Raw genomic sequence first — 144,179 nt, 5'->3', positions numbered from 1 at the left:
CACAGTTTTTTCTACTCTGCTTTTTTCACTTACTAATGTTTCCTAGGAATAACTGCATAGCAGTATATAGAGACAAACCACATCATTTTTTTAAATTGAATTATAATTGGCACATAACATTATATTAGTTTCAGGTGTACAACATGATTCAGTATTTGTATATATTGTGAAATAATCATCACAATGTCTAGTTAATATTCATATCATAATTAGTAACAAGTTTTTTCTTATGATGAAAACTTTTAAATCTACTCTTTTAGCAACTTTCAAATATAGAATCAGTATTATTAACTAGAGTCACCATGCTATACATTATATCCTCTTTACATACTTATTTTACAACTGGAAGTTTGCACCTTTTGACTCCCTCTACACATTGTTCCCACTCCAACACCCCCTGGTTCTGGTAACTACCAATCTGTTCTCTCTATCTATAAGCTTGTTTTTGTTTCTTTAAAATTCCACATATAAATGAGATCATATGGTATTTGTTTTTCTTTACCTGACTTAAGTAACTTAGCATAATGCCCTTAGGGTCCATCCATATTGTCACAAATGGCAAGATTTCATTCTACTTTTTTTGACTAAATAATATCCCTTTGCATATATATACCACACTTTATGTATTCATCCATTGATTGACAATTGGGTTGTTTCTATGTCTTGGCTACAGCAAATAATACTGCAATGAACATGGGGGTACATACATCTTTTTGAGTTAGTGTCTTTGTTTCCCCCAGATAAATTACCAGATGCAGAATTGTTGGATCATATGGTAATTCTATTCTTAAGTTTTTAGGAACCTCCATCTGTTTTCCATAGTGGCTGCACCAATTTATATTCCTACCAACATTGCACAAGGGCTCCTTTTCTTCTTGACAACACTTTTTATTGCTTACCTTTTTGCTAGCAGTCATTCTGACCATTGTGGGGTAATATCTTATTGTGGTTTTGATTTGCATTTCCCTGATGATTAGTGATGTTGAGCATCTTCTTATGTGCCTGTTGGCCATCTGTATGTCTCCTTTGGAAAAGTGTCTATTCAGATCTTCTGCTCATTTTTAATTGGATTGTTTTTTTGCTATTGAGTTGTATGAGTTCTTTACATATTTTGGATATTAACCCCTTATCAGATACATAATTTGCAAATATTTTCTCCCATTCAGTAGGTTTCCTTTTTGTTTTGTTGATGGTATCCTTTGCTGTGCTGAAGATTTTTGTTTGACATAGTCCCACTTGTTTATTTTTGCTTTTGCTGCCTTTACTTTTGGTGTCACATCCAAAAAATCCTCACCATGACCAATATCAAGAAGCTTACTGTCTGTTTTCTTCTAAGAGTTTTTATGGTTTCAGGTCTTACAATCAAGTTTTTAATCTATTTTGAGTAAGGTTTTGTGTACACTGTAAGATAGTGGTCCAGGTACATTGCTTTGCATGTGGCTGTCCAGTTTTCCCAACATTTTTCGAACAGACTGTCCTTTCCCCATTGTATATTTTTGTCTCCTTTGTCATAAATTAATTGACCATACATGCATGGGTTTATTTTTGGGCTCTCTGTTCTGTTCCATTTATCTGTGTTTCTTTTTATGCCAATAGCATGCTGTTTTGATTACTATAACTTTAATATAATTTAAAAGCACATGATGCCTTCAGCTTTGTTTGCTTTTCTCAAGATTGCATTGACTATTCAGGGACTTTTGTGCTTCCATACAAATTTTAGGATTGCACAGCAGTATATAGAGATAATTCTTATATGTTTTTGTAGTGCCATAATAATCCATTATGAGAATGAATGGATTTATTTGACCAAACAGCTACAGATGAATATTTGAGTTCTTTGCAGTCTTTTGCTATTGATGAGTAGTCATGGCATACATCATTTTGCTTTTTTGCCACAACATCTTTAGAATGCTAGAATTGAGATGGCTATGGCTAGGTCAAAGAGTAAATGTGTAGGTGATTGTTCTAGATGGCAACTATTTTGATGCATGATGAAAAAAGCTACATATCATGAAAAGAAAGATTGATAAATGGATAAATAAAAATTCAAACAAAATATTTGTATGGCAAAACCACCATACACAGAATAAAAAAGCAAAATATAGCCCAGAAAAATATGGAGAACTCAAACCACACCCAGTTGACCATATAGGTCATCTTGATGCAATCTGTATAGAGAAACCATACTTCTTTAAGTCCATCAGAATAAGGAAGGAAGAAGGAGTTTATCTGTCAGCTTTTTCCCAATTTATATCTCACATTAGTAAAAACTCACCTCTATCAGTTTTTCTAAATTCCCTGGTGACATCATCCAACTCCTTCAGAAGCCTTTTGGGGAAACAGATCCCATGCCTTGTGGTGGTGTATTTCATCTGAATCCAGAAAGGGCAAGTAAAACTAGAAACTCCAAGTCAATGGCTGGTTGTCCTCAGGCAATGTATCTGCAAAGGCCCTGAGAGGAACTGCTTTTATCTGGTGGCAGCTGAAGCAGAAAAAGCAGCTAAGAATCCAGTAAACATATGAGGCCAAGAGAAATTGAGAATATCATTAAGATGTATCAAATAGAGCTTACCCTTGTGCCACTCAGGTCTACTCAGAAAAATCTGTTGGGGGGAATGTACCCTGCCATTGTATCTGGCTCTTATGTTACATTTTCAGACCCCCATAGTATATATGTGTATGTGTGTAAACAAGATGCTCTCACTCGTTTTCTGAGAGGGAAAGTGTAAGTCTGATAAGTCACAGAGTCCGCTTCAAGATGGTGAACAGACATGATCTAATTAAAAACAAAACAAAAAACAAAAGCAAAGCTTCAAGCAACAACAGGATTAATGAGACAGGCTATAGTCCCCATTGCTATAACAAGTTTTAAGACAGTACATGATATTCATTATCTCCATCCGCCACCACCCTTTCAGAGTTTCCTTACCCTCAGCCAGCCCCTCTACTTATTAAATATTGAAGTTACTTAATCTCCTACTGCCTTATCCCTTCAGAAATATGTACATAGTTCTACCAAAAGATAGTTACAAGAATTATGATAGCAGTACTATTTAGTTAGAGTAAAAAATTGGAATGTTCAACAACAGCTATAATATATGTACATATATTTCACATTCAAACAATGGAATATTATGTAGAAATAAAAATTAATGAATTTTTACTAGTACATGCGACATGTTTGTATCTTCCTAATACAGTGCAGAGGGGGGAAAAGCCATGCACTTGACACATGCTGTAAAATTCATTTTATGCAAAGCTTCAACACAGGAAAATCAAACATATGCTTTCATAAATAAGGGTAGTGATTATATATGGTAAGTAAAGTGTCTTGGCCTTTTGAATTGCCTATGAACTTTAGAATTTTCAATTTCCGCAAGAAATCCACTGAATTTTCTTGAAGTTCCACTGAATTTTGTTAACTGACCTGTGTGAATTGTTGGAAATTTTCAGTTGCTTATAGTTCTAAATATTATGGTTTGTTACAAAAGCACACTTAAGTAGTTGCATTTTTGTTTTCTTCAATGAAAAATCTGTTGGGGGGAATGTACTTGTCTGTTTGACGTTGAGGGAGACACGGGAATCATGGCTACAGAGATTGTTATGATCTCACTTGATTTCCTGATATGAATGTGTTTGTGTATGTGTGTGCAGAGAGAGAGGGAGAGTGAGAGCAAGAGATATTTTTCATTTAGAACATGATTCAATTGGTAGATAAATTCTCACCAAGTATAAAACCAATTGTGAGGTTCACTCTTGTCACCCAGTACCAAATACATGTGGAGTATATATGGAAATATACATATATGTGGATTCTACATGTATACATATTCTATCTATATAGAAATGAGGATTGGTATTATAGGGGATTATATTAAAATGCATATAATATATCCATTATATATGGAAATATATGTAATTTCACAAAAAGTTTCAGTTCTATTTTTTCTTCATTATTTTACCTGTTCTTCATTTAGTTTAAATTACTCTATGTTTAATGATCTTTTGATTTAAAAACCTATTTTTATCTGATAATTCATATTCTACTTTGGCTTTTTAAAAATTCACCTTCAACTTTACTCATTCTTTCATTTAAAAATGTATTTGATTTGGTTTTATTATGGCATTATGTTTGAGTTTCACGTCTTGTGATAAATTATAGGAAGCATTTTTTTGTTTGTTTTTAGTTACTGTCAATCTCTCTTTCCACTGAGATAATGTGTAGTACAGTGCCTTCTTGAGTTATAAAATTTAAAGTAATATATACTTTTTGTTGTAAAATACACTATGAGGTTCACCAAGAAGCAAACCAGTAACCAGTTCACCTATTAAACTGTCAGTTTAAAATGAGTTTTTAAAAGAGATCTCAAGGAATATGGCAAAATAAAGGTTATAATACAACCTTCATAGAAAAACTAATTTAAAATACCATGAAACTGTTTGCTTTCTCATTATCAGTTCACCATTATTCCTTGTAATATCTACTTTGGTGAAACTATTTACCAGCCACTCTAGCCTATGTGGTAATTTCCTGCTACATTGTCTATGTAATCAATGTGAACTGATTTGACTAGAAATGCACTTTAATCTTAAAGCAATCAGTGAAATGTCTCTGCTTTGGAAGAATATATGTCTAAATGTTAACAAAAGCTATCACTGGGAGGTGGGATTATGGGTGAATTTAGTTTTTTTTTTTTTTTACATCCTGATGTATTTCCCAGATTTTCCATCAGGTACATGCATCACATTAGAAATTTTTAGAAAATTTATCACCATTTCTAATGTTAAATGTTCTATGTTTCTAAGAAAAAGGCCTCTAATGTAACTTAAAGCTTACTTTCTCACTCAGCAGCAGATAATTCAGAAAATGCTATCTGAACAATTAACTAGGTACCTGTTTTGTGTATCCCACCACTATCTGACCTGGAATAGATTTCTGCTATAGCTGAAGCATTTGATGGGGACCTTTCATCTACACTGGAAGAAAAAATTATCATTTGGTGAAAAGTTCCAGTGTGCCAGTCAACGTGTTACCTAGATGTGCATGCAAGTTTATCTTCAATTTCATTTCTAAGAGGAGCATTTTTTTTTTTGCCAGCTAATGTCACTTAATGTCCCAGTGAAGGGGGTATAAAGTATCTATTGATCAAGCAATCTATTTTTGTTTATTTGTTTAGCACCTGCTTTTTAAAATCAGCTTTTTAAAGATGCAATAGCATACAATAAACTGTACCTATTTAAAGTATACATTTGGTGTTTTGACATATAAATATACCTCTAGAGCTATCACCACAATCAACATGGTGAACATATCCATCACCTACAAAACTTTCCTCATGCCCCTGTAGAAACCCTCCTTTCCCCTTCTCATCTACCCCCTACTCTAAGTAGTCATAGGTATGCTTTCTATCACTATATATTAGTTTGCATCTTCCAGTTTTATACAAATAGAATCACATAGTATGTATTATTTCTTGTTTAGCTTATTTCAGTCAGCATAATTACTTTGAGATTCATACTTATGTGTTATTGATCATGGTCAGAAATAATATTTTCGATGACTTGAATCCCTTTAAATTTATTGAGACTTGATTTATATCCCTTAGTGTAATCTATCTAGGTAAATGTCCCATGCATGTATTCTGTTGTTGGGTGGGAAGTTTGTTAAATGTCAGCTATATCAAACTTTGTTATATTTCCCTATAGATATTGACCTTTGTCATTATCTTATGACTGCTTTTATCCTTGGTGATATTCTTTGCATTAAAATAGACCCTTTCTGATGTTTATATAGCCATCCCTGCTTTCTTTTTTATTAACATTAGCATATTATATGTTTCATCAATTTACTTTCAATCTATTTATGTTTTAATATTTAAAGTTAACTTCTCATAGGCAACATATAGTTGGATATTGCCTTTTTATACAATCTGATCATCCCTGCCCTTCAAAATTGTTTATACCATTTTCATTTAATCTAATCATTGATGTGATTAGGTTTAAGTTGGTCATATTATTTGTTTTCTATTTGCCATATTTTTTGTTGCCCTTTTCTATTCTTACTCTTTCTTTTGAATTAATTATGTATGTTTTCATTTTATCTCAATTTTTAGCTAAGAAGCTGTAATTCTTCATTCACTTTATTTTAGTGGTTTCTTTATAATTTATAGCATACACTTAAATTTATCATAATCTACCTTCAAATGATATTATACCACTTCCTGTATAGTATAAAAACATTACTATACTATACTTTCATTCTTCCCCTTCCACACTTCATGGTATGTTTGTCATTCATTCATTATCATGTCATTCATATATACAGTATACTCCCGCTTTACATTGATATTATTTTTGTATTATCAGATAATTATCTTTTAAAGTGTTATAAACAATAAAAGAAAACATATGAGCTCACTAATGTTCTTTTCAGTTTTTAAAAAAATATTTGTTTTTTGGTCTCTGTTGCATATTAGAACATTTCTACTGGTATGTCTCCAAGTTCACTAATCTTTTTTCTGCAATACCTACTCTTCCATCAACCTCATCCAGTACATTTTTTACCTCAGATTTAGTAGTCTGCATTTCTAGAAGATCAATTTTTGTCCTTTTATATCTTCCATATCACCACTAAACTTTTTGAACATATGGAATGCAGTTATAAAAACTGTCTTAATGTTGTTTTCTGATAAACTAATATTTGGTGATAGAAATGTGAACAGTGGGGAGTGAGAATTGACTGCGATGGGGCATATGGGAAATTTTGTATGCCAGTATGCATAGCAGTATTATTTACAATAGCCACATTTGGGTAGAAACAACCTAAATGTCTGTCTTGAATGAATGGATAACCAAAATTTGTTTATATACATAAATGGAATACTCTACCTTAAAAAGGAAGGAAATTCTGATACATACTACTACTTGAATGAACACTGAGAACATTATGCTAAATGAAAGAAATCATCCACAAAAGGACAAATCTATGATTGCACTTATATGAGGTACCTAGAAGAGTCAAATTCATAAAGACAGAAAGTAGAATTGTGATTACCAGGGGCTGGAGGAAGAGGGAAATGAGGAGTTACTTTTTAAATAAGCATGTTGCTTCAGTTTGAGAAAATGAGAAAGATCTCAAAATGGATAGTGGTAATGCATGCACAACAATGTGAATATGCTTTATATCTCTGAACTATCACACTTAAAACGGTTAAAAGGTAAATTATGTATTATGTATATTTACCACAATTTAAACAAGTTATCAATCATTTGCTATATCCTCTATCACATTGTATTGGTAACTAGAGCCACAGAGACCACAATCTCTTGAGTAAAATGGAAATACATGCCTCAATTATACTTTCATGTATCTTTTTCATGATGTTTTCTGGACAAGAAACTGATATTTAGAAAGGGACAAAAACAGTTTAAATCAGTTTAATCATTTCTTATCCTTTTTTTCTATTTACATATTCTGCCCCAGTTGCCATCAGATTCATAGTTGTGAGGTGCTAAATTGCTTTTTCATAGGAGAGATTATTACTTTGCATTATCTGTAGATGTTTCTCTAGGGAAATAGTACTGGAAGAGTAACAAAATAAGTTTCAAATCAAGAAACAAAAAATGTAGATACCTTTACTATACATATGAAGGTATATAGTATTAAAACAATGCTTTCCACAGTGTATTTGGCACTAATCAAACTGATGTAAATACATTGTGAAACTAACATTAAATATTCAATATAGAACACTTATAAGCTGTCACATTAACTCTCTCAATTAAATATTTTAATCAAATATTTTAACAACTTGACAACTAAAAATAAATAATATATTAATTAGGACTAAAAAGTGTTGCCAAATCTAGAAATGATGGATATTGGGAAAGGTAATTATTTGCATAATACCTGATTAAATTGATAGATTTAGGCAGTCCTACAGAATGTGAACAAATCAACACCTGAAGTATGAATTAGCCAATTTGGCCATCTACACTGATCAAATTAATCACTATAGTCAGTGTAGATAAAGTCAATAACTCCTGCTCCAAGAGGAAAGAACTTAATCTCCAGATGCCACCAAATGTTAATAAATCCACTTGAATCTAGCAGATGAAAAGCAGAAGGACAGAAGACAATATATTACTAATCTGTTATATCATCCAAGGAAACATAGAAGCTTTTCAGGGCTCATTTAAGAGGACTTTTGAAACAAGGTTCTTCCCTCTGATTCGTAACTGTAAGCATATTCACAGTACTATAGTAACTATGTTTTTCCCATAGTCTTATATTTCATGAGTTAAATGATGCACTTTCACTTAGCAATTATAAATAAATGATGAATTTGATGAGTGTGAATACACAGCAGCATATTTTTTATTTTTCAATTCTTAGTGCTGCACATTCATAACTTCTACTAGTGATTTCATAAATATGTAGAACTCCACAGGGACTGAGCTAACAGATGACACTGGGCCCTGGTATATTCATAAACATAAACATATGACATAACTTCTCCACTGAACACTCAACATGATTTTTTTTATGAGTTGCTTGTTAGAAATTACTTTGTGATTTATACTTGAAGATGTAAATTATCCTTCAAGCAATACTATATAAATATTATGAGATATGAATATGTTACAAGAAGTTTTTCCTTGATGAAGTATTTTCCTCAACTTGGTAGTTTTTGAACTTCTTAAAAATCTCTTTGTGCTCAAATTTCATTCCTAGACTAAGAAATTCTTATCTTTAGGAGAAAATTTTGTCATGCCACAGGCCTATTTTTTTCTTAATATGTAAGAGTAAAACATGCAAGGAGTGCTGAGATTATACAGCAGAAAAAAATCTGTTCATCAGTCTCTTAATTTCGTGTTTTTTTTTTTCAGATACTCTATGCCCATACAATCATTAGTATATAGTTCCTCTTTTATTTTACACAAAAAATTGCAGCATACTGTACAAATTTTCCTACACCAAGCTTTTAAATTTCTTGTAAGTTTTTCCATATCAGTAAATATAGGTCTTACTCATTCCTTCCAACAGCAAATTAGAACCCTATTGTATGTGTTTATTATAATGTATTTAACAAGTCCAATACCCCCATTTGCCAATGGTTAGGTGACTTTGGTAGGTCATATTAGCATAAGAGGATATAAAACAAAGATAAGAAACACTAGATTTAATGTCAAAACTTCTGTGTTCAAATATTTGTTAGGCCATTTAATAATTATGTGACTTTGGGAAGGTCACTTACTATGTAGTATGGGGATCAGAAAGTGTCTGACATTAATGCTTGCCCTCAGGGGTCTCTTATAAGAGAAAAGAAAAATATAGATACATGAAATGGAAAATAACATAATACTGGACTGCTAAGCAATAAAATATATTAAAGTTATCCCTACCATGTAGATAAAATAGTGGAGATGCTATGTGTGGTTAAGAAAGATTATTACTCTTGGCAGAATTTATTTTCCTTAGGAAAATTTTGAGATAGTACTGAAAATGGCCCTCAAGCATGAAGAGATTTAAATAGACATAGAAGAAAGGAAAGACACTTTGTTTGGGTGGGATAATGAATTATTTACTCTGTCATATGATGATATTTGAGGAATTTACATTATTAAATGAAAGTCTCTCTTTTTAAAAAAAAATTGTCACTTTAAATTTTATTTGCAAGAAGAATATGTTTCCAAAGAGTGTTTGACTCAGAAACAAGTAGACTAAAATCAAAACTCTCTTTCTCTCTCTATTAACCACAGCAAATTTTCTTACTTGGAACCGCAATCAAGCAACAATTCTAAAGTTCAATTTGAAAATGTTTTCAAGTTTTCTTTATTGTTATGCAATTCACACTATCCTAAGCACAAATGTCATCATAATGAAAATTCCTGAATTACAAAAATATTCAAAGTAAACAGAATACATGTAAATTGGTTTAAATGAAACATATATGATGGATTAATTCTACTGTAGTTATCTATTTATAGTCAACCTTTGATGATACTAGAAAGTACATTTTCAGTACTACAAGCTTTTATTGAAAATTACAACCTCCCCCTTTCTCTCTTACAAATTATAGTTGTCTATATAACCTAAGCATATGCAGATTTGCATATCCTTTATAGTTATTTTGGCAATGGTCCTTGTTTCCTAGGATGAACTGTGTTGACATTATCCACTTTGGAAGAAGTAAATATGAAGTGTAGCTTTTTCCAGTAGTATGAACCATAGGAAATTGGTTATAGGCTGTACCCATATGTTTTTACCTGAAACACAGGTATTCAACTAAATTTGGGAATTTTGGGTTAAAGAAAGTTTAATTTTCTTTTCATTGTTACCATTATGTTTATAGTTATTCAAAGGTACTTCTTATCAAAGTTTATATTTTGACAGTTCAGGAGAACAAATAGTCACATTTTCATTTCTCAAGAATAACATAAATATTAAGTAACCTGTTACCTGATCATGGGGCTTAATATTCATTTTGAGTGATTATACATAGCAACCCAAGATATTTCTTCTCAAGCATATGCACTCTGAATCTGTGGCTGAGATTTTGCTAACAAGGTGATTCATTTCTGTAGGTATAGACATATGTTCTTATGGGGTTTTCCAGGTAAGTGAGCAGCTTTACTGGGACTATCCTTCCATGTTGTATATTAACAGGGCCACAGGATAATGTTCATCCATGATCTTCTGGACAGAAATGAATGGTTATTGCTCCTGAATGATTATTTATATGAATTCTAATGTAGTTATCTGTTTTTTCACAAGTGAAGAAAAAATAATGCACCAAGTAGGCCTCCTGATATGAAGTAGAATGAAAGGACTCAAATTCTAGAGTATACCCAGGGATGGGGCTGTAAAATAAACATAATTAGGAAGACTTAGGAAATTCATGATTTCACGGAGTCATGGGTTGATCCAAGGTCCCCAGGAGCACCAGGTTATTTGGAAGTGATACATAATTGGAACACAGACATAGTAGTGCTTAATATATGTCTTCTCCCAGAATAATAAATTATAAAGTGGTAGAGTTTACCAGTAACTCTCCAGGATTTTACCTTAGTTTATTTTCTCCAAAGCATTTATAATAATATTGTTTATTTATTTGTTTATTTGTGCTCCTTTTACTCCGAGATTGTAACTCCATGAAAATAGTGATATTATTTTTCCTGCTTCCTTCTGCATTCATGGTATGTATCACAGATATGGCACATGATAGTCATCATAAACATCTATGTTTTAAAATCTTATTAATGTTTTTCTAGTGGATACATGCATGCTGAGCCACTTAGATTCCCTTTAAAGACAAGGCATTTATTCTTTCAACTGCTGGTGATGGTTTATATGGAGTCCCTCCCTGGAAATTGCTCTTTGCTGAAGGAAGTTGCCTTATCAAGGTCATAGAGGTAGCCTGCATCCTGTCATGAGTCAGTACAGGAGTAAAAAGACTGCCCTATTGCCTCACAGCAGAATATTTTTGAGGAGCCATGTCAAGCTCAGAGCTCCTCCTGAGATCATATGGGGCATCTGTTGCCTCCGTATCATAGCTGTGATCCTTCCTCTACCCAGTCCTGCTCCCTTCACTCTGTTCCAAGGTTGTTTCCAAGAGCACTTCCCAATAAACCTCCTGAATGCAAATCTCTCGGAGTCTGTTACCTAGGGTACTTAACATAAGGCAGCAACTTCAGAAATATTTTTGAAATCGAGCCTCTCCATCTCAGCTGCCACTGACCTATTCTTGGCCTTATCATTCCCATTTGGATTATTTCAGCTGCCTCCAAATTGTTCTTTTTCACCTGTAACTTTTCTCCAATTGCTTGAAGATTCTTAGCCCTTAACATGTAACATAGTGCTTCTAAAACCTTATTGGGTCACAGACCCCTCTGTAAATATGATAAAGATCTTGTCTGCTCTCCCTGCCCCATCAAATAAGTGTATTTTGCACCTATATATAAATTGTTGTATATAATTTTCTTGGGCTAGGACCTCCTAAAACTCTTCTATGAAACCTATTTTAAGAACTTCTGTTCAAAAGGTTTAATAAAAATAATCAAGTAGGCAAAATATGTAATTATTTAAGCACTTGTTACTAAGAAAAAATAGAATAAAATTATTTTATATCTTTTTATTAACTTTTTGTTGTTGTTTTCTTTTTTTGTTTGTTTGGCCATAGGAGCAACATAGAAAATTATCTAAGAAGAACAGGATGCCATGCTGGAAGAAGGAAGAGAACCTAAAGAGGTAGGAAAAGTCTGTGATGTTTTTTGGCTAAAAGAACCAGGGAGAAGATTGTGCAAGCCATGCTTGGGAAATTAGCTCTTTCCTAGATCAAATGCCTGGAAAATATTCAATTTTGTTTCTTAAAAAATATAATTGACATATAGCACCACATTAGGTTCAAATGTATAACATAATGATTTGATATATGTATATATTGTGAAATGATCACCACAGTAAGTCTAGTTAACATCCATCCCATCACCACACATAGTTATAAATTTTTTTCTTATGATAAGAACTTTCAAAATCTACTCTCTTAGTAATTTTCAAATATATAATACAGCATTATTAACTATGGTTACCATGATTTGCTTTATATCCCAAGGACTTATTCATTTTATAACTGGAAGTTTGTACCTTTTGAGCACCTTCACCCATTTGACTCACCCCCCCAACCTCCCTGCCTCTGGCAAACACCAATTGGTTCTTTCTGTGAGTTCAGCTTCTTGTTTTTCTTTTTCAGGTTCCGCATATAAGTGAGATGATATGTTATTTGTTTTTTTCTGGCTTATTTCACTTTCCATAATGCCCTTAAGGTCTATCCATGTTGTCACATAGATTTCCTCTTATAAACCCTTTAAGGCTTTTTTTTTTTCTTTTTTTTTTGAAGAGCAAGGTACAGGCTTTTATTTAGAGATAGAGTGAAAGAACAGAGCCCCTGGCTTACACCAGGAGGGGACAAGAGAGCCCCCCCTTTAAGGCTTTTTTAAGAGGCATTTTACTCTCAGAAGGAGATTAGTAGTACAGTACAGTATTCCTAATCATTCTACATCAGTAAATAATTCTTCCCCTATCAATTATGTATAATGCAAAATGAGGAGAATTCCGTGAATACAGATGACCGATAAGGCATTAATCAAATTAGAATCAAGATAGTTGCAAGAAACATAGCAGTCCTTTCAGGAAGGTGAAGGCAGATCAATTTACCTATTAGTTAATACAATATTTAAAGCACTGAAGTATATGCCTGATTAACTCATAGTCACTGTCTCAAAATCAGTGAAAATATTCTAATTATTGTACAATGATATTTGATAGAATCCAGACCTGAGTACCACTTTTCGAATAAGCCCACCCACCATCTCAGAGAGACCTAGGTGTCATCTTACCTAAGCTACAAGCATCCTCCAGAGGACACATCAGCAAACCACAAGCCCACCTTACCCCTGACCCCACCCCTCAAAGAGCCCATCAAAAACCCTGGCCTTAAAAAGCCTCTTGACCTGTTGGAGACCCACTTTCCTTTGTTCTGCTGGCAAGAACAGAGGGGTCCCTCTCAGGTTCAGCAATAAAACTACTGGGACTGTGAAGTTCTCATCCCCTCTTTTCTTTCATATAATTTCCTCTTTTTTCTTTAATCTATCCCCTCTACCCTTTCAATACTGAGGCCCAACTTGATTTTTACTATGAAAATGAACTCTTTAGATACCAAATTCATTACAAAACTATTTAAGGAAACCACATTTTTTACCATTCTGAGAAATTGTATAGGTAATGTACATCTTAATAATTACTTATACATTTATTCAGTACTTACTAGGTATCAGGAAGTTTGCTACATTCTTTAAAGCAATTAGCCCATTTAATCTTCAAAACTGCCCTGAAAAGTAGTTTTATGCCTTATAAAGAATTAGTGACTATGCAATTAGCCTAAGATCATACAGGTAGTAAGTGAAGAACCAAGAATTAAACTCAAGATTCTATCATGTAAAAAGTCCTTCAAAATAATCTATATCTATACATACATTCCCTTGCACCACAATATATATTTTTATGATCCCTATATCAGTTAACTATTGCTGTTTAACAAACTACCTCAAAATTTCATGACTTAAAATAATCATTTGTTCACAATTCTGAAGGTCAGCAATTTGGACTTGGCTCAGCCATGAAAGCTCATCTCTGCTTCATGAGTTGTTGGTGGGATTAATATTAAGTCCAGGACCACAGATGGTAAAGCTAGAATGACTGATTTTACTGGGTCTTTCTCCTCACATAGTCTCTCATCATTCAACAGACTAGCCTGATTTCAGTTAAATAGTGACAACATTCCTAGAGGGAGAAAATGGCAGCTATATAAGGCCTAATGAGGCCTAAGATAAGAATGTACACCATATCAATTTGTTTCATACAATTGGTCAAAGCAAGTCACAAAGCAGCCCAGATCCACAGGATTTAGAAGTAAATTCCATCTTCTGATGGAAGGAAATGAAATTTGTTATCATTTGTGATTTACTAAATTCCCATTAGCAGTAATAAGGAAGGCCTATTACTTAATGATTACATGATATTTAATGTAGTAATCAAAATAAAGATTCTTGAAATGTTCAAGTTAGAAGGTAAAAATATTTAAGAAATTATTGGTAAATTAAGGTGACAGAAATGTACTTATTTTATTCAGCAGGAGCAATAAGGCATTCTTTAGAATACTCTACAGAAAAGTATTTTTTGTTTAGAGTCTTACTTTTGAAGAGACTTGAGGAAATACATCTTTATAACCAGTTTCTAATATTCAAGGGGAAAAACCCATAGGATTTCAAATTTATCACCTCTTTCTGAAAGAGGTATAAATTACTAAAAAATGTATTCATCTTGGGAATGCCCAATTGAATACACTGAAACATTGAGAAACAGAAACAAAAAGATTCAACTACTGTACAGCATAGAGAATATAGCCAATGGTTCTGAGACATCTTTCTATGTTGGCAGATAGTAACTACACTAGTTGGAGTGAGGATTAGTAATGCATATAACTGTTGAATCACTATGTTGTATACTTGAGACCTATACAATATTATATATTAACTATACTTCAATAAAACAAATCAAAAACAAAAAGAAAAAAGATTCAATGACTGTTGCAGCTGTATCTATCTTACCAAGAAGTTACAAAAAATCGTACCTTTTTCAAAATACTTTAACTCTATGAAATTAATGTATCTTTTTATATTTTCCAGCAAGTCAACAAATTGAAGTGGAAAAAAAGCAGTTAAGGAAATATAACTTATAACAGTGTTAAAAGAAATAAAACTATTTTTCTTCACAGAATGTACAAAATGGTTAAAATGTTAATGTAAAAACATGTTTTTATTTCCCTTTTAGAAATAGTTTTCTACTAAAATAAATGAAAACATTTGGTACTAAGTACTTTAACATTTGGCAAGCCAATATTGCTTTGTTCATTTTCCTATAATTAAGACTAGGCATTCAGATGATTTCTATTAGAATTTCTCTTCCTGTGGTTAAAAAAGAACTTTGTTTATAAAGTCAGATACTGAGCTTTCTTTTCAACCTGAGTATTGACTTTGTTCTTTGTCTGACAGAGAGTAATAACTTTTATATCACAGGAAAGATACCAAACATAGGGTAATCAAACTGATAAATTGCTGTACTTATGCATTATTTATTGACTATCAGAATCTAGTAAAGATCCAATTAAAGCCCAAAATAAAAGAAGAGGAAAAATTAAGAATAGATCAGGCAATACACAAAACTTCTTGGGTGATCTAAATGGAGAGATTTGGTTCTGGTGTCAGTATTTACCCATTTGTGAAAATATATAAGCTACCTTCTCACCCTCCGTAATGAACAGGTTTTACCTTCTAGAATGAGTACATCTTTAAACTGATTAATGTTGTTAATTACCAACCAAAATATTCCATGCCCACAAAACACATCATTTCAGATGGGAGACACTCTGATAATTTACCTTGCTTTTTGTTACCTAAGGTAGTACCAAGGACACAGGAAAGCTAAATGAAAAATTTTGATGCAAAGTTTTAATTTTTTCAGGGAGCATAATTTACCAAAAACATCAGACATTTTTCAGACTTAGCACAGATAACATACTAAAAGCAATAGAATTAATATTCATAGAACACTAGGCCCTGTACTGGGAACATATATATGAATTCATATGTACTGAGAATATAAATAAATATATATATATATATATCATCACAATCCTCTGTCATAGAAATTACTATTCACTGATAGTAATACCAGAGGTTCTGAGAATTCAGTGTTATTGAGCTAAGATTTAACTTAATTCTCTTAATTCTCTTTCAAAACTTACGGGTTCTCTGTATAGCAAATTAGATAAGAGGCTAAGGGATCAGGATTCACATGCGGGCCCTTATCACTGGAAAATATCATAAAAACAGGCTGTGACTCCATTCATGCTAACCTAACTCTCAAAAAGGAATTGAGACAAACCTCCACACTGCCCTGAATTCTCAAAACCGACTAGCACACCCTTTAATTTTTGTGAATCCCTGTATATGTATCTTTGTGTGCTTGTGTTGATCTCTTTCGATGGAGCAATGTGTTTCATTAACTATGAGTGAAGCATGCACAAGGAAAACAAAGTGATTGGGATAAGAATCAGATAATATTTTTAATTCATTTAATTTAATTAAAGATGTCATATCTTTGTATTGGATTCAATTTGTGTATTGAATTCAAGCAGATCTTTAATGTAAAAAAGAAAGAAAGAAAAAAATACTGCCTAAAGTATCCAGATAATAGTGTGGCAAAGGTCTTTTAAAAGTTATAATTATATTCTTCATTCACTACTGTTTACACACATTAGAGTAGATTATATTTAAGCATGCAATTCCACTTATAAATTATTACTTATTTTATGGCTTTTCTGAAAGCACATATAATTCTAAATGCCAACTTTACATACAGAATCTGCTTCAGTAGTAGTTACACTTTAATATTTTAAATGTCAGCATCCCATCTTTGATGAGCAACTTAACAAGTCTAAAAACAGCATGCATATTTATTTTAAAAAAGAAAAATCAATATGTAAATTCATGTCATTATTTCATTCTACTGCATACAAAGTGGCAATTGTTAAAAATGATAAGCTGAAAAACAACTAGCCAGTATCCTTTTCAAACCTATAATGTCCTGGTACATTTAACTATGATATATTTAAGCTATAGAAGACTCAGTTATGCCCAAACATGAAAAGAATGTTAATATAACACTGGAAGGTTGAGTATGAGCATCAGAATGATGTTCTTTTCCTGTAGATATATCATATGAACAGATGGCCTGCTTTTTTGCAGAAGAGTTTTCTATTGCCACACAGAATACTTATGGTATGACTGAAAATGCACTGGACTAAGAGTGAGGAGACCTGGGTTTCAGTTCAAGCTTTTCCATCATTCTACTTGTGTGCCTCGGGTGTCAGCTTCAGAAACTAAAAAAATTTGGGAGTTGTCAATAAAAATACATTAGAGGATCATTAAATCATTAAGTGGTCCATAATGAACAGTTTTAAAGAGATAAAATACAGTAAGTAGAAAACATTTAAGTATCTCACAGACAGCAAGTGTACACACTCTGTAAAATTCTGTTTCAGTTATACAAATGTCTTGTGGTTTGCTATAGAGTGTAGGATCTATCTTTCTCTTTCTCTAAAAACTCTTCGGTTCAAATGTTGAGACACCAAGAGGATATACAAAAAGCTGTATTACTCACCTAATGAGGAAAACAGTATGGAGGTTCCTCAAAATATTAAAAAATAGAAATATCTTAAGATGCAGTTATTCCACTTGTGGGTATTTACCCAAAGAAAACAAAAACACTAATATGCAAAGATATATACACCCCCATGCTTATATTGCAGCATTATTTACAGTAGCCAAGGTATAGAAGCAATGTGAATGTCCATCGACAGATGAATGGACAAAGAGGATGTGGTATATAAACACAACTGAATATTACTCAGTCATAAAATAGAATGAAATCTTGCCATTTACAACAACTTGGATGGACCTAGAAGATGTTATGCTAAGTGAAATAAGTCAGGCAGAGAAGACAAATACCATATGATTTCACTTATAAATGGAATCTAAAAACAAAATATGAACAAACCAACAAAAACTCAGAAACAGACTCATAAATACAGAGACTCATAAATACAGAGAACAAACTGGTGGTTGCCAGAGGGGAGGGTTGTAGGAGGACAGGCAAAGTAAGTGATGGTGATCAAGAGGTACAAACTTCCAGTTATGAAACAACAGTTATGAAAATGCAAAGGTGAAAGGTACAGCATGGATTTATAGTAAAAATTTTGTAATGACTTTGTATGGTGAGAGATGGCAGCTACACTTATCATGGTAAGCATTTTGTAATGTATATAAGTGTCAAATCACTATGTTGTACACTGGAATTAATTATTATGTTAATTATATTTTCAAATAATTAATGTCAGCCCAAATGTAGAAGGCAAACCAGGGAGCAGTAGGTAATGGAAACCAAGGGATGAGTGTTTTTTGGATTGGATAAAATATTACACAGTTGTTTAAATGATGCTTTTGAAGCATTTTAAATAATTAGTACTTTTTATTCATGTGGAGTATAAAACACAACCTACTAAATTAAAATATTACTGTCATTTATGGATTTTAGTATTATGGCCCCCAAAGAAAGTATGGATTCACAAAAACTAACCTTATACAATGCCAAAAAGAAAGCCACACTAATTTCAAAAAAATCTACATAGTGTATACTATGTTCTATGGTTATGTTTCAATTATTTTGCTGTTAAAAAAAGGACTGTCATTAAAATTTTATAAAGTATATGCCATTAAAATGATTTATCTCTGATGATGTCGATCTTGATTAATTGGCTGAAGTAGATTTTCCCATATTTCTCCACTATAAACTTACTTCTCTCTCCTTCTTTTTCCAGTTCGAGAGTGAAGCTCACACTTAAATAATGTGCCCCACTTCATTGAGAGGGCACTATCTACGTGTTATTTGGAATTCTTCTGTATGGTAGACAAGTCTTTTCTCCCTCATTTGTTAATCTATTTATATCAGTATGGACACATATATATGCTACCTTATTTATGTTATTGTTCAAATTGTTCCAGCTTTGGCCATTGATTCTTGTGCCTCCTTGACATCCACACCATTGTGGGTCTTTTTTTTTTAGCACTTCCTTACTTTTTGATGCTACAAGATGCCCAGGCTCATCTTGTATATTCCCTGCTGCAGGCCTATGCTCAGCAATTTCTTCAAGAATCTCTGATTCCTTTTATTGGAGAATGGACCCAGAAATCGCCATCTAGACATTGGGTGTGCTCATTACTAACTGGGTTATCATTGCTCCTAAACCTTCTTAGCAGACAGAACTAGGAAATATAGGTATATATGTATGTGTGTGTATATATATACTGCATGGAATCATGGAGTATGTAGCCACCTCATACTGGATTATTTTACTGAGCAATAGGCATTTATAATTCATCCATGTTAGAGAGTAGATTATTAGCTTGTTTCTTTTAATCAGTGACTAGTGTTACCTAGTGACAGGGATAGAGGGAATAGATGAAAGAAAAGAGGGGATGCGAACTCAACAGTCCAAGCAGGTTTATTGCTGAACCTGAGAGGGATCCCTCTGTTCTGACCTGCAGAACAAAGGAAAGAGGGCCTCTAACAGGTCAAGAGGCTTTTTATGGCCAAGGTTTTTGGTGGGGTCTTTGAGTGGAGGGTTCAGGGGAAAGGTGGGCTTGTGGCTTGCTGACGTGTCCTCTGGAGAATGCTTGTAGCATAAATAAGATGAAACCTAGGTCTCTCTAAGTTGGTGGGTGCGCTTATTCGAAAGGCAGTACTCAGGTCCAGATTCTATCATTCCTGGCTCTAAAAGCATATAGGAAGACAGGACACTGTTCATTTTTTGGCTACTTCCTGTTGGGAGGGGGCGATGAGGGGGTTTTCTGATATTTTGAAGTAGGAAGGCCATTGGGAGGTGTTCTTCAGTAGTTGCCTGGGATATGGCCACCATTTGTTCCTGTAAAAATCTTTGGAATAGGTTACTTAAGCAGAGGAGGAAAAGAAGGAAGAGGATAATAAAGGTGAATGGGGCCAGGAGAGGTAGAAGGTGAGGGTTGTAGAAGCTGAGTGTATAAGACTTGGACTTGGGCCAGGAAGAGAAGGGTTAGAGCCCAGTGGCTGAGAAGGTCAGAGAAGTTCTGTGAGTTGTGTACTTATAGGGGCTGATGGAGGGCAATTTTGGAGCTTTGGGGATAAGGAGAGCAGCTGACACTAGGATCTGTAAACAGAGAGGCCAGCCTTTTATCATAAGGTTGATGTTTGGACAAATAAGCAACAGGCTGGAGGGAGTCTCCAGCTGACTGTGCAAATAACCCTAATGCTTGTCCCTTTTTGCTGGTTAAGAAAAGAAAGATTTTTTAGGGTTAGGTAGAGTGAAAGCAGGTGCCTTGAGGAGTGCTCACTCAAGGGCCCAGAAAGAAGCAGGAATTAAGTCTGTCTCTGGCACCCTTTCTTGGGGATCCCTGTGGGAGGCCTTATAAAGGGGTTTTGCAATGAGTGACAAATTTTGGATCCAGAGTCTAAAATAGCTGAGAAGTCTTAGAAAGGAAAGAAGTTTTGCTTTGTGGTGGGAAAAGGGAGATTATTGATAGCTGATAGCTTGTTTTTGGAAGATGGGTTTCCAGTGAGTGGGAGGGGTGAGGTCAAGACCAAGGTAAGTGACTTTTTGCTGTACCAGTTGAGCTTTGTGTTCTGAGACATGGTATCCCTTTTCCCCCAGGAATCTAAGGAGAGAGATAGCATGGGATATAGAGTCATTTTTGAGGGCTGCAAAGCAAGAAGTCATTGTCATACTGGAGCAGGCAGCTAGGGGCAAGGTTGAGAGACTGGAGGTCCTTTTGTAGTGCTTGGCCAAAGAAGTGGGGGCATATCAGCTAAGACTGCCTGCCCTGCCTTAAGATAGATAGGCTGTTGGGCAACTGTCTGATTGCCAGAGAATATGCTGGGAATCTTACCTCTCAATTCTCTGCTTTTTAAAATGGAATCTTAGCCTTAAGATGGAATTCCACCTGTTCTTACTATACTGTTTATATCTCAGCACTTTTCATCATAGGCAGGAAAAGTTAACCATTATGCTTGTCCCATGCCTCTGCCCACCTCATTCACCCCTCACGGAATGTGGACCCTTGAAATCTTTCAAGGAAAAGTGGGTGTTGGTCACTCTTCTGTAACTGCTTCCTGCTTAGTAGGGGTATTGTCCCTGCCTGTGGGTTCAACAGTTCCTTGCTGTCTGTCAGGGAGAAGAGGTGTTGTGGAGCCATTTTAGCAGAGGCAGACATGGGCAAGGGCACATAAAAGGAGGATGCAGCTAAGTTGTGGTGTTGCTGATGTGTGTCTTTATCAGTTTAGGGTGGATTGAAATCCTCTTCTGAGCAGCATCTGGAGTTGGATTGTTTGTTCTGGAGGAAACAAACTTGACAAAAAGATTAAGAATGATGGCTGAATGTGAGAACTAGAAATAGTAAAACTCTAATTGAAATGATAGGAGAGACCAACATTTGGAGAGTCATAGCCAGATATTCTGAGGAAACTAGGCTCCCGGATCTAGTCTATTTTACAATGAACAGTGTTAGTATCTAATAGTGATAAGGCTGCACTTTTGAAACACAATTCTTTCTCTCTAAAATTACCTTCATTTTTATTAATATAAAATAAGTTTAGCTTTAAGACAGTTGGCCTGATTATTTACATAAGTGCAGCAAGAGGAGCCATTGATGGCACAGGCTCTTTCAGATGTGCTTTGCTGGAATTTTTATAAGAAATTTCAGATTGGGCTTTTAAAGGCCTCTCAAGGCCAGAAAGTCAAGCCAGACTTGCCATCAGGTTTTGCCTGCAGTACCTGTAGATTTGGGTGAATTCCTCTTTTCTCAAGGTCCCCAAGACATCCTGAGGTTCCTGCACCTTCCAGGAAGTGACCTTCCTTACTCACCTGGTAAGGCTGCTGGGAACCCCATAAGCAAGTACCAGGCTGATTCTTCCAAGGGGCTTTGTTGGGTCCATAGTCAATCTTAGTTCCTTAAAGCTATCTGTTCATATCTGAGTCTGTGCACATGTCTCAAATATTACACCTAGTATCCATTCATCTACTGAAGAACTTCTTGATTGCTTCCAGTTTTTGGTGATCATGCATAAACAGTATAAACATGTACATGCAGGTTTTTTGTATGGACATAAGTTTTCAAATCAGTTGGGTAAGTATAGGAGTTGAATTGCATGGTAAGACTATGTTTAGCTTTGTAAAAAACTGCCAAACCATCTTTCAGAGTACCTGTAACATTTTGCATTCTTATCAGAAATGAGTGAGCGCCTATTGCTCCACATCCTTGCCAACAATTGGTATTTTCAGGTATTTGGTATTTAAGTCATTTTAATAGGTGTGTAGTGGTACTCCCTTCCTTTAATTTGCATTTCCCTAGTAGCAAGTGATATTGAGCATCTTTTTTTTGTATTTATTTACCATCTGTGTATGTTCTTTAGTGAGCTTTTCAGATAGTTCCCCATTTTTAAGGAGCTTTTTGTTTTCTTATTATTCAGTTTTAAGAGCTCTTTGTATATTTTGGATACAAGTCCTTTTTCAGATATGTGTTTTACAAATAATTTTTCCAAGTGTGTGGCTTGTCCTTTCATTCTCTTAACAGTGTCTTTCAAGGAGCAGAAGTTTTTAATTTTAATAAAGTCCAACTTATTGTTCTCTTATGGATCATGCTTTTGGTGTTATATATAAACACTCATAACTAAAGCCAAAGTCATGCAGATTTTCTCTTATATTCTCATCTAGAAGTTTTATAACTTTGTTTTTTACATTTAGATATATGAAAAATGCATGCTACAGTGGTATTTCAACAGTGCATAGAACTTTTGCATTAAATATTTTGAAAACCTTATTTTAAAGTCTTTTACCATTTTATCACAAGGAATATTGTCTCCATGCTTCAGTCAATATTTATCACAACCTTGAAACATCTTCCTAATTCCACTCTCTCCATTTTATGTTTATTTATAAAACCCAAAAATTATAGACCATTTATGTGACAATCACTTCTGTAAGCACTTTACAGGTATTATTTTGATTATCACAAAACTCTGAGTTAATTGTTATTCTCATTTTACAACATTCAAAACTAAAGCATAAAGAGTTTAAGCAGCTTTACTATGACCATATATTGAGGTAATGGTACAGTTAGAATTTAAATATGTATATATATTTAATAACTGGAACTTTTATTCACTGAAAAAGTTTATCTTTTATTAGTATATTTGAAACAATATATTTATTATTATTATTAAACCAAATCCAAAATTCTAGTATAATATTTTAATATATCAGAAAAAAATTCTTCATAATTTCCACAAAGGAAAAGCAGTACAAATAATAGCCTTTGATCAGAATTTAACAAAATCAGAAATTTATAATAAAAACAAAAGGACCCTTCCTGATGAAAATTTATAAATGTGTGAGTAGAAATAACTTTTGAGTGGAATAGGAAATACAACCCAAAACACACCTGTTAAAAGGGATAATAAGATTGTATTACAAGAATTAAACTATGTTCTTCAAAAGGACACAGAATATTTAGAAGGAAGAAATGGAGAAGAGATACTGAATAAATATTAAGTGAAAGGAAGTTGATGAGTTATATTAATATCGTATTAAATTGAATTGACATAGAGTATTGTATTAGGAAAAATGATGAGAGAAATAATTCACCAGAGAGTTCAATTTTAATCTTATATGCAGCTGATAAAAAAAGACTGAGGAAAATGAAGGAAATTACAAAATTACAAAGAGTAATTGACAAATCCACAAGTATAAAGATTTTAATGTATTTCTTTAAGAAATTGATAGATCATGTAGATGAAAAATAAGTGAATTTAAGAGACTTAAACATTATTATCATGCTTGATTTAATTGATATATAAGGATCTTTGAACCCACTAATGATGGTTCTGTCAATGTAAAAGGCCTTTATTAAATAGTCATGGACTCTCTTTACCCTTTTACTCTCTATTCCCAAAGTGAGATCAATTGACATTTGATTATTCACTTTGCATAAACAACTGGGTAAACATAGTCTGGATCTTTATTTTATTTCCCTTCTGGGATCCAGCCTACTCCCAGAGGGGAAACATTTTCTGCTTCTCTGCCCACACAAGTTAGGACTACAGTCTTATATTATTGTTGATACAGAATGGGTTAAGTTTCATTCTTAGGTTCAGTATTGGAAGTTTAATTTGCCTCAGTAATTAGTCATATTCTCCACATCACGTTTACCAATAACAAAATGCATATTTTAATCACCACCTGGCTTTCTTTTTGCTTTTTTTAAAATTAAGGTATCAGTGATATACACTTCATGAAGGTTTCACATGAAAAACAATGTTGTTACTACATTCACCCATATTATCGAGTCTCCCCATACCCCAGTGAAGTCACTGTCCATCAGTGTAGTAAGATGCCAGAGTCACTACTTGTCTTCTCTGTGCTACACGGTCTTCCCCATGAACCCCCCATACCATGTGTACTAATCATAATATCCCTCAATCCCCTTCTCCCTCCCTCCCCATCCACCCTCCCCCACCCCTCCCTTTTGGGAAATGGTAGTCTCTTCTTGGAGTCTGTGAGTCTGTTCTTGTTTTGTTCCTTAAGTTTTGCTTTGTTGTTATATTCCAAAAATGAAGGAAATCATTTGGTACTTGTCTTTCACTGCCTGACTTATTTCACTGAGCATAATTCCCTCCAGCTCCACCCATGTTGTTGCAAATGGTAGGATTTGCAGAATAGTATTCTTATGGCAGAATAGTATTCCATTATGTATATGTACCCTCTTCTTTATCCAACTCCCTACTGATGGACACTTGAGTTGCTTGCATATCTTACCTGTTGTAAATAGTTCCACAATATACATAGGGGTGCACATGTCTTTTTGAACCTGATAATTTATTTTTTTGGGTAAATTCCCAGGAGTGGAATTCCTGGGTCAAATGGTGTTTCTATTTTTAATTTTTTGAGGAATGTCCATATTGCTTTCCCCAATGGTTAAACTAGTTTATATTCCCACCAGCAGTGGAGGAGTGTTCCCCTTTCTCTGCATACTGGCCAGCATTTGTTGTTCCTAGTCTTTTCGATGTTGCCCATCCTAACTGGTGTGAGGTGACATCTCACTGTGGTCTTAATTTGCATTTCCCTGATAATTAGCGATGTGGAGCATCTTTTCATGTTCCTGTTGGCCATCTGAATTTCTACTTTGGAGAAGTGTCTGTTCATATCATCCATCCATTTTTTAATCAGGTTATTTGCTTTTTGGGTGTTGAGGCATATGAGCTCTTTATGTATTTTGGATGTTAACCCCTTGCTGGATATGTCATTTACAAATATATTCTCCCATGGTGTCCTTTGCTGTACAGAAGCTTTTTAGTGTGATGTAGTACCACATTTTCATTTTTGCTTTGGTTTCCCTTGCCTGAGGACATGTGTTCAGGAAAAAGTTGCTCATGTTTCTATTCAAGAGATTTTTGCCTATGTTTTCTTCCAAGAGTTTTATGGACTCATGACTTACATTCAGGTCTTTGATCCATTCTGCGTTTACTTTTGTGTGTGGGGTTAGACAATAATCCAGTTTAATTCTCTTGCATGTAGCTGTCCAGTTTTGGCAACACCAACTGTTGAAGAGGCTGTCATTTCCAGATTTTATGTCCATGGCTCCTTTATTGTATATTAATTGTCCACATATGCTTGGGATTATATCTGGGCTCTCTAGCCTGTTCTGTTGGTCTATGGGTATGTTCTTGTGCCAGTATCAAATTGTCTTGATTACTGTGGCTTTGTAGCAGAGCTTGAAGTTGGGGAGCATAATTCCCCCAGCTTTATTCTCCCTTCTCAGGATTGCTTTGGCTATTCAGGGTCTTTTGTGGTTCCATGTGAATTTTAGAACTGTTTGGTCTAGTTCATTGAAGAATGCTGTTGGTATTTTTATAGGAATTGCATTGAATATGTAGATTGCTTTAGGCAGGATAGTCATTTTGACAATATTAATTCTTCCTGTCCATGAGCATGGAATGTTTTTGCATTTATTGGTATCTTCTTTAATTTCTCTCATGAGTGTTCTGTAGTTTACAGGACATAGGTCTTTCACTTCCTTGTTTAGGTTTATTCCTAGGTATTTTATTCTTTTTGTTGCAATTGTGAATGGAATTCTTTTCCTGATTGTTTCTATTTCTGCTATATCATTGTTAGTATGTAGGAATGTAACAGATTTCTGAGTATTATTTTTGTATCCTGTACCTTTGCTGAATTCAAATATTAGATCTAGTAGTTATGGAGTGGTTTCTTTAGGGTTTTTATGTACAATATTATGTCATCTGCCAACAGGGACAGTTTAAATTCTTGCATCCCTATCTGAATGACTTTTATTTCTTTGTGTTGTCTGATTGCCATGGCTAGGACCTCCAGTACTATGTTGCATAACAGTGGGGAGAGTGGGCATCCTTGTCTTGTTCATGATCTTAGGGGAAAAGCTTTCAGCTTCTCGCTGTTAAGTATGATGTTGGCTGTGGGTTTGTCATATATGGCCTTTATTATGTTGAGGTACTTGCCCTCTATACCCATTTTGTTGAGATTTTATATGATGAATGGATGTTGAATTTTGTCAAATGCTTTTTCAGCATTGATGGAGATGATCATGTGGTTTTTGTCCTTTTTGTTGATGTGGTGGATGATGTTGATGGATTTTTCTTATATTGTATCATCCTTGCATCTCTGGAATGAATCCTACTTGATCATGATGGATGATCTTTTTGATATATTTTTGAATTTGGTTTGCTAATATTTTGTTAAGTATTTTTGCATCTATGTTCATCAGGGATATTGGTCTGTAATTTTCTTTTTTTGTAATATCTTTGCCTGGTTTTGGTATTAGGGTAATTCTGGCCTCATAGAATGACTCTGGAAGTATTCCCTCCTCTTCTGCTTTTTGGAAAACTTTAAGGAGAATGGGTATTAGGTCTTCACTAAATGTTCGATAAAATTGAGCAGAGAAGCAATTCAGTGGTGAAGCCACCTGGTCCAGGGGGTTTTCTTCTAAGGTAGTTTTGGATTACCATTTCAATGTCTTTGCTGGTAATTGGTCTGTTCAAACTTCCTGTTTCTTTCTGGGTCAGCCTTGGAAGGCTGTATTTTTCTAGAAAGATGTCCATTTCTTCTAGGTTATCCAGTTTGTTAGCATAATATTTTTTCATGGTATTTTTTATAGTATTTTCTAATAATTCTTTGTATTTCTGTGTTGTCCATAGTGACTTTTCCTTTCTCATTTCTGATTTTGTTTATGTGTGTAGACTCTCTTTTTTTCTTGATAAGTCTGGCTAGGGGTTTATCTCTTTTGTTTATTTTCTCAAAGAACCAGCTCCTGCTGGTTTTATTCCTCTTGATTTTATTTATTTCTTCTCTAATCTTTATTATGTCACTCCTTCTACTGACTTTGGGCCTCATTTGTTCTTCTTTTTGTAGTTTCATTAATTGTGAGTTTAGACTGTTCATAAGGGATTGTTGTTCTTTCCTGAGGTAGGCCTGTATTGCAATATACTTCCCTCTTAGCACAGCCTTCACTGTGTCTCTCAGATTTTGTGGCATTTTATTATTTTTGTCATATGTCTCCATATATTGCTTGATATCTGTTTTTGTTTGGTCACTTATGCATTGATTACTTAGGAACATGTTGTTAAGCCTCCATGTATTTGTGGACTTTTTCATTTTCTTCTCATAATTTATTTCTTGTTTCATACCTTTGTGGTCTGAGAAGCTGCTTGGTACAATTTCCATCATTTTGAATTTACTGAGGCTCTTTTTGTGGCCAGTATATGATCTATTCTTGAAAATGTTCCATGTGCACTTGAGAAGAATGTGTATCCTGCTGCTTTTGGTTGGAATGTTCTGTGGATGTCAGGTCCATCTGTTCTAATGTGTTGTTCAGTGCCTCTGTGTCCTTACTTATTTTCTGTTCAGTTGATCTGTCCTTTGGATTGAGTGGTGTGTTGAAGTCTCCTAAAATGAATGCATTGCATTCTACTTCCCCCTTTAATTCTTTTAGTATTTATTTCACATATGTAGGTGCTTCTGTGTTGGGTGCATAAGTATTTATAATGGTTATTTCCTCTTGTTTGCCTGACCCATTTTTCATTATGTAATGTCCTTCTTTGTCTCTTGTTACTTTCTTTGTTTTGAATTCTATTTTGTCTGATATAAGTACTGTAACTCCTGCTTTTATCTCCCTATTAGTTACATGAAATATCTTTTTTCATCCCTTCACTTTCAGTCTGTGTATGTCTTTGTGTTTGAAGTGAGTCTCCTGTAGGCAGCATATGGATGGGTCATGTTTTTTTATCCATTCAATGACTCTGTGTCCTCTGATTGCTGCATTCAAACCTTTTACATTTAGGGTGGTTATTGATAGGTATGTACTTATTGCCATTGCAGGCTTTAGATTCGTGGTTACCAAAAGTTCAAGGGTAACTTCCTTAATATCTAACAGTCTAATTTAACTCACTCACTATGCTATTACAAATGCAATCTAAAGGTTTTTTTTTCCCCCTCCTTTTTCTTACCCCTCCATTCTTTATATGTTATGTTTCATATTCTGTACTCTTTGTCTATCCCTTGACTGACTTTGGGGGTATTTGATTTGATTTTGTATCTTCTTAGTAATTAATTGGTTTAGTTTCTTTACTGTGGTTTTATTTCCTCTGGTGCAGCTATTTAGCCCGAGGAACACTTCAATCTATAGCAGTTCCTCCAAAATGCACTGTAGAGATGGTTTGTGGGAGGTAAATTCTCTCAGATTTTGCTGATCTGGAAATTATTTAATCCCTCCTTCAAATATAAATGATAATCTTGCCTGGTAGAGTATTCTTGGTTTGAGGCCCTTCTGTTTCATTGCGTTAAATATATCATGCCACTCCCTTCTGGCCTGTAAGGTTTCTGTTGAGAAGTTTGACAATAGCCTGATGGGCTTTTCTTTTTTCTCTCTCTGGATGCTTTTAATAGTCTGTCCTTATCCTTGATCTTTGTCATTTTAATTATTATATGTCTTGGTGTTGTCTTCCTTGGGTCCCCTGTGTTGGGAGATCTGTGGATCTCCATGGCCTGACAGACAATCTCCTTCCTCAGATTGGGGAAGTTTCCAGCAATTACCTCCTCAAATACACTTTATATCCCTTTTTCTCTCTCTTCATCTTCTGGTACCTCTATAATGTAAATATTGTTCAGTTTGGATTGGTCACACAGTTCTCTCAATAACCTCTTTCCTAGATGTCCTTTTTTGTCTGTGTGCCTCAGCTTCTTTGTATTCCTCTTCTCTAATTTCTATTTCATTTACCATCTCCCCAACTTCATCTAATCTGCTTTTAAATCTCTCCATTGTATGTTTAATTTCATATATTGAATTCCTTAATGATTGAACCACATCCTAAATTCATCCCTGAGTTCTTGAATATTTTTCTGTAGTTTCATGAGCATGTCTATGATTTTTATTTTGAAATCTGTTTCAGGAAGATGAGTGAGTCCAGTTTCACTTGTTCCTTTTTCTGGTGTTTGTGGGATTTTGGTTTGAACCAGTTTTCTTTGACATTTCACATTTGTATGTGGTGCCCTCCAGTGCCCAGAAGCTCTATTCTCTGGAGCTTCTCAGTCCCTTTAGTCAGGGCAGGGGTCACAGGTGAGCAGTCCTGGTGCTTGCCAGGGAGGAAAGAACTCTTTCCTAATTCCTGGCTGCAGTGCTTGCCTCCACTGCCAGTGCCAGTGAGCCAAGTGCACAGGGGGGAGCCTCTATGGTGTGCCCTTGTAGCTGCCATAGGCGGAGCCACCCTCTGGCTGGGCAGGTGCAATGGCAAGGGCAACAGGTTTGTGAGCCAGTGCCAATAAGGAGGAAGGAGCAACAGGTTGCATATCAAAGTGCATACATAGCCTTGGAGCTGCTTAGCCAGCCAGGGGAATGTAGCACCTGAAGTTTCTGAAAGTTCCCAACCTCTGGGCTGAGCACACCCAGACAATTTTGTCCACTTGTCCTGTCTCCTGAGCAGCAAGCTCTGTGTAATCCTTGACCCTTTAGCAGCGCTGTCACTGTTAGGAGGTCTCTCAGACTGTCTATCTTTGTTTTGTCCCAGAGCAGTCAGATGTGGATCCGTTTTTGACATTCAGCTGGAATCTCAGTCTCTCCAAGTATTCTGCCTGTCTTAGCTTTCCAATCCCACTAATCTCCAGAGCACCATGCAATGTAGGTTTTTGCTCCCAGAACAGATCTCCAGGGCTGGGTGTTCAGCAATCCGAGGCCTCCACCCCCTCCCTACTCTGTTTCTCTTCCTCTTGCTGGTGAGCTGGGGTGGGGGAAGGACTTGGGTCCCACCAGATCATGGCTTTGGTACATTACCCTGTTCTGTGAGGTCTGTTCTTTTCTCCAGGTGTATGCAGTCTGGCGCAGCCTTCTTTCCTGTTGTTCTTTCAAGATTAGTTGTATTAACTATATTTTCATATTATATGTGGTTTTAGGCAGAGGCCTCTGTCTCACCTTTCATAACACCATCTACTTCTCTTTGTCTTTTAAGGGAAGAATGAATACTATATATTGGGATTTCATAAGACCTCAATAACAATAATTAGAGAATATCCAATGCTTTCAAACAAACATACATTACTAAAATAATTGACCTTGAACAAGATCACAAAATTGAGAATTGCTATTATACAAACTTTATTCTCTAACTACAATGGAATTAACTTACAAACGAATTACAAAATTATTTTTTAAAACTCCCTTATACATCTGAAAGTAAGAAAAAAGATTGTATGTATCTTATAGGTCATAAAAGAAATCACAGTTCAAATTAGAAAATATATAGAAATAATGTCAAAGTGTATAATTCTTGGTGGAATGCAGCTACTAAAGCCTATAGGAGGACATATAGCTTTAAATTTTTTATATTATGAAAAGGAAGAAAATTTGAAAATCAGTTATTCAACTGCCTAACTCAAGAAGTTAGAAATAGGACAGTTGCATAAATGCAAGGAAACTAGAAAAAAGAGAATAAGGCAAGGGAATAAATTAACAAAACAAACAAAAATATTTTGTTAACAAAGCTATATGCTGGTGCTTTAGAAAAGCAAAATAGATAAACCTTTGTCAATACTGATTATGAGCAAGAACCAATATAATTAATAAAGCAAAAAGGTATGTCAATACATTAAAACATAATATTATGGAAGACCTTATCCAAGGGTATTCATAAATAATTACACAAACATGTCATGATTCACATATTTCTAGAGGAATCACATCTTTAGGAAGTTAATTTGGCAAGGAATAGTTCAGCCCATTTTCTTCCACTGAAATCAGTTTCCATATATGAAATTGTTTTTCTAAACCTTTCAAAGTTAATTCAAATACTAAATTCTAAAAAGTTTCATTGATTTAAAAATTTTTTAAAATAATCTAACATTGTTCAGTTCACCCAAATCAATTGATATTGATAGTGCACATATAAATCTGCAAATGGAAGTTACTGAACTACAATGTGAAATTATAAATGATGATATTATGTTGCCTTAAATACAAATGCTATAGTGCAAAGATTTTCATCTGTGGTTCTATCTATGTTTATGAGCCGTGGTTTTTGTTGCAAAATGAGAATGAAACCAAATACCATCCCCAGATAAATAATTCAAATTTGAATTCCCTACTATATGTTATGATGTGGAATTTACAATGTCAACATTTTAGTTTCAAATCAGATCAAAATTAATAAATGTGACCACTTTTTAAAATGTAATGTTTTTAAATTAAAATTTTTAATCTTTAATATCAAAGAGTTTTGCATTATGATATACACTTATATTTTATATTAGTGAAGAAAGTTTCTGGTAGTTGATTAAAAGTACAATTTTCCCCACCTAAGCATTTATGAGGCTTTGTTGTTCTCTTTCTATCTGGAGTTTGAAATCATGCAAAGCCCCTTTAGTCTGAGTTAATCAAGTTCCTGGGCAAATTGAATTTAAAGCAATTAATTGCTCAAGTAAAAGAGATTGACTATTTTTAATTCTCAGTATGTAAAAAGAATCATATTGATGTGTTTTCCTAAGGAAATACTGTATGAAAACACAACTCCATATTGACCAAATTATGGAATAAATAGTAAAAACAAAACAAAATGAAAAACATATATTAAAGCCATGCTATATAAATATGCAAAGTATATTTGTCTTAGGTTGGGCTTTCTAAAAGGAGACCCTGAAAAAGATTCTTTTTTAAAGGCATGTACACATGGGCTACTGTAAGGTAAGTGAGAGGGACTCAGAACAGGGAAGGAAAAAGGGCCATGCAAAGACGTTCTTTTAAATGAAGTCTAGTTTCAATCTTATCTCATGGGGAGATCTGGAATAAGAATTTTGCTTCAGAGTTATGCACTTCGCTACCTTGAGGGAAAGGAGTGAAGCTTTTGTTGGCCTGTGCCATCAACTAAGGGTTAACCTGGGTAGAGGGCATAACCTAGGCACCTCTTTCTGCTGGAGTTGGCACCAATGTTTCAAGTCAATCTTCCAGCTAAGGTTTAAAGTAAGAGCTGTTTGCACAGGGAGCAGTTGGTACAAGAGTTTACAAGGCCATCAACAAAGTTTGCTACAAAAACTAAAGATTATATTTTTATCTCTCTAATGTAAAGAGAAAATATATGGAAAATGTGTTTAACATTACAGAGGAAAAATGAGAATTAAAATGATAATGCAGTATCTCCATTTTTCCAACTACATCAGCATACATTTAAAAATGATCATTTGCATTACTGGAATGTGGCAAAGCAGGTGCATTCACATGTTGAATCATAAATTATTAGAAACATTTTATAAAAATATAAATTAAGAACCATAAAATGTTTAAAATTTATGACCTAATACCACCATGGCATTATTGACCTTAACCAATAATCTAAAATATAGAAAAGATAGTGCACATGTGGTTGTTCATCATAGTATGACTTATGATAATGTAAAATGGAAAGCAATTTAAGTCTTTAATAACAACATTGGAATCACTAAATAAATGTTTTCTACATTTACCATGTAAACTATTTTTAACCATTGAAAATGCAGTTGTATTGATAAAAATGCAAAATGGAATGGTGCTTGCTGAACAAAGTGAAGTGAAACAAATCAGTATATAAAATTACAAGCGCATTCTGTTTTGTAAAATATCAGTGGCTATGTGTAGGTGATTTATTATGTTACCTGTTTTTGTTTCTCAAATTCTATGTAATTTTATTTCTGTGATTCATATAAATCTATTTTAAAATGAAACAAAATTATCTTTTAAAAATGTAATACAGTTCTTAGATGTTTAATTCTCTGAACCTTTTAGTGAGAAATTAAAGATTTGTTCAGAAAACCTTCTCAAAATTAGTTGTTTAAGCCAGTTCTTTTGTAAGCATGGTGCTAATTGACAATAAGAAACTGAGTCCCATCTAGAGATCCAATCTAGCACTTAGGGAGTTCTCACTCTGAATGTCGACATTACTCTCTTGAAGAAATTTTATTCATTTAATTATTCAAAAACACTTCTATAGGTCTACGATATGCAATACATTATGCCTAGAAATATAAAGAAAAATAAGAGGGACTTTACCTGTGAGAAACTTAAAAATCAGTGGAGTAAAAACAATTAAAATGGGTTAGGTGCTAGAATAGAAATAGAACCAATTATTACTGGAATATAGGTAAGAGAGCAAGGATTCTTAAATATTACACATTTGAATATCTGTAATTCTATTATCTGGTGTCTACCATTGACTGTTTCTGGTACAGCATTTCTTTAGAGTGACTCACTTGGCAATTCTCTGAATGTATTATTCAACAAATAGGTTTTGTAACTGTTAGGCAGAAAAATAAATATGAGTGAGTGGAGGGAGAATAGGCCAGTTTATCCTACTAACAGGGACTTAAGAGTTAGCCAGATAAAACTAGAGAGCCAGAAAAGACTCAGAGTTAATGAGTTAATCCACTGAAGCTCCAAAGGCCAGGAACAACTTGGAATGTCCAAATATTCCCCAGATAAAGAAAAGTATCTAAGCACAGCCCATGTGTTCATTGTATCAATTACATCATGCCATTGTGAGATATACTTTAGCCTGCTAAAAGGCCCATCTTATTGTTTAACTTAACTTTTATGCTGTTTCTTTTCTCTTCCTCCAGCCCCTTATTAAGTAACTTTGCAACCAGGGCAGAAGACAGACCTCAGAAGTGTAAATAAACCTATGTGGACAAAGAATGCCAAAGGCCCAAATCAACATAGTCACATAAATAACCCTATTCTTAAAAAAAAACTTCAGAGGAATTATGAATCACCTGTACACATCATGCCTTATACTGACCCTTATCCAAAAAAGCCCTATAACACCCCAGACCCCAAACCTTTAAGATGAACCTCCTCTCTGAGGTTGCCCACACTTGCCTTTCTTCAAGTGTGTCACTCTCTCTGTCCTACTTCAGATGAGTAAGAAGGGGCTGCTGAGAGCTCTAATTTGGGCTTGCAAATTCATGTCACCTGGGTAACCCAGATGGGACTGTAGCTATACAGTCATGATCCTTAGCAGCCTGCCAGAAAAATCTCTTTTCTTTGTCTTTGGGAAGTTCTCAGAACATAATCTCACTCCATTCAGTGCTCTGCAGCTTCCCCAAATCCTAGGGTGGTAGGGACTTAGTTCCCATGCCACACAGATCCAAGTGGACATTGGATACCAGGTGATACTGGCTTCAGGAACTGGCAAGGGATTATGCTCTTAGGCTGAGCAGCAGTTCAATTAGCTTCCCTTTCCTCCCTGTTTTTCCTTCTTCTCTGCTTTATTCCAATAAACCTGCCTTTATCTACCTTGACTCTAGCCCACTCCTCCCTTGGAGTGTATTCAAATAAAACCTTTACTCTGCTTCATTACTGTGTCTCAGGTTTTTCTATAATTATCTTGGCTCTTCCCTTCTCTTTTACTGACTTATTTTATTCTCAATGTAGCTGGTAGCTGATGACAGCTCCCAGATATACATGCTTTCTTATTCTCATCAAGGGGGATGGAGAGGAGTGTCTCTCCTCCAAATATTGAGCAAAAATTCCTGGGCTTCTCTCTGATAGACTTTCTCAATCATGTGCCCACACTGAATAAACAACATTAGCAAAGAAAATGACTTAAAAAAAATCAGTGTCCTTTGCTAAGACTAGGTGTAGTGTTAATTCCACCTAAATCAAATAGCTATGACAAAATGAAAAGGAATAAAATGTATGGTAGGGGGGTGACCCATCTGCCCAGTACAATCTGACATAATATCTGGTACATACTAAGTTCTCAATAAATATTAGTTTCACTTTATTTAGTTCCCTTACACATTTATTGTTTTTAACACCAAGGGGAAAAAACATCCCTTCAGGATTTTGATGCCAGAAAATAAAGATCTTCAAAGGAATGAAATGATATTCAAAGAAATAAAATTCTTTATGACTATATGATGCTACATAAATGCAAATTATTGGTTAAAATTATGTGACTTGATTTATAGATGTAGTATTCTTGTGTCCTGATGCCAATGCTTTTCATGTGCAGGAGAAAAAGATTCTGAAGACATGTGAGAATAGTGTGGGTGACATGGTATTTCTCAAATGGAACATATTTTTCATCTCTGCTATTCACCAGTGTGGAGTCTTTTTCTGAGTAGGAATTTTCAATTTCCTTTTCAATCTGTGCACTTAACCAATACATTTTCTCCTTACTACTTCAAATAGTTAGACATAATCAAAGTTCCTTTGCTAAGTTATTTAAAATATATTTTTTATTAAAATATTGTTAATATACAATCTTATGTTGCTTTCAAATGTACATCACAGTGGTTTGACAGTCCCTTGATCAACTTATATTGTGATTGTGAATTATTGTGTCCTTTTATCCCCCTCATCCTCCCCTCCAACTGTCCCCTTCCCCTTGCACTAGTCACTTCTCAGTGTCTATGAGTCTAATGCTGTTTTGTTCCTTTTGTTTTGCTTTGGTTTTTATATTCCACAAATAAGTGAAATCATATGGTATTTGTCTTTCTCTGCCTGGCTTATTTCACTGAGTGTGATACCCTCTAGTTCCATCTATGTTGTTGCAAATGGCAGGATTTCTTCTCTTTTCATGGCTGAATAATATTCCATTGTGTATATGTATCACCTCTTCTTTATCCATTCATCTATTGATGGACACTTAAGTTGCTTCCATATCTTGACTATTGCAAGCAGTGCAGTGATAAACATAGGGGTGTATATATCTTTTTGAATTAGATATTTCGTTTTCTTTGGGTAAATTCCTAGGAGTGGAATTACTGGGTCAAAAGGTATTTCTATTTTTAGTTTTCTGAGGAACCTCCATACTGCTTTCCACAGCAGTTGCACCAATTTACAGTCCCACCAACAGTATAGGAGAGTTTCTATTTTCTGCATCCTCACCAGCATTTGTTGTTTCTTGTCTTTTGGATTGTGACCATTCTAACTGGTGTGAGGTGATATCTCATTATGGCTTTAATTTGCATTTCCTTGATTATTAGTGATGTGAAACATGTTTTCATGTTTGTTGGCCATTTGTATTTCTTCTTTGGAGAAGTGTCTGTTCAGGTCCTCCACCCATTTTTTGATTGGGTTATTTGTTTTTTGGGTGTTGAGGCATATAAGTTCTTTATATATTTTAGATGTTAATCCCTTATCAGATGAGTCATATATGAATATATTCTCCCATACTGTGGATGTCCTTTTTGTTCTGATGGTGTCCTTCTCTGTACAGAATCTTTTTAGTTTGATGTAGTTCTACTTGTTCATTTTTTATTTTGTTTCTCTTGCCTAAGGAGATGCGTCCAGGAAAAATTTGCTCATGCTTATATTCAAGAGATTTTTGCCTATGTTTTCTTCTAAGAGTTTTATGGTTTCATTACTTACATTCAGGTCTTTGATCCATTTTGAGTTGACTTTTGAGTTGATTATTGTCTAGAATTAGACAATAATCCAGTTTTATTCTCTTCCATAGTGTCCATTTTCCCAACACCAGTTGTTGAAGAGACTGTCCTCTCCCTATTGTATATTCATGTCAACTTTATCATTTATTAATTGTCCATATATGCATAGATTTATATCTGGGTGTTAACATTTTTATACTATTATATCCTGGTCAATAGAGTCAAATGAACTCTCTGATACACCATACAAATGCCTGGTTACTCTATGCTATATGTGGAAATGCTTATAATATCTTATCATCACTCAACATCCATTTCCCTGGAGTTTCCTAGTGATTTACTCTGAAATAATTAAGATAAAAGTAGTCATTAGTTAGATTGTACTTTTATTTTCTCAATATAATCACTTAAATGTGTCACTTATGATTTGCTTAAGGGTAAAATCAAATAAAGAACATTTTTTCCACTTTTCCTGATGACCCAAGTCTGAAAAATTCAAGTCTATGCAAATGTAGTATTTATAATAAATTATTTTGGGCAAGCACCTTCTGAAGAAGATGCAATGATTTCAGCCTTTAGGAATTTTGAGCTATTAGGAAGTCTGGCAGAGCACTGATAAAATACAAACACTTATAGTCAAATCTTATTTCTGATGCTGCTAAATGCAAACTTAAAGCTTAATATAATTGCCAATTTGGCATATAAATGTGTCCCATAAAAGCAAGATGTTGGCAGTTCAAAACAATAAATGTTAATCTTGGAGCAGGCTATTACTGAGGTGCTAAAGGCCCCTGAAATTTTAATGAACTTGTTTATACTAAGAATTTCCTACATTAAGTATCTTGCCTAAATTTACCCACTCTTATTCTCATGCCCAACTACAGGAGACATACAAAAAGCTAGATCTGAAGTAACTGACCTTTTCATTGAATGCTTTTGGCAAATGTTTTAATTCAAACTTCAACCTTTTCCTTTAACTTTTATGTTTGCATCTGTTGTCTATTCTGATAGCTCTCTAAGTGCGTTCTAGTGGCAATCCCCAGGACCAAGAGGAGGGATGAAATATCTTTCTGAACTTGGAGAGCCATTTTCAGTACATCATAACTTTTTTTTATAATCCAAATAATACAAGGATGGCTTTATTTCTTTTTCATTCTTCTAAGTAGGTATAGATCATGGTCACATCTACCCAAAAGACTTCTTTCTGCCTGTTGCTCTAACCCTCAAGAGAGATAAAACTATCTTGACAATGGAATTCATTGAAAAGAGAACCCAGTTTTAAATAGATTAAATCTTGTCTCTAGAGGAGATTCTTCCATGTGGATAGAAACAGTAAAATCTCCATAATATTAAGCAAAAATGTCCACCAGACTCTTCACAGCCATTCATATGGTTGACCAACAGGTTCTTGCCAAACTTTTGTTTTTCTGAGCCTTCACCAACTATTAGTTCTTTTAACAATCTTAATGATCTTGTTCTATATCTTCAGCTGGCCCCTACTCTTTGGTCCCCTACTTCCCAAAGTTAGATATTCTCACAATTTCACCCTTGTTCCTCTTTGTCCTTGTTTTTCTTTCTTTTTCTATGTTTATTCCATTTACTCCCAGAGTTTCAGTTATCCTTATGAAATTGACCCCCAAATCTGTGTATTAAGCCCTCCTCATAATTTTAGCTTCCTATAACATTTTTAACTTCCACATGCATCTCACTAGATTATTAATAAACTCAACATTTCCAAAATATAACATATCATATTTCTTTTAAAACCAGTGAAGAATAATTTTAAAAATCAGGTGGTGTTAATAGGTGTTCTACATAAAAATGTTATTACATTCTCACAACAACCCTTTGAAGTTGTATTATTTTTATCATCATTCCCATCTTACAGAAAAAGGAACCGAGGCACAGAATATTTCAGTAACGTCCCATGGTCATACAACTGGTAAATAATAGAGCCAGGATTTGAGCTTGAAAAATCTAGCACTAAGGTCCTTGTGTTGTTGGGCAGTTCTGTGTGGAGGGGTCTCTCCCTGTGCACTATTTGAAACCTCAACCCAGATGAGGGACCTTGACTCTGATAAGGAAAGAATTCATGAATACATTGAACAAGGGCAAACAAGAAGGAATTTATTACAGCAAAAGTAATAGCTAGTGTCAAAGTTGCATAAGCCAGGAAGAGAGGCCCTTTGATTTGTGCAGCCAAGAAGGTAGTGAAAGGAAAGGAAGAGCAGAGAGAGAAAAGGAAAGTTCATTAAACTCCTGCTCAGTGTAGAACAAATCCCTTGCCAACCTCTGAAGCCATGGTCACCTGGCATCCAATGTCCACTTGGATCTGCATGGCATGGGAATTGTAATCCCACTACTCCAGAATTGGGGCACTTGTGGAGCACTAGATGGAGTGAGTTTATGTTCTGGGAACTTTTGAAAACAAAGGAAAGGAGACATTTGGACATGCTGATAAGAACATGATTGTACAGGCGCAGTCCCTTATGGGTCACCCAGGTAATGGGAATGGGCAAGCCTGTATATTCAGAGGTCCCTGCAGCCACTTCCCTACTTGCCTAAAGTAAAACAGGAGTGATAAAAGGATTTCATTCAAGACTAAAAAGCTGAATGAAATAGCAAAATGACAAAGACATTGTCAGTGGTGGGTGATAAAAGGGCACCCTTGAGCCCAATTAAGGTCTGAGCACTTATCTTTGTCATAAGAAAGAATTCAGAGACAAAGTGCAATTGGCTAAGCAGAAAGAAAGTTTTCTTAAAAGCAAAGTATGCACTCAAATTGGGGGAGTGCAGGCAATCTCAGAGAAAAGGTACAAAGCAGATTTTATTTAAAGGAACGGTACACACACAGGCGTAATGGCAACCTCAGAGAGGCATGTTTAAGGGTTTAGTGTTTGGAGTTTTATTGGGCCTTTTGTGCAGAGGTTGGTATAAGAAATGATGTATACAGGTAATTAACATTTCCTGTGATGCTTTGTCTTAAGAATAGGGTTATCTAGGTGACTGTGTTGATTCATATCTTGACATTTTTTATCCATGTAGGTTCATTTACACTACAGAGGTCTGTCTTCTATCCTGGTTGCAGTGTTACTTAATTGATTAAGGTGACTGGAAGAAGGGATAACAGATTGTGAAATGTTAAGGTAAAGAATAAACTAGGCTTTGGTTTGCAGGCTAAGTAGATTTTATAATAGCATGACCCTTTTCCCTTGTCCCTTCTGTACCTCACTTGTTCTTCACTGCTTTGCTTTGCTGTATTGTATAGTTTCCCTCAATGTTTTCTGTTGATTTTACCACAATTCTCCTCACATGAACCTTTGTAATTATTTTGGCTCTTTCTTTTCACTCCCCACTCCTCTCACTGATGCCAGGGTTCTTGTTTGCGGAGCCAAAGAACGAGCTTCACAAACAGTCAAGGTAGGAGAGCAAGGTACAGGCTTTTATTTAGAGATAAAGTGAAAGGACAGAGCTCCTGGCTCATGCCAGGAGGGGACAAGAGAGTCCGTAGTGGTGCGTTGTCTAGGGGGTTTTATAGGCAGTTGAGGATTTTTCGAGAACATGAAAAAACTTAGGGGTGGGGACTTGTTAAGTGGTCCCTGAATATTAAAAATTAACTTAACTGTAAGGAATTTCCTGCCTTGATTTCTCTCTGGGACACCAATGCCTTGATCTGGGAGCATATCAAAGGTGGCATGCCCAGACCCCAAGGTGGGCTGAGGTGTTGTCTACTTGCTAAAGAATCTTGCCTCTTGAACTTCCTGGGTGTTAAAATGCAATCTTATCTTTAAGATGGAATTCTTCCTGCCTTTTACCATGTCATCTACAGCTGGGTCTGCATGCTAAGTTAGTTACTCAGTTTGCAGAATTACCTCATCAGATCTGAAGGAGGAAAGACAGCACATAGGCCTGGGCCTTTTAGCATGCTAAAGTGAATCTTACACATGGTTACAAATGATTAGCATAATAAAACATGCGCTACCCTTCTTTATCTGGGGAACATTAACTGATCTCACTGAAGAATGATTCTAGAGTTCAATGTTTAACATAGAGTTTTAGCAGGGGGGGTTTCCTTGCATGTAGTTACATTACTGACTGCAAATATCCCACCCTGCCCCCTCCAGAGGCCCTCACCCTACTCTGACTACATCCATGGTCCCTGTTTCATCACCATAGATTAGTTGCATTATCAAGTCTTGTATTTTTACCACTTCAGGATGTTAGGGTCCGAGACTCTGAGGTTCCTCCAGGGAACAAACCACACGGATGCGGAGATGTAAATTCAAGCAAAGTCTTTAATCAGCCAGCTAGCTGGGGCCGACAGCACCTCTCCTGACTCGCAGGTAGAGTCCGAGCTGCCGACCCCCAAGCAACTTTAGGTATGGATTATATAGGGTTTTCACAGCTGTTGCACTGAAGCCCCCACGTTACCACAACCAATGAATTTGGAACACATTCTATACTTTAGCCAATAAAACTGAAAGGGGAACACACCGGTTGCCTATTCCTTTGTGACTTATCACGAGTTTCGGCCCTAGGGGGTTGCCCAATCCTAGTTATTTAACTTAGGGCAGGGTCCATGAATGTTAGCCTCAGGCAGTTTCTACGTAAACCGGGTGGCTTTGTTCTAAGGTGCAGTTAAATTTTATCCTGATTCTTGATGTTCTGCATTCCTTTACAAGGATTGTTTCTATTTTTTTGTGAAGAGGTGGTCTCAATTTGCTTTCCTGACTCTAGCCTTTCTCCATTCTAACACAGGATAGGGGAGATTAATTTTCCAACAGCACAGCTCTAATGGAGTTTCTAACAAGTTTCTACTTATAGAAAAAAAGAAGCTGAAATTTGTGAAATTCATGATTCTATGCAATATATGACTTCAACCCATTTTTCTAAGCGTATTTGTTATATTTATAAAACATGAAATCCGTATCTCAGCCATGTTTCGTTGCTCATTCCTGTCTATGGCAACCTCCTCTTCTAATTCTGAGACAGGGACCGTAGATGTAGTCAGAGTAGGGTGAGGGCCTCCGGAGGGGGCAGGGTGGGATATCTGCAGTCAGAGCAATGTAACTACATGCAAGGAAACCCCCCTACCAAAACTCTATGTTAAACATTAAGCTCTAGAATCATTCTTCAATGAGATCAGTTAATGTTCCCCAGATAAAGAAGAGTAGTGCATGTTTTATTATGCTAATCATTTGTAACCATGTGTAAGATTCACTTTAACATACTAAAAGCACCAGACCTATGTGCTATCTTTCCTCCTTCAAATCTGACGAGGTGATTTTGCAAACTGAGCCACTTACTTAGCATGCAGACCCAGCTGTAGACGACATGGTAAAAGGCAGGAAGAATTCCATCTTAAAGATAAGATTGCATTTTAACACCCAGGAAGTTCAAGAGGCAAGATCCTTTAGCAAGGAGACAATACCTCAACCCACCTTGGGAGCTGGGCAGGCAGCCTTTTGATATGCTCCCAGACCAAGGCACCGGTGTCCCAGAGAGAAATTAAGGCAGGAAATTCCTTACAGTTAAGTTAATTTTTAATATTCAGGGCCCACTTAACAAGTCCCCACCCCTAAGTTTTTTCATGTTCTCGAAAAATCCTCAACTGCCTATAAATCCCCTAAACAACGCACCACTATGGACTCTCTTGTCCCCTCCTGGCGTGAGCCAGGAGCTCTGTCCTTTCACTGTATCTCTAGATAAAAGCCTGTACCTTGCTCTCCTATCTCGACTGTTTGTGAAGCTCATTCTTCGGCTCTGCAAATAAGAACCCCGGCATCAATTCTATTGCAAATCTCACAGTTATTCCCTTGTAGATCTCATGCACAACAAATATAATCTCTCTGTTAGTCCCTGCCTTTCCTAATTACAGCTCAGCTGCTAGTGAGACAGGGACTATGGATGTAGTCAGAGTAGGGTGAGGGCCTCTGGAGGGGGCAGGGTGGGATATCTGCAGTCACAGCAATGTAACTACATGCAAGGAAGGAAACCCCCCTTGCTAAAACTCTATGTTAAATATGAGCTCTAGAATCATTCTTCTGTGAGATCAGTTAATGTTCCCCAGATAAAGAAGGGTAGCGCATGTTTTATTATGCTAATCATTTGTAACCATGTGTAAGATTCACTTTAGCATACTAAAAGGCCCAGGCCTTTGTGCTGTCTTTCCTCCTTCAGATCTGATGAGGTAATTCTGCAAACTGAGCAACTAACTTAGCCTGCAGACCCAGCTGTAGACGACATGGTAAAAGGCAGGAAGAATTCCATCTTAAAGATAAGATTGCATTTTAACACCCAGGAAGTTCAAGAGGCAAGATTCTTTAGCAAGTAGACAACACCTCAGCCCACCTTGGGGTCTGGGCATGCCACCTTTGATATGCTCCCAGATCAAGGCATCGGTGTCCCAGAGAGAAATCAAGGCAGGAAATTCCTTACAGTTAAGTTAATTTTTAATATTCAGGGACCACTTAACAAGTCCCCACCCCTAAGTTTTTTCATGTTCTCGAAAAATCCTCAACTGCCTATAAAATCCCCTAGACAACACACCACTACGGACTCTCTTGTCCCCTCCTGGCATGAGCCAGGAGCTCTGTCCTTTCACTTTATCTCTAAATAAAAGCCTGTACCTTGCTCTCCTACTTTGACTGTTTGTGAAGCTCGTTTTTCGGCTCCGCAAACAAGAACCCCAGCATCACTAGCACTAGTTATCACCAATGTGGAGGATCAATTCTGCCCATTTTTGGGGTCAGAACCAAACAATCTTATTGATAGAGTGTTATTTTAATTAATTAATTAATTGATTAATTAATTAAGTTTTACATAAAATAGACAGTAAGTAGGAAAAGAAATATAAATGACTATTAACCAGTAAAATGTCCAATTTTTTCATCAAGAAATAAATATTAAAATAATAGGCAAGGGTATATGAGATGGTCAGCCTAAGACACTTGTAATGGGAATATTTTTTAATCTACCACTACAAATTTTGTGCAAAAATCCATCTTCATTTTTTGTTGTTTTTTAAAAAATTTCCAGTGTGAACTGGTTTGGCTAATCAACTATACTTTCTAGTAGGCATATGGTGAAAATGGTATGGCTCAGACACCCAGATCGCTAATGATCTCTTGACTTCCTTGTTGTGTTCCCATTCTTCATCATGTCCTCCATCTTACTCTGGGAGAGTATTTTCGGTGCATAATCAGAAAATACACAAAAATGTATATAAATATAGGTGTGAATTATGGGAACTCTAAGGTCTAATATTAAGATAATGTTAAATTTTCATACACCCATATAATGTTCTTAAAGACATGTGTAAATGCTTATAATATAATGTTATATAAATAAAGTAAATGATATTTAATATTTTGGTGTCAAACACAGGAGCTGGTTCTTTTGAATGAATGTTGAATGAATAAATATGTATATATTATTAATTGGAAAGAGAAAAGGTAGTACGTGTACCTATAATTTAGAAGGAAGTTGACTAAAAATTAAACAGTGACTATTGATGAGTTTTGGGCATAAGAACAATTCCTAAATATCACTCTGTACAAATATTTCTTCCATAAATCACCATTTGTTGTGGTAGACAGAATAATGGCCCACCAAATATCCTCACATCCTAGTTTGTAGAACCTGTGAATATGCTGTCTACATGGCAAAATGGACTACACAGATGTGATCACAATTAAGGGCATTCAGGTGGGGAGATTATTCTAGATTATCCAGGTGGGCCTTATCTAATCAAATGAGTCATTAAAAGGGGTTAACTTTTCCCAGCTGTGGTCAAAGAGAGATTTGTGACAATGTAAGTGTCAGAAATATTTGACACTGCTGACTTTAAAGATGGAGGAAGGGGTCGATAGGCCAAATAACGTGAGTGACCTTTAGAAGCTGGAAATTAATTATCTTCTAGAGAAAGTAATGTAACCTTGCTGACAGTTTCACTTTAGCTCAGTGAGACCTATGTTACGTTTCTGACCTACAGAACTGTAAGATAATAAATTTGTGTTATTTTAAGCCAGTAAGTTTTTGGAAAAGTTTTATGACTGCAATGGAAAGCCAATATGTCTGTTGAATAAAATTTCAAAGTATTTTTTAAAAAGGAAAAACAGTTATAATCCCATAGTTAGATATAATTACCATAACATTATGATACATATACTTTAATATATATATTATGCATACTTTCATAAAACATTCTTCTATATTAATATAACATTTCAAGAAAAGATAATTTCATTCTTCTAGTTGCTTAGATTAAAAGCTTTGGAGTCATATTGACTCTTTTTTCCTCTCATACACCACATTCAATTAATCAGTTCTTCGTTTATAATGATCTGAACATTCTCACCATCTATAAATACTAACTGGGTCAAGCTACCATTAGTTCTCACTTGGAATTTATTTCAATAGCCTCTAAAGCTTTTCCCTGCATCCACATCTATACTTGCCCTGCTAGTCTATTCACCATAGAGCAGCGAGAATGATCCTTTAGAAATATAACCCAGTCACCTTTTAAATATACCCTCTTGCATTCAGAGTAAAACCTAAATTCCTCACAGTTGCTTATAGGTCCCTATAAAGATGTGGCCCTCAGTTATGTCTCTGATCTCATTTCCTGTCACTGTTGCTCTCAGTCACTCTACTCCAGCCATTATATCCTACATATTTCCCAACCACCACCAAACTACCAGTCATGTTCATAAAATAGGGGCTTTCCACACTCTGGTTCTTATGCCTAGACTTTTTCCTAAAGATGTCAATATGGCTCACTTTCATTTCCCTCAGTTTCTTGCTCAAATATCATCCTATCAGAGTGGCTTTCCCTGACCTCCCTCTGTAAAATAATACTATTCTCCCCATATTCTCTATCCCCTTACCCTGCTTTATTTTTCCTCATAACACATCACTTCCTGGAATATGTTATATGTATTTCACACATTTTATATGAAACTGTATATTACATATATTTTATTTTTGTATATTTTATAAGCATTTGTATGTCTTCTCTTCTCTTTCCAGGATATGGAACACCATCAATAACAAAATTTTTCTCATGTTTTTGAAAGGACATATATACATGAAATGATCTCTTCCTGTTACTTTTGTTATGTGCACCTCTTTGAGATTGAGACTATTAATGTCCAATGCCAATGTGAACACTGTTGTTGGTGTCTTCTAGTACACATAGATATGTGTTTCAATTAGGTATCACCTAAGTCCACTCACTTTTAAAATGTGTCCCTCTTGTTCCTCTTTATTTTTCCCCAGATCAAGTTTCTATTTTAGTAGTGTCTTGCCAATGGGTTTCAGACCCGGGCAAGTTCACTATGGATTCAATGAGAACAAAGAAATGGCAGCAGATTGTTCTTGGGGTGAAAGCATTATACCCAACTTTATTTCCATGGTGGCAAGTCAATCACTAAAATCCCATTCATTCAGAGTGAGTTTGCATGCAGCAAGCCAGTCTCTGCCTCTGGGCCTCTCTGCCTGCACAACCATCCTCTGGGCCTCTCTGCCCACACAGCCGTCCTCTGGCTCTGTCCTCAGTGCTGCCACCACCCCAGCCTCTGCTCTGCTCTCCTGCCACCTTGCAGCCATGCCACCTTGTCTCTCAGAGCACTGGGTGGAGCTCTTTATATAGAGTCAATAACAACATATTGCCCACATATGTGTAGTGAGTGAGCTAGCCAACCAGGGCCAGGTGAGAATCCTGGCCATGAGAACCTTCATTTTATCCACATTCCAACCCTCCAAGACTCTCTCCTCTCAATCTACATGCCCTCAGTCCTCTGCAATGGTCTCTGTGTGAGAAATCTGGTCATTGTAACCAAATTCCATAATCTTCTCCAGCCTCTCCAGCAAAAAGTCTTGCAGACACACAGGCCAATCTTGCTGCTTTATCTTTGCCTTCTGCTTTGTCCTCAGCAGCCAGAACCACTGCTCTGATCCCATTTGTTGCCAAAGCTGCAGTCATCCAATTTCCCTCTCTCTGCTCCCTTTCAAACCAACCCACATCTGGGTCTTTGAAACCCTTATGGGGCCCTTTAAATTCCTCCTTTGAGATGCAGACTGTATTTTCTTTAGCCTGAGGATAGAAGCAGAACATGGAGTGCTCCACAACCTGAGGAGGGGGCTGCACCTCTCCTGAAAGAACCCACAGTTGCCAAGTCCTTCTGGCTTTCCACCAGGTGGGGTCTCAACTGAGGAGGGGCTGATGCCTCCAGCATTGTCAGGGCCTCCACTACCACCTGTTCCTCAAACCTCCACTCCTCCATTTCTGGGGCTGATGGCTCCACTACAATTTTCTCTTGCCCTATGGCACATGGAAGCTTGCATGCTGCTGCTGCTTCTCATGCCGCTCCTTCTTGGGCCACTGCTTCTTCTTGTGCTGCTTCCTCTCAGACTACCACAACATCCTTTACTATTTCTACAACACTTTGTAGTGATGCCATTTCAGTAAGCAACAAATTTTCTTCCTCTTGGGGTGGACCCCAGTCCTCCATCCCCTCACAGTATGACATGTCCACAGGGGGACACTCAAGTGTCTCCCCATCCATAGGTGCAGCCTGCTAAAACAGTCATTCCATGAGGGCAGCGTGTTCTTTTTCCTTGGTCAACAATGAATCCTGCAGACTACACCAATTGTCCTGCCAATGGGTTTCAGCCCTGCGGAAGTTAACTATGGAGTCACTGTGACCAAAGAAATGACAGCAGAATGGTCTTGGGGTGAAAGGATTATACCCAATATTATTTCTACGGTGGCAGGTCAGTCACTAATCCTGTTTACACAAAGTAAGTCTGCATGCAGCGAGCCAGTTTCTGCCTCTGGGCCTCTCTGCCTGCACAGCCGTCCTCTGGCTCTGTCCTCCGTGCTGCCACCACTCCATCTTCTGCTCTGCTCTCCTGCAGCCTTGCAGCCATTCTACCATGTTACCAGAGCACTGGGCTGAGCTCTTTATATAGTGTCAATAACAGTGTATTGCCCATACATGTGTAGTGAGCAAGGCGACCATGGCCAGGTGAGAATCCTGGTCACAAAAACCTTCATTTTATCCACAAGAACATAAACTCATTACATTTTATTTAGTGTGTTAACATATATTTGATCTTACATTTGTCATTTAAATTTGTTCCCTACTTTTATTCTTTCTTGATTTTCCTGTGGTTTCTCTGTACGAATTTTTGTTCTTTTTCTTATAATTCAAAGTATAATTCTAAAATTATAAGAAAGTTATGAAATCAACTATAAAATCGAAAGCTATAAAATTTGTTTGAGCATTGATAATTGTATCAGTTACTGTTTTTGGTTGAATTCAATAAAAATTCTCTTTTATTAACTTGACCAAAATACATAACTTTTTAAAAAGGTATCAGTTGGGTAAACTGGTATGAAGGCTGCAGAAGCAGTCAGGAAAAAGAAAGATAGTTTCCAGGAACAAAATCAGGGTCTGGTCAATCAGGAATACTCATCATGATGTTACCAATGGAATGAACTAACTTCAAAAGTTTTCTGCCTTTTTTCCAGATGGGAAGTACCCAGTCACGGTCATATAGCTATTCATGGCTAGGAAAAGACAGGGCATTTTATTTACAGTCTCATAATAAATTTATACAACCAGGGAGAGAAAATTAGAGTATAATTATCAGTTGTTCAGTTTGTCTGAACAAACAAAAATACCCTCACTTTTTGTTTTTCTGAGAAGGTCTTCTGCTTTACTTTTGAAGGATAATTTGCACAGAGTATAGAATTCTAGGTTAGTGGGATTTTTTGCCTCAACCCTTTACATATTGCACTCCACTCTTCTTGCTTGCATGGTTTCTGAGAAGGATGCAATTCTTACCTTTGTTTCTCTATAAATATGTTTTCATTTTACTTTTAATATGGCTTCTTTCAGGACCTTGCCTTTGATATTCTGTAATATGAAAACAATATGCTAAGTTATAGTTTTCTTTAGTATTTATCCTGCTTGGTGTTCTCTGAGCTTCCAGATCTGTGGTTTGGTGCCTGACATTAATTTGGAGAAAATTCTTAGTCATTATTGTTCAATTATTTCTTCTGTTCCTTTCTCTTGTTTTTCTTCTTCTAGTATTTCCATTATGTGAAGGTACTATCTTTTGTAGTTGTACCACAGTCCTTGGATATTCTGTTCTGTTTTTTCAGACTTTGTTCTTTTTGCTTTTGAGCTTTGGAGGATTCTATTGAGATATCCTCAAGCTCAGAGATTCTTTCCTCAGCAATTTCCTACTAATGTCTTGCCAATGGGATTCAGCCCCAGGCAAGTTCACTACAGATTCAATGTGACCAAAGTAATTGACAGCAAAACGTTCTTTGGGGTGAAAGGGTTTATTATCTGGCTTGTTCCCCAGGCAGTAGGTTGAGCACTAGGATCTCTGCCTCTGCCCACAGCACTGGACTGAGCTCTCTATATAGCACAATAATAGCTTATTGCCTAAAGGTATGAAAGCGGTATCCTAGCAACAGGCCAGTTACATCATCAGGTGATTTAAGTTCAGTGAGGATCCTGGCCATAAGAACACCAACTTCCCCACACTCCACCCCTCCAGGATTCTTGCCTTACAGTCTACACGCCTTCAGTCTTCCACAATGGTCCCTGTGTGAGAAAACTGGAGCAATGTAACCAAATTCCACAATAGCAAGAGATGATAACAACAGCTTAGAGGTAATAAAAATTAAGATGCAGCAATATTTTAATACAGTAATAAAAATTATAATAATCCTTAAGCCAGAGGAGGTTCTTAATAACAAAAATTATAATAATCATCAAACGAGAGGAAGTTCCCAATCCACAAAGACTTTAGGGGTGATTAGACATGTTTAAATGCCACCAACATAGGCAAATCTTGTCCATCAGTAGGATGCATGCAAGAGAGTAGTCCTGTGATAGGTATGTAGCAGGAAGGGGGTCCCTTCCAGGTCTAGTATACCATACTTTTACTCCTTTCCCTGTGGGGGTTACTGAAGGGTCTATATCAGTGCTACTGGAGGTGTACTCACTGGCCATAATGATAAAACAAAACTGCCCGGTATGATGCTCCTACCTTCTGGTCGTTCAGGATATACTACTGTGAACATTGGTGGCCACTCTGCTGTTATTCCAGGAATACACAGGAGGCCAGCTTCCAGGCCTTGTTCACAAGATGCCAGGAGAGCCAGCCATTATTGGTCCATGTGTTGAAAGGTCCAAGGCCACGTCCACTCAATCAAGTCTCTGGGGTTCAGTGCAGTTGGTGCTGGCAGCAAGATGTTATTCTTGTGGCTGAACCTCAGCTTCAGTGATTCTTCCTTGGTTTGTACTTGCAGTTGTATAGGAGAGGCAGCCATATGTGTTAACATGTCTACAGGTCTCAGGGCTACCTTTTGGGCTCTCTTGTTCAAATGCTGTAGCATAGTCCATAAGTGGACTGAACATCCCTGAAGACTATTGGTATCTTACTTTAGTCTGGATTTTAACAAGCCATTGTGCCTATCATGCCTGCTGAGGTAGGATTGAATGGCACGTGAAACTTCCACTTGATTCCCAGCTGTCACACCCATTCTTGCATTACATGTCCAGTAAAATGGGTGCCCTGATCACTCTCAATTACCTGTGGTCAGCCATAGGCAGTAAAGAGATGCTCAAGGCCTCTTTTGGTCATCTGCTGGTCTGCACAAAGTGAAGGAACAGCAACCAGACGACCAGTAGCTGTGTCCATACAAGTCATGGCATACCAACATCCTTCTGACACAGGTAGAGGCCCAATATAGTCTATCTGCTACCTGATGAGGGGTAAAGGCCCCTTAGCTATTGTCCCATGTTGCTGTGGAACTCAATGTAAGTTCCTTTTGGAGCACATGACACTCTCGTGCCATTCTCTACTAACTTCTTCGAAGGTCAAAGGCAAGCCCCACTGACGGGCTACAGCCCACATTGCTTTTTGCCCCTCATGCAACAAATGCTGATGTAGCCATTGGGCTATATCAGAGGCAGGCTTTCCATCTAACCAATGTATCTGGGCCAATTTATCTGTTTCATCATTTCCTGGGGATGCCAGTGGCAAATGACCTGTCACATGGTATACTGTAATTATTTTAGTGTGACCACAGGCCCATAAGTCTTGCCACAGTTTTTGCCCCCAAGGGGTCAGTGACCAAGCAGCCATTTGGCATGGTACCAGGTTGGTAGCCACAGGGTCAAGCCCCAATAGAAAGCCCAGCTGTCAGTGCAAACAACTATAGGGAAGGGCTCCTGGCTGATCACAAGCCACACAGCCTGCAACTCTGCCCATTTGCTGCTCTTCTCCTCACCATCTTCCATCATATTTTCTCAGTCTAAGGATGGAAAGCTATGGCCCTCCATTTTGGGGGCTGCCCATGGCTGGGCCATCTATGTACCATGCGTCTTTGGGTATAGGGTCTCTTTCCTCCCGATAGGGACTCTCCGCTATGAATGGTTCAAAAGCAAGTTCTTCCTGCTATTCACTAGGATGTGTCCCTGGCCTCAACAAGCATTGGAGTTCATCACTCAAGGGACTACTAGAGAGGGCACTACACTGCTGTAGGTAAGCACCCCACTTGGCTGGTATGGGTGTTGATACCACACCACTCCTTGGCTTTTGGGTCCAGTCTTGTACCCACCCCAAGATGGTATAGGTGGTTATTACCTTTATCGGGACCATTCCAGTGATAGGTTCTGTAGCCAACAAGGCATGATACACAGCAGCCAGTTGTTTCTCTGTCAAAGTGTATTGTACCTCTGTCACTTTCCAGAGTTGTGACCAGAATCCAATGGGTTGGCTAGTTCGTTCAAGCCACTGTCAGAGACCCCAGTGATAACTGTCTTCAGTGACATGAACATCCAGCTCACAGGGCCTTGATGGGCATATCACATTCAAGGCCTGCATTGACTTGACTGCCCACTTCGCTGTAATAAAGACAGATGTACATGTCTCTTCTCAGTCCCACCTGATGCCGTTTCGTACCAACTGGTATAAGGGTTTCAGAATTTGTGCCAAGTGCAGGGTAAACACTCTCCAGTAGCCTAGAAGACCCAGAAACTCCTGTACCAATGCTGCAGTTGTGGTGTTATGAAAGGCCTGGACTTTATCTATAACTGCTTATTGTATAACTTTGGTCTTACTTGACCAGACAACACCCAAGAATTTAAAAGACAAACAAGGTCCCTGAACCTTGGTGCTGTTTACAGCCCATCCTTTCTCCTGTAAATGTTGCAGCAGTCTAGATGCTGCACTATCTAGATCTGAAAGAGAATCAGACATGAGCATGACATCATCAATATAATGGTATAGCCACACTGTTGGTGGTTTCTCCCATGTAGCCAAGTCCTGGGCTACAAGTCCATAACAGATAGTGGGGCTGTGAAGGTATCCCTGTGGGAAGACAGTGAAAGTCCATTGCCATCCTTCCCATGTGAAGGCAAACAGTTCCTGACTTTCCTGCTCAATGCCAATGGAAAAGAAGGCATTAGCAAGATCTACCACATAATGATATGTTCCTAGTTCATGGCTGAGGATATCCATCAAGTCTGCAATAGAGGGCACAGCAGCATGCCTCGGGGTATGACTTTATTAAGTTATCTGGAATCCAGTCATATGACAGGAGCCATCTGGCTTTTTTACTGGCCACACTGGGAATTGAAAGTACTATGGGTGGGCTTTATAATACCCACATTTTCCATGTCCTGGAGAGTTTCTCCAATCTCTTTATGCCCTCCAGGAAGTTTGTATTGTTTGGTATTAGTCATCACTGAGGCACAGGCAAAGCGATGGGCGGGTGCCTTGCATGTCCCCTCAGAACTGCCTTCACCACACATACTCTCAGTCTGAACTCACCTGCAGTGGTCTGCAACCATAGACCCTGCAGGATATCAATACCCAAAATATACTCAGGGATAGGAGATAGATACACAGTATACTCTCTTGGGGGTAGGTGTCCTGTTCCCAAAGAGATTTGGGCTTTTTCCACTCTGGTAGCCTTCCCCCCATATCTATCTATGATATTGTGGGTCCTGGGGAACTGCTCAGGGTTACCATGAATCAGTGAACATTCAGCCCTTGTGTCCACCAGAGCCAGGACATGTTGTATGCTCACTGGGGACTAATGGATAGCTATTTCAACATGTGGCCTTGGGTCCCCCCAGTCCCTCAGGAGATACCTTGACCTTCCCCTCAGTCAAACCATGTTCCCCAATCACCTTCTTGTGTGGGCTCAAGTGAGGTTGGCTTGTTCTCCTGCAGGAAGTCTTGCAAACACACAGGCTGGACTTGTGGTTCTGTCTCTGACCTCTGCCTCTTTGGTCTTATTGGCTGGAACTGCTCTTCTGGTTCTGGCTGTTGCCGTATGCCTAGTAAGATCCTATTTGACTTCTCATCTAATTTCCTTCCATCTGCTCCTGCCCATATTAAATCAACCCACATCTGGGTCCTCATAACCTTCATGGGGCCCTGTAAATTCTTGTGAATAACAGGTCTTATTTGTTTCTAGATTTTCATTGCTTCAGCCTCTCCTAAGTCTGCTACTGAACATGTCACCTTGCTTATGGGATGCCCTAAGTAAGGGGAAAGAATGGCCACTGGAGACCCAAAGAGGGATGTAGGATTCCTTTGAAGTACAATATTTCTCATCCCAGTAGTGAAAATCTCTTCATCTGGGCCATACTTCTCTGGACTATAGATGGCATTTCTTATGCCTAGCTCTCCTAGCACCTGTTGGAGTTCAGCATATGTCTGCCATCTAACAGGAGAGGATGGTAAATCACCCCAATTGGGCCACACAGCATGAAGTGCAATTATAAGCCAATCGAGGAGTGAGTTACTCCCTGGGGTCTTATGTGCATTTTGTAATCACTGCCTCAAGGCAGGCTGCACTGTCAGGGAAGACAGCTTTCCCATCTCTGATCCTGACAGAACAATTCCATCCACCCCTATGTCCCACAGACACAGGAGCCAAGTTGATATTGACTCTGAGGGCTTCTGTCTAAACTGGGAGCCCAAATCCACCAGCTCAGCCTGAGTATAGGGATGGACCATAGAGTGCTCCATGACCTGGGAGGGTTTTGCTCCTCCCCTTGGGGAACTTTCAGCTGCTGGGTCTTTATTTTCTTTACAACCACTGGGCGTGTTTTCAATGCAGAAGGTGCCAGTGCCTCTGGCATCACCCCTTCAGCCTTCTCCAGTTCCTCCATTTCAGGGGCTTATGGCACCTTTCTCTCCCCTCCCGTGAGTGCCTCCTCTGCTGCAACCTTTTCCTTTTCTACTATGCATCACAACAATGCTACCTCAGTCTTCAGAAGCTCTCTTACCTTCACCTCAATGCTTCGCAGCTGACGTTCTTGTGCCACCTCTGCCTGTGATTCCATCAGGAGTTTGTCTTTTTCCTTTATGGCCTCTTCCTCCAGAACACCTGGCAGCGCTGCTGTCTCTTCTCCAGTGGCACCTTGCTGCCAGTGCTCTCGTGCAGTCTCCTCTCATATCAATGCCATCTCTTCCTTCAGGGAATCCACAGAAGTTTGCTGCTTGCATTCTCATGCCACCTCCTCTCACATCAATGCCATTTCTGCCCTCAGGGAATCCACAGAGATTTACAGCTTGGGTTCTCCTGTCACCTTTTTTTGGGTCTCTTCTGTAGACCTTTTAAGATTGTGAGAAGCAGCCAACCCACAGTTCCTGTTGACTCAGGGGTACTCTGTTTCTCAAAGAATCTGATTACTATACCAAGGGCCACCCCTACTGCCTCAGATGTCACCTCCACTTGCCTCCAGTCCTGGGGTGGGGCCAAGTCCTCTAGGAGGTAAGCCCCTTCAGAACACATACCAATTGGAGGATGATCCACTGTTTCCTCATTCACAGGGGCAACCCGCTGAAGTACCCCTCCCATAAGGGCCGCCTGTCTTTTTCTTTGGTCAACAATGAATCCTGCAGACTTTTGCCAATTGTCTTGCCAATGGGTTTCAGCCCTGGGCTAGTTTGCTATGGATTCAGTGTGACCAAAGTAATTGACAGCAAAATATTCTTTGGGGTTAAAGGGTTTATTACCCGGCTGGTTCTCCTGGCAGTAGTTCAAACACTAGCGTTTCTGCCTCTGCCCAGAGCACTGGGCTGAGCTCTCTACATAGCACAATAATAACTGATTGCCTAAAGGTGTGAAAGCAGTAGCCTAGCAACAGGACAGTTACATCATCAGGTGGTTTAAGTTTAGTGAGGATCCTAGCCATAGGAACCCCAACTTCCCCACAACTAATAAGTCCATCAGAGACATTCTTTATTTATGTTACAAGTATTTTTTTTATGTTTAGCATTTCTTTTTGGTTCTTCCTTGGGATTTCTATATTTCTACTTACATAGCTCTTTGGTTCTTGCATGCTGTTTACTTTATCCATTAGAGCCCTCAGCAAATTAATCATTGTTGTGAAAATTCCTCTTTGATACTTCCAATATCCCTGACATATATAGATCTGAAGCTTGCTTTTTTCAAATTGTGGAGTTTTTTACCTTGCATGGATATGTCTTGCCAATGGGTGTCAGCCCCAGACAAGTTTACTATGGATTTAATGAGACCAAAGAAATTACAATGGAACATTCTTGGGGTGAAAGGGTTTATACCAAACTTCATTCCCACAGTGGCAGGTCAATCACTACAATCCCATCCACTCAGAGCAAGTCTGGATGCAGCAAGTTGGTCTCTGGCTCTGGGCCTCTCTGCCCCCACAGCTGCCTCAGTCTCTGTCCTCAGTGCAGCCACCACTCCAGTGTCATCTCTATGCTCCTGCAGCCTTTCAGTCTTGCAGCCTTGCCACCACATCACCCAGAGCACTGGGTGGAGAGTCAATAACAATGAATTGCCCACACATGTGTAGTAAGCTACTGTCTTGCCAATGGGTTTCAGCCCTGGGCAAGTTCACTATGGATTCATTGTGACCAAAGAAAATGACAGCAAAACGTTCTTGGGGTAAAAGGGTTAAACCCAACATTATTTCCAGGTGGCAGGTCAGTCACTAAAACCCATTCACTCAGAGCGAGTCTGCATGCAGCAAGCCGGTCTCTGCCTCTGGGCCCCTCTGCACAGCCATCCTCTGGGACTCTCTGTCCACACAGCTGTCCCACACAGCTGTCCTCTGGGCCTCTCTGCAGAGTTGTTCCACACAGCCATCCTCTGGGCCTCTGTTCTCAGTGCTGCCACCACTCCAGCCTCTGCTCTGCGCTCCTGCAGCTTGCAGCCCTGTCACTGTGTCATGCCCAGAGCACTGGGTGGAGCTCTTTATATAGAGTCAACAGCCATGTATTTCCCACAGGTGTGTAGTGAGCTTGTCAACCACAGCCAGGTGAGAATCCTGGCCACAGGAACTCTCATTTTATCCATAGCTACCCAGTCAGGGCCAGGTGGAATTCTGGCCATAGGAAACTTCACTTTATCCACAGTATGCATGTCTTGTAATTTTCTTATTGATGATGTACTGGGTAAAAGGAACTGCTCTAAATATGCCTTCAGAAATGTGGTGATAAGGAATGGGGAGAGGGTAGCATTCTATAGTACTGTGATTAGGTCTCAGTCTTTTAATGAGCCTATGCCTCTGGATTATGAACTTTATAGTGTTTCTTGGTCCTTTTCTCCTCTCTTAGGTAGGACATAATGGCTATAACTGTCTGCAGTTGGGTATTTCCCTTCCACCAATGTTAGTTCAGCTGTGATAAAACCCCAGCAGGTTTCACTAGCTTCTCCTGAGGGCAGGTCTTGTTGAAAAGTATGGAGTTCTCTGGCGTATTTAAAAATGATTGCTTTTCCACTCCTCCTACCAGAAGTGTGAGGGAATTTTTCTCTATATTTATGGTGACACCTTGGTAGAGCTCTTGGAAGTAAATCTCGTAAAATTTGTGGTCTCCACACCCTATGACATTGTCCCCTGGAATTTTTCATTTTCAGAGTTGTCTACACTGAGCCTCTATAAAATCATCAATTACAGTTCAGGTTTTCCTACTCCACCATGGGTTTCCTCAGTGGTTTCTGCTTGTGAGTGCTATGGTAAGCTTTGACTCCCTATATTCACTTGTCTCTCTCTCCAATTTAGGGGGAAGAAACTTTTCTCTGTCCTCTCTTTTCTTGTAAGTAAATCCAGAAAGAGTTATTGATTTCCCCAGCTGTTCAGCATTTTACTGTATTAGCTGTCAACTTCTAGACTCCCTACATGTGGAACTGGAAACCAGAAGTCTAGAAAGTGCTTTAAAATTAACTCCAAACATTTTATATCCTAACATCCTCATCTGTGAGGTGAGGTCTTTTTATTGCCTTTCAATAACATGAAATACATCATGAATTTATTTTTTTCACAAAGAGTGCATGTTAAGCAATCTTAAGTCCATGGGTATCAATAAGTCCTTTTAGATAATATCACATATGAATGAAAGTGGTATATAAAATCATGGTTGATAACTTTCACTCATCAAAGTGCTAATCCTTGTTCTATGCATCAAATACTTTTATTATTTTTCAATAATCTATTTGTATAATTTTATAATACTATACTGCTTTTTATTGAAATATAGTTGATATGCAGTATTATATTGGTTTCAGGTATACAACAGTAAACATTACTAAATGCTCATCACTATAAGTGCAATTATCATCTGTCACCATATAAAGATATTACAATATTATTAACTCTATTCCCTATTCTGTAATTTCTTCCTTATGATTAATTTATTTTATCATTGGAAGTTTGTACCTCTTTATGCCCTTCACCTATTTTTCTTCCCTATCCCCCTATGGCAACTACCAGTTTTTCTCTATGTTTGTGAGTCCATTTCTGTTTTGTTCATTCATTTATTTGTTTGTTTTGTTTTGCAGATCCCACATGTAAGTGAAATCATTTTGCATTTACCTTTTTCTGCCTGGCTTATTTCACTTAGAATAATACCCTCTAGGTCTATCTATGTTGTTGCAAATGGTAAGATTTCTTTCTTTTTTTATGGCTGAATAATAGTAAAGACAAGAAGTAAGAAGTGTTGGTGAGGATCTGGATAAAAGGGAACCCTCATGCATTGTTTGTAGGAATGTAAATTAATGCAACTACTATGGAAAACAGAATGGAGGTTTCTCAGAAAATTAAAAATAAAAATGCCAAATGACCCAGTAATTCCACTTTGGGGAACTTACCCAAAGGAAACAAAATTTATCTGAAGAATACAAAAATACTTATTCAAAAAGGTATATGCACTCCTATGTTCACTGCAACATTATTTACCATAGAAAAGATGTGGAAACATCCTAAGTGTCCATCAATGGATAAATGGATAAAGAGGATTTGGTATGTATGTGTGTGAAATAGAATAATGCAATACTACTCAGCCATAAAAAAGAATGAAATCCTGCCATTTGTGACAACATGGATTAACCTTGAGTGTATCATGCAGAGTGAAATATGTCAGATGAAGGAAGACAAATTGCTTATGATTTCACACATGTGGAATCTAAAAATCAAAACAAATTGACAAATAAAACAATATAAAAAAAACCATATAGATATGGAGTACACATTTATGGTAACCCCAGGAGAAGGGGTTTAGGAGATGGATGAAATGGGTGAAGAGGTCAATTGTATGGTGATGAATGTTAACCAGACATTTGGTAGTGATCACTTGGTAGTGTATACTAATTTTGAATTATTATGTATGGGGAAAATTGAAGTTCCTATGGCAGGATCCTCACCTGACTCTAACTACTTGATGATGTAATTCACCTACTGCTAGGCTACTGTTTCCATACCCATAGGCAATAAGCTATTATTGACTGAATCAGTATATAAAGAGCTCTGCAAGCAGGGGCAGAGACAGAGGAGGATTACAGACCTGCAGACTGTTGTATGCAAACATGATTCTAGTGCTCAACTTATTGCTGGGAGAATAAAGCTGGGTAATAAACCCTTTTACCCCAAGAACGTTCCATTGTCATTCCTTGGTCTCACTGAATCCATAGTGCACTTGCCTGGAGCTAAAACCCTAAGGCAAGACATAATGTTAAATATCTGAAACTTTTATAATCTTATATACCAATTTTACCTTAACAGAAAAAAAAGAAAGAAAGAGTTGACCTATGGGATGTCTGATTTAGTACCCCATGCTTTAATACAAGTTTTAAGGAGGATTCTCTAAATAGAATTCCTATGAAAACATGTTTTCATACACTTAAGACATAATATGCTCTGTGGCATGTGAAGAATATTGAAGGTCATTATGAGCAAAATCTTAAGAATAAAGAATTTCATTTTTTTTACCTCTTTTTATTAAGGTATGATTGATATACACTCTTACAAAGGTATCACATGAAAAACAATGTGGTCACTATATTTACCCATATTATCAAGTCCCCACTCATACCCCAATGCAGTCACTGTACTTCAGTGTACTAAGATGCCACAGATGCACTATGTGCCTTCTCTGTGCTACACTGTTCTCCGCGTGATCCCTCACACCATGTGTACCAAACATAATACCCCTCACTCCCCTTCTCCCTCCCTCCCCACCCACCCTCCCACACCCCTCCTCTTTGGTAACAATAGTTCATTCTTGGAGTCTCCGAGTCTGCTGCTATTTTGTTCCTTCAGTTTTGCTTCATTATTATACTGCACAAATGAGGAAAATCATTTGGCATTTGTCTTTCTCCACCTGGCTTATTTCACTGAGGATAATGTCCTCCAGCTCCATCCAAGTGGTTGCAAATGGTAGAATCTATTTCATTCTTACTGCCAAATAGTATTCCATTGTATATATGTACCACTTCTTCTTTATCCATTCATCTACTGATGGACACTTAGGTTGCTTCCATGTCTTGGCTATCGTAAAAAGCGCTGCAATAAACATGGGGGCATATGTCTTTTTGAATCCGAGAAGTTGTATTCTTTGGGTAAATTCAAGGAGTGGGATTCCCGGGTCAAATGGTATTTCTATTTTTAGTTTTTTAAGGAACCTCCATATTGCTTTCCACAATGGTTGAACTAGCTTACATTCCCACCAGCAGTGTAGGAGGGTTCCCCTTTCTCAGCATCCTTGCCAGCATTTGTTGTTCTTAGTCTTTTCGATGCTGGCCATCCTCACTGGTGTGAGGTGATATCTCATTGTGGTTTTAATTAGCATTTTTCTGATGATTAGTGATGATGAGCATCTTTTCATGTGTCTGTTGGCCATCTGAATTTCTTCTTTGGAGAAGTATCTCTTTATATCCTCTGCCCATTTGTTAATCAGGTTATTTGCTTTTTGGGTGTTGAGGTGTGTAAGTTCTTTATATATTTCGGATGTTAACCCTTTGTCAGATATGTCACTTACAAATATATTCTCCCATACTGTAGGATGCATTTTTGTTCTGTTGATTGTGTCCATTGCTGTGCAGAAACTTTTTAGTTTGATGCACTCCCATGAGTTCATTTTTGTTTTTGTCTCCCTTGCTTGAGAAGATGCATTCAGGAAGAAGTTGCTCTTGCTTATATTCAGGGGATGTTTGTCTATGTTGTCTTCTAATAGTTTTATGGTTTCATGACTCACATTCAAGTCTTTGATCCATTTCGAGTTTACTTTTGTGTATGGGGTTAAACAATAATCCAGTTTCATTCTCTTGTATGTAGCTGTCCAGTTTTGCCAACACCAGCTGTTGAAGAGGCTGTCATTTCCCATTGTATATCCATGGCTCCTTTATCATATATTAATTGACCATATATGGTTGGTTTTATATCTGGGTTCTCTAGTCTGTTCCATTGTTCTATAGATGTGTTCTTGTGCCAGTACCAAATTGTCTTGATTACTGTGGTTTTGTAGTAGAGATTGAAATTTGGGAGTGTAATGTCCCTAGCTTTATTCTTCTTTCTCAGAATTGCTTTGGCTATTCAAGGTCTTTTGTGGCACCATATGAACTTTAGAATGATTTTATCTACTTCATTGAAGAATGCTGTTGGTATTATGATAGGAATTGCATTGAATCTATAGATTGCTTTAGGCATGATGGCCATTTTGGCAATATTATTTCTTCCTATCGATGAGCATGGGATGTGTTTCCATTTATTGGTATCCTCTTTAATTTCTCTTAAGAGTGTCTTGTAGGTTTCAGGGTATAGGTCTTTCACTTCCTTCATTAGGTTTATTCCTAGGTATTTTATTCTTTTTGATGCAACTGTCAATGGAATTGTTTTCCTGATTTCTTTCTCTGTTAGTTCATTGTTAGTGTATTGGAAGGCCACAGATTTCTGTGTATTAACTTTGTATACTGCAACTTTGCTGAATTCAGATATTAGATCTACTAGTTTAGGGGTGGATTCTTTTGGGTTTTTTATGTATAATATCATGTCATCTGCAAACAGGGGCAGTTTGACTTCTTCCTTGCCAATCTGGATGCCTTTTATTTCTTTGTGTTGTCTGATTGCCGTGCCTAGGACCTCCAGTACTATGTTGAACAGAAGTGGGGGAAGTGGGCATCCTTGTCTTATTCCCAATCTTAAAGGAAAAGAATTCAGCTTCTCATTGTTAAGTATGATATTCACTGTGGGTTTGTCATATACGGCCTTTTTTTGTTGTTGTTGAGGTACTTGCCCTCTATACCCATTTTCTTGAGAGTTTTTATCATGAATGGATGTTGAATTTTGTCAAATGCTTTTACAGCATCTATGGAGATGATCATGTGATTTTTGTCCTTCTTTTTGTTGATGTGGTGGATGATGTTGATGGATTTTTGAATGTTGTACCATTCTTGCATCCCTGGAAGAAATCCTACTCTATCATGATGAATGCTCTTTTTTATGTATTTTTGAATTTGGTTTGCTAATATTTCGTTGAGTATTTTAGCATCTATGTTCATTAGGGATATTGGTGTGTCATTTTCTTTTTTTTGTGGTGTCTTTGCCTGGTTTTGGTGTTAGAATAATGCTGGCTTTCTAGAATGAGTTTGGAAGTATTCCCTCTTGTACTCTTTGGAAAACTTTAAGGAGAATGGGTATTAGGTCTTCACTAAATGTTTGATAAAATTCAGTGGTGAAGCCATCTGGTCCAGGCATTGTGTTCTTAGGTAGTTTTTTATTACCAGTTTGATTTCATTGCTGGTAATTGGTCTGTTCAGATTTTCTTTCTTCCTTGGTCAGCCTTGAAAGTTGTATTTTTCTAGAAAGTTGTCCATTTCTTCTAGGTTATCCAGTTTGTTAACATATAATTTTTCATAGTATTCTCTAATAAATCTTTGTGTTTCTGTGGTGTCCATAGTGATTTTTCCTTTCTCATTTCTGATTCTGTTTATGTGTGTAGAGTCCCTTTTTTTCTTGATAAGTCTGGCTAGGGGTTTATCTATTTTGTCTATTTCCTCGAAGAACCAGCTCTTGCTTTCATTGATTTTTCTATTCTTTTATTCTCCTTTATTTATTTCTGCTCTAATCTTTATTATGTACCTCCTTCTACTGACTTTGGGCCTCATTTGTTCTTCTTTTTCTAGTTTAATTAATTGTGAGTTTACACTGCTTATATGGGATTGTTATTTTTTCCTAAGATAGGCCTGTACTTCAATAAACTATCCTCTTAGCATGGCCTTGGCTACATCCCACAGATTTTTTTGTGGTGTTGAATTGTTGTTATCATTTGTCTCCATATATTGCTTGATCTGTGTTTTTATTTGGTCATTGATCCATTGGTTATTTAGGAACATGTTATGAAGCCTCCATGTGTTTCTGAGATTTTTTATTTTCTTTGCATAATTTATTTCTAGTTTTATACGTTTGTGGTATGAGAAACTGGTTGGTAGAATTTCAATCATTTTGAATTTACTGAGGCTCTTTTAGTGGCCTAGTATATGATCTATCCTTGAAAATGTTCCATGTGCACTTGAGAAGAATGTGTATTGTACTGCATTTGGATGTAGAGTTCTGTAGATGTCTGTTAGGTCCATCTGTTCTAATGTGTTTGTTCAGTGTCTCTGTCTCCTTACTTAGTTTCTGTCTGGTTGATCTGTCCTTCAGAGTGAGTGGAGTGTTGAAGTCTCCTAGAATGAGTGCATTGCATTCTATTTCCCCTTTTAATTCAGTTAGTATTTGTTTCACATATGTAGGTGCTCCTGTATTGGGAGCATAGATATTTATAATGGTTATATCTTCTTCTTGGATTAACCCCTTTATCATTATGTAATGTCCTTCTTTGTCTCTTGTGACTTTCTTTGTTTTGAAGTCTATTTTGTCTGATACAAGTACTGCTACTCTTGCTTTTTTCTCCCTATTAGTTGCATGAAATATCTTTTTCCGTCCCTTCACTTTTAGTCTGTGTATGTCTTTGGGTATAAAGTGAGTCTCTTGAAGGTAGCATACAGATGGGTCTTGTTTTTTTATCCATTCAGTGACTCTGTCTTTTGATTGGTGCATTCAATCTATTTACATTTAGCATGATTATTGATAGATATGTACTTATTGCCATCGCAGACTTTAGATTTGTCATTACCAAAGGTTCAAGGTTAACTTCCTTACTATCTAAGAGTCTAACTTAACACACTTAATGTGCTATTACAAACACTATCTAAAGGTTCTTTTCTTTTTCTCCTCCTTTTTCTTCCTCCTCCATTCTTTATATATTAGGTATCATATTCTGTACTCTGTCTATCCCTTGATTGACTTTGGGGATAGTTACTTTAATTTTGCATTTGCTTAATAATTAGCTTTCTACTTTCTGTACTATGGTTTTATTACCTCTGGTGACTACTATTAAAACTTAGGAACACTTCCATCTATAGTAGTCCTTCCAAAATACACTGTAGAGATGGTTTGCAGGCGGTAAATTCTCTCAGCTTTTGCTTATCTAGAAACTGTTTAATCCCTCCTTCAAATTTAAATGATAATCTTCCTGGATAAAGTAATCTTGTTTCCAGGCCCTTATGCTTCATTGCATTAAATACATCATGCTACTCCCTTATGGCCTGTAAGGTTTCTGCTGAGAAGTCTCATGTTAGCCTGATGGGCTTTCCTTTGTATGTGATCTTATTTTGCTCCCTGGCTGCTTTTAATAGTCTGTCTTTATCCTTGATCTTTGCCAGTTTAATTACTATTTGTCTTAGTGTTGTCCTCCTTGGGTCCCTTGTGTTGGGAGATCTGTGTACCTCCATGGCCTGAGAGATTATCTCCTTCCCCAGATTGGGGAGGTTTTCAGCAATTACCTCCTCAAAGACACTTTCTATCCCTTTCTCTCTCTCTTCTTCTTCTGGTATCCCTATAATGGAAATATTGTTCCGTTTGGATTGGTCACACAGTTCTCTCAATATTCTTTAATTCTTAGAGATCCTTTTTTCTGTCTATGCCTCAGCTTCTTTGTATTCCTCTTCTCTGGTTTCTATTTATTTTATCGTCTCCTCCACCATATCCAACCTGCTTTTAATACCCTCCATTGTGTTCTTCAACGATTGCATCTCCAACCGGAATTCATTCCTGAGTTCTTGGATATCTTTCTGTAACTCCATTAGCATGTTAGTTATTTTTATTTTGAAATTCCTTTCAGGAAAAGTCACGACATCCATGTCATTTAAATCTTTCTCTGGAGTTGTATTAATAATTTTACTCTGGACCAGGTTCCTTTGGCATTTCATATTTGTATATGGCACCCTCTAGTGTCCACAAGCTCTACTCTCTGGAGCTGCTCAGCCCCTGAAGGAATGTCAGGGGTCTCAGGGGAGTGGAATTGGTGCCTGGGGGGTAGGAAAGAGTCCTGCTTCCTGGCTGCTATGCCTGCCTCCACTGCCTGAACCAGTGGGCTGAGCACCCAGGTATAAGCTTTTGTCCCAGAACAGCCAGATATGGATCCCTGCTTTCCACAAGTGGCCAAAATCCCAGTCTCCCCAAGACCTCTGCCTGTCCCAGCTTTCCAACTCCATAATCACAAGAGTATGATGAAAGCACCATGAAATGTAGGTTTTTGCTCCCTGAGCAGATCTCCAGAGCTAAGTATTCAGCAGTCCCAGGTTTCCGTGGGGAAAGGACTTGTGTCCCACTGGGCCACAGCTTTGGTATGTTACCATGTTCCATGAGGTCTGCTCTTTTCTCCGGGTGTATGCAGTCTGGTGCAGTCCTCTTTCCTGTTGCTCTCTCAGGGTTAGTTGTATTAATTATATTTTCATATTATATGCAGTTTTAAGAGGAAGCCTCTGTCTCACCTCTCACGCCACCATTTTTAATCTTCTCTCTATATGTGGCACAGCTCAGCACGTTTGGAGAAAACACTAACTTGCGGCGTCTCCTAGAGCTTCATTTTTTAAAATGAAAAAAATTGAAAATAGCTAAATAAATAATATAATATACATATATATATATAAAACAAAGAGACCACAGAAATAACATTTATTAAAAGAATTTTTGTTTGTAAATGTCTTTGAAATCTCAGAGTCCTGATTCATTAGAAATGTTAATGCCATATAATCAAGTACTTGGCTGTTTTCCCAATGGAAATTTCCAAGCAAATGAAATTGTATACTCTGAAAGAGATTATCCAAATAACATCAAGTTATTCTAAAATAGAAAAAAATTTCCAAATAAAGACTTGATTCCAAACTTTTCCTCAACACTTATGTAAACAACCCTAAATGAGGAACTGTTTTCACCTTACGGTGGAAACATTACTCCACATCAAGGCAAAGAACACAAACTTAGCTATATCAGGCTAAGTAATCCTAACCTCAGTTTGGGGTTCTTCAAACAGAAGAGTGAAAATAATCCAGTCTCAGGAATTCTGTATTACTCACATTTTGTCTGAGAGTTTGACATTGAATTTTACTGTGTGCTTTTTTGAATTAATGAAACTTTACCCCAACACTGTTTTATGCATCAGTGTCGTTCTTACCCAAATGCCCTTTTCACCGATGACAAATATGTTCTTAATTCCTTACCTTACACTAAGACATATACATAACTACTTAAAGGTATTATCAATCCTATAGTATTTGTATGCTAATGAAAATCAAAGCCCAATGTTTAAAGGCAAAGTTGTCGAGTTTCCAGCATTCACCTCCCTGTAAGTGATATTTGTACCTAATCTTGACTCATATCATCAAAGGGCATTGCTTGAGAAGTTTAGTGACAAGAGCATCCTTCTAAAACAGATATAGCATCTTCAGTTGCCCTTAAAACTTTTCTTTCTTCATCCTACTTGAGGTTGCATCACATTTGATCACCAAAGATTAATTACTTCAGTTTTCTTCCATTATCAGTTCCACACACAATACCTATATGGAACTGAACAGATTTGCCCTAGGGTTTGTGGACAAATATGTATTATAGCGATTTGATATTGAAGAACCTATTATCACTGTTCATGGAATATGTAGAAAGGCTGCTGAGATGACTGAGAATGTTACATGCAGTCTAATTTAGTGTGTATAGGCTTGGGCATAGAAATTAGATGAAGATTTAAACTATACTGATGGCGCTTATTGGAGGTATGATGTCAAACAAACCGTTTTAGCAGTCATTCACATAGGAGGGTTAAATAAAATAATGTATATGAAGTACTGAACCAGTAGTAAGGATTCAGTAACTGTGAACTAAAATAAAACAAAACAACCCCAGTGAAAACTCTAGAGTGCTTCTGGATTTCATAGCCCTGTTGAGAACTAGATTGTGTCATTAATCAATTAAATTTAACTTTCCATAGCTAAAATTATATTATAAGCTATTTCTACTTCATACAATGAACAATTTAGGTAATACTACAACTCAGATCCTAGAGCTAAATTCCCTTGATTTTATGTGTTTGAATTTTTCATATAAACTCTGTGTCAGAACTTTGCCAATGTTTGTGTAAGCCATATGATAGTCTTCGTGGTTTTGCATTCTTGATCATTCATTCAATAAGTAAATATTTATCCAACATCTGCTATGTACCATGTCTATATTATTTCTGACTGCTATAAAGTTACATAAGATATGCCTGCTTTTAACGTATGCACAGGTTGTTAGAGAAGGCATATATGTAAATAGCTAATGACAATAAAGTTATGTGTATGGCAAATAACTTGTTATAGAAAATGCAAGTGACAAATGTTATAAAATAGATTGACCCTAATCATAATAAATAGTGTGGAATAGTCTGATTCATAAAATTTGTCTCCTGCACAGTATTAGGATGATAGAGTAAAAAATAGGGAAAAGGGTGCTAGCTTGCCCTGTTTCTTGCTATGGGAAATAATACTGCTAAACAGTGTTTTGCCACTTATTGGTTGTATGATTATGGACCTTAGTTTTGTCTTGTGTAAGTTGGGATAATAAAATTTTCATTTCAATATTTATTTTGATGACTCATTCTTTCACCCATCAAATATTTATTATTACATGCTTTTTATACCAGGCAATGGGGTAGGCACTGGATTAGATAAGACAATGTAAATAATGCACTTGATACATGGAAGGCTCCCAATAAAAGACAGCTATGTAAGTGGGGACTTAAGTCATAATAATAAGCTAAGAGCAATAAGAGTTATAGTTTGTTGAATATTTCTGCATGATACTTAAATCACTTTTGAATACTGACAATGAATGACCAAAGAAGATAGGTGTATTTGAGGTGTTAATATGCTACTTATCTTTATTATTTGGAAATGTTTCCCATAACTCCCAAAATCAATATCATTATTAATACATTATTTATTATATTGACATATTATCCCATTATATATTATCATATTAACATTAATATGTAAACATACATAATATATTATATTAGTATAACATTGACAGTAATCAATAATATTGATATTGAGTATATTTATAATATATATTGGTATAATTTATACATTTTCATATGTATTTAATTATATGTGTATATACTAAGTGTTTAATTAAATAATATATAAAATATTATTACAATGCCTATAAGTATAAATATTTCCCTTATGTAAGTGACTTAACATAAAGGTACTGTTCTCCCTAAAGTAACATGGACTACAACACTTTTTGCTAACATTTCTTCTAGAGTAACATGCTGTTTTTGATAAACTTTTTAGCCCCTTAACTAGAGACATAGATTCAAGTCTAAAGTTTAATTTCATTTTTAGGAGCATATAATTTGGGATAATTATTAGTGAATGCAAATTTCTATCTATGTTTCCTTGAATTTGTGATTTACATGGATGACCCAGAGCAAAAATAAATGGAAAAGTATTATAACTCTAATATTTTCATTGTTTTAGTCAATATTATCTTGTTTATTGGTTTGCTTTTATACACATCTTTCAAGTAAGAAATTTAAAGTAATTTCTGAACAGAAGAGAAGCTATTCAACATTTTAGAATGAATTGTCTCATTTTGAAATTCTTACCCTCAAATATTAATTTTGCTACTAACCTTTTCTTTTTGAATGTAGGAAAATCAAAGTCTTATAAAGTATGTTTAATTTTTCAGAAATACAAAATGCTATTATTACAAGATATTTGCATTGAGTTGTACAAGGTAATTTTAAATTATGACTTCAAGATAAATGAAAAAAACTTGAATGTCAAATATTTGCACAAGCAAAATTAAAGAATTTCTAGGTTCTCTCAAGATTGTCCCCTTATTATTAGAACACTCTTTCCTGGAACTAAATTATTGTCAAGGATTTTCCAATTTCACTGTGGTTCTTCAAAAAATCATTGTTGCTAGTTGATTGTAATATTTAAGGAACCTAAATTAAATGGTGACCTAAGATTAATATTAAGTCCAAATTAATGACAAAAAGGACATCATCAACTTCACCAAAAATGAAATGTCATCATAGAATATCAGAGTTTATTTGATTATGAACAGTAAAAACATGAATCATAGAGAGCATGAGTTTGCAAACATTTTCTGTGAAGGGTCTGATAGTAACTATTTTAGGCTTTGTGGATTTCATGGTCTCTTTGTCAAGCTACTACTTACCTCTGCCATTGTAAAGTGAAAGTAACCAGACATAATACATAAACAAATGGACCTGGGTGAGGTCTAATAAAACTTTATTTATTGACACTGAAATTTGAATTTCATATATTTTCATGTGTCAGAAAATATGCTTTTAAAATTTTCTCTACCACTTATGAATGTAAAAACCATTCTTAGGTCAAGAACTGTAAACAAGCAAGTGGAAGGCCAGGTTTAGCCTGCAGGTTATAGACTTCTGATCCCTTATTTAGGTAACTTTCACTCCACATAGCAGAACATCTCTATAGAGTGGAAGAGCAACAGATGGGAATCAATATAAGATCAAAAGAATAACCATAAATGATTATTTCTAAGGATGCCAGCATCTCATTATGTTATAATCAGAAATAAAATGGAAATCTAAGTAGAGTCTCAGAGCTAGCAAAATCTCCTTCATCAGGACACAAAAGCCTAATTGTCAACTTTTGTTTTTCTATGGAATGGCATAGATAATGGAAATTCTGAGAGTTTTTGTATTTTTATTATGGCCAAGAATTCAAATCTTGTACTCACATTATTTTACACAAGCTGCCAATATATAGGATAATGAAGTGATTTGAATACCTTTTTTTCTTCCCAACTTTCACAAAAGTGCTATTAAAGTGAAGTAACCAATAGATGGACATTATAAAAGAAAACAAATTAAAAGTTTACAAATATTCACCAGTAAGTCACTCAATTGAAAAAAATATGGAGTATGTATAAACATATCTGTGATGAAACATTTAAAAAATATAGAACCATTATGCAACAGAGTTAGAAGGATCTTTTATGTTGTATACTGATCAAGAAGGACTAGCTTTTGTTGCAGTACCAAAAAATCCCCAAATCCATTGACTTAAATAAAGAAAAATTTACTTCTTGCTCATGTAACAGATCTATCACAGTTTGGCTGGGATTTGTATTTCTTTGGGTCTTTACTCCAGGACCCAGGCTAAAGGAGAAGCTACCATCTGAGATGCTGTTGGTTATTGAGATAAGAGTAAAGACAACATGGAAAAATTATGTACTAACTTTTAAACCTTCCACTCAAAAATGAAAGAGAGCATATCGCCTGACATTTCATTGGTTAAAGCTAGTTCAGTGACCATACTTAACTTCATGGGGATGGGGAAATACAATCTCAAGCAACTGGAATAAATGAGAAGAACCTGAAATAAATGATGAAGAACAATAAGACTACCATACAACCCTTTTGTTCACAAGATTCAGCTCATTCCTTTTCTTTACACAGAATATTTTTACTACTACCCCAGGGAAGGCAATACAAAAATCTCATCTAATGAGTGTATCAAACTCTAAATCCAAGATCTCTGAGTTAGGCACAGTTAGTACCTGTATCAGATCCAGATATGACTCCTCCATACATGAAGAGAAATTGAAGTAGAAATAAATATGAAATAGAAAGAAAAATAATTGCTAATATAACAGGTTTATCACAGTTTGGCTGGGATCTGTGTTCCATTGTGTCTTCCCATAGATACTCAACATATAATGGTCAAAGACAGACAAGGTAAAAAAACACCTTTATTATTAGAAAGGGGAAGGATGGGAAACACACATGCTGGCTGTTAAAGTTACCACCTAGAAGTGATATATAACAATTCTGTTCATTTTTCATTGGCCAAGTCAAGTCACATGGATATACATGACTTAAAAGATTTGGGAATGCAATTCTAGCATGACCCTGCAAGTAAGAGTCTGAAAGAGATAGTGTAGAACACTAATGATTACCATAAGTAAGTATGTAGGTGTATCTGAAACCACCATATCAAAGTAAAAGAAGAAAACTCTTAATGACTGTTTTCTTCTGTTCTCTGAAATTCAGGCCTCACTCATCATACTTTAAGTATATCCAACATTTTGATCAGACCACAAAGGGAAATGGTGAGTTTACTTCATTCTTAAAGACAGGTGAGTTTTACACAGCATTTCAATATCCTGAATTACGGGTAGTATAGAAAAAAGACAAGTTGCTGTGATAATTACAATGCCAAGTTTAGAATGCATAAAGACAACAAGTTTAGAGTGCATCAAATATTTATCTTCTCATGTTTAGCAGAACCTCATATTTTTCTTTGCTTTGCTTTAATGTATCTTGTTTATAACATGTCAGAATTGTCAAACTTCATAAAACAACGCTGTGCATAAAAATCACCTTGGATCTTTGTTACATATGCAGCTATTGGCTTTACTCTTCCTTAGGTCTGTGGCGTGTCCAAAGAATCTGCTCTTTTATTAAGCATTCCAGGTTATTCTGGAGTGGATGTTCTATGCAAACCCCATTTATAAATGAATAAAATGGAGTAACTAGAGACAAAGTAATCTAGGAATTTCTGAATTATTTTGCAGTGAAAATCTATATTAATAATAATATTCATATACCATACATACAAATAAATAACATAGAACATGGCATAGTTCATGCTAAAATAGATAAGTGAGTTATGAGTAAAATTAACTACTTCCTAGAAAAAGTGGATCACATTTTGAATATGACATATTTGCTGTTGAATTAAATATATCACTTTCTGTATCAGATAATTCATGCATTAAGTTATGTCATCTGCTGAATTAGATGTTGTTCTTAAATCTGATACATTACCTCTTGAACCAGAAACATATTTCTAAATTAGATACATAACTTGATGCATCAAATATATAATACTCTAAATCAAAGTTACCACCCACTAATTTATACGTATTGAGAAGAATCTCTTCTCAGGATGCATATGTCTTTAAAGAACTAGAGCATGCCCTGCATCATTCTTATTTCAGGTTTTACTTGAGCAAGCCCCCTAGAGACTTTCATTTTGTATTAATGCTTTAAGAGTTTGATAAATTTTCTTCTATTTGATGTATTTAAAGTCAACAGTTATCAGGAAAAAGAGGAGGTATATCTCTGCATGAATTATGGAAATTTATACCTTTAGCTAGGAAATCTAAATAAATACAGTATTTACTGAGTTCCATTTACTGTTGTTACTCCTGTGCTATGCAAAGACCATATCTAAAGTGCAGAAAATGAGTAGAAACTTGCCAATTACCTGTTTAATGAAATACATTAAACTGGTGATATTTTGGTTGTTGATAAAGATCCTCTAGGTAGGGTTATGAGTGGTTTAAAACTCAGATGGAATGAAAATGTTATTATTATTTAATAAATATATTTAAATATATTCATATGTTTTTAATGTGATGATAATCATATTTAAAATACATATGATTATAAATTAAGAACTACTGCATTTGGCCAGAATACAATGTATGCAACTTGTAGCTCCAGGGGAAGCATGTTACCAGCCTGGGGTAAATATACCAGTGAAACCAGAGGAGCTGAAATTAGTCAAGAGGAAAAATAAAGTTGGAGAAATCTGTTTATTTTCCCACAGGAAGCCTGGCTCCATTTGCCTCTCTCTCTGGCCACTGCTCTTGCTCACCATTTCTCCCTGACCTGGCACACACTCGCCTCTTCTCCCTTGTAAACACCTATTGATATGGAAATGGACTAAGGAGAGAACATCTTCCCTCCACCCCTTGTAAACACCTATTGATATGGAGATGCACTAAAGCCAGGTGAGAGATTCTGGAAATACCGACATTTTACCCACATCTTAACCCTCCAGAAATCTTGCCTCACAATCAACTCACTCTGCATCTTCCTATCTTCCGCAATGGCCCCTATGTGAGAAAAATGGAGCACAGTAACCAGACTAACAACATACCATAACAACAGAAATAAAATCATGATAATCCTCAAGCTAGAGGATTTAGCTAGGTTCAAAGTCCTATTCAGATTAAGTCCATAGCTCACCTACTCCACAGGAGGCCAGCAGCTGAACTGGAGGGAACTCTGTACACTCTCAGCAAGCAGCAGCTGCAGCCAGAGGGTGAGTCCATGCAGCAAAGACTGTAGAACACCAGCATAGGCGACTCCTGTATGTATGCAAGAGAGTGGGTAGTAACAGGAACAGGCTAGATGTAGCACTACTGGAAACACAGGCGCTGGCCACAATAATAAGACACAACTTCCCTGCAAAGTGCTTTTACCTTCAGCCATTTGGGTATACTTCTGTGACCTTTGGTGGCTCTGCTGTTAACACACAGGAGGCCAGCTTCCAGGTCTTGTCCCAAGGTGCCAGAAGGGCCAACCATCACTGGTCCATGTGTCTAAATATCCAGGGCCATGTAATCTACAGGTTTCTGTGGGATTCAGTCACAGAATGCATTCCTGCCAGGCAGAGGCAAGCCTCACCAATGGACTACAGCCCACATTGTGTTCTGCCCTGGACCAAGTCATTTGCTCCATCATTCCATGGGGATATCAAGGCAAATGGCTTACAAGTTGTTGCTAGAGGTCCCAGTTGCATGGACATCTAGTTTGTCCATTTTTCAATGGTGGAGGTAACTGCATATATTTTATGCCAACCCCACTTGATGCCCTTGCATGCCAAGGGGTTCAAGGGCTTCAGAATTTGTGCCAAGTGTGGGATAAACCCTCTCCAGTAGCCCAGAAGACCCAAAACTTCTTGCAATAAAGCCACAGTTCTCTGTAAGAGAATCAGAGGTAAGCATAACACTGCACACAACATTAGACTTTCCTATTCCCAAGGGACTTAAGGCTTATTCCACTTTGACAGACCCACACATGTATAAGAGTGAGGGCCCCAGGACACCACTCAGGGTCACATTAAATCAAGGTATATCCAGCTCCTGTGTCCACCAAAGCCAGGACACACCACACATTCACTGGGGCTGATTATTTACTCAACATGGGGCCTCTGTCACAAGAGGCCACAGCCACCTTCCCAAGGCAGGTGCCTTGACCCTCCCCTCAGTCAAACTGTAATGCCCAACCATCCTCCAGCAAGGGTCCAGGTAGGTTCTGCATTTCCTCCCCAGGAAGTCCTGTAGGCACACAGGCCAGACATAGGGCTTTACCTCTGACTTTTGTGTCTTAGACCTCAGTGGCTGGAACCACTGGTCCAGCTTTAATTGGTACCACAGTTCTAACAAGATTCTATTGGGGTGCCCATCAAGTTTTTCTTTCACTGCTCCCACCTTTATCAAATCAACACAAATCTGGGGCCTCAAGACCTTCACAGGGCCCTTTGAACCTACCCTTTCTGTTGTAGACCATGCTTCCTTCCATTCTCCCCCAGATCTGCTAAAGTACGAAGTAGTCTCATTTATGGGTTGTCCTATGTGGGGGGCAAGAGTAGTCACTAGGGAACCAAAGCGGGGTGGGGGAGCTGTATGGATCACTAGATTTCTCATTTCCACAGTGAACAACTCCTCACTGAGGCCCTGGAGGTCCAAATTGTAGATAATATTTTTCATGTCCAGCTCCTGTTGTTGGGGTCCAGAGTCAACCACCATTCAAATAGACAGAAGACACTCACGATAATGCAAGTCAAACAGCGAGGTTTATTCCCAGCTAGCTGGGGTCCAAGTGTCTGCCTGATGCAGCGGGTTTTAACAAGGACCCAGAGCACTCAAAGCCAGGGGTTTATATGGCATTTTCAAAAAGCACTTACTCACAGTAATTTTCCATAATTTTTGGCTTGTGCCACATCCTGGGGGTTAAGCAAAAGCAAGATAAGACCACTCCTCAAATGTTAGGGTGGTTCAGCAATATAAGCTGACCAGAGTCACAACTGCCCACAACTCGGTATGCATGATTAGCTGACCAAGGGTCGCAGCTGCCCACAACCCGGTGTCTATGATTAACTTGTTCTTCAACACCTGTTTATCAAGCCTTACCCAGTTCTTCCTTTCCTGAGTCACATACTCAGAATATGGCTTTGAGGCCCTTAAGATGGCCATACTCATGCTAATTCATTCTTATACTGTAACATCTGCAGGAGCTCTGCCTACATTTTCCAGGTAGTGGGTAAGTACAGTAAATCACCCAGATGAGGCCAAACTGCCCCCCGAGGGCTGCTGTCAGCCAATATACAACTACCTGATTCCCTGGGGTATGACCAGGGAAGCCAGTTTACCCATTTCGGATCCCAACAGAACAGTGCCTTCTACCCCCAAATCCCAAAGACACAGAAGCCATGTAGGCCGAGGTTTGGAGGGCTTCTGTCAAAAGCAAATGCTCAAATCTACCCATTCATCTTGTGTATAGGGGCAGAGCATGGAGTGGAGTGCTCTACAAACTGGGGAGAGGGCTGCTCCACCGACTGAGGAAGCTGTGATTGTTTCATTTTTACTTTCTTAATTACAACTGGGTGGGCCTTTAATATGGGAGAGACTGGTGCCTTGGGTGGTGGCCTCAGCAAAAGTTCCTCCCTTGCCCCAGCCCCTTATCCTCCTCCAATGTCTCCTCTACCATCTCCAGGGCTGCAGGCACTGCTCCCTCCTCCCCATCCCCCAAGGCCTCTTACAGCTTGGATTCTCCTGCTTCCTCCTCCTTTACCACTAGGATCTTTCAGCAGCATGACCGCAGTTCTCAATAGCTGTCTCTCTTTCTTAAAAGCATCACATAGCTCATGAAGTGTATCTCTCTCCTTGATAACCCTTTCTAGTACCTCCAGAAACAATCCCACAACTCCTGCCACTACATGGCCACTCAGGCTCCCTAAGAAGTTCCCTATCTCACAGAGGGCTAATTCCACAGTTTCTGGTGTCTCCACCTTTCCCCAGTTCTGGAGAGGGGCCCATTCATCTAGAAAGTGCCTTACTCTAGGCCAATTCCCCACTAAGGGCTCCCCAAGGATGGGGGCTCCATGAATGGGGAATTCATGGGTGAAACCACACAATCCACAGGGGTGTCCACACCACCACCATCTATACTGGGTCCCCACCATTCACAGAGGGGTTTCCAGGTGTCTCCCCATCATCTCTAGGGGCAGCCCACCCAAGCATTGCACCCATGAAGACAGATTTGGAGTTCAGAGGTCCTGCCAACTGCCTCCAGATGTAGATCTTGGAGGAAGCATGTTCCCAGCCCAGGGCAAATAAACCAGTGAAACTGGTGAAGCTGAAATCAGTCAAGAGGAAAAATAAAGTGGGAGAAATCCATTTATTTACTCACAGGAAGCCTGGCTCCATTTGCCTCTCTCTCTGGCTGCCATCTCGCTCACCCATTTCTCCCCAGCCTGGCACATGTACACCTTTCCCCCCTCATAAACACCTATTGATATAGAACTAGACTAAGGAGAGAACAGCTTCCCCTCCACCACTTGTAAACCCCTGTTGATATTGAGATGGACTAAAGCCAGGCAAGAAGTTCTGGAAATATTGTGATTTTACCCACAAAACTGTTGGGGAGGAAGAAATTTCTTCTACCCTTTGAGATTTTTTACCTGGTCTAAGAATCAAATTTACATGAGACATATTAACAGGAGAAAAAAGACAAAGCTTAATTACATACATATAGGGAAGGCATAGACATGGGTTCCAAAGACAGCCTGGGACAAAAGAGGCATATATGTCATCATGAACCAGGGGTCTGACACTTCAAAGGAAAAGAGAAGTAATTCACGGGAATATGAGAAGTGGGTAAATGTTTGGTAAGCAAAATACTTGACGGCCACACAGAAAAAATGGGGCAGAGAGAAATTTTAACAAAAGACTGTCATATACCTCCATGTCTATCAACCCTAGTTTACATTATAATATAGCTATCTATGGGGATTGTTCTCCTAGAGTATTTCCTTCATCTAAACTGGGTGGTGAGGGGGAAGTCAAAGTATCTTCCTGAGTCTTTTGGGACTTAATGGTTTTCAGCCTAAAGGTAATCTGCATATCACAATGGCACATCTTGGGACAGCCTGCCTTTGACCCCTGCACAACTATACATATTAGCCTATGTATAACATGCTTAATGGTCTCCCAATTATGTAGACTACCTATGGCTTGGCATGAGTCTCAATAACATCCTATTATTCTTGTATGATCTTTGGTAGTGTATAAGAATTAATTGGAGTATTTAAATTAAATTATTATAATAAATATTTTTTAATATCTCACCTGCTATATAATTATTTCATCATGATCAATGTTTAATAATTTGATTTTTTGGTGAACTATTTGAAAACATCATTTTAAACAGGAAACATGAATAAGTTTATGATAACAAAATCATTTTAAAGCAAGTCAAATAATTTCACCTTTGTGTGCTCTCTTTATATTTGCTATAAATTTTATTTTCCAGAAAAAAATAAAACACAAGCCATTTTAAAACTAAATCACCAAAAATCTCATGACTCAGAGATTATCATTGTCATATGCAGACATATCCAATGAAACTATATGCATTGAACTTAATATTCTTGAATTCATTTTAACAGACATAGCAATCTGAGGATGATTTGAAGCATTAGAGCTTTGCATGTTTATATTTTGTAACTTAATTACTTCTCATAGCAATCTTGTTAGTGGAAAGTCTGTTACTGTCTCTTTGATTTTATAGATGAAAAGATAGAGACATATTTTCATGTTGGAATATTGAAAGTGTTTTAAGTAGCTTGTTTGATCTGTTATAAAAATCGCTTATAAATGATTAAGATATAAAAAGCCCATAATGAATCACTCGTACTTTTTTGTCAAGGCAAGTACTCTTCTTTCATCAGGTTTTGTGACTTTTAAAAATATTCTATTTAGTTTATTTCTCAATTAGTGTGAGAATAATGACTTTTTCCTCATCTTTCCTGAATTAATTTCATAAATCAGCCTTGGTTTTATCATAACTTTATCTTACCATCTAGAAATTCCCTGCAGGCTTATGGGTTCTCTGACCCCCACTCTTATATTCCTTGAGAAATGTAGTACTAGATCTATATCATCACTGGGGAAGCCAGAGGCACAAGAGATTAGGATCCAAAGCAGTAGTGGAAATATTTAATCACTCTTATGAATTTTTCCAACAGGAATTGCGAGAGTAGCTAATACAGAATCTACCAAATTTGAAATAAAGTACAGAAGAAGGCTGATATAGGAAGAAGTGAATCAGTCAAACTTAAGACAAAAGCTAACTCAGATTAACACTGGAAATGCTTTCTCCATATCAACCTTCCTCTTGGAAGGAAAATCATGTTTTGATTTGATTTAATCAATTCACTTTCTTGTCCCACTATTTAACACTCAAGGTTAACACTGAAATCACACATCAACTGGGTGTTTGAAATGTCCTTGAATTCTCAGGAGACAAAATATTACAAAATACTTAAGCTTAATGATAGCTGGGAAGAGCATTCAAGCAAGTCAGAAAACTTGGTTCCCAATGAAGAACTATATAACTATATAACTGTATAACTGTAATAACTATATAATCTCAAGGAAGTCACTTCACCTTTCCTGGCCTCATCTATTAAATAGAATTACATACCTAATCCTCCCAAACATCACAGAATGTTATAAAGATTAATTACTTTCCATTAGGTAAAGATTTTTAAGTTCTTAGAAGGGAAGGGAGTAGGTATATAGGTACAATGACTGCTTTTAAAAGCTACATGGCAGAAATAATAAAACAGCATCTCAAAGCTTCAGCTGAAAGATTTTAATAAATTCTATTTTATTATCCTAAATTATTGTAAAATTCATCTTAAATTGTAATAGGAGGGAGTATTGATTGACAGACTGAAAAACCTGTGTGACAAGTAAAAGAAGAGAGGAGATGCAAACTCAACAGTCCAAGCAGGTTTATTGCTAACCTGAGAGGGACCCCTCTGTCCTGGCTAGCAGAACAAAGGAAAAAGAGGGTCTCTAACAGATCAAGAGGCATTTTGTGGCCAGGACTTTGGCCGTCTCTCTGAGGGGAGGGGTCAGGGTAAAAGTGTGGCTTGCTAACATGTCCTCTGGAGGATGCTTGTAGCCTAGGTAAGATGACACCTAGGTCTCTCTGAGATGGTGGGTGGGCTTATTCAAAAGGCGGTACTCCCGTCCGGATTCTATCAACAAGTGCTTAGAAAGAAAGGAGCGGTATGGTAAAAGATAAGATTGGAGAAACAGAGACAGACCAATCAGTCTTGGAGGCCATGCTTAAGAATATTGTTCTTTAGTCTAAGTAATTGAAAGTCATTGAAAAGTTTAAGAAGAAAAATAAAACATTCAGACTTGCATTTTGTAAAGCTCACTGTCTGCAGTGTGGATAGCTCATTTATGGTAGACAAGAGTAGAAACAGTAAAATTAGGAAACCACTTAAGTAATTTAGGTGACAGTTGATGGGGAATTTGTCTTGGTTATTATTAACGGAAAGGATAAGAAATAGGCCAAATATTAGTTTTCTTGGATCAAAGGAGTCCAGGTGATCAGATATAGGAGGAGCACAAAGATAGATATCGATTGTCAGTGTTCTTAGATTAGTGTGGATAGTTGGTTCATACATATTCACTGTAATGTAAAAAAGTAACAAAACAAATTAAAAGAGGGTGATGCATGGACCAATGGTAACAGGTTCTCAGGAAGCAAAGACTGTGACTAATCTAACACTGAGATACTGATGCCCATAAGAAAAAAGAAAGCAAACATGAAAAAAATTACTAAATAGAAAAAGTTAAGTTAAATGACAGAAAGCAATGTAAAAAGTACATCCTTCTAAAGTTAAATCTGTTTATACATATCCTATGTGTGCATGTGTCTATCCATGTGACCCTCCAAAAAAACAGAAAAGTATTTTCAAGCACACACAGGATACTTAAAATGATAGAACTCCTATTTTGCCATATGGAAAGCCTCTAAGAATCCCAAAAGATCAGTAAAGTGTAATAACACTAAAATAAGTAATAAGGAAAGAATAGCTTAAAATCACAAGTTAGAAAATGAAATAACACATTCATAAATAACCCATGGCTTGCAAAGGAAATCATAAGAAATATATATTTTTACTGAGTGGTAATTAAACACTAATTGTAAATATTTGTAGGTCACAGATAAGCAACTAGAGGAAAATTTGTGCTAATAGTCTTTTATGAAGAAACAAAGATGTTTTTTCAATTGCTGAGAATTCAGCTCAGTATTTTGCAAAAATTTCAACTAAAACTACAGAACTAAATTGGATGGAAATCATAATGGGAAGAAATAATAGAATAATAATAGTAAGAAGAAAACATGTTCTTTAAAAAGATTGATAAAATTGACATACTTCCTTCAAAACTAATCAGTAAACCAGGAAAAAAGAGAAAAATAAAATCATGATGAAAAAAGGAATAGCTACAGACCCAACAGAAACCTAATAAATAATAAAGATCACTGTTAATGACTATACCCCATCAATGTGAAAACCTAAATAAAATCAATAAACTCATAGAATAATAAATACTAAAATTGGTAAAAGAAGAAATAAATAATTTAAGTAGTATTAGAGCTATCAAAAAATAGAAACTTTTGTTCCCCCAAATCCCAGGCCTAAAAGGTTTTAACAGTGAATTCTATCCAATTTTCAAGTAACATATATTTTTAAAAGTTTTCCTGAAAATATGTAATAATTATAGATCTCCAGCTCTTTTCATTATGCAAGTGTAGAATTTATTCCCAAACCAGATGTGAACAATTCAAGAATAAAATTTTTTTTATTATATTTTATTTCTTTTTATTTTGGGATCATTAATCTACAATTACAGAAAGAACATTATGTTTACTAGGTTCCCCCCTTCAACAAGTCCCCCCCACATACCCTTTCACAGTCACTATCCATCTCCATAATAAGATGCTGTAAAATCACTACTTGTCTTCTCTGTGTTGCGCAGACCTACCCGTGCCCCCCATGCATCATACATGCTAATCGTAATGCCCTCTTTCTTTTTCCCAACCCTTATCCCTCCCTTCCCACCCATCATCCCCAGTCCCTTTCCCTTTGGTAACTATTAGTCTATTCTTGGGTTCTGTGATTCTTCTGCTCTTTTGTTCCTTCAGTTTTCCTTTGTTCTTATACTCCACATATGAGTGAAATAATTTGGTACTTGTCCTTCTCCGCTTGGCTTATTTCACTGAGCCAATAATACCCTCTAGCTCCATCCATGTTGTTGCGAATGGTAGGATTTGTTTTCTTCTTATGGCTGAATAATATTCCACTGTGTATATGTACCACCTCTTCTTTAGCCATTCATCTACTGATGGACATTTAGGTTGCTTCCATATCTTGGCTATAGTAAATAGTGCTGCGATAAACATGGGGGTGCATCTGTCTTTTTCAAACTGGAGTGCTGTATTCTTAGGCTAAATTCCTAGGAGTAGAATTCCTGGGTCAAATGGTATTTCTATTTTAAGCATTCTAAGGAACCTCCATACTGCTTTCCACAATGGTTGAACTAGTTTACATTCCCACCAGCAGTGTAGGAGGGTTCCCCTTTCTCCACAACCTGGCCAACATTTGTTGTTGTTTGTCTTTTCAATGATGGCAATCCTTACTGGTGTGAGGTGATATCTCATTGTGGTTTTAATTTGCATTTCTTGGATGATTAGCGATGTGGAGCATCTTTTCATGTGCCTGTTGGCCATCTGGATTTCTTCTTTAGAGAACTGTTTATTCAGCTCCTCTGCCCATTTTTTAATTGGATTATTTGCTTTTTCTTTGTTGAGGCATGTGAGTTCTTTATATATTTTGGATGTCAATCCTTTATCAGATCTGTCATTTATGAATATATTCTCCCATACTGTAGGATACCTTTTTGTTCTATTCATGGTGTCCTTTGCTGTACAGAAGCTTTTTAGCTTGATACACTTGTTCATTTTTGCTTTGTTTCCCTTGCCCGAGGAGATATGTTCATGAAGAAGTCACTCATGTTTATGTCCATAAGATTTTTGCCTATGTTTTTTTCTAAGAGTTTATTGGTTTCATGACTTACATTCAGGTTTTTGATCCATTTTGAATTTACTTTTGTGTATGGGGTTAGACAGTGATCCAGTTTCATTCTCTTACATGTTGCTGTCCAGTTTTGCCAGCACCATCTGTTGAAGAGACTGTCCTTTCCCTGTTGTATGTCCATGGCTCCTTTATCAAATATTAATTGGCCATATATGTTTGGGTTAATGTCTGGAGTCTCTATTCTGTTCCACTAGTCTGTGGCTCTGTTCTTGTGCCAGTACCAAATTGTCTTGATTACTGTGGCTTTGTAGTAGAGCTTGAAGTTGGGGAGCGAGATCCCACCCCCACGTTATTCTTCCTTCTCAGGATTGCTTTGGCTATTCGGGGTCTTTGATGGTTCCATATGAATTTTTGAACTATTTGTTCCAGTTCATTGAAGAATGCTGTTGGTAATTTGATAGAGATTGCATCGAATCTGTATATTGCTTTGGGCAGGATGGCCATTTTGATGATATTAATTCTTCCTAGCCAGGAGCATGGGGTGAGTTTCCATTTGTTCGTGACCTCTTTAATTTCTCTTAAGAGTATCTTGTAGTTTTCAGGGTATAGGTCTTTCACTTCCTTGGTTAGGTTTATTCCTAGGTATTTTATTCTTTTTGATGCTATTGTGAATGGAATTGTTTTCCTGATTTCTCTTTCTATTAGTTCATTGTTAGTGTGTAGGGAAGCTACAGATTTCTGTGTGTTAATTTTGTATCCTGCAACTTTGCTGAATTCTGATATTAGTTCTAGTAGTTTTTCAGTGGAGTCTTTAGGGTTTTTTTATGTACAATATCACGTCATCTGCAAATAGTGACAGATTGACTTCTTCTTTACCAATCTAGATTCCTTGTATTTCTTCGTTTTGTCTGATTGCCGTGGCTAGGACCTCCAGTACCACGTTGAATAACAGTGGGGAGATTGGGCACCCCTGTCTTGTTCCAGATCTCAGAGGAAAAGCTTTCAGCCTATCGCTGCTCAGTATGATGTTAGCTGTGGATTTATCATATATGGCCTTTATTATGTTGAGGTACTTGCCCTCTATTCCCATTTTGTTGAGAGTTTTTATCATGAAAGGATGTTGAATTTTGTTGATTGCTTTTTCAGCATCTATGGAGAAGATCATGTGGTTTGTGTCCTTCTTTTTGTTGATGTGGTGGATGATGTTGATGGATTTTTGAATGTTGTACCATCCTTGCATCCCTGGGTTGAATCCCTCTTGGTCATGGTGTATGATCCTCTTGATGTATTTTTGAATTCGGTTTGCTAATATTTTGGTGAGTATTTTTGCATCTACGTTTATCAGGAATATTGGTCTGTAATTTTCTTTTTTGTTGGGGTCTTTGCCTGGTTTTGGTATTAGGGTGATGTTGGCTTCATAGAATGAGTTTCAGAGTACTCCCTCCTCTTCTCTTTTTTGGAAAACTTTAAGGAGAATGGGTGTTATATCTTCTCTGTATGTCTGATAAAGTTCCGAGGTAAATCCATCTGGCCCAGGGTATTTGTTCTTGGGTAGTTTTTTGATTATCGATTCAATTTTGTTGCTGGTTATTGGTCTGTTTAGATTTTCTGTTTTTTTGTGGGTCAGTCTGTGAAGGTCATATTTTTCTAGGAAGTTGTCCATTTCTCCTAGATTTTCCAGCTTGTTAACATATACATTTTCATAGTATTCTCTAATAATTCTTTGTATTTCTGTGTTGTCCATCGTGATTTTTCCTTTCTCATTTCTAATTCTGTTGATGTGTGTTGACTCTCTTTTTCTCTTAATAAGTCTGGCTAGAGGCCTATCTATTTTGTTTATTTACTCAAAGAAGCAGCTCTTGGTTTCATTGATTTTTTTCTATTGTTTTATTCTTCTCAATTTTATTTATTCTTCTCTGATCTTTATTATGTCCCTCCGTCTGCTGACCTTAGGCCTCATTTGTTCTTATTTTTCCAATTTTGGTAATTGTGACATTAGACTATTCATTTGGGATTGTTCTTACTTCCTTAAATATGCCTGGATTGCTATATACTTTCCTCTTAAGACTGCTTTTGCTGCGTCCCACAGAAGTTGGGGCTTTGTGTTATTGTTGTCATTTGTTTCCATATATTGCTGGATCTCCATTTTGATTTGGTCATTGATCCATTGATTATTTAGGAGCATGTTGTTAAGCCTCAATGTGTTTGTTAGCCTTTTTGCTTTCTTTGTACTATTTATTTCTAGTTTTATACCTTTGTGGTCTGAGAAGTTGGCTGGTAGGATTTCAATCTTTTGGAATTTACTGAGGTTCTTTTTGTGGCCTAGTATGTAGTCTATTCTGGAGAATGTTCCATGTGTACTTGAGAAAAATGTGAATCCTGTTGCTTTTGGATGTAGAGTTCTGTAGATGTCTAGTAGGTCCACCTGTTCTAGTGTGTTGTTCATTGCCTCTGTGTCCTTACTTATTTTCTGTCTGGTGGATCTGTCCTTTGAGGTGAGTGGTGTGTTAAAGTCTCCCAAAATGAATGCATTGCATTCTATTTCCTCCTTTTATTCTGTTAGTATTTGTTTCACATATATTGGTGCTCCTGTATTGGGTGCATATATGTTTATAATGGTTATATCCTCTTGTTGGACTGAGCCCTTTATCATTATGTAATGTCCTTCTTTATCTCTTGTTACTTTCTTTATTTTGAAGTCTATTTTGTCTGATACTAGTATTGCAACACCTGCTTTTTCTCACTTGTCTTTGCATGAAATATTTTTCTCCAACCCTTGACTTAGTCTGTGCATGTCTTTGGGTTTGAGGTGAGTCTCTTGTAAGCAGTATATAGACAGGTTTTGCTTTTTATCCATTCTGTTACCCTATGTCTTTTGATTGTTGCATTCAGTCCATTTACATTTATGGTGATTACTGAAAGATATGTACTTATTGCCATTGCAGGCTTTAGATTTGTGGTTACCAAACGTTCAAGGTTAGCTTGTTTACTACCTTACTGTCTGATATCACTCACTTATTGAGCTGTTATAAACACAGTCTGATGATTATTTCTTTCCCTTCTTTTTCCTCTTCCTCTATTCTTTGTATGTTGAGTGTTTTGTTCTGTGCTCTTTGTAGGAGTGTTCCCATCTAGAGCAGTCCCTCTAAGATACCCTGTAGAGGTGGTTTGTGGGAGGCAAATTCCCTCAACTTTTGCTTGTCTGGGAATTGTTTAATCCCTCCTTCATATTTAAATGATAATCATGCTGGATACCGTATCCTTGGTTCAAGGCCCTTCTGTTTCATTGCATTAAATATATCATGCCATTCTCTTCTGGCCTGTAAAGTTTCTGTTGAGAAGTCTGATGAAAGCCTTATGGGTTTCCCTTTGTAGGTGACCTCTTTACTCTCTCTGGCTGCCTTTAATACTCTGTCCCTGTCCTTGATCTTTGCCATTTTAATTATTGTGTGTCTTGGTGTTGTCCTCTTTGCATCCCGTCTCTTGGGAGTTCTGTGTGCCTCCATAGTCTGTGCAACTATTTCCTCCCCCAGTTTGGGGAAATTTTCAGTAATTATTTCTTCAAAGATACTTTCCATCCCTTTTTCTCTCTCTTCTTCCTCTGGTACCCTTATAATGCAGATATTGTTCCTTTGGATTGGTCACACAGTTCTCTTAATATTGTTTCATTCCTGGAGATCCTTTTATCTCTCTCTCTGCATCAGCTTCTATGCATTCCTATTCTCTGGTTTCTATTCCATCAATGGCCTCTTGCATCTTATCCATTCTGCTTATAAATCCTTCCAGAGTTTGTTTCACTTCTGTAATCTCCCTCTGGACGTCTATAGTCTCCCTCCAGACTTCATCCCTTAGCTCTTGCATATTTGTCTGCAGCTCTGTCAGCATGTTTATGATTTTTATTTTGAATTCTTTTTCAGGGCGACTGGTTAGGTCTGCCTCTGCAGATCCTTTCTCAGGTGTAACTATCTTGGACTGGACCAGATTTTTTTGCCTTTTCATGGTAATAGCAGTGGCTGTAGGCCAGTTCTGGGTGTGTCAGCTGAGAGAAGAAAGTCCTTTTGTGCTTGCTGGATGCCTTGCCCTTCTCTGCTGCCTGTCACGGCTACCTGCACTCCTGGAGCAGTCACCAGGTTAATCTAAGCTGCTGTGGGCAGGGTGTCCATCACAGCAGCGCAGAGCCCTGTGGGGAGTGGTACACACACCAGGTGCACTCCTCTGTGCTAGTGGTGACCCTGCTGGGCAGCTGTGTAGCAGCAGCGGCCTTTGGGTCTGGCCCAGGTGGCTGTGCATTGGGCTGGGATTCCGGTAGGCTCCTGGGAGTGCACCTGCTCCCTCTGGCTCTGCTGCAGGTACGCACGGGGCTCTTCCATGCAGGCTTCTACCGGGCTCTGGCTTCACTGCCACTGGTGTGTGCGAGCTGCACCCGGGCTGTTCGGTCGCACCGCTGCGGGCTAGCACAAGCCTCTCCTGTGGCACACTGATCTGCTCTCGGTTCCTTCTGGTACTGCTGTCCCTGGTGTGCACTGCCACTCTCCTGCTCCTGGGCCCATGTGTCAGGGTCTGTGCCAGTTGGAGGAATGACTGGCAGGCTGCCTAGTGCTGTGAGGTGCTTCAGAGCTGCACTGCCTCCATTTAGGGTGCCTAAGTTTCCCCTGTATTCCCAGCTGCTGGGACAACTTCGTCCAGCTAGGGGATCCCTGTCTCTTTAAGAATTTAAGAAAGCACTTGCTTTTCTTTTGTCTCAGGGGCACCGGTTGCAGGGACCTGCCCACAGGTTTTTCTTTTCTGTTTCTCTAATATCCAGCACCCCGTGCACCTTGTGTCTGCATTCCCAGTATGGATTTCTAGAGCTGGTTGTTTAGCAGTCCTGGGCTTTCACTCCCTCCCTGTTCCGACTCCTTTCTTCCCGCCGGGTTTTGGGGTGGGGTAGCGTTTGGGTCCCGCCTGACCGTGTCTTGTATCTTACCCCCTTCATGTAATGCTGAGTTCTCACAGATGTAGATGTATCCTGGCTGTTGTGCTGCATCCACTGGTGTCTCTTTTAGGAATAGTTGTATTTATTGTATTTTCATAAATATATATGTTTTGGGGAGGAGATTTCCTCTGAACTACTCATACCGCCATCTTCCCATGATCTCCTAAGAATAAAAATATTTTGATAATTTATTTGTGAATGTACATGCAGAAATTCTAAAAAATATATATTACTGAACCAAATATTAAAAATGCATTAATTCTCAGAAATGCCAGGCTGTCTCTACAGCATAACATTGATAAATGCTAAGGATGGCAGAGCAACAAAATAGACTGAGCCTGAGTTTACAATAGGCAGAATGCAGTCACCAGTCTCGACTACTCAGATTGTTAGTGGAAAGAAACTAAAGCTTCCAGCTTGTTAACCCACTATACTTTTGTTGTTTGTCACAGAAGTCAGACCTGTGTCCTAACAACACAGTAATACCACCTTCCAAATCCTCTTCAGTCCGTCCTCATTGCCAGTGGGTTAAAAAGTGACCCAGCACCAAAATCCAATTTCAGAGTTTGCTTCCTCCACTCATACCTGCTACTAACTATGTTGATCAAATTACTTAGACACTGAGATGGAGATTAGTATGTACAAAATTTATAAAGAAGTAACTCACATAAACTGAAGGGAGAAATCCAGGGTTGGGTAGTGAAGGAAATCAAGCACAACACCTTTATAACTTTATATCAGCTCTTACTGTTATGGGTTGAGTTCATTCTCCTTGGTCCTTGTCCCCACCACAATGAAGGACTGAGAGGCAGAGACACAGCAGTGAAGCAGGCAAAAGTTTTATTTACATACACTCCAAGGGAGGAGCAGCCAAGGTAGACAAAGGCCTTGCAATGCCTTTGTTGTCTTCACGTGGGACCCGCTACCTGGGCAGTTTGGGCAGATTTTTCCTTGAACTTTATCTTCCCCTACCCCAGCTGCACTGTCTTTCTACCTATATACTACAGTATACAGTACACTATATATGTATATGCTATATATATATGTATTCTAGTATATATTATAGTAGCTCTGGGGCTGTGATGGTTCTTCAGGGTTGCTCCAGTTGAATTAAAGTTCTGCTCTTCCACATTTCTTCATTATCTAGTCATTGGCTGCAGGTTGCTTCCTTTTAGAGAGCATAACCTTGGACAGGGCAGTTCCCCATGGGCAATTATAATACCATGAGGAAAGCAAAGGTGACTTATCAGTAGCCAATTCATAGCCAGCAAATGGGGGATGGATTAACAGCCCTGAACAGGGGATCTAAATATGGTACCGTGGCATTCACTCGAGTACTCTACTGTAAGTACCAGGCTTCTGTTTAACTATCTTCCCAACTACAAAGTATCGTACAGTGCTGGTGCAGAATTTTAAATGACGTACATAATTTAATGGGGTCCTTTGTTTTTAAACATATGAAATGATAATAAAAATTATAATAAGCAAAATTAGAAATAAATTACAGTGAGCTGTTTTCATAACTTTTGATAATCCATTATGTCAGGTAGTATGAATTTATAATTACACTGTGTTATTCTATTGGTGGCAGTGTAAACATTTACGATTCCCAGGCAGAATAGCTACAGGTTTTGACTCTGCAATCTTAAGAATTTATTCTCTAAACATACCCATATATATGTGCAAAGAAAAACATACATAATATGCAGTGTAGTACTTTGGTAATATATTATTGGAAATAATTCAAAAGTCCACTAGCAGACTTTTTAGTTATATAAATTATGATATATCTAGTCAGTGAAAAATATGCAACCCCCACACAAACATCTAAAAATAAAGGGAATGATAAAGGCAAAAATTCTTAATGAGTCAGTCTACTGGAATCCTGTCTGTAGGATCCAGTTGAGAAAGGGCATTAAGCGTTGTCTGTCCTTGTCTTTTCCTTTTCAAATTTAGTTTAGCAAGTGAAAACATTTGTTGAATTAGTTGATTGAGTATGGGGACTTTTGTTTTAGCCTTTGCTATTGATCCAGTCCTTCTCAAGGGTAGCCATCATTTTCGTTAGTCTGTCTTTTGTGTCATTTGTCATAAGGGGAGAACTGTAGGTCAGAACATAGTCAAGGGTCCTATAAACCTATTTTTGAGCCAGCCTCACAGACTCTTTAGTTTATAGTTCTTATTGGACTGATGTCTGTTTGGACAAATTTTGCTGTGAGACCAATAAAACTGGATTGAGATTCTTCTTACATCTCCTTTTATGTTCTGAAACTTTGGCTTGGACCCAATGAATGTTCTTTTATGTTATTTTTCTGCCTGCTGGTGGATGAAGGTAAATAGACTTGCACCTGGTCATCAGCTATCAAGGCTAGAACCTGAGACAGGAGGTACAAAAGCAACATTGTATGTCCCAAAGTGTCAGATCTCTAGGAAATTTGTCTAAAAAAAGGGTTTCTACCCATAAGAGGTCCTCGTTATCTCTTTCTTTCATTGTCTTGTTAGTATTGGGAAAATTGCCAACGAAGTATTAATTGCCCGGTGTCACAGATTAGTGAGTCTGTGATTGTAGGCACCTCACTTTTGTGGGAAAATGGACAGAGTTTCCATAAACATCATCCTCACCACCTGTGGCAACAACAGTCTTTTTCCATTGGGGACTGAATCTTCTGCATCTGCTCCAGGGGTGCTGCTTGTGTCCACCATAAAATTTATTCTAAGCCTGGAAACTTTCCTCTGGATCTTTCCATAAAAATGACTTTCTGGTTTGAGCAGCATTTAGGATGGATATGCCCATGAAGAGTCTACTTCTCAATATCCAGATGATGGATCTTTTGAGTTGGAAAATTTTTATATCTAAAAGGACTTTTAAAGAGCTCTCATCCTAAACCATTGTCTTAATGCTACTTATTAAGAAAATATGATTGAAAGCATATAAACAATATTGCAGGAAGCCTAGGGGACTCCCTAACAAAATTAAGAAAACAAAAATCCTACTTAAAATAAAAGTTAAAATGCACACCCATCCTAATTCCCTTCCTCCCTTTATACTCTCATTTACCTCCAATTCCCTACCCCTGACTCTCCCGATCTTTTGGATCTATGGACTTGGGCCTCAAATCCCCTTCTCCCAAATCTCACCCTACCTTCTTAACAAATTCTGTTAATCCCCCAAACACCCCCAACTTCCCCTGAAATACCTTAAACATAGAGTTGCCCACTTTAAGTTCACTTTATTTACAACGATTGCGCTATGCATTCTGGTCTGATTTTCATACATGGACCTAAATTTACCTGTGTAAATGCTGAAAGCCAGGGAACAACTAGCCAAAGCACCAGGAACCTGCAGCAAGACTCCTTTTGCTATCTTTTTTTATTCCACCTACTTCCCAGAGCTCTGTAATCAAACCCCATGTGCTCTACACCTTCCCAGACAATGCCCTTTGTGAATGTATCCTTGATCCCCACTGCAAAGAATTCATCTTCCTGGACAGCAGCAGGTCTTTGACATTACAAGGATCTTTATACCTCCTTTACCCTTTCTTTCCAAAGACCCTACCAAATTTAGAGAGGAGCTAGAAAGATTAGTGGTCATTCACAATCTTATTCATAAGCACCTCATAAGGACTGGCTACTAAAAGATGTTCTTCATACCCATGACTGTACTATAATTACATGGAGAGCCAGATATCCCTCTGGGAAAGGGGTCTCCCCCCACCACAGGAGAAACCAGTGGTTCATCCTCTCCCAGGTCCTCCTGCAAAGGACTAGGAAATGGCTCAGCTGGTGGTTGGTATACCAGGCCTAATAGGAGTGGCCACAGAAGCCTTTGCCCCTAAGGTGAATTGATCAAAGTTGAATTGTACACTCAGAAAGAAAGTGAACGTACCAAGACTCTTATGGAACACATTATACAGACTTTCCCAAAGCACACTTCATTAAACCCAGAGGCCCAAAAACACAGAAATATTTTAATTTCTGCTGTAGTCAGAAATTGTCTCCCTGATATAAAATAACAAATATGAAATAGTTTGAGTTGGTAGGACAAACTCTCAAAGAGTTATTACTGCTACCTAATTCATTAAAAATAACTTGCAGGAAAACAAGAAAAGGAAAGAATTAAAAACAATAGCTTTTGCCTTGCAAATTGAGTCTTTACAAAAACAAAAAAAGTAACTGAGAATACTCAAAGCCTCACCAACCACAAAGCTCCCCTTATTCATCCCGAGATTCTACAGATACTATAAAAAAACCAGGACATTAGAAATAAAAATGTCCTACACTTTAAAGAAAGGAAAGCTTAAGTAGCAGTCTTCTTAGACCTCAGCACCCTTAGAAGGGCCATTTTTCCCACTGGGTGAGACAAAGCCACATAAACCTCACTGATTTTCAGGGTCAGCTGATCCTCAATCACACCGCAGAACCCATAATTAAAATTAAAATAGAAGACTGGGAACCTGATTTCTTAATTGATACTGGTGCAACTTTCTCAAAGGGTTTATCCCTACCCATTACTTCTAATTCCATTGGAATGATTGGGAAACCTATTTTACTGCCCATATCTCAGGCCACTCCAGTATCTTAGGTCCTTTTAGCATCAACCAGGCACTTCTAGTTTCTGATGCTTCATTGGCTAAATCAACCTTTTTGGTGGAGAAATATTATATAAATTTAATGGCATCATCCAGTTTAATGAGATGGACACTTTTATTTCCCTGTTCTCAGACTAAACCTCAAGCTTCCTACTTTCTCTAGTATAGAAACATCTCAATTCAAACTCCTCTGAAGAGGAACCAACCTTAACAGGTGTCCCAGTTACTCTTTGAACCTAATGTACAAATAAGATTGAACTACTACTAAGTGCAGAGCCTCTGCACATTGCTTATAAAATGAATACATCTTTCTCATTAGTGGCCTAATACCATCTTAAGATGCAGAACAGAGAATTTAACTTATACTTCCTTATATGCAGTATTCTCAGCTTTACTTCTTCACCCTTCAATAGTCCAATCTTACCAGTGAAACAAAGGAGTGTTTGATTCAGAAGGGAATCAAGTCTATCAATTTGTACAAGATCTAAGGGCCATAAAACCGTTTGTCGTTCCTTGCCATCACATAGTCCCTAATCCAGCAACTATTCTAACCCCAATTCCTGCTAAGGCAGCCTAGTTTACAGTAATTGACCACTGCTCTACTCTTTGAAATATTTGATTGCACCCTGACTCAGACTTTCTCTTTGCTCTTATGTTTAGAGGAAAACAACATGGATTTGGATATCTCTGGGCTATTACTGTGAGTCCTCCTCAATATTTTCCCCAAATCCTTAAAGCTGATGTAGACTATATAGCCTTTATCCAATGATCCTCCATTGTTCAATATACTGATGGCCTCTCATTTGGAACCCAATGAAGCAGGGTGCTCTTATAGACTTCCTCATTCTCCTAAAAGCACTGCCAAATGATGCCACAAAGCTTCAAGATCTAAACATCAATGGGTGCAGACACTTATGTTACTTACTTACGACATGAGATAACTCAGGGTACTCAAAAGCTTATCCCTTTGCTTTGAATTGAATTGAATTCCTTGAGTCAATTTTGTTCATCCTGTTAGGCAGGAAAATAGACATGAGTGGGGTGGAGAGAGAATAAAGCCAGTAAAGCCTACTAAAAGGGACTCAAAGAGTGAACCAGATAAAACCAGAGCCAGAAAAGACTCACAGAGTTAATGAGTTAATTAGTTGAAGTTCCAAAGGCCAGGAACAACTTAGAATGTCCAGATACTCCTCAGATAAAGAAAGTATCTGACTGCAGCCCATGTCTTCATTGTACCAATTAGATCATGCCATAGTAAAATCTACTTAGCCTGCTAAGAGTCCCAGTTTATTCTTTAACTTAATCTACAAGCTGTTTTTTTCCTCTTCATCCAGCCACTTAATCAAGTAACTTTACAAACAGGGGAGAAGACAGACCTTGGAAGTGTAGATAAACCTATGTGGACAAAGAATGCTGAGATCTGAACCAACACAGTCACATAAATAACATTATTCTTAAGACAAAATTTCAAAGTATTATGAATCACTTGTATAAATCATGCCTTATGTTGACTCTTACCCAAAAAGCCCTGTAAAACCCCAGACCCTAAACCCTGAAGCATGCCTCCTCTCTGAGATTGCCTGCACTCATGTTTCTTTGAGTGTGTCACCCTTTTTCCAGCCACTTGTGGGAAACAGAGATCCATATACAGCTGCTCTGGGGCAAAAGAAAGGCAGGCCATCAGAGAGACTTCCTAACACTGAGAGGGTGGCTAAAGGGGGAAGGATTGCACAGAGCTTACTGCTCAGGAAAAGGACAGGGAGACAAAATTTTCTGGGCACACTTTGCCTAGAGGGTTGGGAATTTTCATGAGCTTCAGGTGCTCCATCCCTCTGGCTGGATACTCAGATCCAAGACCCCCACCATGACACGCAGTCTACTGTGCCTTCCTCCCAGCAAGCTGGCTTCTGGCTCACAAACTGGCAGCCCCTACCCTGGTGTCAGGCCAGCCAGAGGGAAGCCCTGCTTACAGCAACTACAATCACAAAGTATAGAGGCTTACACTGTGTGTTTGGCCCATTGGTTCTGACAGTGGAGAAAGGCATAGAAGCTGGGAAGCAGGACACAGCTCTTTCTCCCCCCCACCCAGGCACCAACTCTGCTCCCCTGCAACCCTCAACAATGTTCCAGGGTCTGAGCAACTCTAGAGAGTAGATCTTCTCAGCACTAGAGGGCATCATATGGAAATATGAAACATCTAAGGAACCTGGTTCAAAACAAAATCATACAAACACCAGAAAAAGGCTCAAATGAAACTGATCTCACCAATCTTCCCCAAAGAGATTTCAAAATAAAAATCATAAACATGGTCATGGAGGTATAGAAAAATATTCAAGAACTCAGAAACAAATTCCACTTGGAAAGCCAATCATTAAGGAAAACAATTGAGGGTTTTTAAAGCAGATTAGATACAGTGGTGGAAATGATAAATGAAAAAGAAATCAGAGAAGAGGACTACAAAGGAGCTGAGACACAGAGAGAAAAAAGGATCTCTAAGAATGAAAGAATATTGAGAGAACTGTGAGAACAATCCAAATGGATCAATATTCGCATTATAGGGGTAGCAGAAGAAGAAGAGAGAGAAAAAGGGATAGAAAGTGTATTTGAGGAGGTAATTGCTGAAAACGTTCCCAATCTGGGGAAGGAGATAATCTCTCAGGCCATGGAGGTGCACAGATCTCCCAACACAAGGGATCCATGGAAGACAACACCGACATATAATAATTAAAATGGCAAGGATCAAGGATAAAGACAGACTTTTAAAAGCACCTAGAGATTAAAAAAAGATCACACACAAAGGAAAACCCATCAGGCTACCAACAGACTTCTCAGCAGAAACCTTACAGGCCAGAAGGGAGAGGCATGATATATCTAATCCAATAAAGCAAAAGGGACATGAACCAAGAATACTCTATCCAGCAAGATTATCATTTAAATTTGAAGGAGGGATTAAACAATTTCCAGATAAGCAAAAGCTGAGAGACTTAACTCCCACAAACCATCTCTACAGTGTATTTTGGAGGGACTGCTATAGATGGAAGTATTCCTAAGGTTTAAAAGCTGCCAACAGAGGTAATAAAACCACAGTAAAGAAAGTAGAACAGTTAATTACTAAACAAATGCAAAATTAAATCAACTACCCACAAAAATCACTCAAGGGATAGACAGAGTAGAGAATATGATACCTCATATACAAAGAATGGAGGAGGAATAAAATGGAGGAGAAAAAGAAAGAACCTTAAGACTGTGTTTTTAATAGCATACTAAGTGACTTGTTAGACTCTTAGATAGTAAGGAAGTTAACCTTGAACCTTTGGTAACCACGAGTTTGAACCTGCAATAGGAATAAGTACACACCTATCAATAATCATCCTAAATGTAAATGGACTGAATGCACCAATCAAAAGACACAGAGTTACAGAATGGATAAAAAAGCAAGATCCATCTATATGCTGCCTACAAGAGACTCACTTTAAACCCAAAGACATACACAGACTAAAAGTGAAGGGATGGAAAAAGATATTTCATGCAACTAATAGGGAGAGAAAGGAAGGAGTTGCAGTAATTGTATCAGACAAAATAGACTTCAAAATAAAGAAAGGCACAAAAGACAGAAGGATATTACATAATGATAAAGGGGTCAATCCGATGAGAAGATATGACCATTATAAATATCTATGCACCCAACACAGGAACACCTACATTTGTGAAATGACTACTAAGAGAATTAAAATCGGAAATAGAGTGTGATGCATTAATTCCAAGAGACTTAAACACTCCACTCACTCCAAAGGACAGATCAACCAGACAGAAAATAAGTAAGGAGACAGAGGCACTGAACAACACATTGGAACAGATGGATCTAACAGACATCTACAGAACTCACCACAAAAAAGCAGCAGGATATACATTCTTCTCAAGTACTCATGGAACATTTTCAAGAATAGATCATATACTACGCCACAAAAAGAGCCTTGGTAAATTCAAAAAGATTAAAACCTTATCAACCAGTTTCTCATACCACAAAGGTATGAAACTAGAAATAAATTACACAAAGAAAATGAAAAATCCCACAAACACATGGACGCTTCACAACATGCTCCTAAATAACCAGTGGATCAATGACCAAATAAAAACAGATCAAACAATATATAGAAACAAATGACAGCAATAATTCAATACCTCAAAATCTGTGGGATGCAGAAAAGGCCTTGCTAAGAGGGAAGTATATTGCAATATAAGATTACCTAAGGAAAAAAGAAAAATCCCATATGGGCAGTCTAAACTCACAATTAATGAAACTAGAAAAAGAGGAGAAAATGAGGCCCAAAGTCAGTAGAAGGAGCAACATAATAAAGATTAGAGCAGAAATAAATAAAATTGAGAGGAATAAAAGAGTAGAAAGAATTAATGAAAGCAAGAGCTGGTTCCTTGAGAAAATAAAAAAATAGATAAACCCCTAGCCAGATTTATCAAGAAAAAAAGATAGTCCACACACATAAACAGAATCAGAAATGAGAAAGGAAAAATCACTTTGGATACCACAGAAATACAAAGAATTATGAGAGAATGCTATGAAAAATTATATGGTAACAAACTGGATAACCTAGAAGAAATGAACAACTTCTGGAAAAATACAATCTTCCAAGGCTGACCCAGGAAGAAGCAGAAAGCCTGAGCAGACCAATTACAAGCAATGGAATTTAATTGGTAATCAAAAAACTACCTAAGAACAAAATCCCTGAACCAGTGGCTTCACTGTTGAATTTATCAAACATTTAGTGAAGACCTAATACCCATCCTCCTTAAAGTTTTCCAAAAAGTAGGAGAAGAGGGAACATTTCCAAACTCAATTTATGAGACCAGCATCACTCTAATACCAAAACCAGGTAAAGACTCCACAAAAAAAGAAATTTATAGACCAATATCCCTGATGAACAAAGATGTAAAAATACACAACAAAATATTAGCAAACTGAATTCAAAAATACATCAAAAAGATCATCCATCATGATCAGGTGGGATTCATCCCAGGGATGCAAGGATGGTACAATATTAAAAAATCCCTCGATATCATCCACCACATCAACAAAAAGTACAAAAAACACATGATCATCTCCATAGATGCTGGAAAAGTATTAGATAATGTTCAACATTCATTCATGATAAAAACTCTCAGCAAAATGGGTATACAGGGCAAGTAACTCAATATAATAAAGGTCATATATGATAAATCCACAGTCAACATCATACTTAACAGCAAAAATCTGAAAGCCTTAAAGATCAGGAACAAGACAAGGATGCCCACTCTCTCCACTTTTATTCAGCATAATACTGGAGGTCATCACCACAGCAATCAGAACACAGAGAAATAAAAAGCATCCAGATTGGTAAAGAAGAAGTTAAACTGTCACTGTTTGCAGATGACATGATATTATTGTGCATAAAAAACCTGAAGAATCCACTCCAAAACTAGTAGAACTAATATCTGAATTCAGCAAAGTTGCAACATACAAAATTAATACACAGAAATATGTTGCATTCCTACATACTAATGATGATCTAGTAGAAAGAGAAATCAAGAAAACAATTCTATTTGCAATTGCATAATAAAGAATAAAATCCAATGAATAAACCTAACCAAAGAAGTGAAACACCTATACACTGAAAACTACAAGACACTCATGAGAGAAATTAAAGAAGATATCAATAAATGAAACCACATCCTGTGCTCCAGGATAGGAAGAATTAATATTGTCAAAGTGGCTATCCTGCCTAAAACAATCTACAGATTCAATGCAATTCCTATCAAAATACCTACAGCATTCTTCACTGAACTAGAACAAATTGTTCTAAAATTCATATAAAACTACAAAAGACCCTGAATAGCCAAAGCAGACCTGAGAAGGAAGAATAAAGCTGGGGGAATTACGCTTCCCAACTTCAAGCTCTACTACAAAGCTACAATAATCAAGACAATTTTGTCCTGGCACAAGAACATAACCATAGATGAATGGAATAGAATGGGGAGCCTAGATATAAACCCAACTATATATGGTCAATTAATATATGATAAAGGAGCTATGGATGTGCAATGGGAAAATGATAGCCTCTTCAACAGGTGTTGGCAAAACTGGACAGCTTCATGTAAGAGAATGAAACTAGTTTATTGTTTAACCCCATACACAAAAGTAAACTCGAAGTGGATTGTGGGGGCCCAGCCTACGGCCGAGGCTGAATCCCACTCTAGCTGGACAATGCCCTAAAGATGGTGCCTGCTTCCTAGACACCACCCTTCCTGGCCCTACAGCTCAGCGCATAAGGAAGCCTCCATGATTGGCTTGTCCCCATTTCCGTGCTCGTGCTCATAGCATGCTTTTCACATGTTTCCAATAAGACTGAACCTGGCGCGTGATCAGTCAGCTGATTGGTTGGGATATGCTATATAAGCTGCTGCCCTGGAGGAAGTGGTGGTGGTTGTTGTTTTTTGCCTTTGCCTTTCACTAGATGGATGCTCAGATGCCCATAATAAAGATTCCTAACGAACCAGGCCTTCGGTGATTGTTCTCCTGCCATCGCCCTAGGTGGCGGGATGCGATAGCTGGTGCCGAAACCCGGGATGAAAACCTGGCGTCCGAGGACGGAGTGGAACTTCTCACCCTGCGGCGATCCGAGTGGACACCCTTTGGAAGAGTTACACGAGTGACTGACATTTTGGAGAGTGGTGAGTATGGTCAGGGGCAAAGTGAAAGCAACATCAGGTCATGCGAGTGCAAGCAATTGTGGTGTGTGTGTTTAGCCTTTGTGTTCCTTGTCTTGTTCTGTCTTAGTCTGTATATGTTTCTGCGTTTCCTCACGAAAGAATAAGAGCGCTGTGGAAAGTTCGCAGGTAAAGCGACGTAGACTAAAGTTCGCGGGAAGCGACGAAAACCAGTTAGCGAAGACTCTCAGGCTGTAAGGAGACTCAATTCAGGGGTACGAGCGCGGGCGCATGTAACCTCAACTTAGAATAGAGTCAACCTCCTTTCCTCCGCACTATGGGTTCAGAGGTGTCTAGGATGTGGATGCGGGCGGAGGAACCACTCCGGGCACTCCTAAGGGCTAAGGGAACTCCATTAAAGGCTAAAACTGTGAGGGCTTTCTTACATACTGTTGAGAAGCATGCGCAGTGGTTTTTGGATGAGGGAAGGATCACTGCCCCCTTGTGGGAAAGACTAGGGAACGATCTGCACAAAGCAGATCAAGTGGAACCGCTCCCGGTAGGGACAATTCCTATATGGAGTCTAGTCAGGGGGTACCTTAAGGAGGATAAGCCAAGCTGCAGAAAGGCTATAAGAGAGGGGGAGGAAGTCCTGGAAGATGTCCGGGAGGAAAGATCCTCCGCTAGGACCACAGAGAGGGGGTCCGAGCGAGGAGGATCTACAGAGGAGGGGAGCTATCGGGGGAGGAATTAGAACGCATATAAGGAGACTTAGAATCGCCCAGAGGAAGGAATGCCCTATCCCCTGCAGTTATCCCTCCCTAACGCAGCTGAGGCAACAGAAAGAGGAAGAGGAATCGGAGGACACCCCCCTCTCAACAACCCTGAAACCGTCTTTGAAAATGGTGCCGTCAGCCCCCCCCTCTACCTCCGGCTTCATTTGCAGAACCGCCCCCGTATCACGTACAGCCCTGTCGTCGTACATGTGATTGCAATCAAGGACTAGAAAGAGGGGGGTGGAGGGAGTGGCTGAGAGAACAAGGAAGTGCCGCTTTCCCTGTATTTGAAGACCCTAATACACAACAGAGGTATCATCAAGACCTAGATTTCAAGGTCATTAAAAGTCTAAAGGAAGCATCCACAACATATGGCCCCCAGGCAGCTTTCACTGTTTCTTTAGTGAAGTCAGTAGCTTCTCTTAATCTGACACCAGATGATTGGGCCAATGTAGCAAGAGCAGCCCTCTCTGGAGGTCAGTACCTGACATTTAAGACAGCCTGGCAAGAATTTTTACAGGACACGGCTCGGCGTAATGCTGCAGCAGGTAATCAATGGAACTTAGACATGTTGATGGGCACGGGTCCATATTTGGGTCAACAGAATCAGGTAGGATTTCCCCCAGTGGTATATATGCAAATAGCCGTGGCAGCAGTGAGGGCCTGGAAGACGCGCAAGGCACAGGTGACCTACAGGGTCAGCTGTCAAAGGTGTTGCAAGGATCTAATGAGCCATATGCAGACTTTCTAGCCAGACTGATGCAAACAGCCGGTTGCATATTTGGTGATGTTGATACTGCTATGCCCCTTGTGAAGCAGCTGGCCTATGAGCAGGCCAACAAATGGTGTAGGGAGGCCATAAGACCCTGGAAGAACAAAGATCTGAGTACTTATATTAAGGTTTGTAGGGACATTAATGACAGCGTGGTGCAAGGACAGGTTATGGCCGCAGCCATAACTCAGGGATTGAGAGATGCTCGTGGCAGGTCAACCCCTCCTGGGGCCTGTTTCTACTGCAAACAAATGGGTCATTTGAAAAGAGATTGTCCCAAGTTGAAGGAAGCCAACGAACCTGCTACAGGCCCAAACCAAGATTATGCCCAAGATGTAGAAAAGGAAATCACTGGGCCAGTGAGTGTAGGTCAGTGGTGGATGTGGAAGGCCAACCGCTGCCCCCTCAAGAGCCAAAAAATGGGAGGAGGGGCCCTCCATTGTATGGGCCCGCAAATGTATGGGGTGGTTCAACAGATACCCAGAACTCACCACCCTTTGACAGATCAGGGAGTTCACCCAGCACCGAGGGATCACGGAGAGCAACAGCAGGAAGCGCAGGAGTGGACATCTCTGCCGCCACCAGACTCATATTGACCCCCGAGATGGGAGTTCAAGTTGTAGAGTCAGATTTTAAGGGACCTTTGGCAAAAAGAGTAGTGGGTCTCTTATTGGGCCGGAGCTCCACCACTACAGCAGGGTTAGTAGTACACCCAGGAGTTATAGATCCAGACTATGAAGGAATAGTTAAAATTATGGTATCCTCCCCACGAGGAATCATGGCTATTAGCCCAGGAGATCGCATTGCTCAAATTCTTATGCTTCCTAGCAAACATGATTTGTATGCTCATAAAAATGCTGTTCGAGGACAGCAAGGGTTTGGGTATTCTGGGGCTCCGCTGGCTTGTCTTACATTGGATTTGGGAACCAGGCCCATGCACACCTTAGAGATCAGAGGTAGGCATTTCTCAGGATTGCTGGACACAGGAGCAGACCGTAGTATCATAAAGGAAGATGAATGGCCGAAGGAATGGCCTTTAAATCGAGCTGCACAAAACTTAAGAGGACTCAGGATAGCCCAAGTGCCCCTATGTAGTGCTGCTTCACTGTCTTGGATGGACCAAGAAGGGCACGAGGGGATAATTCAAACCTTCATGCTAAACATACCCGTGTCCCTCTGGGGAAGAGATGTACTAACCCAAATGAATCTCAAATTGACCACGGAAACTTTCTACAGCAAACAGTCTAACTGCATTATGAAAAGACAGGGCTACCCCGGGACAGGTGGACTTGGGAAGAACTTGTCAGGTCGAGAAAAGCCCATTCCTTTGTCTAACATTACGCCCAGTCGATTTGGAGGGCCCGGGCTGGGTTTTTCCTCAGGGCCACTGAAGGAGAACAGCAAATAAAGATTCACTGGCGATCTGAGAATCCTGTGTGGGTTCCTCAGTGGCCCCTTACTAAAGAGAAGAAGGAAGCAGCCCACATTTTAGTACAGGAGCAGCTTGCTGCCAAGCATATTCAGGCCTCTACCTCTCCCTGGAACACACCTATTTTTGTGATAAGAAAGAAAACAGGGAAGTGGAGGCTTTTACATGACCTTAGAGCTGTAAATAAGCAGATGGTGCTTATGGGCTCATTACAACTGGGTTTGCCACTGCCCATGGCCCTGCCTAAGGATTGGGTAACAATAGTTGTGGATATCAAAGACTGTTTCTTTTCTATCCCCCTTCACCCTGAAGGTTGTGCCAAATTTGCCTTTACCATACATGCCATTAACCATGACCACCCAGATGAGCACTATGAATGGAGAGTATTACCACAGGGAATGGCCAATAGCCCCACTATATGTCAACTATATGTGAGTAAGGCTTTGTCAGTTGTCAGAGGAAAGTTTCCTAACATGATCATCTATCATTATATGGATGACATCCTTTTGTGTCATGAGAGCAGCAGGGAGCTAGAGCAAGGTCTCTGTTTCTTGCAGTCGCACTTCCAAAAATGGGGCCTGGCTATAGCCCCAGAAAAAATCCAGAAGACTAGTGCCAAGAGTTATTTAGGAATGAGATTAGAAAGCACCCTGGCCAGACCCTTGAAAATAGTTATAAGGACAGATCACCTAAAAAATCTTAATGATTTCCAGAAACTGCTTGGTGATATAAATTGCTACCTAAAGCTTACTGATGAAGAGCTCCGACCTCTCTATGCTATACTGAGAGGTGACCCAGATCTAACATCACCCCGCTCACTCACTGATCAGGCAAGAAGGGCATTGGAACTCGTGCAATCCCGTTTAGAACTTGCTCAAGTGGATAGAATAAATTATCAGAAACCTCTTTCCTTTATTACGCTTCCCAGCAATCATAGCCCCACAGGCATGCTCTGGCAAGAGGGACCCCTTCTGTGGGTGTATTTAGCTCATTCACCAGGAAAAACATTGATTTGGTACCCACAGTCTATAGCAGACTTAATCCTCAAGGGAATCAAGGTGGCAGTCAAAACCTTTGGAATAGCGCCCTCTATTATCATAACTCCATACTCAGTGACACAGTTAGAGTGCCTTGCCTCTCGTTGTGACACATGGGCCATTGTACACACCGTCTCTCAAGCCTCCTTTGACAATCATTACCCAAAGCATCTGTGGCTACAATTTTGCTTGTCTAACCCAGTTGTTTTCCTGAGAAACACCAGACATAAACCCATACCTAAAGTAAGAGTACTGTTCACTGATGGTTCTAAAACTGGCATTGGGGCCATAGTCACTGATGATGGCTCGTGGACCTTCAAGTTCGCGACTACCTCGGCCCAACAGACAGAACTATTGGCAGTGATGTAAGCATTTGAGCTCTTTCCAAAGGAACCCTTTAACCTTCTATCAGACAGCCAGTATGTAGTGAATGCCGTCTCTGCAATAGAGTGCGCAGGTCACATTAACCCCTCCTCATCCGTCTTAAATATTCTTAGATGCCTACAGCAGATAATTTGGGACCGTTCAGACCCCTTTTTCATTGGACATGTAAAAGCTCATACCTCCCTTCTGGGGCCCCTCGCCGAGGGAAACCATCGTGCAGATTCCCTGACTAGGGAATCTACTATGTTTGTCGTAACAGACTCTGCAGAACAGGCCAATCTATTTCACAAGAAATTTCATGCTAATGCCACCACCCTCCGCCTGAAGTTCCATATCACTAGAGAACAGGCGAGAGCCATAGTGGTCAGCTGCAAGTGGTGTGTATAGCTTCTTCCCCCTACCCCCATAGGGGTTAACCCAAAAGGATTGCTTCCCAACCACATTTGGCAAATGGATGTCACTCACATCCCCAAATTTGGCAGGATGAAATATGTTCATGTGTCTGTGGACACCTGCTCAGGTGTTATCTTTGCATCCTGCCACATGGGGGAGAAATCTCGGGATGTCATTTCCCATTGTTTGCAAGCATTTTCAGCCTGGGGAAAGCCCAAGCATCTGAAAACGGACAATGGGCCAGTGTATTCATCCAAACTATTCCTTACCTTTGTCAAAACTCTAGACATCAAACATACTACCGGCATTCCCTACAACCCTCAGGGTCAGGGTATGGTGGAACGCACCCACCTCACCCTCAAGAATGCATTATATAAACAAAAAGGGGGAATAGGAGAAGACTGTAGATCCCCCAGAGACAAATTAAACATCATATTATTCATTTTAAACTTTTTAACACTGGACAAAAATGGCCGCAGTGCAGCAGAGCGGCATGGCCAACGATCCAATCCAAAACACATGCCTAAAGTTTTGTGGAAGGATGTGTTGGAAGGAACATGGAAAGGCCCAGACCCAGTGATAATCTGGACCCGAGGCTCGGTTTGTGTTTTTCCACAGGACCAGCAGAACCCCGTTTGGGTGCCTGAACATCTGATACACAGAGTGGAAAACCCCGGAGCAGAGGTACAAGATGATTGCACTGCTTCTGCTCCTGCCGTGGATCCTACAGCAGGCAACAGCGGAGCCGAGCTGCAGCTGCAGCCACCGCCGCGCTATCACCATTCCTATGGCAGAGACGCTGAATGGTCTGTCCCAGGCCACTGCCTCGGCAATGACAACGCAGAACGTCATCAACGGCCATTTTAAGAATGGGATGGCCTTGGTCAACCAACGCATGAACCTTCTTCAAGAACAATTGGACCTCTTGGGGAAGGTTTTGTCTGTGGGCTGCATCCATTCTTATACAGGGGTGTATTGCTGGTATTCCTTTTCATAATTATTCTAAAGCTGCCAACTTGTCCAGACAGTTAGGCCAGATGTTAACCACAAATTGGTCCAGTGAGCTTGACGAGCTCACCACTCAGCTACGGTTAGAAATTTTGAATGTTAGCTCCAAGAAGGTAGAGATGCTCTCCGTAGCTCAAATAGCTGAAGCTGTGTTAAAAGCCACCAAAGCCTGGTCAGGTGTAGGTGTCATAGGAATGTTGCTAATTGTGGGCCTCCTCCTGCTTGGGAGGAAAGTCTGTTCCATACAAAAACAGCAATGGGGAGAATGGAAGGTCCTGTTGCAGGCCATGGCAGCACTAGAGGAAGGCATCTCCCCTAGAGTGTGGCTTAATATGCTGGGTCAGTAGTCAAGGACGGGTAAGATCGGGAGCTGCGCATATCAACCTAAGACAGGGCACAGACCTAAGTTGTCTGTTGCCTGAGGACAGGTAAGAATGCCGCAGACTCCGGACGACCTAAGACAGGCATGATCCCGACAGCCCTTTGGTTATAAAAAAATAAAGGGGGAGATGTGGGGGCCTGGCCTATGGCCGAGGCTGAGCCCCACTCTAGCTGGACAACGCCCTAAAGATGGTGCCTGCTTCCTAGACACCACCCTTCCTGGCCCTAGCGCATAAGGAAGCCTGCATGATTGGCTTGTCCCCATTTCCGTGCTCGTGCTCATAGCATGCTTTTCACATGTTTCCAATAAGACTGAACCTGGCACGTGATCAGTCAGCTGATTGGTTGGGATATGCTATATAAGCTGCTGCCCTGGAGGAAGTGGTGGTGGTTGTTGTTTTTTGCCTTTGCCTTTCGCTAGATGGATGTTCAGATGCCCATAATAAAGATTCCTAACGAACCAGGCAGGCCTTCGGTGATCGTTCTCCTGCCGTCGCCCTAGGGGCGGGACGCGATATGGATCAAAGGCCTGAATGTAAGTCATGAAATCATAAAACTCTTAGAAAACAATATAGGAAAAAATCTCCTGAATATAAACATGAGCATGGGACTACATCAAACTAAAAAGGTTCTGTGTGCAAAGGACACCATCAACAGAAAAAAAAGGCATCCTACAATATGGGAGAATATAGTTGTACATGACATATCTGACAAGGGGTTAACATCCAAAGTATATAAAGAACTCACATGCCTCAACACCCAAAAAGCAAATAACCTGATTAAAAAATGGGCAGAGGATATGAAGAGATAATTCTTCAAAGAGGAAATTCAGATGGCCAACAGACACATGACAAGATGCTCCACATCACTAATTATCAGGGAAATGCAAATAAAAACCACAATGAGATATCCCCTTACACCAGTTAGGTTGGCCAGCAACGAAAAGGCAAAGAACAACAAATGCTGGTGAGGATGTGGAGAAAGGGGAACCCTCCTACACTGCTGGTGGGAATGTAAGCAAGTTCACCTATTGTGGAAAGCAATATGGAGGTTCCTCTGAAACAAAAAATTGAAATACCATTTGACCCAGGAGTTCCACTCCTAGGAATTTACCCAAAGAATACAAGTTCTCAAATTTAAAAAGACATATGCACCTTTATGTTTATTGCAGCGCTTTTTACAATAGCCAAGGTATGGAAGCAACCTATGTGTCCATCAGTAGATGAATGGATAAAAAGAGGTGGTAAATATACACCAGGGAATACTATTTAGCCATACTAAAGAAACAAATCCTACTATTTGCCAGCAGTGTTGGATGATGCAGCTTCAACCAGTAACTGACCCTCCATCTGTGGGACTCCCATGTGGAAAACTCCTAATTGGGAACTGTTCTAGGGCAGAGCACTTCCTAGATGGGTAGGTGGACCTCTAACCAGAATTAGAGCAACTGTTCTGCTCTTACAGTCTGACAGGGGCACATGGAAAATGGAGATGTGTAGTTGCTGAAATGACAAATGACAAAACATACTAAACTCCAGCCTTGTGGGTTGCAGGTTCTACTCTGACCCTGTTCATGAACAAGACTGGATATTTTGTTTCTGCAGTGACAAGGAATATAAAGGGCATGGACCCCTTTATCATCCATTAGTTCTTCCATATATTTACCTTCAAAAATTTGCTGCCACTGGAAGCCAAATTCATTTCCCAGTGTCTTATCTGTTCTCTATAAATTATCACTCTTTAAGATGATATATAAGGCACTTTCTCCATCGCAGCCCCTCCCCCAGAGTTTAACTTTTCTTTGGGTCTTCAGTTTTCTCTGAAGGCCTCTGTACATGTAAAAATTATATTAACATAAAATAAACTGTGTATACCTTTTCTCCTATTGATCCATCTTTTGTCATTCTAATTTGCATGCCCGAGACAAAGGACATAAGAGGATACAGATGTTTTTTCTCCTCTGCAATTGACTAAGTCAAAAATTTTAAATGTGAATATAGAATATATTCATAGATAGCATACAGGACAAAAAATAACAGTGTAGTTCTAAAATAAACACTGTCTTAAAACAAGTGTAATTTTTTAAATATGTATTACATTTCCAGAGACTCCAATGTTACTAGATAGCAGGTCAACAAACTGAAGCCCAGGGACCTAATCCAGTTCATCAATGGTTTTTGTAGTTAAAGCTTTTTAGAACAGAGCCACTGAACAGAGGAAAACTGAATTAAATCTCTCGGATTTAAAATTTAACACTAACATTAACTTTTAAATGAACTCAAATAGCCCCCCAAATGTTTTTAACTGCTAACAGGTCGCAGTTGCTCTTTGTTCTCCCTGAATTCTGAGTCTCAGTGTCAGAGATAATGCAGAAAGCTGATTTTACAGAACTCAAGCCATCCTGGGCCAGAGTACTGATGAAGAACCAGTAAGAGAAACAAAAAGCAGTTGAATGGGTCAGATAATGTCTGCTTAGATCCTCACAAGTTGCTACTTTATGTGTCTGTGAACACCAGAGCCTCTCTCTCACAATTTCCCCTTTAAAAGCCCTAATGGCTTGTGCTTCAGCAGACATTGGTTCTTTAGAGCACAACCCTGCCACTCCCACATTTGCAGGCAAATTAATAAACTATTCATTCCTTCTCTTTCACCAAAACCTTGTCATTGGTTTTCGTGATGTGACTCTGGTGACAAGGACCACTTTTCTGGTAACACCACAGACATTCCTTTATATATTATCTATGAGGCTTTTGTGTAACAAATGTAGAGTTGACAGAGTTAAGTTGTGGTAAAACTCAAGTATTTACTATTTGACCTTTCACAGAAAAAGTTCTCCTATCTCTGTACTAGATCAACAAGATCCCAAAAGAAAAATCAAATTGACAGGAAAGATTATAAAACCTCTATACTAAGAATAAAATTGACATGAGACAGATTAACATGAGAAAAAAAGAAAACAAAGCTTGATTACATACACACAAGGAAGCTTTAGACAACAGTTCCAAAGATGAGGAGAGTGAGGCATATATATCATTCTGAATCAAGGAGAAGGTGTTAGGTATTTGACATCTCAAAGGAAAAATGAAGTGAATCACAAGAATATGTAAAAAATAAGTGTTTGGTAAACAAAATGTTTGAAGGGCCACACAAAAACAGTAGGACCGAGAGAGGAATTTTAACAAACTTAGCCACATTCCTCCACACATCTAGTTTACATTATAATGTAGTTATCTATGGTGATAGCTCTACTCCTGAAGCATGTCATCCATCTAAATTCTTAGGCAGTTGGGACTGAGGGGAGGTCAAAGTATCTTCCTGATTCTTTTGGGGCTTGATGGTTTTCAGCTCAAAATAATATGCATGTCACAATGGCACATCTTGGGGATGCCTGCCTTTAGTCCCTCAACTATTCACAAGCAGAAAATTAATTTCTTCAAACACACATGGAATAAAGTAAAAATTAAAATATTAGGAATGCATTTTCATGTTTATTATCTGCATAATATATATATAATGAATAAGATAATATATTGTGGAGAAAATAGAAATTTCTAACCAGGATTCCTGCCTGGCCTTAATAGTGCCCATGTGTGTATATAAGAGCTTGCTTTGCATGCCTACGAGAGTGGCAGGATGTTTACCAGCAATGCAGCCACTGGTCAGGCACAGTGGTACCCCTGTGTTCCTGGAGGTCACTCCTTGGGGAAAATCCTGGGGCAAAATAACATTGAAACAGAAATCAGTCAAAGGGAGAAATAAAGTTTAATAAATCCATTTATTTCTTAAAAGCAGTTGTCCCATCCATCCCTTTTCAGGCTGCAGTGGAAAAGAGCTCTACCCAAACTCTCCAATCCAGATAAATACTTGCTCACCCATGTGACTATCTATTGATATGGAGATGGACTACTACAATCCACACCTTGGAAACACCTATTGATATGCAGATGCACTAAAGCCAGGCAAGAGATTATGGAAATATTGCAATTTTACCCACAGCCCACCAGTCCTGAAATATCACCTCACAATTTACATGTTCCCCATTTTCCACCATGGCCCCTGTGCAAGAAAACTGGAGCATTGTAACCAGGCTAATAACATAAAAATAGGAAGAGCAGGCTCAAGATGGCAGCATGAGTAGGGCGGTGGAAATCTCCTCCCAAAATCAGATATATTTTGAAAATGCAGCAAATACAGCTATAACTAAAAGAGAGACCAGTAGACACAGTACAAAAGCCAGATACATCTACATCTGTGAGATCTCAGCATCTCATGAAAAGGGTAAGATACAAAGCTGTGACCCAGCAGGACCCAAGCACTCCCCCGACCCCAGCTCACTGGTGGGAGGAAAAGAATCAGAGAGGGGAGGGAGTGGAAGTACAGGGCTGCTAAATAACCAGTCCCAGTAATCTGCACTGGGAGCACAGACACACATTGCATGGTGTACTGAATATTAGAGAAATGGAAAAGTAAAATGTAAGATGGAGACTGTGAGCAGGTCCCCACAGCTGGCTCCCGTGGCACAAAAGAAAAGCAGGCACTTTAAAAGTCTTAAAGGGACAAGGGTTAAACAGGTGACAAAATTGTCCCAGCACAATCAGCCCAGCAGGAACTTCAGGCACCCTAAACCCCTGGGTGGCAATGCAGCTCTGAAGCCCCTCAGGCAATAAGCAGCCTGCCATTCATTCTGCCGCACTGGCATGGCAAGAAAACTCGCTGACCTGCCACTGCTGCAGACCAGTCAGGGAACAGCTCCACCCACAGCAACCACACAAAGTCTTCTCCCAGCACTCAGCTAACTGGGCAAGACCCAGAGGCTGCTGCCTACATGTAGCTGTGTGGTACAGGTAGAAGAAGCTGGTGCTAGGTATGGAAGGCATGAAGGGGTGCCATTCTCACAGGAGAACACACCCGGTGTATCTGTGATCCCCCCAACAGTGCCCTAGGCTATTCCAAGGGCCGCCTTACCCATGGAAGCTCATGGGATTAACCCAGAGACTGCTCCCTGTGTGCAGGTAATGGGCACAGGCAGTGGAGAAGGGCAAGGAGACCAGCAAATATGAAGGGAATTTGTATACTTATCTGACAAATGCACCACTTGCCTGAGATCACTTCTATCACCATGAAAAGGAAGAAGAATCTAGTCCAGTCCAAAATCACTCAAACAACCCCAAAGAGAGGGCTGGGTGAGATAGATATAACCAATCTTCCTGAAAAATAATTCTAAATCAAAGTCATAACCATAATGATGGAGCTTCAGAGAAATATGCAAAAGGTAAGGGGTGATCTGGAAGGAGATAACAGAAATGAAACAATCAATAGAAGGACATAAGAGCAGACTGGATGAGGTGCAAGAGACTGTTAATGGAATAGAAATAAGAACAGGAATATAGAGAAGTTTAGGCAGAGAGAGATAAAAGGATCTCTAGGAATGAAAGAATATTAAGAGAACTGTATGACCAATTCAAATGGAACAATATTTGCATTATAGGGGTACCAGAAGAAGAAGAGAGAGAAAAAGGGATAGAAAGGGTCTTTGAAGAAAAAATTGCTCAAAAGTTCCCCAGGCTGGGGAAAGAAATAGTCTCTTAAACCATGTAAGACCACAGATCTCCCAACACAAGGGACCCAAGGAGGACAACACCAAGATATATAATTAAAATGGCAATGATCAAAGACAAGGACAGGGTATTAAAGGCAGCCAGAGAGAGAAAAAAGATCACCTACAAAGGAAAACCCATCAGGCTATCATCAGACTTCTCAACAGAAACCTTACAGGCCAGAAGGGAATGGCATAATATATTTAATGCAATGAAACAGTAGGGCCTTGAACCAAGAATACTGTATGCAGCAAAATTATCATTTAAATTTGAAAGAGGGATTAAGCAATTAACAGATAATCAAAAGTTGAGGGAATTTGCCTCCCACAACCCACCTCTACAGGGTATTTTAAAGGGACTGCTCTAGATGGAAGTACTCCTAAGGCTAAATAGATGTCACCAGAAAAATAATATCACAGCAAAGAAAGCAGACCAACCAAATACTAACTAAAGGCAAAAAATAAAAACAGCTATATACAAAAGCAGTCAAAGAGAACACAAAAGAGTACAAAATAAAACACCTAACATATAAAGAGTGGAGGAGGAAGAAGAAGAAGGAAGAGAAACAAAGAATCATAAGACTGAGTTTATAATAGCATAATAAGTGAGTTAAAGATAGATGGTTAGATAGTAAAGAAGTGACCCTTGAACCTTTGGTAACCACAAATCCAAAGCCTGCAATGACAATGTATATTGAAAATCACCCTAAATGTAAATGGACTGAATGCAGCAATCAAAAGACACAGAGTAAAAGAATGGATAAAAAAGCAAGACCCATCTATGTGCTGCTTACAATAGACTCATCACAAACCCAAAGACATACACAGACTAAAAGTGAAGGGATGGAAAAAGATATTTCATGCAAACAATAGGGAGAAAAAAGGAGGTGTTGCAGTATTTCTATCAGATAAAATATAATTCAAAACAAAGAAAATAACAAGAGACAAAGAAGAGCATTACATAATGATGAAGGGGTCAGTACAACAAGAAGATATAACCATTATAAATATCTATGCACCCAACAGTGGAGCACCGACATATGTGAAACAAATACTAACAATTAAAGGAGGAAATAGAATGCACTGCATTCATTTTAGGAGACTTCAACACACCACTCACTCCAAAGGACACGTCCACCAGACAGAAAATCAGTACAGATGCAGAGGCACTGAAAAACACATTAGAAGAGATGGATCTAACAGACATTACAGAACTCTACACCCAAAAGCAGCAGGATACACATTCTTCTCAAGTGCACATGGAACGCTTTCCAGAATAGACCACATACTAGGCCACAAAAAGAGCCTCGGTAAATTCAAAAAGACTGAAATTCTACCAACCAACTTCTCAGATCACAAAGGTATAAAACTAGAAATAAATTGTACAAAGAAAACAAAAGCCTCATGAACACATGGAGCCTTAACAACATGCTCCTAAATAATCAATGGATCACTGACCAAATTAAAACAGAGATTGAACAATATATGGAGACAAATGAAAACAACAGCACAAAGCCTCAAATTCTGTGTGATGCAGCAAAGACAGTTCTAAGAGGAAAGTATATAGCAATCAGGCCTATTTAAAGATGGAAGAACAATCCCAAATGAATAGTCTAAAGTCACAATTATTGAAACTGGGAAAGGAAGAACAAATGAGACCCAAAGTCAGCAGAAGGAGGGACATAATAAAGATCAGAGAAGAAATAAATAAAATTGAGAAGAATAAAACAATAGAAAAATCAATGAAACCAAGAGCTGATTCTTTGAGAAAAAAAAATAGATAAACCCCTAGCTGACTTATTAAGAGAGAAAGAGAATCTGTACACATAAACAGAATCAGAAATGAGAAAGGAAAAATCACTACAGACCCACAGAAATACAAAGAATTATTAGATAACACTATGAAAGCCTATATGCTAACATGCTGGAAAATCTAGAAGAAATGGACAACTTTCTAGAAAGATTCAACTTCCAAAACTGACCAAGGAAGAAACAGAAAATCTAAAGAGACCAATTATCAGCAATGAAATTGAATTGGTAATCAAAAACTACCCAAGAGCAAAACACGCAGACCAGATGAATTCATTGCTGAATTTTATCAGACATAGAAAGAAGACATAATACCCATTCTCCTTAAAGTTTTCCAAAAAATAAAAGAGGAGGCAGTACTACCAAACTCATTCTATGAAGCCAGCATCACTCTAATACCAAAACCAGGCAAAGACCCACAAAAAAAATAAAATTACAACCCAATAACCCTGATGAACATAGATGTAAAAATACTCAACAGAATATTAGAAAACTGAATTCAAAACTATATCAGGAGGATCATACACCATGATCAAGTGGGATTCATCTCAGGGATTCAAGGATAGTACAATATTAAAAAATCCATCAACATCATCCACCACCACAACAAAAGGAAGAACAAAAACACATAATCATCTCCATAGATGCTGGAAAAGCATTCGACAAAATTCAACATCCATTCATGATAAAAACTCTCAACAAAAAGGGTAAAGAGGTCAAGTAACTCAACATAATAAAGGCCATATATGATAAACCCACAGCCAACATAATACTTAACAGTGAGAAACTGAAAGCTTTTCACGTAAGATTGGGAACAAGACAGGGATGCCCACTCTCCCTACTTTTATTCAACATTGTACTGGAGGTCCTAGCCACAGCAATCAGACAAAACAAAGAAATAAAGGGCATCAAGATTGGTAAGGAATAAGTTAAACTCTCAGTATTTGCAGATGACATGATATTGTACATTAAAAACCTTAGAGTCCACTCCAAAACTACTAGAACTAATATCTGAATTCAGCAAAGTAGCAGAATACAAAACTAATACACAGAAATCTGTTGTTGTTCTGTACGTTAATGATGAACTAGCAGAAAGAAAAATCAGGAAAACAATTCTATACACATTTGTATCAAAAAGAATAAAATACCTAGGAATAAACCTAACAAAGGAACTGAAAGGCAGATACCCTGAAAAGTACAACACACTCTAAAGAGAAATTAAAGAGGATACTAAAAAATGGAAACTCATCCCATGTTCTTGAGTAGGAAGAATTAATATTGTCAAAATGGCCATCCTGCCTAAAGCAATCTACAGATTCAATGCAATCCCTATCAAAATACCAACAGCATTCTTCAATGAACTGGAACACATAGTTCTAAAATTCATATGGAACCACAAAAGACCCCAAATAGTCAAAGCAATCCTGAGAAGGAAGAATAAAGGAGGGGGGGATCTCGCTTCCCAACTTCAAGCTCTACTACAAAGCCATAGTAATCAAGACAATTTGGTACTGGCACAAGAACACACCCAAAGACCAGTGGAACAGAATAGAGAGTCCATATATTAACCCAAGCACATATGGTCAATTAATATATGATAAAGGAGCCATGGATATATGGTGGGGAAATGACAGCCTCTTCAACAGCTGGTGTTTTTATAACTGGACAGCTACATATTGTAAGATAAATTCTAACCGAAATGAGCAGGTGACGAGAGGCAACAAAAGGCCAGACAGTTTATTTGAGCGCAATCCCAGGCAAGGTTCACCATTCTGCACAGACACAGGCTGGAGAAGTCACTCCCAGCAGGGCAAGCAGCAAATTTTTAAAGACGGTAGGGGGAGGCAGAGCATAGATTTACAGCGGTGTGAGGATTGGCTAGCCTAAGGAACCTTTTTCAGGTTGGGAGGGGGCAGCAGCCAGGGACTTTGGCACATCATCGGTGTCTGACTTGTTCACCCCTCCCTCCAGTGCCTCCAGCCTTACATTCCAGCCTTTTGGTTATAATGGGTGCTGATTTGATCTGGCTACTTCCAGCTGAGGAGGGACAGTGCAGGTAGGGTTGAGGCTGGTGGGAGGCCAGAGAAGGCTTGGTGGGAAGGGGTGAGTACTGATGTACCTACATGGTCTTGTGCACTTCTGTCCAACCTCTCTATCGGTGGCCAGAGGTTCTAGCAGATATGTTGTCCTTGTCTCTCTGGACAGATATATCCAGCATAACAACCTAGGTTTTGCCCCATCTAGTACTGTTATCTGGACAATGAGAGACAGACTGAGGCTTGTTCGTAGCAGGCAGCCTGGATGAAAGAATGAAAAGAAGAGCACTGGGCGGGACAAGGGGGTATCTCTCTTAGGAGTGAGAAGGTAAGTAGTAGGAGAGGTGTCCAGGGGAACTTGAGATAAGAGAGTATAAGGGTTAGGGACGACTGGGTGAAGAGGGACTACAGCTTCATTGATTATCTGCAGGTCTTGAACAATCTGGTAAGCCCCTGATGGCTTCTTGACTGGAAGGATTGGAGTGTTACAAGGAGAATTAGTTGGTACCAGAAGCCTTTGGGAAAGAAGATGGTTAATGATAGGTAGGATGCTCTTGCAACGGGTGTGGGAAATAGGAAATTGGGGTCTAGAAGGAGAGAAGGATGGGTCCTTGAGGTGGATGAGGACTGGAGCATGATGGCTTGATACTACAGGAGTAGAGGTGTCTCAGACTATTGGTTAATGCTGGTCAACGGTACAGGAGGGTCTGTGGAGGCCTCAGGGCTACAACTTATATTGGCTAAGATGATGAGTGAGCTCAGTTGGGGATGACTAAGAGGCAGGGAGATAGAGGCATCAAGCATGGAGAGGAGATCACTCTCTCTAACAAAGGGATGGGACAGGACAGGATGACTAGAAATGAGTGGGTAAGAGGATGGCTTTCAAACATGTAGGCTACCAGACCTGTTTCTAGAGGCTTAGAGGGGGTTCCCATGACACTCACGACCGAGACCTGGCAAGGATGTAAATGCCCATGAAAGGAAAGTAAAACAGAGTAGGCAGCCTCCATGTCTACCAAAAAGGAGATGGACTTACCTGCTACTCACAGTGTGACCCTGGGCTCAGCAAGGGTGATCAGGGTGTTCGAGTCTAGGCAACTTCAGTCTTTGAGTAGGCCCAGCAGGTCCGGAGGGGAGTCCCTCAGGGGGGACTGCCTCCCACAAGACTCTGTCATGGGGTGATGACCTTCCCCAACTGGGCACTCTATTTTCCAATGACCTCTCTTACCACAAACTGGGCAGGGTTAGGTCAGCTTGTTGGTTGGGTTGGGGCATCTCTTTGCCTAGTGGCCTTCTTGGCCACACCGGAAGCAGGGTTCTGGAGGCTTATGAGCTCCAGACCAGTCTTGGTGTGATGAGACCCCTGTCCTGCCAGCTGCAGGGCCACCGCAAAGGCTCAGATTTGGGATACTGTCCTCTTCTCATGTTCTTTATCATGGGTAAAAGACTTTAAATGCCATGGTTACCAGGTCATGGAGTGGAGACTGGGGTCCCTCTTCTGCCTTTTTAACTTACATCTTATGTAACTAATACTTGTTCTGGTGAAATCTAGTTCTTTACAAGTTTAGGAGTAATAAAACAGTGACTATAAATGACAAAAGACTTACAAATGACAATGGCTAAAGATCTGATGAGAGCTTACTGTAAGACAGTTGACATTAGGAAATTCTGATATTTCTGTAACATAAAATATTCAGTAACAAAGTTTAGCATCATTCCCTTTGACAGTGCTTTTTAGGTAATTAAGCAGGTAATTTTATTTCAGATAAATAAGCCAAATTGGCCAAATACTTTAATGTGAAAAAATTCCTCTGACATGTTCCAGGGCTCTCTGGAAAATAGAGTCAACTAGAGGTAAAAGCACCTTTTTGAATTTGATTTTGGAAGCTGTTATAGTTTTTTAAGTCATTTGTCTAAATAGAATCATAAGGGGGGATCACAGGAAGATGGAGGTGTGAATAGTTCAGAGGAAATCTCCTCCCCAAAACATATATATTTATGAAAATACAATAAATACAACTATTCCTAAAAGAGACACCAGTGGATGCAGTACAACAGCCAGGATACATCTACATCTGTGAGAACTCAACATCACACGAAGGGGGTAAGATACAAGGCACGGCCATGTGGGACATGAATGCTCCCCCACCCCAAAACCCGGCAGGAAGAAAGGAGTCGGAACGGGGAGAGAGTGAAAGCCCAGGACTGCCGAACAACCAGCTCTAGAAGTTCGCACCCAGAACGCAGACACAAGGTGCACAGGGTGCTGGATATTAGAGAAACGGGAAAGCAAAACCTGTGGGCAGGTCCCCACAACCAGCACCCTTGAGACAAAAGAAAAGCAACTACTTTCTGCAAGTTTTAAAGAGATAGAGACCTCATAGCTGGACGAAGTTGCCCCAGCACACTCAGCCAACAGCTGGGAATTCTGGGGAAACTTAGGTGCCCTAAACCCCGGGGAGGCAGTGCAGCTTGGAAGCCCCTCACGGCACTAAGCAGCCTGCCAGTTGTTCCGCCAACTGGCACAGACCCCGACACACTGGCCCAGTAGCGGGAGAGTGGCAGCACGCCCAGGGACGGAGGTGCCAGAAGGGACTGGGAGCAGATCCATGCACCAACGGTGCCAGAGGGGACAAGGACAGGCTTGTGCGAGCCTGCAGCAGCCCGGGTGCAACTCATGCACACCGGTGGCAGTGGAACCAGAGGAGCCCAATAGAGGCCCGTGCACACCTGCAGTGGAGCCATAGGGAGCAGGCACACTACCAGCAGCTGACCAGAATCCCAGCCCAATGCACGGCTTCCCAAGCCAAACCCAAAGGCCACTGCTACTACACAGCTGCCTGGCAAGGGTGCTGTTAGCATGGAGGAGTGCAACTGGTGTGCCTGCCACTCCCCATAGGGCTCCGTGCGGCTCTGACAGAGACCCCACCCACAGCAGCTTTGGAAACCAACCCAGTGGCTGCTCCAGGAGTGCAGGTGACCATCACAGGTGGCGGAGAAGGGCAAAGCATCCACCAAGCAGGAAAGGATTTCCTTCTCCCAGCTGACACACCCGCAACCTGCCTACAGCCACAGCTATCACCATGAAAAGGCAAGAAAATTTAGTCCAATCCAAGATAGTTACAACACCTGAAAAAGGATCTGCAGAGGCAGACCTAACCAGTATCCCTGAAAAAGAATTCAAAATAAAAATCATAAACATACTGACAGAGCTGCAGAGAAACATGCAAGAGCTAAGGGATGAAGTCCAGAGTGAGATTAAAAACGTCCAGAGGGAGATTACAGAAGTGAAACAAACTCTGGAAGGATTTATAAGCAGAATGGATAAGATGCAAGAGGCCATTGATGGAATAGAAACCAGAGAACAGGAATGCATAGAAGCTCACGCAGAGAGAGATAAAAGGATCTCCAGGAATGAAACAATATTAAGAGAACTGTGTGACCAATCCAAAAGAAACAACATCCACGTTATATAGGTACCAGAGGAAGAAGAGAGAGAAAAAGGGATAGAAAGTGTCTTTGAAGAAATAATTGCTGAGAACTTCCCCAAACTGGGGGAGGAAATAGTTGCTCAGACTACAGAGGCACACAGAACTCCCGAGAGATGGGACCCAAAGAGGACAACACCAAGACACATAAAAATTAAAATGGCAAAGATCAAGGGCAAGGATAGAGTGTTAAAGGCAGCCAGAAGGAGAAAAAAGGTCACCTACAAAGGAAAACCCATAAGGCTATCATCAGACTTTCAACAGAAACCTTACAGGCCAGAAGAGCATGGCATGATATATTTAATGCAATGAAACAGAAGGGCCTTGAACCAAGGATACGGTATCCAGCATGATTATCATTTAAATATGAAGGAGGGATTAAACAATTCCCAGACAAGCAAAAGTTGAGGGAATTTGCCTCCCACAAACCACCTCTACAAGGTATCTTAGAGGGACTGCTCTAGATGGGAGCACTCCTAAAAAGAGCACAGAACAAAACACCCAACATATGAAGAATGGAGGAGAAGGAAAAAGAAGGGAAAGAAATAATCATCAGACTGTGTTTATAACAGCTCAATAAGCGAGTGACATCAGACAGTAAGGTAGTAAACAAGCTAACCTTGAACGTTTGGTAACCATGAATCTAAAGCCTGCAATGGCAATAAGTACATATCTTTCAATAATCACCCTAAATGTAAATAGACTGAATGCACCAATCAAAAGACACAGAATAATAGAATGGATAAAAAAACAAGACCCATTTATATGCTGCTTACAAGAGACTCACATCAAACCCAAAGACATGCACAGATTAAAAGTCAAGGGATGGAAAAAGATATTTCATGCAAACAACAGAGAGAAAAAAGCAGGTGTTGCAATACTAGTATCAGACAAAATAGACTTCAAAATAAAGAAAGTAACAAGAGATAAAGAAGGACTTTAAATAATGATGAAGGGCTCATTCCAACAAGAGGATATAACCATTATAAACATATATGCACCCAATACAGGAGCACCAATATATGTGAAACAAATACTAACAGAATTAAAGGAGGAAATAGAATGCAATGCATTCATTTTGGGAGACTTCAACACACCACTAACTCCAAAGGACAGATCCACCAGACAGAAAATGAGTAAGGACACACACTAGAACAGATGGACCTAATAGACATCTATAGAACTCTACATCCAAAAGCAACAGGATACACAGTCTTTTCAAATGCACATGGAACATTCTCCAGAATAGACCACATACTAGGCCACAAACAGAGCCTCACTAAATTCCAAAAGATTGTAATCCTACCAATCAACTTTTCAGACCACAAAGGCATAAAACTAGAAATAAATTGTACAAAGAAAGCAAAAAGTCTTACAAATACATGGAGGCTTAACAACATGCTCCTAAATAATCAGTGGATCAATGACCAAATTAAAATGGAGATCCAGCAATATATGGAAACAAATGACAACAACAACACAAATCTGCAACTTCTGTGGAATGCAGCAAAAGCAGTCTTAAGAGGAAAGTATATAGCAATCCAGGCATATTTAAAGAAGGAAGAACAATCCCAAATGAATAGTATAATGCTACAATTATCAAAATTGGAAAAAGAAGAACAAATGAGGCCTAAGGTCAGCAGATGGAGGGACATAATAAAGATAAGAGAAGAAATAAATAAAATTGAGAAGAATAAAACAATAGAAAAAATCAATGAAACCAAGAGCTGGTTCTTTGAGAAAACAAACCAAATAGATAAGCCTCTAACCAGACTTCTTAAGAGGAAAAGAGAGTCAACACACATCAACAGAATCAGAAACAAGAAAGGAAAAATCACGACGGACCCCACAGAAATACAAAGAATTATTAGAGAGTACTATGAAAACCTATATGCTAACAAGCTGGGAAACCTAGGAGAAATGGACAACTTCTGAGAAAAACACAACCTTCCAAGACTGACCCAGAAAATCTAAACAGACCAATTACCAGCAATGAAATTGAATTGGTAATCAAAAATTACCCAAGAACAAAACCCCTTGGCCAGATGGATTCACCTCGGAATTTTATCAGACATACACAGAAGACATAACACCCATTCTTCTTAAAGTTTCCCCAAAAATAGAATAGGAGATAATACTCCCAAACTCATTCTATGAAGCCAAAATCACCCTAATACCAAAACCACGCAAAGACCCCACCAAAAAAGAAAACTACAGACCAATATCCCTGATAAACATAGATGCAAAAATACTCAACAAAATATTAGCAAAACAAATTCAAAACTACATCAAGAGGATCATATACCATGACCAAGTGGGATTCATCCCAGGGATGCAAGGATGGTACAACATTCGAAAATCCATTAACATCATCCACCACATAAACAAAAAAAGGACAAACACCACATGATCATCTCCATAGATGCTGTAAAAGCATTAGACAAAATTCAACATACATCTATAATAAAAACTCTCAAAAAAATGGGCATAGAGGGCAAATATCTCAACATAATAAAGGCCATATATGATAAACCCACAGCTAACATCATACTGAGCAGAGATAGGCTGAAAGCTTTTCCTCTGAGATCAGGAACAAGACAGGGATGCCCACTCTTCCCACTGTTATTCAACATAGTACTGGAGGTCCTAGCCATGGCAATCAGACAAAACAAAGAAATACAAGGAATCCAGACTGGTAAAGAAGAAGTCAATCTGTCACTATTTGCAGGTAACATGATATTGTACATAAAAAACCCTATAGACTCCACTGCAAAACTACTAGAACTAATATCGGAATTCAGCAAAGTTGCAGGATACAAAATTAACACACAGAAATCTGTAACTTTCCTATACACTAACAATGAACTAATAGAAAGAGAAATCAGGAAAACAATTCCATTCACAATTGCATCAAAAAGAATAAAATACCTAGGAATAAACCTAACCATGGAAGTGAAAGACCTATACCCTGAAAACTACAAGATACTCTTAAGACAAATTAAAGAGGTCACTAACAAATGGAAACTCATCCCATGCTCCTGGCTAGGAATAATTAATATCATCAAAATGGCCATTCTGCCCAAAGCCATATACGGATTCGATGCAATCCCTATGAAATTACCAACAGCATTCTTCAATGAACTGAAACAAATAGTTCAAAAATTCATATGAAACTGTCAAAGACCCCGAATAGCCAAAGCAATCCTGAGAAGGAAGAATAATGTTGGGGGAGATCTAGCTCCCCAACTTCAAGCTCTACTACAAAGCCACAGTAATCAAAACAATTTGGTACTGGCACAAGAACAGAGCCAGAGACCAGTGGAACAGAAAAGAGACTCCAGACATTAACCCAAACATATATGGCCAATTAATATTTGATAAAGGAGCCATGGACATACAATGGGGAAATGACAGTCTCTTCAACAGATGGTGCTGCCAAAACTGGACAGCTACATTGAAGAGAATGAAACTGGATCACTCTCTAACCCCATACACAAAAGTAAATTCCAAATAGATCAAAGACCTGAATGCAAGTCATGAAACCATAAAACTCTTAGAAAAAATCATAGGCAAAAATCTTATGGACATAAACATGAGTGACTTCTTCATGAACATATCTTCCCGGGCAAGGGAAACAAACGCAAAAATGAACAAGTGGAACTATATCAAGCTAAAAAGCTTCTGTACAGCAAAGGACACCATCAATAGAACAAAAGGGTATCCTACCGAATGGGAGAATATATTCATAAATGACAGATCTGATAAAGGATTGACATCCAAAATATATAAAGAGCTCACACGCCTCAACAATCAAAAGCAAATACTCCAATTAAGAAATGTGCAGAGGAGCTGAAGAGACAGTTCTCTAAAGAAGAAATCCAGATGGCCAACAGGCACATGAAAAGATGCTCCACATTGTGGATCATCAGAGAAATGCAAAACAGCAGGTGTGGGGAGGGTTGTAGGGTCGGGAGAGAAAGGAGGCAGGTCTGTGCTGGGAGGAGTCTTGTCTGTGGCTACCAGACCCGGAGGGTGGGAGGAGCCTGTTCCAGTGGGGGAAGAGGGTGGTAAAGGCAGAAGGAGAGGGGGAGGGGGAGGCATAGACACCAGAATAGGAGAGGAGCAGGAAGGCGGCATGGCTGGGAACAAAGGACCTGAAGATGGCAGCGATGCAGGGGAGGACAAAGAACTTAAAGATGGTGGCGGAGGGGAGGGAGCAAGCTGAGAGAGGCAGGAGGAGAACTGGAACAAGATGGCGGAGAGGTGGGAAGAGAAGGGGAAAAAGATGGCAGAGAGACTCGAAAGAAGGGGAACAAGATGGCGGAGAGGCAAGAAGAGAAGGGGAACAAGATGGCAGAGAGACTGGAAGAGAAGGGGGACAAGCCTTAGACATATAAGAGAATAATACTGGATCATTGCCTAACCACATACACAGAAGTAAATTCGAAATGGATCAAAGACATGAATGTAATTCACGAAACTGTAAAACTCTTAGAAAAAAACATAGGCAAAAATCGTTTGAACATAAACATCAGCGACTTCTTCATGAACATATCTCCCCAGGCAAGGGAAACAAAAGCAAAACTGAACAAGTTGAACTATATCAAGCTGAAAAGCTTCTGTACAGCAAAGTACACCATCAGTAGAACAAAAAAGCATCCTACAGTATGGGAGAATATATTCATAAATGACATATCTGATAAAAGGTTGAAATCCAAAATATATGAAGAGCTCATGCACCTCAACAAAACAAAAAAGCAAATAATCCAATTAAAAAATGGGCAGAGGATCTGAACAGATACTTCTCCAAAGAAGAAATTCTGATAGCCAAGAGGCACATTAAAACATGCTCCACATTGCTAATGATCAGAGAAATGCAAATTAAAACTACAATGAGATATCACCTCACACCAGTTAGGATGGCCCCCATCCGAAAGACACACAACAACAAATATGGGTGAGGATGTGAAGAAAGGGGAACCCTCCTACTCTGCTCGTGGGAATGTAAATTAGTTCAACCATTGTGGAAAGCAGTATGGAGCTTCCTCAAAAACTCAAAATAGAAATACCATTTGACTCAGAAATTCCACTCCTAGGAATTTACCCCAAAATGCAGCATCCCAGTTGAAAAAGACATATGCACCCCTATGTTTATTGAAGCACTATTTACAATAGCCAAGAATTGGAAGCAACCTACGTGTCCATCAGTAGATGAATAGATAAAGGATATGTGGTACATATACATAATGGAACATTTTTCAGCCATAAGAAGAAAACAAATCCTACCATTTGCTACAACATGGATGGAGCTAGAGGGTATTATGCTCAGTGAAATAAGCCAGGCAGAAAAAGACAAGTATCAAATGATTTCACTCATCTGTGGAGTATAACAACCAAGAAAAACTGGAAGAATAAAACAGCAGCAGACTCACAGAACCCAAGAATGGACTAAGAGTTACCAAAGGGAAAGGGACTGGTTAAGATGGGTGGGAAGGGAGGGATAAAGGGGAAAAAGGTTCATTATGATTAGTACACATAATGTGTGGAGGGGGGCACGGGGAAGGCAGTACAACACAGACAAGACAAGTAGTGATTCTATAGCATCTTACTACACTGATGGACAGTGTCTGTAATGGGGTATGTGTTGGGGACTTGATAATTTGGGTGTCTAGTAGCCATAATGTTGCTCATGTAATTGTACATTAATGATACCAAAATAAAAAAACAAATCACAACAGCAATAAAATCCTGATAATTTTCAAACCGGAGCCTTCAGCTAGGTTCAAAGTCCTCCACAGATTGAGTCCTAGCTTACCCTTCCCACAGGCAGTCAATAGCTGAACAGGTAGTGAGTTCAGGGCAATCATCATGCGGCAGCTGCAGTTAGGAGGTGCATCCAGGCCACAAGGACTATAGAAGAAAATAACCTGAAAGGCTATAAGATACATGTTTTAATGACACCAGCATAGGCAAATCCTGTCCGTCTATAGGATACATGCAAAAGAGTGGTCCTGTGATGGAAGAGTGGCAGGAGTGGGATGTCATCCTGCTATAGTATACCCTGCTTTCACCCCTCTCCCTGTGGGGGTTAATGATTGGTCTGTATGTAGGGTTATGGAGGGCACATGCACTGGCCACAATGGTAAGAAGAAACTCCCCGGTAAGATGCTCTTACTTTCCAGCTTTTTGGGTTATAGTACCATCATCTTTGGGGGCTACTCTGCTGTTACTCCAGGAACACACAGGAGACCAGCTTCCAGGCCTTTTCCCCAAGGTTCCAGAAGAGCCAGCCATCACTGGTCCATGTGTCAAAATTTCCAAGGACACATAGTCTCCAGGTTGCTGTGGGACTCAGTTACACAGTGGACTTCTGACAGGGCTCTGCTGACCTCTTCAAAGGTTAACTCAGGCCCTACTAACAGGCTACAGCCTACATTGTTTTCTGCCCAAGGCAGGGTGTGCTGCTAGCCAGTGCACCTGGGCCTATGTTGCTAAGGCCCCAGCCACAGCCACCTTCAGTCACACAACATCCAGATCACAGGACCCTAGTGGGTCTTTCTCATCCAAGACCTTCATGGCCTTGACTGTCCATTTTGAGGTAAATGCACAGGTTTCATGTCAGCCCCACCTTTTGTACCAATGGCATAAGGAATTCAGAATTTATGCCAAGTATGGAATAAACACTTTCCAGTAGCCTAAAAATCCCAAAACCTCTTGCAAAACTGCCACATTTATCTGAAAGGTAATCAGACATGAGTGTAACATCACACACAGTATTAGAGTCTCTGTTCCCAAGGGAATTTGGGCTTGTTCCACTCAGCCTCACCCTGCAAACAATAGGGGGATCCATGGAAAACGCTCTGGGTCACAGTAAATCATTGATCACTCAGCTCCTGTGTCCACCAGGGTCAGGACACACTGCACATTAACTGTGAACTAGTAAATCACATGGCTTCTGGTCCCCACCATGTTCCCGAAGGTGGGAGCCTTGACCCACCCCTCAGTCGAACTGTAATGCAGTATCATCACCCTGTGGGGATGAGAGCCAGGCAGAGCCTGAGTACTCTACTCCAGGAAGTCTTTCAGGGTCTCAGGCTGGACATGGGGCTTTGCCTCCGGCTTCCCTGTCCTGGATCTCAACAGCTGGAACTACTTCTCTGGCTTTAATTGGTGCCATAATTTTAACAAGATCCTATTGGGCTTCCCATCAAGTTTTTCTTTCACTGTCCTGGTTTTTATCAAATCAACCCACATCTGGATCCTTGAGACCTTCACAGGGCCTTTTGCACCTCTTCTTTCAGTTGTACCCTGTACTTCCTTCCATGCTCTTATTGTTTCAACCTCTCCCCCAGATCTGTTAAAGTACAAGTAGCCTCACTTATGGGTTGCCTTGTGCTGGGGGCAAGAATAGTCAGTAGGGACACAAAGAGAGATGTGGGAGCTGTATGGAGCATCAGATTTCTCACTCCTATGGTGAACAACTCCTCATCGGAGCCCTGGGGGTCAAAATTATAGATGATATTTTTTGTGCCCATTCCCATAACACCTGTTGGAGCTCTCCATGCATTTTCCAAATAGTGGGTAAGTATGGTAAATCACCCTAATTAGGCCAAACTGCCCTGATGGCTGCTGTCAGCTAATCCAGAAGGGTCTGATTCCCTGAGGTGTAATGGGCACTTTGCAATAGCTGCCAGAGGGAAGGGTAAGTCATCAGGGAAGCCTGTCTACTCATTTCAGTATCTGACATAACAATGTTTTCCACTGCCATATTCCAGAGATGCAAAAGCCATGTAGGCAGAGGTTCTGATGGCTTCTGCCGATACCAGATGCTCATGTCCAACAGCTCATCCTGGGTGTAGAAATGGAACACTGAGTGGTCCACAACCTGGGGAGGAGGTAGCTCCTACCCCTCAGGAGCCCATGGTGGTTGTGTTTTTACTTTCTTAATTACAACCGGGTGGGCCTTTAATACAGGAGAGGCTGGTGCCTCAGGCAGTGGCCTCAACAACAGATCATCCCTTGGCCCCACACCCTCATCCTCTCCCAACACCTCCTCCACCATCTCTGGAGCTGAAGGCTCCTCTCTTTCCTCCCCCTCCCCCACAACCTTCTGCAATGCAGACTCTCCTGCTGCCTCCCCCCTTGCTGCTGCTAAGGAATTTTCCAGGAATGTGACCCATCCTCTCAATAACTGTCTCTCTTCCTTAAAGGTATCCCATAGGTTATCTCCCAGCTCCTCCAAGAGATGGTGAAGTGTGACTCTCTCCTGCCAAAGTCTCTCTATCTCTTCGATAACTCTCTCTCTCTCCTCAATAGCCCTCTCTCTCTCCTTAATAATGCTCTCTCTCTCCTCAATAACAGTTTCCACTTTCTGAATGAAAAGAGATCCTACAATGCCAGCTGCTGCACTGCCACTCAGGGCCTCTAAGCAGTCTTCTGTATGATAGAGAGCTAATTCTTCAGCTTCCAATGTTTCCAATCTTCCCCAATTCTGGGGAAGGCCCCACCCCTCTAGGAGGGGCTTTACCCTAGACCAATGCCCCATTAGGTGTTCCCCAATGGAAGCCCCACACATTGGGGGTTCCTGTGTGAAGCTGAACCTTCTACCACTGCAGCCATTGGGTCCTCCCCATCATCCCTAGAGTCAGCCCACCCAAGGGTCACACCATTTAGAAAGATTTCAGGTTCAGAGGCCCTGCTGACTATTGCCAGATATAATTCTTGGGGGGAAAATCCCGGGGCAAAATACCTTTGAAACAGAAATCAGTCAAAGGGAGAAATAACATTTAAGAAATATTTTTATTTCTTACCAGCAGTCATCTTGTCTCTGTCTTGATCAGGCTGCAGCAGAAAAGACCTCCACCCAACTTCTCTGGTCCAGATAAACCCTTGCTCACTCATGTAATTACCTATTGATATGGAAATGGACTACCTTTCTCCACCCCTTGGAAACACCTGTTGATATGCAGAAGGTGAGAGATTCTGGAAATACTGCAGGTTTACCCACACTGGTACATAATTGGTTGGGTATCCACCAGTCACAAGAGATCTGTCCACAGTGTGCTAGTTGCAGGGAAGTAGAGTGTGCTGTGAGAGTGGGAAGCAAGTGTTGCAAGCATGGGAGCAGGGAGCTTGAAGAGCAGAGGACAGAAGCCTGGTGTGAGAACTAGGAGAGAATGGAGGCTGATGGAGGGAAGCCAAAGCAGACAAGAGACTGAGACCTAATGACATGAGAATACCCCCCCCTTTAATACCCCAACTTCTTGCCCTTGCCTTTTTTTGTCTCACTGAAGTCATAAGTAATTTACCCCAGGTGGGGAACCCCTCCTCCTGGAGCAACATATATAGATAAGATCACTGAAAATAAATAACATCACTCATCCATTAGAACGATTTTTGTATCTATCTAACTTTTTTAAAAAATCACTTACCTATGTGACTTTACTACTAAAAAACTAACTGTAGAGGATATTTAAATTGGTCTGAACAGTATTCTTTGTAGTTGTAGGGACATAAGTTATTTTGAGCTGAAAATCATCAAGGCCCAAATGACTCAGGAAGATACTTCGACCTCTCCCACAAATACACGAAAAGAAGATGGAGGAACTACTCCTGGCGGAGAGGTATCACCATAGATAGCTATATTATAATGTAAACTAAGTGTGATAGACAGGGAGGGATGTGAACTAACATCCCTAAAATGTTACTAACAGGATGTTGACTAACAGGACTAAGTCTGTTAAAATTCCCCTCTATTCCCTCTCCTCCCAACTGCTTCTGTGTGGTCCATCAAACATTTGTTTATCAACCATTTACTCTTTTCATATTCCTGTGAACTACTTCCCTTTTCCTTTGAAGTCTCAGACCCCTACCCTTCCCCTTTGTTCAGAATGACATATATACTTCATTCTCCCTGACTGTCTTTGGAAACCATGTCTATAGCTTCCCTGAAATAATGTAATTAGTCTTTGGATTTTTTCCTGTTAATCTGTCTTATGTCAGTTTGATTCTCAGACCAGCTAGAAGAACCTCAAGGAGTAGAAGAAATTTCTTCCTCTCCAACATAGTCTAATGTCCTTTTTTTATTCTTAAGTTTAGAATCTACATAAAACTGAAACATTTCATCAACTTGCATAGACTTCTCAAGGGATCATCACAGCATTTTTTTGGAAAACTGAGGTTCCCTATCAAAGTTTTGCCTAACATCAATTTTTCCTATTCATATTTTCTCATTTTGACCTTAATTAGATTGCCTATTTTTAATTATCTCCTCTAAGCCAAACATGAAAATTTACAGATTTTTATTGGCTTTAATGATGCATATTTCGATACCTTTTCATGCTTGTCTGAAACTTGTTCTGAAGAACCATACTTGTAACAAATATTCAATAAAAATTGCATGCACCAAATTTACTCCTCAGAATAAACCCTACAAATTTATCTTCTAGGAGTCTAAATGTCCTTAATAATAACACAAGGCCTAAATCTTATTTAGGTTCTCTGTCAACTTGATTAGTTTTAGTTCTCATTGTAGAGAAAATGGAACTTACCATGACCAGGATTCTCACCTGATTCTCATCTACTTACCCATTGTGTACATGCAATGGTGTAATACTAAGCCTACTGTACAGGTGCATACTTGTATACCCATTGGCAATAAGCCATTATTGCTGATGCTGATATATGAAGAACTACACCAAGAGGAAGCAGGAGAGCAAAAAAGCAGGAGAACAGAGAATGGGAGCAGAGGCAGAGCCTGGAGCAGAGGCAGTGCCAGGGGCAGAGGCTGAGACAGAGGCAGAGACAGAGATTTGCTACTTGTAGACTGATGGGTACAGACATGATTCTAACACTCGAACACCTGCCATGAGAATAGAGCTTTGTATGAACCCCTTTTTTACCCCCAACATTCCATTTTCATTATTCAGTCTCAGTGAATCAAGAGTGAACTTGCCAGAAGCTGAAACCTCCTTTACTGTGGAGCTACACTCATGCAGAACTTATCCAGGCTTTCAAAAGTATTTACACTTGTTGGGTAGGAAGGCTTTTCCTCTACCCTTCAAGGTTATTCTAAGTGGCCTAATAATCTGATTGACAAGAGACAGATTCATAGGAGAAAAAAGTTTATATACATATGGAGAATCCATAGATGTAAGAATCCAAATCCAGTCAGGCTACAAATGAAGGATATTTGTCATCTTGAATTAAGGAGAGGGGGAAGTGAAAGAAGGCAGTTCACAAGAATATGAAAGGGTAAATATTTGGTAAACAAATATGTTTGTTGGGCCACATATAGTGTGACATAGGAAGGAATTTTAACAGACTTTGCCACATTCCTCCCAGTCTACCACATCTAGTTCATATTATAATGTAGTTATAGTGATAGCTCTTTTACTGAAGCAGTTCCTCCATCTAAATCATTTTATGCCATTGGGGGGTGGAAGGAAGATCAAAGTTTCTTTCTGAGTCTTTTGGGTCTGAATTGTTTCAGTTCTGAAATAATCTGCATGCCACAATGGCACATCTTGGGGTGGCCTCTCCTTAGCTCCCACACACTTTCTGCTATCACAACAACTCTTTCATACTGTTTCACTCTTGTCTCTTCCTAAGAAGTATTTTCTTTTCCAGTTCCCTTCTCCCTTATCAAATTCCTATTCACCCTTCAAACCACAACTCTAATGTTACTTTCAGTTCTATGAAGCTATGTTTGACCAGACCCCCACTGCCCACAAGTCAGAGTTGGATTATGCATCACTGTGATACTCCCACATTTCACAGCACTAATCAATCCATATTTTAAATGCTAATGATGTCTAATACTTAGTACCAATGTATCAGGCACTACTCTAAATAATTTATACATAGTAACTCATTTATCTTCATGAATCCATAGTAAGCTAGGTAATTTTTATTATAGCCATTTTTTTAGATAAGACTGTAGCACAGACAGCTTAAGTAACTTTCCCAAGATAAGATAACTAATTAGTGACAGAGCTGCAATTGGACCCAAGGAGACTGCAGTCAGAGTCCATGTTTTTAATAACTTTTCTATATTACTGTACTTGACTATCTTCCCCTCTAAAATATGAAGGTAATGGTTTTGTCACTTTTATCACCAGCACACTACAGGTTATGGTACATAATAGACTGCCAATAAATGTTTTTAGAATTAACCAATGAGCGAATGGGTAATTGTGAGGTTAAGGGCATATCTGTCTTTAATCTTATATTATTATAGGAAAAAACCACACATGGTAAAAATAAGTTAAAATTTTACATTTTCTACAAGAGTCACAGGTAGGCCTCAGTTGTTTCTAATTTGAACATAAAAATGAAGAGAGCCTTTACAGATGTTTTTTAATCTTGTGAGAGTGAAATTTAAAATTATATTTTTCTTAAGATATCACCAATAAATCTTAAACCTAATATATCAGCATAATAATCACAGGAGCTTTGTAAAAACATAGATTCCTAAGTCATGACATTGAATTTAGTAATGACTTCTTGGACATGTCACCAAAAGTTCAGGGAACCAAAGAAAAATATAGGCATATAGGCATATTAGACTTTGTAGGGGTCAAGAGCAGGCTGCCCCAAGATATGCTATTGTGACATGCAGACTATTTCAAAGAGCTGAAAACAATCAACCAGACACATAAGACAAATATTATATGATTCAGATTTTACAGGGTATTTAGTATTCAAATTCATAGTGTTGGGAACTCCAAGAAGATCTCCCTGCTGTCTAGGTGAGACCTCAACCTGGGAGAGAGTTCTTGATTCTGATCAAGAAAGAATTCATGTGCAGGTTGAGAAGGTGGAAGCAAAGAGCAATTTAACATATCAAAAGTACACACTCAAGGAAGGAGTGTGGACATGCTTGAGAGATGAGCAGCATGGTGAGGTATAGGTTGGGTGGTTTTATAGTTGCATTTAAGCAGGGGGTGGAATATTTGTTGGAATGGGTGGAGTTTTCTTAGCATTGGGAGAGGATTTACAGGAAATAGGATGATGCCCTCTTTTTGACTGCCTCAGAATAGTCATGGCATGAGGGGGTGTGATTTTTAGTATGCTAATGAGCATATAATAAGCTTTGGGGTAACTATAGGATATTTTTATTCCCCATCCATAATTAGTTGGTTTGAACCAGTTAGAAACTGCATTCTGTTTTGCCATTAATTATTTTCCTAAAGAATAGCTGGTTAGTTTTCAATTAACTTGTTCTGCCAGCTGGCCTTATGAACAGGCCTAAAGCTTTTCTTGACTCAACCAGGGCCTGGCTCTTTTCCTGAACTACACTACATATGTCAATGGAGATAGAAAATAGAATGAATGTATGGGGAGAAGCACTGCCCACTTCTAACCCTTCATCCCAAAATTATCATGCATCCACATGGCCCCTTCTTTTGGGACAGTGTAGGTAAAATTGCAATATGTCCAGAATCTCTTGCCTGGTCTTAGGGCATCACCATATCAACAGGTGTTTCCAAGAGGTGAGGATAAGTAGTCCACCTCCATACAAAAGGTGATTACAAGGGGGAGTGAGGGCCATCTGCTCCAAAGGGGTTGGGTGGGGTCCTTTTTGCAGCCAGTTGTCTGGTTGGGTAAAACTAAAGTTATCCTAGAAGCAGTCATAGGCAAGGTCGAGGTTTTCCCTAATGCTACCACTGTGGCAGTATTACAAGAGTTTTTGGGTCTTTGGGTTACTGGACAGTATTTATCCCACATTTGGCACAAAATCTGAAGTCTTTATAGCAGTTGATATGAAAGGGTATCTAGTGGGAATGGAATGAAATATGTACATCTGCTTTTACTGTTGCTAAGAGAGAAGTCAAGGCCATGCAGGTCTTGAGTGTAATGGACTCATCAAGACCCTTTGAGCCAGATGTTCATGTAATGGAAGATCATTATAGTTGGGGCCTTTGGCCACAGCTTGAATGGGCACACCAAACTTTTGGATTCTGGTCATAGCTATGGAAAGTAGCAGAGGTTCAGTACATCTTGTTAGAGAATCAACTGGCTGCTGTGTACCACATCTTGCTGATTATGAAGCCCAGCACTAGTACATCTCCAACTGTGTAATAACCACCTATACCATTGTGAGGTGGGTGTGAGACTGGATCCAAAAGCCATGGAGTGGCATGGCACAGACACCTACACTGGCCAAACCAGGCACATATTTACAACATCATAGCACCCTTTCCTCCAGTCCCTTAAGTGGAAAACTCCAATGCCTACTGGGGCCAGTGATGTATACCAGTGGGAAGCAGGAAGAACTTGCTTTTGAGCCATTGGAAGGTAAGAGTCCTATCAGGAGGGAAAAGCCCCTACCTGAAGATGCTTGGTATACAGATGGCTCCAGTCATGGGCAGTCCTGTAAAGTGGAGGTCTGTGGCTTTCCATCTTAAGACTGAGATAATATGGATGGAGGATGGAGATGGGAAGAGCAATCAATGTGGTGAGTTGCAGGCACTATGGCTCATAATCACCCAGGAGCCCTCCCCTATATATGTCTTCACTGACAGCTGTGCCATCTATTAGTGCTTGGCCTTCTGGCTACCAACATGGTCACTGGTGCCATTGAGGGCAAGAGTTGTAGCAAGACCTATGTACCTCTAATCAGACTAAAACAGTTAACATATTGTATGACTGGCCATTTGCATTTGGCATCCCCAGGGAATGATGAAGCAGACACATTGGCCCAGGTGCACTGGTTAGAAGGAAAGCCTGCATCTGATATAGTCCAATGGTTACATCAGCATTTGTTGCTCATGGGCAAAAACAATGTGGGCTGTAGCCAGTCAGTGGGGCTTTGCTGTTGATCTTTGAAGGAGTCAGCAGGGCCTGAAAGGAATGCCTTATGTGCTCTAAGAGGGACTTGCACTGAGGCCTGCAACAACATGGTGGCAGATAGACTATATTGGGCCTCTGTGCATATCTGAAGGGTATCATTATGCCATGACTTGTGTGGACACAGCTACTGAACTGTCGGTTGTTTTTCATGCACATCACACAAATCCGCAAATGACCAAAAGGTGCTTAGAGTGTCTCATTGCAGCTTATGCTGGCCACAGGTAGCTGAGAGTCATCAAGGCACCCACTTTACTGGACATGTGTTACAAGAATGGGTGCAGAAGTTAGGGATAAAGTGGAAGTTTCATGCACCATATAACTCTACTGGGGCAGGCATGATATAGAGGTACAATTGTTTGTTAAAATCTGGCCTGAAGTTGGATACCAATAGTCTACGGAGCTTGTCAGTTTGCTTATGGACAGTGCTACAGTGTTTGAATGAGGATCCCTGGAAAGGAGCCTTGAGCCCTGTGAACATGCTAGCACACATTGCTGCCTCTCCTATACAACTGTGTGTGCAACCCAAAGAGTTGTCATTGAAGCCAGAATATGACCAGCAGAGCAACATCCTGCTGCCAGCCCCAACAGCATTGAACCCTGGAGACTCGGTTGAGTGGATATGGCCCTGGACATTTCAACACATTGACCAGTGATGGCTGGCACCCTGGGGAAAAGGCCTGGAAGCTGGCCTCTTGTGTGTTCCTGGAGTAACAGCAGAGTGACCCCCAAAGATCACAGTAGTGTACCCAAAATGTATGGGAGGTAAAAACATCTTAAAGAGAAGTTTTATTTTATTCTTTTGGCCAGTGCATATACCTCCTGTAACCCTATATATTGACCCATCTGTAACTCCCATAGAGTTATGGGTGAAAGTCTAGTATGGTAGACTAGGATAAGATCACATTCCTGCCACTGTCCTATCACAGGACCACTCTCTTGCATGTATCTTACCTGATGGACAAGATTTGCCTATGCTGGTGTCATTAAAGTATGTATCTTATTGCTCTTAAGGTTATTTTCTTCTACAGTCCCTATGGCTTGTACTCACTCCCTGGCTCAGCTGCCACGTGATTATTACTCTGAACTCTCTACCCATTCAGCTACTGCCACCTATGGAATGGTCAAGCTATAGACTTAATCTGTATAGGATTTTGAACCTAGCTGAATCCTCCAGTTTGAGGATTATCATGATTTTGTTGCCGTTGTTATTGTATGTTATTAATCGGGTTACAGTATTCCAGTTTTCTTGCACAGGGGCCGTTGTGGGAGGTGGGGAGTGAGTAGACTTTGAGGCGAGATTTCTGGAGGATGGGCTGTGGGTAAAATTGCAATATTTTCAGAATCTTTTGCCTGGTCTTACGGCATTTCCATATCAATAGGTGTTTCCAAGGGGTGGAGAGAAGTAGTCTGTCTCCATATCAATAAGTGATTACAAAGTGGAGTGAGGGCATATCTGGACCTTAGAGTTTTGGTGTGTTTGCTTTTTGCAGCCCGGTCATGAGAGACACAGGCAAGCAGAATTGAATGACTACTTGTAGGCAATTAATGGGTTTCTCCCACTTTATTTCTCCCTTTGCCTCATTTTGGGTTCAAAGGTAATTTGCCCTTGCTGGGAACATATTTTCCCCCTGGAGTTACAGGCACTGTGCAAAGTATATGGTATGGTGATGGCCTGGAGCTGAACAACCTCTGGCCTGCCTTATTTATGGAAACATCTGATTGGTAGGCAGACCCCTCTGACAAAGATTTTGTTCCTTGGGGTGCTGTTCACACAAGTATGATCCATTCTAACAAAGCATGTAGTCTTTGTCCCCCTGCCCCTGGCACACACATAACCTATGTCTCTTTACCCCATATAAGCACTTCCCTCCCTGTCTATGATAGTGGTATACAAACTTGTCTAGCCATCCCTTCCTGGACTCCCTATACCTAAGGCCTATTAAACTCTCATGTCTTGTACTCTGTCTTTGGTCTTTTCTTCAATTTCTCAAGTGCTTTTCCATTGCAACTCAGCCAGTTGGGTGTATGATTATGCTTGTGATCACACAGGTGGTTGCTAGGGACTGGATGGAGAGGAAAAGGAGTTTTTTTTATGTGTATAGAGTTTCACTTTGTGCCTGAGGAAAGTTTCTGGATATAAATAGTAGTGATGGTGTAGAATCTAAGCATTTAGTGAAGACAGCAGGTTAGCCTAAGCACAGCCATCTTAAGAAGCCCAGAGGCCATTTTCTGAATATGTGACTCAGAAAGGCCTTGAAAAACAAGGTGAAAAACAAGTTAGTCAGCCACTGTTAATTGTAGTGACCTTTAGTTAGCTAACCTCAAATCAGTTAATCATACATACCAAGCTTATCTTGCTAGAACCACCCTAAACATTCTGAAAGTGATTTTATCTAACCAGACCCCCGGGATGTGGCGTCAGTCGAAAATTTATGTGTCTATGGACAAACACTGTATTGTAGTTGTGGAAAATTTTGCCTCTTTGAAAATGCTATAAAACCCTCTGGTTTTAGCTGCTCAGGGTCCTTGTTGAGACCCGCTGCGTCGGGCTAACTTGGACCCCAGCTAGCTGGTTCCTGAATAAATTGCATCAAGAGACACCTTTCGTGAGTGATTTGGGGCGGCGTCCTCCTCTGGGAGAATCCAACATTCGGGGGTTCGTCCAGGATCGTGCGCTTACCCCGCTTCACTCCCGAAGTCGCTCTTGGAGGAAGAGGTAAGATTAGTGGCTCCTTGGGTTGTCCGTGTTCTGTTTTCTGTTTTTCAGTGAGACCGGTCAGAATTCTGAAAGGGTACCCGTTGTCTGGCAGCTGTCTCGATCCCGTAAAGGGGTCGAGACTGCGGTCGGTAGAAGTACTAGGAGCACTGCAGGCTGCAACCCTGGGGGATGCCTCGGGGAGGTTGGGGGGCCAGGGACGCCTGGTAGCCTCCCGTCTGTTTTTCCGGCAAAGTGAACCTGATGAGATAGGGTTGATTTTTGGGCGCCGAGAGTATCAACCCTCCGATTCCTTTCGGTTTCTGTTTGAGACTCTGAGGAGAACTAAAAGCGGCTGCTGTGTGTCTAATTTGTGTGTGTCTTTGTTTTTTGTGTCTTTTACGTGTCTAATTATTGTTATACTGACAATGGGACAGACAGTGATGACCCCCCTTAGCCTGACGTTAGATCATTGGACGGAAGTCAGAGCGAGGGCACATAACTTGTCAGTAGAAGTGAAAAAGGGACCTTGGCAGACTTTCTGTACCTCCAAATGGCCCACCTTCAATGTTGGGTGGCCCTCGGAGGGGACTTTTGATCTCCCCACTTTATTAGCAGTAAAAGCTGTTGTCTTCCAGGATTCGTCTCAAGAACACCCGGATCAGCAACCCTACATTGTAGTCTGGCAAGAGTTGGTGGAGAACCCACTGCCCTGGGTAAAGCCCTGGGTACAAAAGAAAATGGGCCCTCGAGTTTTAGCTGCCCAGACTCAACCTCAGAAAAAGGAAAAAGAAACTATCAAAGTTTACCCTGATACTCAAGATTTGCTTATGGTTGATGATCCCCCTCCCCCTCCTTACCCTCCCGCCCCTACGGCACCCCCGGCACCCCCGGCCCCGGCACTCCCAGCACAGCCAGCCCCGGCGCCCTCAGTCCCTGATGCTGAGGCAGTGGGGCCGGCTCCAGGACCTGCCCAGGGGACTCGGCGCCGCCGAGGGGCCACCTTGGACCCACCGGGTATTTTTCCTCTCCGGTCTTATGGAGTTCCCATCCTTGGGGAAGAAGGGGACCCGCCTTTCCAACCTCTGCAATATTGGCCCTTCTCCTCTGCTGATTTGTATAATTGGAAAGCTAACCACCCGCCCTTTTCAGAGGAACCACAGAAACTAACTGGTTTGGTAGAGTCCCTGATGTTTTCCCACCAGCCCACCTGGGATGACTGTCAGCAGCTTTTGCAGGTGCTCTTCACCACGGAAGAGAGAGAGAGGATTCTCCTGGAGGCACGAAGGAATGTGCCTGGAACCGACGGGCGACCTTCGCAACTCCCTCATGACATAGAGAGGGGGTTCCCGTTGACTAGACCCAACTGGGACTTTAATTCTCCAGAAGGTAGGGAGCGACTAACCATCTATCATCAGGCTCTGGTGGCAGGTCTCCGTGGGGCCGCAAGACGCCCCACCAATTTGGCCAAGGTAAGAGAGGTCAGCCAGGGAGCCACTGAAGCACCCGCAGTATTCTTAGAGCGCCTGATAGAAGCCTTCAGGCGGTATACTCCCTTTGATCTCACTTCTGAGGGGCATAGTGCTTCAGTGGCCCTTGCTTTTATCGGACAGTCGGCACCCGACATTAGGAAAAAACTTCAGAGATTGGAAGGCTTACAGGATTTGTCGCTGAGGGATTTGGTGAAAGAAGCAGAGAAAGTTTATCATAAGAGAGAGACTGAGGAAGAGAAGGAGTTAAGGAAGGAAAAAGAAAGGGAAAGTAAAGAGGAAAAGAGGGATAGGAAGCATGAGAGAAATTTAACAAAGATCTTGGCCGCAGTAGTAGAAAGTAAGGGACGCCCGCCCTCTAGTGGTAGAACTAGTAAGGCAGGGTCCCTGGGCAACCGACCTCCTTTGGATAAAGATCAGTGTGCGTACTGCAAGGAAAAGGGGCATTGGGTGAAAGAATGCCCTAAGAAACCACCGCGGGGACCTCCGAAGAAGGTGTTGTCTCTGCTAGAAGATGAGGATTAGGGAAGACGGGGCTCGGAGCCCCTCCCCGAGCCTAGGGTAACTCTGAAGGTGGAGGGGCAACCCGTTGAGTTTCTGGTGGATACCGGTGCTCAACATTCAGTACTGACCCAAGCTAGAGGCCCCCTTTCTAGCAAAAAGTCTTGGGTGTTCGGGGCCATGGGTCAGAAACAATATGCATGGACTACCCAAAGAACAGTGGACTTAGGAGTGGGACAAGTAAACCACTCATTCCTTGTTATACCGGAATGCCCTACACTCTTGTTAGGAAGAGACATCTTGACCAAAGTCGGGGCCCAAATACCCTCTCAGGCTGAAGATACCCAAGTGACTGATAGAGAGAAGAAACCTTTGGGCCTAAGTATTCTGTCCATAAGATAAGAAGACGAGTACCGCCTTTTTAAAGAACCAGAACCCTCCCGAGTTAATCAAAGGTGGCTCAACCAGTTTCCAGGGGCCTGGGCGGAGACAGCAGGTATGGGGCTTGCTGTAAACCAGCCCCCGGTGGTCATAGAATTGAAAGCCTCAGCCTTACCAGTAACTGTGAGATAATATCCAATGAGTAAAGAAGCCAGAGATGGAATTAGGCTCCATATCCAGAGGCTCATAGAGCAGGGGATATTAGTAAAATGTAAATCCCCATGGAACACTCCCTTGCTGCCTGTAAAGAAAGCGGGAACAGGAGATTATCGACCAGTGCAAGATTTATGAGAAGTTAATAAGAGAACACAGGACATTCATCCCACTGTGCCGAATCCTCATAACCTGCTAAGCTCTCTGGCCCCAGAAAACACTTGGTATACAGTCTTAGATTTAAAAGACGCCTTCTTTTGTTTGCGCCTGCACCAGAGTAGCCAACCGCTGTTTGCTTTTGAGTGGAAAGACCCCTCTACAGGAACTACTGGACAATTGACCTGGACTCGCTTGCCACAGGATTCAAGAATTCACCTACCCTCTTCGACGAGGCTTTACACCAGGACTTGGCCTTTTACCGAGCCTCCAACCCACAGGTAACCTTGTTACAATATGTTGATGACTTACTGATAGCCGCCCCTACACAGGAAGTCTGCCAAGAGGCCACTGGAGCCCTTTTGACTGAACTTGCTAAGCTGGGGTATAGAGCATCTGCCAAAAAGGCACAGATCTGCCAACAACAAGTGACTTATTTAGGGTATTCCCTGAGAGAAGGGAAAAGGTGGCTTACTGAAGCCCGGAAGCAGACTGTGACGCAGATCCCAGTCCCTACTACTCCATGCCAAGTCCGTGAATTTCTGGGAACAGCAGGGTTCTGTAGATTATGGATACCCGGATATGCCACCTTAGCCACCCCCCTGTACCCCCTAACCAAAGGGGCAGCCCCGTTTGTTTGGGGACCTCAACAGCAACAGGCCTTTGATGAGATCAAGAAGGCCCTCCTGTCGGCACCCGCTCTGGCCTTGCCAGACGTGACTAAGCCGTTCGTCCTTTTTGTGGATGAACGGAGTGGAGTGGCTCGGGGAGTGTTGACCCAGCAATGGGGACCTTGGAAGAGACCTGTCGCCTATTTGTCAAAAAAATTAGACCCAGTAAGTAGCGGATGGCCTGCCTGTTTGAGTGTAGTGGCGGCCGTGGCCCTCCTAGTTAAAGATTCTGACAAACTGACACTGGGACAGAAACTCACTGTGGTTGCTCCACATGCGTTGGAGAGTGTAATTCGGCAGCCACCCGAGAGATGGATGTTGAATGCCAGAATGACTCACTACCAAACCTTACTCCTGAATCGTGATCGTGTGGAGTTTGCCCCTGCTGCCATTCTAAACCTGGCCACTCTGCTCCCCGATTCAGGGAAGGAAGTGCTTCATACCTGCCAGGAAATCCTGGCTGAGGAGACAGGCACCCGCCAGGACTTGCAAGATCAGCCCTTAGGAGGACCGGGACTCCTGACTTGGTATACGGACGGGAGCAGTTACATCATGGATGGTAAGAGAATGGCTGGAGCTGCAGTAGTAGATGATGACCGGATTGTATGGGCCAGTGGACTCCCAACGGGCACCTCTGCACAGCGAGCAGAACTCATCGCCCTGACTCAGGCCCTAAGGATGGCAGAAGGTAAGAGACTTAACGTCTACACTGACAGAAGATACGCCTTTGCCACTGCTCATATACACGGGGCTATTTATAGACAGAGAGGGCTGTTAACTTCTGCCGGGAAAGATGTTAAAAACAAACAAGAGATTTTAGATTTGCTAGAAGCCATCCATAGGCCTAAGGAAGTAGCAATAATACATTGCCCTGGACATCAGAAAGATGACTCTCCAATAGCTCAAGGAAACCGGAGGGCAGACCAAGCCGCAAAGCAAGCGGCTCAGGGAATGAACATTTTACCCCTCCAAGTGTGTCCGGAAGCCACCCACATTAAGAGCTTCCAGTATACACCTGAAGATCTCATTTGTATAAACAAATTAGGGTTCAAAAATTTCTCACCCCAAGAGATATACGAGTCTGAAGAAGGGAAAGTTGTCCTGCCCCAGAGAGAGGCAGAGGAATACTTAAGGCAATTACATCAATTGACACATCTGGGAGCCAAAAATCTAAAAACCTTGGTTCGAGACTCCCCTTATCATGTTATTGGATTAGGAAAATTGGCTGATGAGGTTGTAAAAAATTGTGTTCCCTGTCAATTAGTAAACGTGAGCAAAAATCAAGCAATATCTGGAAAAAGACTTCGAGGAGATCGCCCAGGAGCTTATTGGGAAGTTGACTTCACTGAAATTAAGCCTGCTAAGTATGGATATAAGTACCTTCTAGTTTTCCTAGACACATTTTCAGGATGGACAGAGGCGTTCCCCACAAAAACTGAGACAGCTCAGACGGTGTCTAAAAAGATCCTTGAAGAGATATTTCCCAGATTTGGGATCCCAAAGGTAATCGGCTCTGACAACGGCCCTGCCTTTGTTGCCCAGGTAAGTCAGGGATTGGCCAAGATCCTGGGGACGGATTGGAAATTGCATTGTGCATACAGGCCCCAGAGCTCAGGACAGGTAGAAAGGATGAACAGAACTCTAAAAGAGACCTTGACTAAATTGTCCATAGAGACTGGCTTATGTGATTGGTTGGTCCTCCTTCCCTTCACCCTGTTTAGAGTCAGGAACACTCCCGGCCACTTTGGACTAACGCGTTTTGAAATAATGTTTGGGGCCCCGGCCCCGCTTCAGTCAGCACATCTTCATACATTCCCTGAGCGTGCAACTAATAAGTTTTTGCTTGAAAGGTTACGAGCCTTGGAGGCTGTGCAGAAAGAGGTGTGGGCCACCATCAAGGAAGCCTATCAGCCAGAGGACCTCTCAGTGCCTCACCACTTCCAGGTGGGAGACCCTCTCTACGTGAGAAGGCACCGGACAGGAAACCTCGAGCCACGGTGGAAGGGACCTTTCATCGTCCTCCTGACTACTCCCACAGCTGTGAAAGTGGACGGCGTCTCTTCCTGGATACACGCTTCACATCTAAAGAAGGCACCCCCGTCGGACCCAGACTGGCGAGTAACTCAGACTGATAACCCCCTTAAGCTTCGCTTGTGTAAAAAAAACTATGTTATTAGTGATTCTGATGCTCCTGCTACTTCCAACCCACCAGAACCCTAACCCCCATGAACCCAGGTTACTGACATGGCAAATCATTACCCCAGCTTCCCACCAAGTAGTAGTCCAGTTAACAGAACAGCATCCTAGGGGGACTTGGTGGCCTACCCTCACTGTAGACATATGTACTCTCTTCAAACAAGACCCTTGGCACGGAGGTAGAATAGGGAGGCCAGGATGTGGATCTCAGGCTTCTATGAAAGAACTCCAAGATACCTGCTTCTATGTGTGCCCAGCCCCCTCAACCAATCGTGCCAAGGCCTCACAGTGTGGTGGGCAGACAGACTTTTTCTGCAAAAATTGGGGTTGTGAGCAGACTGGGACATGCTATTGGCTAACAGGGAAGTCTCCTCCAGGCCTCATAAAGGTCCAGCAGAGCACCACTCGCACCCAATGCATGACTAACCCTACCTGCAACTTAATTGACATCTCCTTTACAGATGCAGGAAAAAAGGTGACAAACTGAGAAATAGGGCTTATGTGGGGACTACGACTATACCAGAATGGATATGATAATGGAGTCTTGTTTATGCTCAGGCTTAAAGTAGAGACCCTTCCAGCTGCCCCAGTAGGACCCAATACTGTCCTAAGAGATCAGCCATGTCTCCCAAAGCAGACCCTAGTCCTACCAGTGGACACTGCCACCATTTCTGCCATCCCCACCCTTGGCCAAGTAGCCCCCTTTCCTGGCACCGGACAACGCCTCCTCAACCTTCTCGAGGGGGCTTTCCGGGTTTTAAACACCACCAACCCTAATACTACTGAATCCTGTTGGTTATGTTTTTCCTCTGGACCTCCTTATTATGAAGGACTGGGGTTGTTAGGCAGCTTTAACAATACAACCAGCCACGAGATCTGTAGTTGGGGCAGCCACAAGACGCTGACTCTGACCGAAGTGACTGGAAAAGGGAAATGCCTAGGCACAGTCCCTCCCACTCATAAGAATCTGTGTAATGAGACCATACCCATAGCCTCCTCGGGTGAAAACAGGTATCTAGTCCCTCCTCCTGAGGGATGGTGGGCTTGTAATACTGGACTGACCCCATGTGTTTCTACCTCCGCCTTCAATTCTTCCCGTGATTTCTGTATTATGGTCCAGCTAGTGCCTAGGCTGATGTACCATGATGATCTCCCATTTGTAACAGAATTTGAACCCAGACAGAGATTTAGAAGAGAACCAGTCTCGCTGACTTTAGCCATGTTGTTGGGAGTAGGAGTTGCAGCTGGAGTAGGAATGGGGACAGCTGCCATCATCCAAGGGAACCAACACTATGAGGGACTGAGGGCAGCTATTGATGAAGATTTAAAAACTATAGAGCAATCTATTACTAAACTTGAAGAGTCCCTAACTTCTCTTTCTGAAGTAGTGCTGCAGAATCGACGAGGACTAGATCTACTGTTCTTAAAAGAAGGAGGATTGTGTGCAGCCCTAAAAGAAGAATGCTGCTTCTATGCAGACCATTCTGGAATAGTAAGAGATTCGATGTCTAAACTCAGAGAAAGACTAGATCAAAGGAAGAGAGAACGGGAGGCTAGCCAAGGTCTATTTGAATCCTGGTTTACTCGATCCCCATGGCTTACAACCCTGATATCCACCCTGACAGGACCCTTGCTTATTCTTGTATTACTTCTCACTTTTGGTCCCTGTATTTTAAACCGGCTAATATCCTTTGTTAGAGAAAGAGTGAGTACTGTTCAGGTACTAATGCTGAGACAACAGTATCACTCTCTTACGCAGCAAGAAGAAACAAGCATTCCATGATTGGAATATCCAAAAAGAAAAGTGGGGAAATGTAGAATCTAAGCATTTAGTGAAGACAGCAGGTTAGCCTAGCACAGCCATCTTAAGAAGCCCAGAGGCCATTTTCTGAATATGTGACTCAGAAAGGCCTTGAAAAACAAGGTGAAAAACAAGTTAGTCAGCCACTGTTAATTATAGTGACCTTTAGTTAGCTAACCTCAAATCAGTTAATCATACATACCAAGTTTATCTTGCTAGAACCACCCTAAACATTCTGAAAGTGATTTTATCTAACCAGACCCCCGGGATGTGGCGTCAGCCAAAAATTTATGTGTCTATGGACAAACACTGTATTGTAGTTGTGGAAAATTTTGCCTCTTTGAAAATGCTATAAAACCCTCTGGTTTTAGCTGCTCAGGGTCCTTGTTGAGACCCGCTGCGTCGGGCTAACTTGGACCCCAGCTAGCTGGTTCCTGAATAAATTCCTCTTGCTTGTTGCATCAAGAGACGCCTTTCGTGAGTGATTTGGGGTGGCGTCCTCCTCTGGGAGAATCCAACAATGGCTGCACAATAATGTGAATGTACTTAATGCTACTGATTTTTATACATAAATATGTTAAATTTTATGTTACGCATATTTTAACAAAACAAAAAGAAAAGGTGAGAATATAAGAAATGTGTAAATATGTCCTTTTGTCCAGATGAAAGGTTCTAGAGATAAAATTTGAGAACAATTGGAATTGTCGGATGAATGAGATTTAATAACTATGCATTTGTTTATTTACTATTTCCTTATCACAGTGCCACAGAAAATATGAAAACAATATTCTGCACATTATATTACACTCATGGATAATGTTTTACTTTAGGTCATAAACTTAAAGTATTAAATACTTATTATGATCCATGATCTGATTATATTGTCTAGGATAACATTATTTTTCAAGTCAGGGATAAGATCCATTTTATTGGCTCATATTGAGGGAGAATGACTAGAACTCATTGACAAGAAAAAAACTTTTGAATCTGCTTTCATATGATCTTAAATTGAAGTAAAAGTAGTTCAACTAAGTAAAATAAAATATAGAATTATATACACAGAACCAAATGCTTCTTTGGTGGCAATTTGGTAAAAATTGCCTTTTTTTCCATTACCTTTCCAATAGTCTTTAGAAGTGATCATAGTATCTTTGAGCTTTCTCCATTTTGCCAATAATCTTGGGAATGTGAAAGTCTTATCCACAGCAATAATAATGATTACAGTTTATTTTTCTTTACCATGGCATGCATAAAACCAACCTCAAAAATGTATAAACTGGAAGTAATACAGTAGTTCCCCCTTAGCCACAGGGGTATATTTAAAGACTCCCAGTGAATGCCTGAAACCACAGATAGTACCAAACTCTACATATAATGTTTTTTCCTATGTATACATAACTATGATAATAATATATAAATTAAACACAGTAAGAGATTAACAACAGTCAATAATAATAAAATAGAACAATTATAACAATATACTATAATGAGGTTTGTGAATGTGGTCTCTCTCTCTTAAAGCATCATATTGTACTGTACTCACCCTTCTTGTAATGATGTGAGAAAATCAAATGCCTACATGATGAGGTGCAGTGAGGTGAAAGACATAGGCATTATGGTGTAGTATTAGGCTACAACTGACCTTCTGATACATCAGAATGAAGATTATCTGCTTTTAGACTGTGCTTGACTACAGGTAACTAAAACTGCAGATAAGGGGGACTACTGTACTTTTATTTCTATTGCAATGTACATAGATATGGATTAGTGATGATTTATTTGGTTTACACTTACAATTAGAATTTGAAGTTCTAATATATTTTGTTGAACTATATAGATCTTATACCGTCCAATGGGGCCCAATATAGTGAATATGCATGTAAGGCAATTGAAAGGTATCAAAGTATTTCTACTCTACCACCAAAAACAAGCAAAATGCACACATACTGTATATATATGATATGTGTGTATATATTTCTATATAACTTTTATAAGTGTACTCAT

This window comes from Manis javanica, chromosome X, assembly GCF_040802235.1.
Source record: "Manis javanica isolate MJ-LG chromosome X, MJ_LKY, whole genome shotgun sequence".
Taxonomy (NCBI): domain Eukaryota; kingdom Metazoa; phylum Chordata; class Mammalia; order Pholidota; family Manidae; genus Manis; species Manis javanica.
This window is presented reverse-complemented; position numbering follows the sequence as displayed.